Source organism: Perca flavescens, chromosome 13, assembly GCF_004354835.1.
Source record: "Perca flavescens isolate YP-PL-M2 chromosome 13, PFLA_1.0, whole genome shotgun sequence".
NCBI classification, from domain to species: domain Eukaryota; kingdom Metazoa; phylum Chordata; class Actinopteri; order Perciformes; family Percidae; genus Perca; species Perca flavescens.
The window spans coordinates 14,718,770-14,862,948 of record NC_041343.1 but is presented as its reverse complement, the minus strand read 5'-3'; the positions used below and the strand labels follow the sequence as shown (position 1 = coordinate 14,862,948).

At 39.8% G+C, this 144,179-nt stretch overlaps 3 protein-coding genes and 1 long non-coding RNA gene across 4 annotated transcripts in view; 2 read left to right on the top strand and 2 right to left on the bottom strand.

Annotated features, from left to right (window-relative positions):
• zbtb20 (zinc finger and BTB domain containing 20) overlaps positions 1–7,180 on the bottom strand; it is a 21,476-nt gene extending 14,296 nt beyond the window's left edge. The window contains exon 1 of the mRNA XM_028594635.1: positions 6,975–7,180. The gene's annotated coding sequence lies outside the window, so the exon portion shown is untranslated. The remainder of the gene's footprint in view (positions 1–6,974) is intronic.
• Positions 7,181–45,664: 38,484 nt separating this feature from the next.
• Positions 45,665–86,162, top strand: dlg4a (discs, large homolog 4a (Drosophila)). Its single transcript, XM_028594867.1, is given in 21 exon segments — positions 45,665–46,050; positions 56,742–56,903; positions 75,457–75,507; positions 75,675–75,799; positions 78,005–78,174; positions 78,321–78,457; positions 79,342–79,486; positions 80,005–80,140; positions 80,309–80,411; positions 80,413–80,466; positions 80,580–80,682; positions 81,395–81,509; positions 82,981–83,157; positions 83,310–83,352; positions 83,444–83,474; positions 84,047–84,094; positions 84,207–84,308; positions 84,494–84,666; positions 84,912–85,021; positions 85,127–85,218; positions 86,056–86,162. Coding segments are annotated over 21 exon segments (2,286 nt in total). The 5' UTR covers positions 45,665–45,948.
• Positions 86,163–99,869: 13,707 nt separating this feature from the next.
• On the top strand, positions 99,870–140,594 carry LOC114566475 (ephrin type-B receptor 4). Its single transcript, XM_028594970.1, has 17 exons — positions 99,870–100,872; positions 121,847–121,917; positions 123,997–124,278; positions 125,618–126,008; positions 128,957–129,109; positions 130,853–131,188; positions 131,275–131,399; positions 131,931–132,096; positions 132,408–132,507; positions 133,700–133,764; positions 133,924–134,037; positions 134,411–134,658; positions 134,770–134,985; positions 136,429–136,578; positions 136,727–136,920; positions 137,386–137,544; positions 137,824–140,594. The coding sequence occupies exons 1-17, from the start codon at positions 100,794–100,796 to the stop codon at positions 137,930–137,932; spliced, it is 2,958 nt and encodes a 985-aa protein (XP_028450771.1). The 5' UTR covers positions 99,870–100,793; the 3' UTR covers positions 137,933–140,594.
• Positions 140,595–143,246: 2,652 nt separating this feature from the next.
• Positions 143,247–144,179, bottom strand: part of LOC114567408 (uncharacterized) — a 2,760-nt gene continuing 1,827 nt past the window's right edge. The window contains exon 3 of the long non-coding RNA XR_003694171.1: positions 143,247–143,638. This is a non-coding gene — a long non-coding RNA (uncharacterized LOC114567408). The remainder of the gene's footprint in view (positions 143,639–144,179) is intronic.

The window sequence follows — 144,179 nt, the reverse complement described above, 5'->3', positions numbered from 1 at the left end:
GATACCAGCAAACAGCAGAGCCTACTGCAGTCAAAGGCCAAAGACATTTTTCCTAAATTGCATTCATGTTGGTTGATCTATTCATAGAAATAATTAATAGAAAAATAAGCTTAATGTTAGTTTGCATAGCAACTGCCACAAGGAATTTTATTCAAAGTGCCACGACTGCCACAACTGACAACTATTACATTGGTGCACTAACCACTTAACATCTCCTAAAGCCTGACACATGGACTGCATCTGTGCTAAAAATGTAATACAGGTGTTATGAACTAGAGTTGATGTTACCAGGATAATCTAAATAACTTTTAATGGCTATGTCAGTATTGTTAAACAAGCAACTTTGATACAACTAAAAAATGTTGCGTTGTTGAACAGGTTACACATGATCTTCCTTTGTCACGTGGACCAACTGTAGTAAATCACTTGCAACAGTCTGAGAACAAAAAACATTCTTTTCTCCACAATGAGCTGTTGGTCAAATTAATAATGATTATCAGCTTGATGAAGGGAGTCTATTTTGAAATCTGTCTTAATCAAGGTCATTTTCAGAGCAATAAACAATGTAGACGGTATCAGAGCAGATATTCCTTTTATTTTCATGATAAAAATGAATATTTAAAAGGAATATTCTTGGTTACTTCAAAAGAAAGAATGTCTGTCTAACAGTGATTTCTTGCAGCTGTACAGAACAAATAATAATAACTTAGTCAATAAAAAATTAAATACAATTTTAGATTATGTCGAAATACTTGGATACTCGCAATGTTCATTTTGTGATAAAACCCCAACACAAATACTATTGTGTAAATAATTCCCCCTAAGTTTACCCACTGCACAGCGCATACCGATGTACCTTGAGTGAGACTGTGCACAATCTTAACATTTTGGCTGCTGTGAGTGCTGTTTACTGGCACAAGGCTTAAAAAGCCTTCCTGAAGCCAAGATAGAAGCAGAGAAAACACAGCACTCGTTCTATGTAAAATAGGTTAAAAAGTTACTGAAGACTCGGTTACTTTTTTATTTTCTTAAACCCTCTTACTGTAAGATACTTCCCCCTTCAACTAGGCAGTAATCTCACCATGACTTGTAGAAAACCATATGGGTAGCAGGGTGAACTGAGGACACACATGCACCTTGGCAAACATACAACTTCAATATTAGAATCCAGGATACATTTTTCACATCAGTTGAATGCCTGGGCCTATGTGTGTGTGTGTGTGTGTGTGTGTGTGTGTGTGTGTGTGTGTGTGTGTGTGTGTGTGTGTGTGTGTGTGTGTGTGTGTGTGTGTGTGTGTGTAAGAGAGAGAGTTTAAAGAGAGAGAATACAAATTAAGTTTAAATGCCTGTCATGCTAAAAAAAAGCGGTATATAGGATTCAAAAATGCATTATTACAACACATTGCGTACATCTAAAAAAACAACTTCTGGTTCAAGTTGTTACATGATATTTGGATGATACAGCACAGTTCCTAAAACAGATGACTTTTTATGAAAAGCTTTAAAACCGGCACTGCAAATATAAAGAAACATGAATCAAGAGTCTGTTAGCAATTTCAGCAAAGGTAATGGAAACACATGGCCACACCAACAACTGGATTGTGTTTGTACCTCATGTAATTTACAGTACAACATTTTATAATAATTATACTGTACAAGAGTCTATTAATTCTGGTGCTGTACCACATTTATGTGAGAACAATAACGTAAGACACAGCAGGCTTATCCTGGGCCAAGTGTGTGTTGAACTGTTCCATGTGGGATGTTCATTTTATATTTATATATATATATATATATATATATATATATATATATATATATATATATATTGGAAATATTAAACAGTCACTCTTAAACAGTGTTGCATTTCCTATATTTGCTATCTTTGCTATCTTAGAACAAAGGACTGTGTTTCTTAAGACTTTATAAAGTTTTAGAACCGAACAAAAGCTTCCTGACAACAGCATTCATAAATACTTATTCAGTCTCAATGTGTGCTTTCATTACACATTCCTGTGATACTTGCAGGGAGGGGAGATTCCAAAACAAAAGTCCTTTGAAAACTGAAAAACATGCCTTAAAGTGTTTGGTTTGTCAGTTTTCTGCATGTTCTGAAAGTCATCAAGTTTTGAGTAAAATTCCATTATATAAAAGTCATTTCCGTGACCAGTCTTTTATATTCTTTCTGCCAATTTACCTAATTTACTTAAGGGGAGTATTTGAAAAAATCCTGCTCAATGGATTGACAAATTCAGCAAGTTTACAAAAATGTGACATACAGCTGTCATTAAAGTCTTCTTTAAGGATTATGGAAGTATAATATATAGCTGACTGGGTGCCAAATCAGAACATTTAGTTCATTCCAAAATGTTTTTATCCTGGCAAAAATTATCACCATTTTATTTTTTAATTTTGTGTTAGAGCTGGGAGGAAATCACCATAACTCATCCGAACAGCATTTCTGTGTTGCATAATGCAGCTGAAGGGGAAATTCTGTCCGTAATTACAAAGGCCACTTGTACGGATTCTCAATAGGTTTTGCAATTGTGTTAGTATTTTCAAGAATGAAAATTGTAATATAATGTGAAGAGAAGCATGTTATGTGTGAAAAAGGTGCTTTATGGGTAGAAGGATCCAAGCCAGTTCGCCAGGAGGCAGCTAGCCTGCCAATAATTTCTCGTTTGCAAAAATCCATGCATGCTAACAATCCACCAAGGTAGAGCTAGCTAGTAGTCACTAATTAGATTATATTTTACTATGTTCAAGAGATACAAGGGAAATTAATAGGCATAACATGTTTAATACAAAATAACAGTTCTCTGAAGCTTTAGAGGTATCTCAGTTTTTGTTAAGGTTGCCATGGTAACTGGGGACTCAAATTATGAAACACTACAGTTGCTGTAAAACAGCAGTCTTTGCAATAAACATCAGGTGAGAAACTTCATGCGTTCTTCCTAAAAAAAAAAAAAATCTTTAAGTATTAAGTCTACTAAAGGCTTAAAGGCTATTCTGTAGTTAAGTATAAGACTTAACATTTCCTTAAAGATGTGCACCTGAAAACAGTCTCAGTTGGCAATCACATCAAAGATTAGTTTTGCTCCATGGGGGAATATTCTTCTAACGAGCATTATACAGGAACAAAAAGGAGGGAAAAGGATAAACACTGCCTGAGACAAAAAGGCCAATCTGTTAAGAAGCACTGTGACATTCTGGATGCAACCCACAAAGTGGCTCGTTATATCGATGGATCTCTACTGCATTCCCAAAATGGCTGCCAAATATGTTCAACTGGGGTAGACAAAGTGCCAGGATGGACTCAAGTGCATATTTCTTTTTTACGTCTTTTGGTATACTATGAAATACTAAATACCCTACTTAGAAGTATGAATTACAATTTTAATTTGACTTTATCTGTAAAAATCCACCGGTGCTGCATGCAAGAATGTATTTATTTATTTAATTTATTATTTTATTATTATTTGCCAGTGTATTCTTACATTTGCAACCAAATTTACACTTTCTAAATTTGTATGATACATAAAATATTATAATAGATTTTAAAATACAATTTACTTAACAATATACATGCCAAATGAACAGTGGATTAAGGTGAATTCCACTCATGATCAATAGTACATGCTCTCTCCCACCTCTCCCGTCCTTTCCACTACATACTATCCAATAAACCACCAAAGCCTAAACATCTTTTCAAGAGAGTTGCATTGAAACAACATAATGAACATATCTTTTTAAATTCAAGTATGTGGGTTATGGGCCACCAGGATTAAAAGCCTGGTGAAGGAATAACCAGAAATGTGGCGTTGCGGAGGCTTCAGAGAGATGTCTCTATGTTGCCTATTTGGGCAACAGTGCCTTTGCTGCGCTTAAAAATATTTGGACTACTGTCCCGCCATCTGTGTGCATGAACAGCACAAAATGATTGATTTTTTTGTTATGTCTTTTCCAAAGAAGCACTCATTACATTAGTACAGCATGGTTTACTTACATATTTTCACTTAAGTAAATCCAAATAATCAGGTGGGAGAAATGTGCAAAAAAAAAAAACATTTTAAAATTGAATACTGCGGACACATTATGCAATTTTGTTGGTCAATAGTAAATGGCTAAATGTGAAGAGAGGGTGACAAGCTAAAGAGGACGAGTGAAGGATGGTGAAGCCAAAAGAAAATTGGGATTGATTGCTGAGTGTGGATTAACTGAACACCCCATCTCCCCCCACACCCCCCACCCCCTTGCCTTTAACTGGGGAGGTCTACAGTTTATATGCTGGGTCTCCTTCATATAATAATGAGTTTTTTGGTCTGCAGACATGCTCTTAAATATTCATTAGTCATGGGTGGGTTTTAGCCGTGACACAGAAAGCTGGCGAATGGCGATGGCTCTAACACAGTGAATATTAATGTACATGTGGAATATATACATATAAATACTCATTAGTGACATAACTGAGATAAAACTGGGCACTTGATACTCTGGACAACAAACACTCTCAAGGCACACAATGGCTGTCTCTCTCTCAGCAGCTACTGTACACCTATGTGCTGATAAAACGAGAGTTTTTAACATCAAGTCCTGGTGAGAGCTCACTCACACATAAGACAAGTACCCTCCAATTCATCAAACAATAAAATGTCCAAAAATACACATATTAAGTTTATTTGGAGTTTCTTTTCAGATGAAGGGTATTCCATCCAGTGTACGTTCATGTGACAATACAATTTCTACTTTACTCACCCACATGCAGCCTGTCAATCAATGTGCTCCAATTAATAGGACAGATTTATAATCATGCCCAGCTGAAATCTCACATCAAAGTGAAATGTTTGATTCCTGCTATTCAGTGGGCTGCACGCTCAGCTCTGTGTTCTCCAAATGTGTCCATTCAGAAAACAAACGATCCAGTGCAGCCATCAATTACATAACCAAGCCTATAGGATTGCAGCCCATTTACGTTGTGGAAACATATTCTGAATGAAGGCGGGGAGAGGAAGTAATCACAACAAAAGTGAGAAGGGATATGAACGCACAATTATGTGGTAAAAACATACACTCACGCACACAGGTGCTCTCTCTCTCTCTCTCTCTCTCTCTCTCTCTCTCTCTCTCTCTCTCTCTCTCTCTCACACACACACACACACACACACACACACAGACCAGAGCTGGACGCCGCGCTGCGCTCCCATGCAGCCTCCCCTGTGTCAAACCCGGGACCGGCCATCTCGTTTGGATACTTGCGTCCTCTCACGTAAACAGCTACAGTGACCACAACAGAACCAACCTGACATTATTAATGTGTTCATGCAAAGCTCTAATACCTGCGCACAACTTCTGGGCTATAGGCAAGCCTGTGCCGATTAATCAGACACAGAACGTGCTGTAGGTTATCAGAAACCATCAGTGGCGCTTATAAAAGAAACAAGAACATGCTCTATTACTCTCTTTCTCTGACAAAGCCAAGCGCTTTGGGACAACATCTGTTTGCCACACACACGCACGCTCTCTGTCCCTTTCGCAGTCACACACACAGACGCGCACGGATAGAATGAAGCCCAAAAGAACAGGACTGACTCTGATTGACTGACAATGCTCAACTCCCCATGGCCCTTTCTGTGAATTTTGGGCAGTCGTTGCTCCATTTATTTTTTATTGCGCCAACGCAACATATAACCTATATATTATATATAGCCTTTTTTAACTTTATTCAAGAGGCGAAGTGTCTCGATACTGGTATCTAATAAGCAAGAGCAAAGGAATCACGAGTTTCCCATTAATATTTTGCAACAAAATGTCTCAAAAGGCACGCAGGAAGCGTCTCTTGCAACTTTAATTACACCAGAGCATGGCCCCATATCTAGGCCACCCTTTGCCAAAACATCCTCACGTCGCAAACATTTTCACAAACTGTAGGCTATAAGAATAAAAGCGGTTTGCGACAATTCAAGAGATCATTCATTTTGGAGAAACATGAGACCAAAAATCCAGACCAGAGTCCCACTGGATCTAGTTGTGATTTATCTCAGAAACTGAACCTGCAGTATTGTTTTACCTTCAGACACAATATTAGCCAGCATTCCCTCCGCATATCTTAATGTAACCTCATCTCATAAATGCCACGCCGTATCGATATTAATTCATAAAAAATGTAGGCTAGACATCTGTCTGAGTATAAGCGCTGTATGAGTCGCTGCTATAATGATGTAGCCTATTTTAGACATCGAAACCTTTCCGGCAAGTTCAACAAACTGAAATGTATTTTAGAAATAGATTTCAAGTGAGAGTATGGTACAGTGGTTCATTGCAATAAAGAAATGCATTTCCTCCGATTCAAATAGCCTGACCTAAAAGCCAAATGCGCACGTCGGCTGCTACAGTTGTTCCGGGCTCACAGTTTGTAAAATGTGAACAAGCAGTCTGCGAGCAACGCTGAGGCTTTCGCTGATTGAGAGAAACAGACCTGTGAACACAGTTTGCCCAGAGTGTTGTTCGCAAGTGTCCCCTACCCGACTCACGGGCAAATCCGAAAGTAAAGGGCTAAAGGTTATGGGGCATGTTGAGAATAATGACAGATGAGGAAACTTGCGTCATGCCAGGGCAGCGCGTTTTTGTAGTCGAATATAAATGGACAACAAAACCCCAAGCAGCCAAAACTGAGCCCCGTAACATGAGGGACTCGTTTCATTTCATTACGTACGCTGCCGTCACATTTATTGAATGCCTGAGATCCTCTAAAGAATGAAGTTTCCGATATGTAGAGCTTAAATATTTGGTTGGTAAAGCCAGCCACAACTACATGGAAGTCCGTGGTAGGCTATTTCATGCTCATCACCCTAAAGTCAACGTTGTTTTTTTTATATCTCTTATCTAATAAATCCCTCTAATTTCTCCCCTGTAATAATAGCGTTATACATATTGTAAAGACCCATCCCTTTTCCTACTTTTTAAAAATGTCTTACCTGCACTTCGAAGCTCGTTCAAAAAGTGGCGACAGCGTTTCCACGATTCCCCCTGTTTTCCCCCGACGAAGCGCTTATAGTTTTTTTTTTTTAATATGTTCCTTTACTTTGTTTCATTTCTCACTTCCATCTTCTTTTCATCTCATCAATAAACACACGCTGCAGCCTACCTTCATAGAGCAGCTCAGTTCAAGTGTGCCCTCCCATTTTTTAACTATACATCGAGTACTTTGAGGGGTGGTGGGGGAGGAAGAGGAGGGGTGGGGGGAGCAGGGAGGCAGGCACGCCTTTTCACTTAAAGCTGCCATTGGTAGAACTGTGCACTGTCTTGGGTTGGATCAGAAACCCGTCAACATTATTGTGCCCCAATCGCAGGGAGCACAGTGGGATGGTGAAGCCGGCTCCATTATGGCTCTCTGCAAGTGGTGGGAGTTATAGTAATAGTAGTTGTAGTAGTAGTGTTCCTCCTACTCGAGGTGTTTAAGTGTTCTCCTCCTGCCCGAGCAGCAACACAGCAATTTCATAAATGAAAGTCATGGTGCGTAACAAAACCTGTGAAGGATGAGGTTTAAAACAGGTCCGCAATGATGTTGCACCCCAGCGAGAGAGTCCACTTTACCCATAAACCACACCATTTGTATTTCATTTATGTCTTTTTTTTATTGTGTGGGCTCCAACACTTCCAGTTCAAAATATCAGCGTTCACAATTGTGAATGAGTTCAAATCTATCCCCAGTCTGGATCAAAAGGACAAGGGAATTGTCAGTTATGTGTCCATCATGCGTCTGAACTTTGCATTGGTCGCCGCCTCTGCCAGTACAGTGAGCCAGCTGCGCCGCGGCCTCTCATTGGACAGCTGCGCCGTCAATCGTTTCCGCCACCAACAAGCTAGATTGTCTTCTGTGTCTTCTACTTTCTACGCATTTCTATTTTCTCATTTATTTATTTTTTAACGTCCCGAGCTGACCTCGAGTTTGCGAGCAGGAAAAAAATTCGTGTCGGTTCAGCCGGCCAATCAGATTTACTAGAGCGATTGCTTTTTTTTCTGTTATTGTTGTTGTTGATTTTTTTTGTCATTATCCAACGCCTTGAGATATTCTGGTTGGCATAGAATAAAGCAGTAATGGGTCATGTGGGATCCCCCCGCACCCACCGCCTTAATGCCCCCTCCCTGTCTAGACAGTGACAGGTGTGCGTGTGTGCGCAAACGTTTGTCTGTAGTTCAGATCAGAATAATGAACCACGCTGAGGGTAATGTCTAATAGATACTTTCAATATATTATTCATGTGTGTGGTTCTAGTATAGGCTACAGGGTGGAGGCTGTTCAGTGTTAGCAGCTCTGCATCTTGAAAGACAAGCATTTACTGACAAAGAGGTCAGCTAAGGTTAGGCTCGACCATTCTGATAAAGCGTCTGAACTGCTGCGCGTAATAAGGCCTGTGAAAAGCTCTCTTTCAGTTCAGAAAAAACTGCACTCTTGAACTTTGCTTTCATAGCCCTCCAGCTGTACATCGAAGACAGAGGTTTCACTTCAGACAATCGCCATCTCTCAAGCTGGGTAGGCTCCATACGGATATTGTTGTGTGAGCACCGTGGTGAGCACCCAGGGCACTCAATTGACTGTGCGCGCCATCTGCAGGACTGGGAAGTGGATTAATACCGCGGGTTCAACGGAGGACACCCTTCCGTCACTGCTTTGACCTACATTAACCAGGAACACTGTAGGAACACTACCACCGGCCTTAATACGCTGCTTTGAAATCCGACAATGAGGCACTTTTCAAAAATGCTTTTAATGATAATTCACAGTCAGTAATGTCTTTTTAGGATCATAAACTGACCGTGTCGAAACGGCAGATCCGTGTGGTGCACGCCTTCCCGGAACAGTGTTATAGATATTCCGCTTGATTAACATGGCTCAACCGGCAGCACGTGCAGGGAGGATTCAACGTAGAGAACATTTTGTTTTAGTGGCGGCATAAGTGCTTTGCATGTTTGGCTGGACTTGGTCTTTATGGCAGCGTATCGTTGCCACCATGACAAAAAATGTAATCTAAAATATGCTTATAATATGTATGTTTATTTACATGGAAGAAATACAAAAGCAGGATATTCTCTGAATTGTAATAGTTATTTTGCAAGGCTTGTTACTATATGAGCTTTATTTAAAAAAAATAGTGCAATAAAAATAAACAACATACAGATTATATTGCAATTATACACACTTTTTCATCAAATGTACTATATTAATAAATACAATAATAATGTGGAAAAAATGCAACAACACAAAAAATAGGTTATAAAAATAAAATATACTTGATATGATTGATATTAATTCATCTACACGTTTAAGCTTCTCAGGTACATTGTAGAGCCTCTAAGACAAGTTTAAAAAATAAAATAAAAAATAATTAGGGGGAACAAAATCACCTTTGGTTGGCAGGGCTTTCCCTGAGGATTGGAAACGGCATGGAACTGTGAGACAATTTCTGATTTTCAAAATAATAAAACAGAGTTCAAATAAAAAAATATATATAGACAGTGTATTTGCGGTGTTTACAAAAGAAAATAAGCTAAGGACATACTCAAGTGCAGCATCAGAACCTATACTGGCTAGAAACACCGGCAAAGGCCCAACGGATAATCAATTTCCTCCCTATAAACCTAGATAGCAGTCATCCCATTTGAAATCCCTAAATGCTTTTCCTCATCAACAGTTCCGTCAAGAAAACCAAATTATATGATGCTTTAAATGTTGCCAGATCTGTAAAGTTATAATTTCTTAAAAATCCATTTACAGCTTTTACTATGTGTCTTTTGGTTTGAGTAAAATTCCAAACCTTGATACAGGAACCTAAACAAGCATGTTGACTGTCAAATTTGACCACTGTTACACCTGACACAGACTGAGCTATCTATTGGTCTTTATTCATTCAGTACTGGGGAATTCTTTATTCATTTCCCCACTGGTAGAATTTCTTTCTATCTATTTGTTGTGATTGTGATGAAAACCGAATTCTTTCCACAGCTAAAATGTTCTCTGTGGTAAAATAGGAACAGACTGTAATTTCACATTGGCAGGTCAGGTCATGTCTCACTCAGCTTTAAATGTAACCAACAGAGTGCAGCAATATGACTTCTCATTATAGACGTTTATTTATTTATATGTTCATCCTTTCATTCATTCATCCATTTTGCTTCTATGCTGTCTCCAGCCTTTTCAGATACAATGTGTGGCTTAGATTTTCTCTCATTCACAAATGGTCTCTGGTGGTCCGGAGGTGTCTGGTATTTCATAGTAATATGTAGTTAGATGATGATGATGTCGGTGTCAACATTAGTTCCTTCGACAAAATCTATTAACACTCACAAAAGAAGGTTTTTTTTCTCAGATGGAAGTTTGTAAGCTAGTTAGGGTTAAAAACTAGACAATTTATTACTCTCAATTTGAAGTTAAATCATTATAGCTTCTGTATTAGCTAAAATATTAGTGTACAAGTCCACTCAGGTCTTGTCCTTGTATGTTGTACTTTTTTATATTTCAATAAGTGAATGGCCCACGGGCTATTCATTTTACAGACAGTCTAGACAACTCATTATTGGATGGCAACTGACAACGTGCAAACTGGATTACTGGCGAGTGGAATTAGTTTGCATTCAATTTGCAGTGCAATTAAAATGTTATTTCTGTCCAAAATGTACCTTTCTAAGCTGCTTTGTTTTAAACCTATCTAGTGGAAACCTGTTAATATGTGCGAAGGAACAGGGCTTTTCTCCGGATTGCTCCATTTATTCCTTCTTATTGTTACATAAATAATTTAATGTCCTCAAGGTGTTGCACACTGAACAGTTTTCAAGCTTTTAAGAGTTGCTCTCCAGAAAACAGTTTAGGTCCAGGTTAAGCTTCTGTTAGCTAGAGATATTAGCAGGCATTAACAGAAGTGTTGTAGAATAATAGCACAAAATTAAAATGACCCCAAATGTGTGTATGCAGTCCACTAGGTAACTGAGTTGAAGATCTAAGAATACATGTGTGGCAGTGTGGTATGGGTGCTGATCCTCTTCAGCGTCATGCATGCTTTACCTAAACAGGCCTCCTGCTGGTTAAACCGGTCAGTCATCATGCCACACTCCATTACCACTTTCCCACAACGTTTCCACGGAACATCATTGTTCTGTGTTATCTTTAGGACAAATTAACATAGATTTGTTTTCCTTTTAACTGTACAAATCTACTTAAAAAAACAACAACAAAAAACAGAGTCACAACCCATGTGTAAATTCCAGTGTACCATCCACGCATGAATCAGCTGAGACACACCTTGATACCGGTACTCAATGCTGACTCAAAATGATTCACAAGGGCAAACCGTTGTGTGCACATTATATTGTTTATTGTTCCTGGTTATTGTGGCTATCCACTACAGGGTGTCTTCATTCACAATATGTAATTGCATACATGGTGTACAGGAGCGTAAGTTAAATTTGACACATTGAGGTGGTGTGGGAGCCAGCCAGCAACAGTGCCATCTTTCTACTTTCTATCAATCCACATTTCACATATTTTCAGCTATAAAGAAACAACAGCAAACACATCTTTGTCCTGTCCCTTGTAACGTTTTATGTTTGTGAGAGATAAAATGAACGGCCATTAAAATTAAAACTGCTAACATTTTGCAACATTTTGTAAAGCGCAGTAAGTTTGCAATGCAGAGAGCTTACTTGCCTCTTATCTTCAAAACTGGCTGCAGGCAGATAGTTGACAAGTACAGACAATAACATTGCTTTGTAAGCTACTCGTCTTTTTTTTGGTTATTTGGTCTTTGGTCTTAATTTGTCAATTATTGGGCCTAAAATAACTTTTTTGTGGGTGTGCAGTATGTCAGTGACAACATTAGTATTACATGTTTCATTGAAACTCACAAGAAATGATCACAGATGTGACAGAAAATAGGTCTCTTCACATACTGATGAATGTGTTTTTGTTCCTTTTGGGTTGGGACTCCTCTCTGTTTCTACCAAGCTGTTATTCGACTCCGCAGGAAACTGTAAAACTGTACTTATTTTATCCAGGTTACATGTGTGAGGTGAGGCAAATACTTTAGCTCTTCCGCTTTACAGAATAGCACCAACTGTTCTGTGACTCATGCACCATCTGAGGTTAAGGATTTAAGAAAAAGAAAAAAACAAAGAGCAAGAAGAATCTGTAATATCAGGTGCTCATGTGTATCTTATCTTATCTCTTTTGTCAGGTTTAACTCATCGCTAGTTTGATTTACCTTCACACTGGAGTGCTGCTTGTACTTTAACCTTCTGACAGAACAAGTTAAGTGAGGAATCATTTGTGTACTAACAACACACACACACACACACACACACACACACACACACACACATACACACACACACACCAGGAAGGTGCTGTGTGATAAGATTGACATGTTTGGATAGAAATTACCAGTACGCGATAACTAATACAGCACAGGGTTTCAGTGAACAAAATATCATAGTTTTCCAAAACAAGCAATCTTACTCATAAAACAACTTATAAATACATATGTCTGTGGTTACACTTAAAGCAAATATTATCAACATATTTCAAATTGTGTGTTATTTACATATATTTGATTCATATGTACTCAATACTGTAAATGGATTGCAGTGACCTCTTGAGAGTGAACTTACGATAGTCTCAAACAACGACAACGAGAGTTCAACCAAAGCGCTGTCTTGTTCTTGTCCCTTTTAGAAAGACAATCGAGGTAACATAAATGAGTTATCGCAATGCTGTCTTTTTGGGGAACACGGGCCAAGTAGTATAAATGATTAATAGGCTTCTTCACTATCCTTTCAGCTCACAAGGGCCCCTGTCTGTGTCAACCTTGCTGGGATATAAGAATAATGTGCCACCAGTCTCCAAAAATTCTTCCTTAACAGACTTTGTTCATCTGACCACAAGCACCCAGATACTGCATCAGAATAGTGATAAGATGGTGAATAATTCAACCCTTCTATTATGCTGAAAATGACTTCTCTCCGCTGATTAGAATTCAGCTTTTATCCAAAAGTCTACGTAAAATAAATTTTGTTGTCTTAAACTGGAGGCCCTTGTGTACTAACAACACACATACACACACACACACACACACACACACACACACACACACACACACACACACACACACACACACACACACACACACACACACACACACACACACACACACACACCCACACCAGGAAGGTGCTGTGTGATAAGATTGACATGTTTGGATAGAAATTACCAGTACGCGATAACTAATACAGCACAGGGTTTCAGTGAACAAAATATCATAGTTTTCCAAAACAAGCAATCTTACTCATAAAACAACTTATAGATACATATGTCTGTGGTTACACTTAAAGCAAATAGTATCAACATATTTCAAATTGTGTGTTATTTACATATATTTGATTCATATGTACTCAATACTAGACGAGAGTTCAACCAAAGAGTTGTTTATTTACATGAAACAAAATTACCTCATGTTGGTGTTTTAAAAGAGGTTAATCATTGTGTTTATTTTGAATTATTTCATACATGGTAACATTATCTCATGTAAATTTTAATGTTAACCAGTTGTTCCTGTGAATTGGAAAAAGCCTGAAGTGCAAAAGTCATAACTGGATACAGTGCATGCACAGGATTTCACCCTTTCCATCAATATGTAAAACATGTCAGTAAGTGTAATGCCATAAGCCCCCCTGACCATGCTCCCTAAGAGCTTTCATGGATGACCTGATGACGATAAGTGTCCCGGTGCAGGGCTGCACTTGGCTCCTCCAAAGGCCTTGGGAAGCTCATCAGCTGGACATGGCTGTTTTCAAGTGAGTAAATTCCAGGTGTTGGCTGGAAAAAAGTGTCTGAGCCATTTCGCCTCTCCCTAGGAGGCATGGACATTCATCCTTGAATGACTGTTCTGTCAGAAACTCGGCCAAGACCTTGAATGACCGTACAGGTGACTGTTTGGCAATCGAAGCCGTGGCAGGTGGCAGGTGGCAGTGGGCATGAGAAGGAATGTCAGAGCAATTTAAAGTCTGGACTTTGACATCCTCCCATTTGCTGTCAGTGGCTGGTGGCTTTGAGAGGAAGACTGCTTTCTATCCCTGCACATGGCCATTCCGACCCCAAAACATGACCGCAGCTGCTGTAGCACAGGAATTTCCCCAGTGTGGGATTAATAAAGTCTATCTTATTTTATCTTATCTTAATTTTTTTATATGGGCAGAAGTAGAAGGTTAAAATCCCTGTTAGTATCTTGAAATTACTCCATGGCCTCATTCATTGAGTACAATGGAGATGCCTCCTGGATGACGGAGTGTCTTTTAACTTGGCATTGATACATAAACTAGCCTCAGTGTCACTTATAGGCTCCAGTGTTGAAGGTATAATATAATTTATTTCCTTAAAAGGCAGTAAATGTATTGTTTAACTTAGTTGTCAAACTTGTAACAGTTCACGCCCTGATTACTGTCAGTTATTTTAAGAGTTGAATACCTGACATGGCATCTATAGACTGTGGCTCGTAACACTGTGATGCCACGCAGGCGTTGAACAAGCGAGCCAACAGATGCTCTGCAGTTCAAAAAGACAATACTGACTAAACTAAACAGGTCTTCTCGGCAGTATGTGTTCAGATTCACTGTCCTTTCTTTCTTACAGAATATCTTTCAATTTTTTTCAACTTGTTTTGAGTTCTAGACACTGCAGCCACAAGCCTTGCTTTAATAGGCAAAACCCTGTTCACTGCTGGCAGCACCCATCTGGCATACATCAGCAGGAAATGGTGTACACACCCCAAAACATCCCAAACATTGCCAAAAAGACAACTCCAAGTAAAGGTTTATTTATTCAGGGTATTTATTCAGGGAAGGGGGAATCTGTTCTTACTGTATGGTTAAATTGACCTTTTTCACAGCAGACATTTTTACTTGTAACAGTCGGGAAATACAGGTGTTACTAATAACATTACCAATGAATCTGTTCTATTCAAGTGTTCCGGTATGACAGTGATCCTGCGTGCACAATATCAGGACCCTGAAACTGAAGCAGCTAAATGGAATTCAGCCATCATTTATTATTTACACCTGTGGTTCTCCTTCTGTAACATGTCAAATTTACCTTGATGTGACGCCACAATCCCACTTACAGTAATGTCTGTCCATACACGTAGTGTTGTCTTGTCAACATGTGCAATAGTTAAAGTTTGACATTAAAAATAATGTGACATGAATTCATTAGTTTTACCATATGTAAAATGCAGGCCAATTTCTTGTAGTACAGACTTTTACCAGGAGATGGCGTTCAACTCCATATAATAAGACAACTGAATTTATTTTCAAATCAACCACAGCATAGTCGCTTTGCCAGTATCAAGGTTGAAAAGTTTAACAATGAAGAATATGTTTTATAACTACAAACATCATATTAGTGCATAATAAACTAAGTCACAAACTTTACTTGAATTAATTAGAAAGCAATTCCGAAGGATGTAAACACTAATGTATTCATTTCACTCCAAACGGCAGCATAAGACTGAACACTAGTCAATTAGATTTATCTGTTTGAATATTAGAATACTTGTTTCTTACATGGTGTAAATCCCTGAATGCATTTCTATTCAGTAAAAGAAAGATATTTTTGGATAGAAATAGAAGAAAAAAAAATAATTGTATGATACATGAATGCAATGTAGTGAAACAATGGGAATGATTATTGTTCAGTTTTACAATTTAGCATTTTCTTATGTATTAAATACACACTAACCTAAAGCAAGTGTTAAGATTTACAACTCCCAAGTGGGGAGAGTAACATTTTATCTTTGGCTGAGAAAATGAGAAAGGCACACTGCCACGTGGCATGCGGTTGGCTAAGTGAACATTGTTAGCCCACTGTTGGCAGCCTTGAAGGAGGAGCAGCTGCCTTCCAGTCAACACTCAGGGAGTTAAAGGCCTTCTCTTCCTTACCCATTTATGACCAGCTTCTATCTATCTGAATCATAAATGCCACATGTATTTCATCACTAATCTATCCCACCTACAGTTGCAAAATTTCAGGAATATTCAAGATGGAAACTTTCCATGGGTATTTATGGGAATTTATGTTGAATTCATGGGAAATAACAGGAAAAAAATGGAAATATAGGGGTTGTCTGCTAAGGCTGTATTGACCATGTCCTATGCAGATATAAACAAAACTTTTACCATATCATAAGCACACATTATCAATGAATTTGCCAAATGAAACCACTAATTTGTCAAATACATAATGTGAAATGTGCCACGTGGTGAGTTACCTAGCAAAGAACATACAATAACTAATGGGGAAAGGTATTTTGAATTGAAATGTCAGCCTTAACCTTTGGGCTTAAAGTGAACAAATAATTAACAAAAGAATGTGGAAAAAAATAAAAATGGAAAAATAAATGAAAACTCCTTAATTAGCATCCCAACTAGCAGAAGATGTTTGTAAGTTATAAACTGTGTAATTTGTTTTAGGCTACTCTCTGCTGGTTAACTGAAATATCATGAAAATACATAATATATATTCACTAAATAATATACATTCACTCCAGTAATATAATCAAAACTTAGATGAACTGTCCTTTGGCTCAGACAGTGCAGTAGTGTTGGCAGTAGTGTGGGCTGCACATGTGATGGGAGAATGCACTGTGCATGCAGAGGGTTTTAATTTTACTGAATTCACTGAATGCAGTGCATGGTTAAGATTCAATTAAATGGGCATACTTTTAACCAAAACATGCCATAAGACGTAGTATTGCTTTTTGATGTGTATTTCCCCCCTAAATAAATTCACTGTTAAAAGGTAGGATTTCTAATCCCACCTATGTGGGAGTAATTAAAGCTTTCCAGCACCCTGCCTTTCCACTCCAAATTACATTTGCACAAGGTTAGATAATCCCATTCAGATTTCTATTGCAAAATGTATTGTATTTTTCAGGGGGAAAAAACATCTCAACTCCTACCACCAGTTCTGTTACTCAGACTTACATGCCAGGAGGATGAATGTGAGCTATATCATTACATGCTGCAGTGGACAAGCGAATATATTAGCAGACTTGGAATTCCCCAGCTGCTTATTAATTAGCCAACTGTGGGTTGGTGGGAATAATCAGCATGGATAGGTTAGTGCAAGGTAGCAAGCTATAGGCTAGTGTTAGTCAGGGAGGTACCTTGTTCACTGTGTCTGGTGTTAGGTTTATCAGTGTGCCAAATGCCATTTCACCAGGCAGTCAGCATGCACTGACAAGTGGAAGTGAGGTGCCAAATCATACAGTGAGTGAGGCAGTTCAAGTGTGCTGTCTGTTTACTGAGTGGTCTACAGTATCTGGCTGCAAATGGTGAATGTATTATTGTTTTTGTCTTTTTTCAGAATCAGAATCAGAATCAGAATCAGAAAGGTTTTTTTTTTTCTGTTTGTATTTGATGGATTTGACACCTAGATGTAATCATCAGAACTTGATACTTAAAATGATCCTCGGAGTGATGTTCAGCATGTATTAGTCATGGTACTGGCATTTGTATAACACCCACGACACTTTTACAGTGTTCTACTCTGTCGCAGCCTGGTTTACTTTCACCGTCCACTGATGTAAAGTGTACAGGGAGGGTATGAGTTGCATTTTCTCTCTGTGTGGGGTACCAAAGCACAGTCTTCAGACTTCAGAACAGCATTTTGGACAGCCAGACAACTTATCAGTTTATCCATAGGCATTATGGAATATTTTCAATTGTATAACATGTTTTCAGATTTAAAGCAGTGGACCCACAGCTGAGGAAATGCAACATTGAGAAGATGAGGCTCAGCTGCCACTCATGCCCACCTGGCAGCATAAGCAGTGCTAGACTAGCCATAATGATGAAGACTTCTTCTTTAGTCTGAGTCTAACCAATTCAACAAGATGACAATGAAGTCACAATCCCTGCTCAACACGTGAATGGATAATTGGGTTCACACACACGTCACCATCTCTTTGTGAGACGTACATGTGTCCTGAACAATTTTAAGCAATGTTAATAGCTCTCTTTTTCTTTACCCAAAAGCAGTGGCAGTGTGAAACAGGTTCTCTGAGCTGAGAGCAATATTTTCTCTGTCAGTGTGAGTAGCAAAGAGGCAGTTATACAGTGCCCTCTATAAACTGCAAAGACCAATGGCACAGTCTGTACGCCCGTCACTAGTGGGGACACACTACATTCAACATTTTCTGCCAAAATTAGTAAACAGTTTTGATTATTTCACATAATAACACATAGCATAACATTTCTAAACTCTTGATAAATTCTTCTTACTCAAAATTGTTTTTTATTGCACATGTAGTAATTAATGTTTGTTATATAAATACTTAAGGTTTGAAACCACATTTTCAGGGGCTTTAACCAAAGCTCCAAAGCTGGGGTGTGATTCATCCTCCACACATTATTTTGCCTTTTCAAAATGTCAAAAACAGCAGAAAAAAACGAGGGTACTTTATGTTTTAAAAGACCTGTGAGTAAAGGGTATGGTTGGCATAATCAGATAAAAATACACAGCATATGCTTCCCGTGAGTGCATGATTCTATACCTAGGCTGCCATTCTTACCTTCTGTTGAAGCAGGTGTACAGCTCCACTGCAATGAAAATCTACCAAAGCCCAAAGCCTGCTTACAGCATGCAAAGGCAATCTGGTGAGATATTTACCTTAATGTCGCTGAGAGTGAATGATACATACGACAGCCAAATCAGTGAACTTCCCTGGGACCACAAATACTTCCTGGGGGGCTCACACATCACACTCAATGACGTCTATGCTGCAAAACTGAGAGAAGGCAGGGCTGGCTAGCAGCCGCCAAAATCTCCCTCATAATGATTCCCCTAAACAACACCAACAAAGTGACACTTCTCTGGGCGAGCGTGCAGACACCTGTGTGTGTCTCCTGGAACTTGACAACTCCGAAACTGTCTCTATTTTTATGGCAGTTGAATATTTTTGGACCAGGGAAAGGGAGATTCTGCTAGGTAGATGCCAACAAGACCAGTATTAGTTTTATTATATGTATAAAAAAAAAAATGAATTGTACATGTCTGCATAACTTAACTGAAACTTACATTTTGAATAACATCTTTGAGTATTCTTGATTTAAATGTTTGATTTTTGGAGTCAACACTTCTTTCAGTATGTATTATTTCATGACTAATTGAAAAGTTATCAAAGCAAATGCCATAAAAATATAAGGTAATTTGAATGAGGCAGTTCTGATGAAAATTGGCCCCTGGTAAAGATAAATCTGGCCACTTTCAGTCAGCGGCCCCGTGATCTGAATGTTCTGCTTGGATTTAGCCTGTTTAGATGACCAGCATTTGTCCTTGGCCTACTTTTTGGTCAGAGGCATACCATAGAGCCAAAAGACTATAGTGTTTAAGCACAGCAGCACAGGAGGATGGAGGCAACATATTTATGGGTGAGTGCTCTTCAAATCTTAGAAAGAATTATCATAATGGAGATTTGTGAATGTACATCAATGGAAATGCTCTCAGTGTTCAAGCTTGTACACGGGGAGAGTTTTTTTTGTCTTTGCTACTTCTAGCATGATATATTTTTAACAGCATGTGTAAGTGTGTGCCTGTGTGTGGGTGTTGTAGGGGCGATGTAACGTTTGTGCTTTTTAGATACTTTTATCCTGTAACTAATTTTTCTGACAGTGAACGCTCATAGTGTGCACCAGAAGAATCATAACTTTGAGAACGTGAGAATAGTCAAGCTTTGGCAAAGTAAAATGTGAGCGCAGAGCTCCTTGCTCACTTGAGAGCAGAATTATATAATCTTGTATACAGGTCAGCCATATTAGGATACTCTTCTGAGAGAAAACATGTGCCTATGAATCAATCCCTTAAATGCATAAAAACTCATATTCACCACTTATACGCTGACATGTATACATAAACAGCTGTCACAAGTGCAGACACACACACACACACACACTTACATTAATTACTAATGCATTCACATAAATATGATTTGCTCCCAGTTTACCACTAAAATATTTACACAGGCATAAAAATGTTCAAACCTTCATACAGTATATCATGGACACTTTTGCTCATAAGCATTTTTACATTTTGCTTTTGTTTGTGTGAGTGAGGGATATTTCAGCTAATACGTCACAATAAGTCAGCTATGGAGGCTGAGGGGACATCAAGTGCTGCTGTAAAATTGAACAACTAAATGAAAAAAGAAACCTTACATCGTCACAGAAGTACAACAGAGCACAGGAGCCTGCGACTATACACAATAATACTGCAGAGTGAAGCACAGATTACAGTGGAGTTCATTGATTTTATAACATTTCTGAAGTGATTTTTCAACTGATTGATTAGTTGATATATATACAATTAATTGACAACTATTTTAAAGGATAGGTTCACAATTTTTCATATTAATCCACGATACTATTTAGAGTATATATTTTTTACCAAACAAGAACAGTGGATTTTGTCCTCTATCACTGCCATTGAAAGCATTGCCAGGAACCACCAGGATTAGTAAGTACTCCAGACAAAAGTGCAATTTCTAAAACAGTTTCTATAGTTTTATAGCTTACTTCTTAAATGTTGTCTTTATTGCCACTGAATACTATGTGAATAAAAAAAAATGTGGCACATCATGTTTAACATGACTATCAATTGTTTATTATATTGCTTATCTGTTTGAAAGTACAAAATATTTACATTTTAAACACTAACTTCCTGAGAGATGAATATCATTGGATCCTAATTCCCTGCTATCACATTATTTTCGCTCTCTATTCATAATTGAAAACAGACAAAAGTTGTCTCTTAAAAGATCAATCTTCCGAGAAAAAAAACCTTGGTTGAAGTCCATTAGTCTTGAAATGTATAATAAATAGAGTTGTCAGAAGGTATAAAGGGCTAGTTGGAGTTATTAAATGTTATATGATGACAGTGAAATATTGCTTAAACTACCTCCGCTGGATATTTCATTAAACTGCTGTCACATTAAGCTGCGGTCTAGCTTCTACCAAGTTAAGTTTGTAGTTAACCAGTTCAAAATAAGTTAAAAGATTCCAGAGGAAGAAAAAAAAACTAATCTGAGTGTAGATTTACAAGTATGTATTTGAGTGGAAGTGGAGTAATAAGGGAAGCCCACCCAGCATTTAATGACAGAGCTTGACACTTGACTGTGAGTATATTTATAACTGTGGCCATCTGTAGGATGTGGCCATCTGTGGATGTAAGTGCCTGTTTGTTGTATTGCACTGTACATTTCGATCAAAGCCTCTACTCTTCACCCCGGGGAATAAATGTGTGTTCATCATTTAGAATTGCTTTACTGCTGCACCATTGCTCTGGCATTGTGGGGAGCTGGGAAGTGGGGATGAGGTGGGGTGAGGGGTAGATTTGTACAATTATAGAACTGATGATGCAAAGACACTGAAGCACACATTCCCCTTACACAATCCTGAGTGGTACGGTCCACAGTCTTAAAGGTAGAGTGTTGAGATTAGTGCACACATTTTGACACCATTTTATATAAAATAAAATGTAACTATAAATAAACACAATAGTTAACATGATGATAAAGCGTACTAGAGACCACATAATAATTCATTTTAAATTTTTTTCTGGGAGATATGTAGTAGTTCAAATCATTATTTAATAAGTAAATATGACTGTCCTTCATGGTCATGCCCTATATTACTCATTGCATCAAACACACACCTAAACACAAATGTGCACATTCAGATGTTGATGCACAGGTGTGTAAATCCAATGCAGACTTCCTCAGTCAGTCCTCGACACTCCAACGGTGACCATATGACAACAAGCCTCCATATTGCCATGGCAACAACTGCACCATTGCTAAGACAACAGCTGCAGAGTGCTACAACAAGCAGAAAAAAACCTTTGTGCATTTTCAATGTCATTATATCTTCCGGTTAATGCTTTTTTTGTGTGTGATTTGGTCTTCTTTAAGTCGCTCTCGCGGTGCTTCGTGTTTTCTTTTTCTGTGATGCATATGTAATTCACACTCTCCTCCTCAACACATTTTCTTTCGGTCTAATTCCTTCTGTCTTCACACACGCACACACATGCACACACACACACACACACACACACACACACACACACACACACACACACACACACACACACACACACACGCACACACGCACACACACACCCACTCTCCCTCTCCTTTTCTCTCTCCTTCACTGTCCCCTCCCTCAGTTCTTCCTCTCCATCCTCTGCTGTTTCGCTGTCTTATTCTGTTTCTCTTTTTCCCTTTCTTTCCACAGTGTGAACCTCCCTCCCCCCTTTTTTAATCCCCGCCACCTCTGCTTTCCATCTCCATCCTCCCCTTCCTCCATCTCTTTTCATATTCACCCCATCTTTTCTCTTTCTTTTCCGCCGTTTCTCTCTCGCCTAGAAAAAAAAAGCAGATATACTCTCACCTTCCCTTTTCTCCTCTCATACTAAATTCTGAGACCACCCTCTCTTCTCTCTCTTTCTTTGCTCACTCTCTCTATTTCCCTCTGGCCCTCCCCCTCCCTTTTCATGTTTCCCCCTCCCTCCATCCTCTCTTTCCCTCGCTGGTTCAGTTAGTCAAAGAACAGATTCACGGAAGGATAGAAAAGGGGGGAAAGGCAGGACGAGAGTGAGAGCGCAGGAGTGGGGCAGGCTGGGGAGAGGGGTGTGGGGTCTCAGCCCTCTGTTGTGGGGGGTTGGGGGGGTTGAGATACACCCCAATATTTTGTTCTTAGTACCATGGACTGCCTCTGCATTGTGACTACAAAGGTAAGCCTATCTGTTGTTCCTTACATTAGCTCAATGTATGTGTGTGAGAGTAAGAGTGAGAGATCCACAACTGCATGTGATTTCATCTTTCTGTCATCTCTTAATTATAAAAGTATTCTTCTTCTGTTAGACATAAAAAAAAAATTCTAGCTTTGTGATCTTTTTTGAGATTTTTATATGTAAGAAAAACGTCAGCCGGCTACCTGAGTGTTGTATGGACAGAATACTATTTGATATTTCCCTCTTTGGATGACCCTCTCTGCATCTCCTACTCTGTCATGCTTTTTGAGTGTACAAACAGGCTGACCTGCGTGGATGTAGTAAAAGCGGGAGAGAACCGGCGCTTGGGTTGCTTGTGCGGGGCTTTCTGTCATGCCGGAGCTGCAGAATATGTTAGGGAGAGACCATGGGAGGGCATCCTGCATGCTAATCTGCTCAGATTTTCAGCTGCTTTATCTCAATCTCGACCGTAGGCACAAGTTAGAGCTACCCGCTGTGCATATGCACACAGCTGCTTCTCACAAACAGGATATGAGCGATATATTATATCATACACATGTGCTCAGCGTCAGCACGCCGCTCCATGGAGGCATTCCTGGTCATGAAATTGGCTAACAAAATTAAAACTGAAAGAGCTTTAATGTAGTCTGACTCAACACACACTCTGGGGTCAGACCCTGTGTGTTCAGATGGCTGCAATCTGCTTTAGACCTTCCCTGGTGGACATACAGGTTCAAAAACAGGTGAACATAAACTGTAGCAGCTGCACCTGAATGCAGTTTCTCACAGGAAGTGATGACAAAAAGTGGGAAACAGAAATACACACACAGCAACTCTTGCTGCTGTGTGAAGGGAGGGGGGGGGGTCATTTTAACTTGGACTAAGTGTGTGTAGAGCAGAAGTGAGTGCAGCTGGCCCTTTCAGATGTATTACATGAATGTGTGCTTAACTGTGGCACATTGCATTCATTTGCTTATCAACCTCTCAGTTTCCCTGGCAACAGATACTATTGGTCAGTCAAACATAGATAGGTAGGTGCAGTTAGATGATACTTTGAATGTTACACTGTGTAGGCTTACATTTAAGAACATTAACTACATATCTGTTGATTCGATATAAAAATAACAGCAAAAACTTGATTTTACATCTTCCTCTAACGAGCCAACTTCCAAGCTGATAAGCGCCTGTTGGTGCTAAAAACCTATTTTTGTTCCCTAACACGATGCAGTGTGACAAATACTTTGTGAGAAAAGAAAGAAACTGAAAATGTTGAGGTATCTCTCCATAAGCCTGGAACATCAGTCCCTCATGCATCTTATTCGCCTTGAGTGTGACTCGCTCATCTAGGAGGGAAAAAAACACTGTAAGTGAAAGACCACAGTTGGTAACAGTGGATATTTAACCAAACTGGTTCCAGAATCCTGCATTGCTCTCAAAGTGAGAAAAGACTGTAAAGCTGGCAAAGAAAACCCGACAATTGCCAAGTGATTGCGAGACAGATGGTCAGTTTATAAAAGGGAAAGTTAGTCGACAAAAGTTCATAAAGGAATGTAAGTAGGTCTTTGATCAACGAATGTGATGTTTGGTTGCATTGCCATTACAGTTGCTTTGTGACTTTAAAAACAAAAACCAGAATCAGCTACACTTTCGGTATCCAACATTTGTAAGTGAATATAAACTAGATATTCACAAGAGAATTGGAGATTCACTCGTCTTACCAGTGTGCAAATTTAACCTGATCATGGATCAGATTTGCCAAAAACTTGGTGTATTTCTTTGAATGTGTAATTAAACATTAATGGAGGCTGGCTGCATTGCAGGTGAGGAGTGTGGCTTGCCATCATGTAGCAGATGATGGGTGAGCAGCTCCCTGGGTGAGCTGTTCCCTGACACCCACATAGAATGGGTTATGTGAACAGTGTTGCCTCCCCGTGCAGGCCTGTGAAACAAAGTTTTGCTGTGTGGGTGAAGCCACAGTAAGCCAGTGAGTGACAATATATATACTATCTGGTAACACTGTGTAGCCTACAGCACACCAAATTAAAGCACCACTGTGCTCAATGCTGTTTTATGTTTGAAGAATAGCAGCTTGAGCAAATTTCCAGTGATATAGTAATAAATGGACCTCTTTTGATAGTAATAGAGGCAGAATAAGTGCAATTATGTCAGGAAAAAAAAGAGCACTTAATACAGGCCCCTACTATAGAAGATTTCAGTATGTTTTAATAGGATTTTTTGTCCTTGAGGAAATTAAGGTAAAATTAGACAAGTATTTGTTTTCCTTTTATAATGCTGCTATTTTTACATCTTTGTGTCTGCCACTGACAAGTTCCAATCTTTGGCTTGGATTAAATGAGAAGTAAGATTGCCTTCACACTCTGTTACATGGGACATAATCATTTGTCTGTATGTTGTAATGATATCAATCCTTTGAAAATCAGCTTTAAGGAAGAAACTACTCCAAAAACACCCCAAGGAATCCTGATTAGGTCGTTTTATGTCATCATGGCTGATGTAGAATAGAAGCTTCTCCAGTGCACCCTTATTATCTCATACATTTATTTAAAAACAACAAATACTCAATGTTTCAATTCCTACCAGGCAAGAGATTCATATGTTATGTCTGCTGAATGTTGAATTGGATTTATATAATGTTCTGTTCCTTCCTACACAAAAATCACAGAAGAATATAAATAATAAATAGCAACATTTGATGGCAATGCATCATACAGAAGTGTCATTATTACATAACATTAGGAACTGGAATATTAGGGCATATCAGCTTGAGGAGATGTCACAGGATTTATATTTTGGTTGCAAGCCTGACAATACCTTTGACTCTCTCTCCCTGAGTGGCACTGAGTCAGAGAAGGACAGTTTGATGTTTGAGAGGCGAGAACAAAGATGGTGTACACAGTAAAGGGGATTTAAGCTCTAAAAGTAACTTCTCTTAAAGCTATCACAACGTCTGATAGAAAATTATTGTGATAAAGAATCAATTATGTATCTCCAGTGTGGAAAGGAGGACATACAGCAGATGTGTCTGCTAACTCTTAGTGCCTTCCCCTCTGCTTTTCATGTCCTAAACTCTTTTGATTATCACTCCTCTCCTGTTATCACCCTCGTTCCACTTCTCTGCTCTCACATTTCCAATTCCACATTTTTTTGTCCTCTGTGCCTCCTTCACCTCTGTAATCCCTCACTCACTCCTCTCTTCCAGTCTCCTCTTTCCTTTATCTCATTTTACCTCCTTTCCCCTCCTGCTTACTCTCCTCTTTCCTGATCTACTCTCTAGCTTACCTCCTGCCCTCCTCTTTAGCACTTTACAGGCTTCCCTAGTTAGTGCTGCTTCAAATAAATTATACATTTGACAAGATGTAGTCAAAGTCAGCAGCTTTGTGTGCATATTATTGGCATCATGCTCCAACATGGACTTCTTCTTCCCTGAACGGATTTCAGCACTCACATTTGCAATTATTTTGTGCTGCCAGCTGTTCTTATGGTTCAGTATATTTATGAATATTTATATCTCGTGAATGTGTATGTGCATACATGGATGAGAAGCTTATGGCTGCTGTTGCATCTTGCTCTAGTCCTAAGAGTCTCCGAAATGGAGTTAAGCTAAACCCTTCGCTCACAAATGAAACAGCGCCTCCTCAGCATTCATTTAGCTCATCCACAATTCTGCTCATTTTAACAAGTGTCCATTCACCGCAGCGTGGGGTGTGTGTCTGTATGAGAGTGTGACATGCAGTACAGTGTGCTGTGGGTTAGGATTAGTGATCCAGTGGAGAGCTCATATGATCTCCGCTCAAGGGCACGAGCTTTCATGAAGCCTTTGAATGCAGCCACAGAGACACTGATCCTGCCAAGTTGCTCCCAGGGCACAGTGAGTAAAACAGGGATGGCCCCGGTGCAAGTCTGATGCCACAACTGCACAGTGCTGAGGTTCTCTATTGTCCGATAAAAAAACACACAGCAGAATCGAGGGGATAGCGGAGATGTAATTCTATACAGATTGATTCATTTCTTGGTCATCATCACTGCTCAAATGACAGCTTGTTTTTGGGCTCATAAAGAAATATAGCAAATGTCTGTGGTCTTTTGTGGTCTTTAAAAGGGATGCTTTGTCAATATTCAACCAATTTTGTATCATAATAATGTTGGTAGTATGTGTAAAATAACTGAATGTTAACCTTCCCTCCATCTTACCAGTACCCAGATCTCCCTACTCACAGGCCAGCAGAAATATATGCTTCTGCTGGCTCTGGAGCTGTTGCTTGAACTACAGATTGTACTTCCGCATACCGACACAAAGAGTATAGAAGCGGATGGAGAGAGACAGCCGCCCCTCTATCTCTCTTTCTCTCAAACTCAGATTAAACGGTAAAACTAGACAGTGCTGATCAAATATATACCAAGATTCTGTTACTGCATCACCTATTTCTTGACTCAAATGTTTTCAGAAACATATTTTAGCTTACCGTTGAACTGTAATACAAGATCGGCCACCATATTGATTCTGTGACGTGCTTGCATTACATCACCCACAGGCGGAAGCATTTATTGGTCCGGTGCAGCGCAGTGCATTCTGGTAGTTGTAGTTTTTTTTCAAAGATTATTTTTGGGTTTTTATTGCCTTTATTTTATAGGAAAGATTAAGTCAGGAAAGTGGGAGAGAGAGGAGGATGACTTGCAGCAAAGGGCTGTGGGTTGGAAACGAACATGGTCCACTGAGACAAGGACTGAGCCTCTGTACATGGGGCGCAGGCTCAACCAGGTGAGCTAACCAGGCGCCCCAGTTGTAGGTTTTCTACCTTTTGAGTGAAAAGCAATACCACAGCCCCTTTTCTCTGTTTCCTCTGGCCATGTAGCACCAATTTAAAAAATGTTTGCGTCATTCAACTGCATAGACAGCCCAGTTTTATGAAAAGACCCTCTTTCCAGCGATAAAATACTTCTTAAAGTACATATTGCACCACTCACCCACATATTCAACCGCTTTCCTGAAAGAAAGCCACACACCTACATGATCAGACAGAACTCACACAACAGCAGAGCATCCTGCTCCAGTACAAGTGGACTGTGACTTGTAACTTCAGCCTTGGCTTGAGTTAAGAATTTGGTTCAATTGCATGTCTCAGAAAACTTGTTAGGTTTCCTTTAGTCTCTCTTTGCCAGACCTATCTTCACAGCACTGTGGAGTAAGGTATGGCTACGTGACACATACATTCTAGGATAGGAGAAAAAAAGCTTTGGGTTTTTTGCATTTCTTCAAAACAATCACAATCGTCCAAGCTCCGGATGCAGCGATGGTGGCTCTGCAAATGGTCTCAGAAAGGAACTTGTTTTGGTGGAACATTTACACCCCGCATACAATATTAAATGAAGTTAACTGTTCACACAATACAGTAACATGAGCTATTTAACGTAGCAGGATGCATGGTTAAACATAATTTGCTCTTACCAGTGTATCGCCGTGCGTACTTCGTCCATAGCAATCCTTTCATATCGGTCCCCAAACGTCCCAGTTAGATAATAGATCGTAAACATATTCTTTGTAAATTTTTACAATCATTTCCCGAAATAACCAAGCAGACCTGCCTTGTTGCACGATCCAAATTTTCTTCAAAACTTGCCGTTGTCAGCCTGTAGCTTGCTAGCTTGAAGTTTGTTGTTTCCCAAAACGGTAACACACAGAGAGCGGAAGGTGAGGGACATGTGGCGTGTCAGGCAATTATCCTGGAAATGTACTTCCGTTGGTCCAGACTTGGTTTAATTAAACAGGAGGTAGAGGCTTGCTGTATGATGCTAATTCGTACTGCATGTGCTAAATGTAAGCAGCTGCAACTGTGAATGGTGTTGTTGCAAAAATTAAACATGGGATAAATGGCATCTTTTATTTAAAGTGGTCTTGATTCAGAACATCAAATCACTGCAGGGTAGCTTCAATCACCTTGTTTCCCCTTATTCAGCTTGCAGAGTTGATTTCAAATTTAAGCTCACCACTCTCTTTCTATTGTTGCCAATGCAATGCTAACCTCTAGTCTCTCAACTAATTTATAACTCCCACAACCCCCATCAGGGGCCTCAGCCCAAAAGGAGGCTGTTAAGAGCTTCTCTTTGTCAAATGCACATAACACAATCTGTGCTGTCTTTTGCTTCCCTCGCCTCTTCGGTCTCATCTAGTGAGAGGATAAGCAATGCTTAATCATTTCTTTTGAATCTCACCTTGAATGTCTAGATACTATAAATGGATATTACAGTTTGCCTCAATTTGGCAAGGCTCATTCTGTATCTGTATTGCTTTTTAGTGTTTTTAAGGATCTTTCTATCTATGAAATGAAAAGGCACATTTATTTCATTGTGCATCCTTTAACATCCTTATCTTTGGTGCCACTGATTGATCATTGTTTTGTTGATTTAACATTTAACATAAGGGAATGTAACATGATACATGTACATTTTAAACAGCAAATATAATATAGCCTCTCTAGTCAAAACACAAATAAAATAAAATAAAATAAAAAAATAAAATATTTCTAATAAACAGCCCACTTCCTGTCCACCAGCAGACCCTGCTTAGAGTCTTACTGACCTGCTGCTTAATTTCAATGTTTTGGCTGTCAGCATCGCTATCTGTCCTAGAATTGTCCATATGACAGGTGACAGATTAGATCCATCATGGGCTGTTTGGGCTGGAGACTTTGTCGTCTTACATTGACTGAGAAGGCTTAAAGGCAAAACACGAGTCTGCTATGGTGGACCAGGAGGACTGTGGTACTCTGCTCTAACACTGTATGCAAGAACAACTTGTTGTGGTTATTCTGTAAATAAGCCTGAGAAATAAATAACTAAAGCAATAGTGATGATGATGTATGGGGATGTGCAGAAAAGAGGAAGGCAGAAGAAACAAGAATAAAAGGGTGGTAGTGCTGATATCATCGATATTATTAGCTCTTGCATTAGCCTTGCAAATGGGATCAGGTTTTCTTACAGTGCTTTGATCATATTTGTTCAATACAGCACACAATGACACCTTGTGGCACGTTGTTAAACTACAGCACAGGAGTCCATGACAATCTGGCTCAGGGATGCTGTCAAATGTGAGCTACTTGTGTCCACTCAAGTTGCTCATATGCAACATCAGCCTGAGCCTTAGAGTACATACAGAGTGCATTCACTGAGGTTGAGGCCTTGCGTTTTTCCTCATAATTAATATGAAATTGCTGGACCCTCTATCAGTTATTCATGAGTAGCCTCTTGTCACCTTCGTAAATGTATTCTCATCTGAAATTCAGGTCATGGATTCAGAGGTTTCGAACCTCCTGTTTGGCAAAGAGCAGAAGACTGCCCAGAGTAGCAGCCATATTTGAATTATATGCTTTCTAACTCTAATGATACACCTTGCCGCCTCCATGTGTGGCTTTAGCACCGACAGAAAAAAAACTGTGTACATTTGAATGAAAAACACGACATGAGCTAATGACACCGCGAGACATACGATGTGCTCACACTCGAGACAGTAATGTACAAGTGCACATATTTTTGTGTGATTTGTTTGTCTCTGGCTTTTTGTATCTTCATGTTCCTCTTATAGGTGATGTCAGTTGCCTAGCAACCAAGCAATCAGGGCCCGATTGTTGCCATGACAACATGGCAGGGGTATCATCATGGAGAGAATAGAGATGAAAGGAGGAAGGGAGGGAGAGAGGAGAGGAAAAAGAGAGATAGAGGGAGAGAGAGAGCCCTGCCATTGTAGGGTGTTGATAATGTGAAGCCCACAGTGTGCAGGTAGGAGGATGACCTCTGTGTAGGCGGCAGCAGAGAATGCTCATGAATGCGGAGAATAGAAAATTAATGTTTGGTCTTATGCGGCTGGATCCGCGGGTTACATAGCGTTTGACACTGTTCTAACAGTGCAGGCTTCATTCCAGATGGAAATGTCACGATGTGCTCCAGTTGTCTTTAGTCACAGACAGTGAAGCTGATGCAGGAGCCACAGCTCAGTGTGTCGCTGAGGTCCAGAGGGCTTTAGGCCTAACCTCCGCAGGTGTCATAACCCATCCATCACCCGACAGCAGTCCACTGTAAAACAGCCCAATGGGGTCATGGTGCATTTACTCTGTTTATTGCCTTGCTCAACTTTGCTTCGCTCTTAATACAGCCATGTAGCAGAGAGAAACGGGGCCTGAGAGGGCAAGAGCAGGAGCTACACACAAATACACCCATTGGGATGCCAGTGAAGCTTCTGTTTCACTCAGAGTGGAAGCAGAATTATACTTTAACATTTATTAAATTAGTGGTGTGAACAAATTACATGAGTGATGAAATGACAAGTGTCTCTCGGCTAACTAGCCCACTAAACGAATAGTAAAAGTGAAAACGACATATTCTCATGTGGCACTATTTTCAAAATTCCTGATTTGTACATTTCATAAAATACTTGAGAGTTGACTACTGCTGTTATATTCATTGATAGTTAGTTTTTGACATTTTTGACATCAAATTTTACATTGGAAAACCGACTTTCGCAGTCCAGTCAGGAACAATTAGTTTCGCTGTAGGAGCACATGCCACAGGAGTGATAAAACTCAATTCCTTTGGCAAGAGTTACCATAAAACATCTAAATGCCTCATTCTTAAAACCATTGCTCTGACTGTAGACAGGGACTTATGTGACTTAGTGACAGACAGAGACAGCACAATGCTTTCATCAGGGCATAAACAGTGTTAAAGGGTAGCCTGGTTCTACCAGACTCTCATACATTTCATTTGTACAGAGAGTCTGGCCACTCTCATTGAAGTGTTAACTTCCTGTAACTTGTACGTTGTACTCTGTTGAAGTTTAAAACGATTGGATATGCCCAGAGCCACTCTGGATTTGCCATAACTAATTGCTAACGTTTGGTTATGACGTCGGCTTAGCATCGCTAGCGTTTGCCTTAGCTAACTCCTTCACCACTAACGAAGCGAGCTGGAAAATCTAACTTTTCCCGAACCCCGTGGGGAGGAGGGCCACAACATCATGGCCATCAACAAAACTCAGCAAAGATTGTTCTTGCTCAGGCTTTAACTTCTGGATATTCGGCAGTGTTGCCACAATGGACCGAATGGCTTCGCTCGCATCTTTCTCCGCCGCCATTACGGAGCTACAACCCAAACTAGCGCACAACCTCAATGTCATCATTCTCAGCCACTCCCTCTGTTCGCTGATTGGACTGGTAAAGATTTGGCCGGAGAAAACCCAAGAAGAAGGAAGGAAGATGAAAATTTAGCGGAAGTACGTAGGAGGGTGGAGCCAGGCTAGTTAAAGGGTGATGCTGAGACAAAATCACTTTCACTTGAAAAAACGTCTATGACATTAGTCTGGTAGCCAGCAGTGTCTAATAACTCTAAACAATTGACACACATACACACAAGGTAACAACCAGGGTTGGGACTTTAAAAATGTCCTCCGATACAATAATGAAATACCTGTCAATAAATGTAGTCATTAACCCAATCCAAGTATCACAATATTAAAGTAACTTGATTACTTTGCGTTACTTTTGGATGACCTCAATACCAAATATGCAAATAAAGACATGTGAAAGGAAATATCAATAAGATGACTTGTATTTAATATTAATAGACACCTGTGTATCCTGAGTAAAACAACAGAACAATTTAACCTTTTAAAAGCAATTGGAAAACCAAGATGTTTAGCACCAAAATGTGTCTTCTGCATATTCTTCTGTGTATTTTTAAAGAAAACATTACTTTTCAATGAGCAAATTCAGGCAGTAGCCTATTGACCCTTAATGAATGAGCACAACACATGACCACATTGGTTTCATTAGAGACCAGAGTAGTGTTGTGTGAGACTTGAAAAGTGTTCAAATGTGTGCACATGTGCATCGTAGTGTTGAGTTCTTTATCTTAAAATAATATTCTTATAATTTTAATTTTTACTAAATGTTGCAGTAATCTGATTTTTTTATTTTTTTTTATGTAACTTAACAAAAAAAAAGTGACCTACCTAATTATGTAATACCGTTCCATCCTGTTCCTCCCTCTGTTACTACAAGCCTGCAGTAATAACTCTTAAAAGGCTATTTGCAGGGCCAGATCTGCCAGGAATTCAAGACCAAACTTAATATCAAATCTTGGGCTACAGCAAATGATTATGATTACATTATTACATACATTACCTACCAAATGTTTAATCAATACAATATCACAAAATAGTGATAAAATTCTCTGCAGAGGTTCACAGAGCCCATAACATTGTCAAATTACCAGTTTTGTCCGACCAAGGTATTCAATTTAGAATACAAAACTGCGACAAGAAGCAAAGCATTGCATCTGTGAAGCTGGAACCAGTGAATGTTAATGTTAATCGATTAGCAAAATCTCTGTTGACTAATCGTACAATTAATGGTTTTACTGTTTGATATGCGCAGAAGTTGTCAGAAACTTGAATCAACAGGGTCATTAAGGAGCTTCCTTCATAAGCATGGCTGATAATTTATATTCAGTCTTTAAGTGTGAGCAGTAGAATTTGTATGTAAAGACAGACATAATGGCAATTATGTTAATTTGCCCCTCAGAATTGAACATATAAGCTACGGTTAAAACACTAGCCACAAAGGGATAAATATGTAATTATATAATAGTTGCATAACACACAAGATATCTGTGTCAAAATTGTCCTCATTTTAAATTAACATAATAACATTCAGCCTTTTACTTACTTACATGTATGTTTAGTAACATATATGTGTGTGTGTGGCAGTGTCAAAGAAGGTGCAAAGAGCAGCATGGATGGAGGTGTACTGTCGTGTTTACTTCATAAAAAGAGAAGAAAAATAATATAGAAGATTTACTCTCTGTGTCTACGTCTCATCTCTCCCTCCCTCACTCACCAGCAGTGACAAACATATTTTATGAGTCACGGTTGGAGCGGGCTGCCAGTCTTCTCTATCAGACCCTTGCCTTTAACATCAAGATATATCCAACACCAACAACTCTGGCTTCCAGGAAAACTCTCTCTCCTCATCTGCTACGACACCCCCCCTTCCCCTTCCCTCTCTCCCCCTCCCTCTTTTTTATTTCCCCTTACCCTTCCCCAGCCTCCCATCTCTCTCTCTCTTTCTCCCCATCCCTCTCCTCCTCTACTGCGGGTGTCTGGGAGGCTGTTTTTCTCGCTCATGAAGGGCCGCACTAAGCTCCCTTCCCTCTGCCCGTGTGTGGTAGGTAAATTCACCTCTCCGTTTGTGTCGTTCTTCTCCTTCCATCGCTCTGTTGCTGCCTCTGTTTTGCATGTTAGCTGGAAAGTCTGCTAGTCGTTCTGGCAGGCTTTGGGGAGGTCTGCATCTACATCATCACATATCGCATCAAACATGCTCGCAATCTCCTCCACTGTCAAAAATGTAGCAGAAATATATTTATGAGGAATGTCTTGCTCTCCTGTATGTGTGCTCTGGGTTGGTTTATTTATGCACTTTGGGTAGTACGTATGAACATGGCCTGGAATATGTGGGTGTGTATGTGCCAGTGAGCATGTTTAGACACGCAGTATGAGTAAAACTCTAGCAGACTTGTTGATTAAAGCAGTATATAGATTCACGTATGCAATGTTTTATTCTCCGTTTGGATAGGTTTTGTCTATGCATATTTGAATATAATTCATATTTGTGTGCACCTCTATCCTTGTAAGGACACAAGGACACAAGTCCAGTGCTAAGATGAGGACAATCCTCGATTGTCAAAAAATGTACGTCACTTTGAAAGAGGTCATGTCATTTTTAGGGTTAAGGGCTTAAGATAAACATCAGGGTTACAGACAGAGATTAGAGTTAGAGGTTAGAGAATGGGTTTTTGTCACATGTCCAGGGTATACAAGTATGTGTGTGTGCGTGCACACTCATCATTCGTCATTGCACTGGTTATTATCTATGTTAAAGTTGTTATTGCAAATGTGAACACAAATACAAGCTTTCAGTTTCAGCACTTTGAATCACAGTACATTGTGCAACAGATTTATACTGTAAGTGGCTCTGATGATGCAGAATCATTATTTTTTATTGACTTCCTGATTGGAGTATACAATGCAATCAATAATTTATAGGACATAGACACATTTTTGTTGTTTTGCCTCTGTACATCAGCATGTTGGATTTTAAAATGAAACGACTGAAGTTAAAGTACCAACTCTCTGCTTTAATTTAAAGGTATTTGCATTCACATCAGATGAAGCATGTAGTAAGTGTCCCAAAATTGTAATGGACTCTATGTAAAAAGATCTGTTGTTGATTCTAGCCATGACATTTGCTTTAGCATCTGTTGTTATCTCTCAACGTAAAGACCAAAGATTTGTCAGTGCCAGAGGTCTAAAACTCCACAGGGAACCTTTTAGAAGCAAATATGCACTTTTGACTTCAGCAACTGTGAACAACCTGCTGGCTAAGGGAAGACCAGTGTAGTGGATGACAGAGGAACAACTGGAAGTTTAAAGAAAAAACCCTTCACAGCTGTCCAACGGATCAAGAAGACACTCCAGAACGTGTCATGTGTCAGAGACAACCATCAAGACAACACTACACCTGTTTAACCTCAGCAGGTTCTCCAGAGTTCTTGATCAAAGTGTTATGGACAGATGAGACAAATATTGAGTTGTGCCAGAGTGATGGAAAGATCAAAGTGTGAAAAAAATAGGAACAGCTCATAACTCAAGGCATGCCACCTCATTTATCAAACATAGTGGATGTGATGTCATGGTCTGGGTGCCATTGGAGCCATCTCACTAGATAATTTCCCTGTTTACAGCAGCAGAAGGATGAATTTGGAAATATACAGAAACAGTGCTCAGGTCCAAATGAATGCATGAGAACTCATTGAACAGTGCTTTATCAGCAGGGAAATTATCAGCCAAAGCAACAAAGGAGATTTTGTAGGGCCAAACAGAGTCAGTCACCAGACCTCAAGTTTAATCGATGTGTATAATTTACCAATGAACATACTGAAGGTAAAAAAACGTGAAGTGAAGATGACTGCAATTCAGGACGCTTGATGGTGTTTTAAGTCCCCTCGTCTCCTTCCAGGAAGCGCTGCGACGTTGACTTCAAGGCACCTAACCCTAACCCTAACCCTAACCCTAACCATTGCCTAATCCTAGGCAGCGCTGCCTGGAAGGAGACGTTGGGTGCTTAAAACACAGATAAACATCCAGGATTGTCAGAGCATCACCAAGGAAGATACCAAGTGTCTTATGTGGTCTGTGGGTCACAAACATTAACAAGTCATTGACTGTAAAGGAATTTCAACTATATGAGTTTAGTTAAATTTGTCAGATTACATTTGGTCCCCTTCCATTCCCCATTTCCTACACAGTTCATCTGATGTGGATGTAAACCCCCTGATTTTGTAAGTGAGAGTCAGCAGTTTAACACTTATAGTGATTTCAAGGCAACATGATGTTCTTGCTAAACTAGCCAGAATCATGATGTCACAACAGTATACTAGAAAAATAGGAAAATCCTATCAAGTCATCACCCATAGGGTCATGGAACATAATGTAGTGTAAAGGTGTGTTGTTGAACACAAATTTCAAAATCCGATCACTTTAGTTACCAGTTTAAAAAGAAGCAGTGCCTTTCTATTGTGTGGTTCTCATTCTCTTTCCTACAATTATGGTAACAGCCCATATTCAACCAAACATTGCCTTACTAGTTAGCACACTAGGTAATTATGTTAAGCTCTTAATTACTATGTGCTCTTAAGTTACTGCTAGTTGGGGCAACTGAGTAAATACAGTTTTCTTCTTCCTTTTGTCTCCGCTGTTTCCTCCAGTTTTAAAACCTCCAATGTCACACACACAAGTACTCAATTTTGCAAACAGAATTTGATGTAAACAGCCGATGTAAACTAATGGTAACATGACTCCCTTTCAGATTAGATTGGTGGGCAACTGGAGCATAGATATTGCCAGTCAGCACTACAGTACCTGTTGGCACCTGGTGGCTCTGTTTTTATCATCTTGGCTAGCAGTGCTGTGGTTGACCAGACTGATACCCTGCTGTGCTTGCTACACGCTGAGCCAAATGAGTGGTGGTCTGAGCTTTTTTTTGCATTTCATCAGAAGTGGCTCCAAAAAAATATACTTCTACTCTTTTAAAAGGGTGAGGCAATTTCTAAATTTGAGAAGCCACATGCAGCGAGGTGCAGACCAGTTTGAGCTTCAATGAAAGTTCATCGTAATTAAAACTCGTCACACAACTCTTCTCCAGCACATAGTGCTTTATTCACCAAATGTGTTTGGCTATCTTGCCTTTAGTTACACTTCAAAGTTATTTGCGAGTCAACACCAGAGCACAGGAGCAGAAAAATGTAATGCAATAATACTGGAGAGAAACAACATTCTCAAAAGTCAATGAAGTCACTTATATCATACTGACCATTGATCTATAGGGTGAAGTGTTGTAAATGCACCTGGCACTTTATGCTACCTGGTTAAGTGGGGTCGAAAATGACCCCAGTGGTCATTTTTTTGCAATATCTTTGTAATTTTAAATTTGTATCATTTAATCTTCCATGTATTCCTAAAATAGGTTGTCTTTGACATGATGCCATTTGGATTTGTATCTAATTGTTATATTTTTTAAGTTATTGCATGTTTTGTATCAGTACCACACTTTTCCATACGTGGGGTCAAACATGACCCCAAGCTTTTTCTATGGAATTTCAAAGGTTAACCCTAGAAGCCTTTGATTTTTATCAACTGTGAGTGTCAGGTATACATTTACTGTTGATCCACACATCTAATGCCAGCAGTCTCACCACCCTGAAGGTTATTTTTACTAAATGTTAACATTATTTGTAATACTCTCTACCAGTCACTGATCTGATCACTGCTACTAACAATGCATTAGTGTATTCTTACAAATACTTTGAAGTTTAAGTTTGAAGTATTGTTTATTAGTAAGTCGTTTTTTTCAAGAGGCAGTGATGTGGTTAGTTATATAATTTCTAACTGGTAACATGTCAGAAAGGTCTGTTAGCACTTTGACATTTCCAGTTGAAAATTTATTTCAGTGCTCAACATTGTGTCAGTCAATTACAATGTATCACGATGACAATCAGCCTTGATGAAACTAAATATTGGCGTGTTTACATTTCCTGTCAGTAGCTGGGGTGCAACCATAGACTGTAAATATTATGGCTGCAACTTATGGTTATTTTTAATCAATTAAACGTTTAGTCTATGGAATGTAACAATAGTTACAAGCTATAAAGACAAGCACGTTTTGCAAGATTTCATGCGCTTTCAGTAGAGCAAATATGATTTCAAAATGATTTATTATTTTTAGTAGTGGCTCTAAACCTGCTAGCATTTACAGCACTTCTCAGTAGTTCGTGAAATGGTCACCTAATTAAATCTATGGATTTGTGTACATGGACACGTTTTACTCATTTTTTTTCATGTTGGTGAGGACGATTTTTAAACTAATGAATTTCAATGGGAAGCATATTTCGTGATCACAGCACAATTACAGTAGCAAGTAGTATTAAATGCCGAAAATCCAAGTAAGGAGGTTGGTTGGGGTGGTGGATGGGTCGAACAACACAGGACTTTCCCCCCGGAGTTCGCGTCCCGGCGTAAACCCCAACTATCCCGTTGTTGTGGCGGATCGGCATCCCAGAGTTCGGGGATCACGTCCCGGCATGTGGCGTGTCCTTTCACCGTGCTTCTTTTCCTAACCCCAACCGTCCCATTGTTGTGGCGCATCAGTGTCCCGTTGTTGTGGGGCGTCGGCTTCCCAGAGACCTGGGATCAGGTCCGGGCATGTGGTGTGTCCTTTCCCCGTGCTTCTTTTCCAAAACCCAACCTCTGTATAGATGCTTCCCGTTATGTGCTGACCACACAAATAAATGACATTCACAAAATAAACAAGATAATCGTGTCCGTGTACACGAATCGATAGATTAAAAATAACGTGACCATTTCACGAACTGCTGTGAGACCGTGCTTCCCTTAGATATGCATACTATGTAAATATACTCTTGAGCACAATCATGAGGGGTGTGTGTGTGTGTGTGTGTGTGTGTGTGTGTGTGTGTATGATATTGTATTGTTAAGTAGTAAGTAGTTTTTTGACTCAAGAAAGAAATTTCTTAAGTTTACCACATAAAACGCATTCATTCTAATTGGGGTCATTTTTGACCCCACTCATGGAAGAGTGTAGGTATCAGTAGGTCATGCATCTAAGGGTTAATAAGGATGGAAGAAACATCATGATTGTATATTAAAGCATACAATTGGGAGCTAGTACCCATTGGCAAATAATATGTAATGATTAGCAATGTACTGCCCACTAAGTGACCTGAGTCCTGGCTGTGGTCATGCTAGAAATCTTACACAATCCCACAATGCAAATTTCTAGTCTAATTATAGAGTGAGCTGTAGTGACGCCCCAAGCCAAACAAACTTAAACTGGTGAGAGAAGTTGCTACTAAAACACTTTGGAAGGCTTTCAACATTATGGAAACAAGATGGATAAAGTGCTCCTTTAAAAAGACAATATGGCTAATAGAAAAACATCCGTTGTGTGTATCTTGACTGGTGGCAGGTGCGTCGTACCAGTAATGAGATTTGGCAAGGTAAAGTAGCACATGGTTTCTCACAACCAGACATAACACATGAGCCAGAATCTACAAAATGCAGTAGTGCTATGATTAAAATGACTAAATGTAAATTAAAGGAATTAAAGGACTAAAAAATAGTATAGCATTCCAAATTCTATCAAAAATCTGAATTGTATTTGTATTAAAATCTGTCCCACCTCTAATCATACTCCTCTATTTTACATTTCCATTGTATATTATATATATATATATATATATATATATATATATATATATATATATATATATATATATATATATATATGTGTGTGTGTGTGTACATTATATTATGGCATATACAGCGGAGCCAGACATTGTGGTAGCATGTTCCGATGTTAGAAACAATGGAGAGGCACATGGTGCCTGCTTTTCCTGAGAGAAAGCTTTGGAGCTTGTGGGTGGTTCTGGTTTACAATAGACAGATTTTGGTACAGGTTGGAGATGGAGCTGGCAGTCCACAGTGAACGCTCTTCAAACTTTTTTCACATCATACATGTATACGTCTCAGATGGGGGACAGCTGGCAGTGGATCGTCTCAGTACTGTGGACAGCACACTGTTGTTGTCTTTAGTGTGGGAGGAGGCACAGCAGAACCCGACTGTGATAGAGGAAATGAGGTGATGGCTATATAGAATTAGACCAGTAGTTGCTGTGAGACATTCTTCGCTTGTCACAGGAAAAATATCATCTGTTTGGCTTTCATGATTATGGTGTAGATGTTCTCATCCCAATTCGAGGGTGGTGCAGATAATTATCCGCAAGAGCTCAATTTAACCATTTAATAACTGTCTCTAAGCATGTCTGCAGCTACCAAAAGGAGAAAAACAAGTGCATTCCCTGGCTAATCGATTTTTTTGGGGCTTTTGAAGTGTGTTGAAGGTGTAACATGCACACCATACTCTATGCATAAAGGATTTCTCCAGGTCATCACTGTTGTTGATGACGCCATTCTGGCATGTTAAATTTACACAGCTGGGTGGTTTTGCAAGAGACAGAAGCAGGAATATCAGATGTGAAACATTACAGTTTGCCTGTAGAGCAACCTTTGAGTGCTGCTGACCTGCAGCTGAGGTGAGGCAAGGCTCTACACAGGGTGTCCAGGTTTTGGGTGTTTATTTGATTATTTAAATAGGAAGAATGAATCCCCTGTGAAACGTATGAGTTTTAAGGTTTTAAAGGTGCCCATTAAGTCCAACTTTCCCTGACATTTTGAAGAGTGGATTCATTTGTTGAGATGTATTCTAGCTAACTGACAGAGCTCTCTAATTTACATTTTGCCAATTATTTACCTGACCATGTCCTGTTTGAAATGACAATATATTCTAGTAAGAGCAAGTGAAATCAGATATTCAAGCCGACAGAAATCAGATATAGCGAAAAGCTGTTCTGTGTAGGTGTGAATACTGTAATACTCACCCTGGGTGTTTTCCTTGTCAGTAGAGCTGAGGCAGTCTCCAAGCCTCAGGAGATTCCCAGTTGTGCTTGCACTTTAATAAGACTATTTCAGTGCCAAAGCTGCTGAGTGCTGGAAGAACAGAAGAACAAACTAGAAATAAGGAAGACCATTTTGAGGAAAGCTTGAATGTGCTGGCACTCAAAACAGACTAGAGATGCAAAGATTAATTAATTAATTAATCGATTAGTTGTCAACTATTAAATTAATCGGCACCTATTTTGATAATTGATTTATCAGTTTGAGCAATTATTTTATGAACAAAAGTAAAATTCTCTGATTCCAGCTTCTTCTTCTTAACTTTCAGAATTTAGATGGATCTGTAGTTCATTCTTAAGAGACATTGGAGGATGTGGAAAAATATGGGTTTTGTAATCAATGAAAAATGCACCATAACCATTAAGGTTAAGGCTATTCTGACAAAACTATGTTGTAATTAACAATCTTTATATTTTATAAGAATATGTACAGTCCAATCTAGCATGCGGGCACCATGGATTAATATATGCATATTTGGAAATAAAAGTAGTCCAAGCTTAATTGTAATTGTGAAGTTTTGTATGTATTTCTGGAAGGGTCTGATAAGAAAAATAAACACTATATAATAGTAAATTGTTAATGTTGTATTTGCCCTTCTTTTTAGCGGAGCAGCTGCTATTGATCCCACAGACATCTAAAGAATTAACTGAGCTAATCTAAAATCATTGACAGACAGAGACATAAAAAGGGATCAATGCATTTCTCTCACTCTGGATCATATATTTTAGATTGAATACAGTCAGGCTTTGATTTCTTTCTTTATCTTTTATGTAAAAGGTAGGCCTAAATCACTAATTGCATATCTTTTTCTCAACCACTTATAATGAGATTTTAAAATGGCTACCAAGGCTTGCAGAAAAGATAAGCAAATGTTAAGTATGGCACATCTGGCTCAACCTACAGTCTATTAGGCTTAGCACCATTTTCTGGCATTCACAGGCTCAGTGAGCTGCTATAACAGCCAGCCAGTGGTGAATAAATGCCAGCACGAGCAGCTTGCTTTTTGAGTCACAGTGCTTCTTTACATTCTCTGTGAATTTGAGAAAACACTAGCATGTGTAATGGCATGTGATGCATGTACGTAGTAGCATGAGGCACCTGCCTTTATAACCCATGACAGAAGCAGTCATTTTATTTATACGGTGACCAGAATGCTGCTGGAAAGTGGACTATTTGTTAGGGATCTGCCGTCCCCTGCAGATGTTGTCATGGAAACACTGGCTGTTTTGGGGTTCTCTCTCTCTCTCTCTCACACACACACACACACAATGCAGCATTAGGATGTCAATGCTATACTCAACACTGGAACACCACAGTTCAGGTTTCCATGTGACTCCCACACTTACATAACGCTGTAGTGGAAGGGGGAAGCCATTTACAGTATATAATCACCACAAACATTATGCTGTATGTATGATGATTATAGGTAGTGTTAGTCATATCCATATTTATGTATGCTTGCATGAAAATGCTGCTTGAATCAAAAGAAATCTACTTACATGTATAAAGACATGTCGGTTGTAGGGCTGCAACTAACAATTATTTTTATTGTTTTGTTTTGTCCACAACTGAATATCAAAAATCTTCAGTTTATTGTCATATAGGAGTAAAGAAACTAGAAAATATTCACATTTAAGAAGCTGTAATCAGAGAATTACCTTTTTTTCTTTACTTTTTTATACTTTGAATGACAAACCAATTAATCAATTATTTAAACAGTTGGTGATTCATTTATTAGTTGACAACTAATCAATAGTCTTTGTAGCTCTAATCTGTGGTAAACATTTCAATGTAATAGGTTGGTCCTTTATACAGTAAAGAGGGTTATTTTGTTAAATTGTATTTCTGTAAAACCACTGAGAGGCAGCTAACATAACATGACTAGACTTCCCTCCTGCTGTTCTTATTAAACCTTTATTTATCCAGGTAAACTGTTTGAGAACAACTTCTCATTTACAAACATGACCTGGCCAAGAGGCTACGGAAATAAATGGTAACATACTCCACAACTATACATATACATGTCATACACATAACACCCAGAATAAGCAATTAAAAAATAAAAAAATAGACAGCAAAGAAAAAAAATAAAAATAAAATGCTTAAGTATATGTGTATAATATGATTCATGTTTATCAACAGGAACAGGAATCGACTATATACATATCAGAGCTCAGTGGAACAAGAAATCAAAAGGTTTCTGCGCATTTTCTCTGTCAACGATTATTTTAAGTCAAAGCAGAACCACAGCAAAGAAATTATTTTGAGTGATCACAGCTGATGAACCAGTTACATACAGTAATTACTGTAGCAAAAAAAGAGGGGGAAAAGTGTAACTTTTCCATTAATTCTTACATGAAACGCCTTATCATATATTGATTAATTAAAAAGGTTCACAGGTTTACACAAACCTTTCTTTCTTTATTTATTGATGTCCTCCAATTTAGACCATCTAATTTAAAGTTTTCTTTCTTCTGTTTGTATAGGCTGCTTGCAATGTGTCTGGATTGTTGATTAGATGATAAGATATTGCTCCTATTTTAGATCACGCCTCAGGAACTTGTATAAAAAGCTCAGTCAGTTACTTTCAGAGTGGAGTTTGGTATGAAGGGAAGACACAGAGAAACAGCGTGGATGGAATGTGTGGAACAACCCTGTGATTTTGAAGAGGTGGCCTACTGCAAATCTGTTACTCATTGCAGCAATGAGTAACAGATTCTGTTGAATCTTTGTCAGTGTATAGTCAATTCCAGAGTCCCTTATTAAAATACATTCACTGCTGCAATCAAGGACAGTTTTCTTTTTAGAAAGCAATATCCATGAAACTTTTGTGGGCTTGAAAAGTCTTCTCAGTTTTCTGATCACTGACCAGAGTCAAAGTATAAAAGTACACCAACTGTAAGGAAAAACTACGTCATACATCTAGAGTACTAAAAGAAGAATGTGAACAAAACATTTGCCCACACGAAAACACAGACAATATCTACCGCTATTTCTATTATGTGATCAAGATTGAGGGCTATCTAGCTGTGTAGATGTCCATACCATTGTTCTGGAAATCACATTATTGTACAGGGTGCTTTCTTAAGTGTATTAACTGTATTGATCTGCTGATTTATAGACTGTGTGCTCTGTTCTTTAAGATAACTGTAAATAATATCTTTTCCGGAGAAAGTGACACTAGTCTACTTCACATTGTCTTCAATTCATGACCTCCCTCTGTCAGCCTGTGAAAATGCTGCTGATGGATGAATGCAGATTTCCCAGGATATCCCCAACTCTCTGGGGGGTGTTAAGGTTGAAAAAAAAAAAAAACTATCTGCAGCACACTTTTGTATTTGGAACGGACTGTGTGTTCGATTTAACGCTGACGTCACCCTGGAGCGTTGAGCCCTGCGCCGCAGTCGGTCCTGAGATGAATGCACAATATTTAAATCTAGCCTACCTAGTTCTCTCACTCCACCCTGTGGGCTCACCATGTCAGCACAATCACACACAGGAGTGGAGGAACAAAACACAAATGAAAACTAAATGAGACATTGATCTTATGAAGGATTTTTAGCCTGTCAAGACATAATAATTGTTGGTATAAAAGAAAATCAGGAAGTTAGCTGCTATTGATGTTGCTAGTTATCTTAGGTGCCTTCTATTCAAAATACTAGTTTATAACTCTATTTATTGCTTTTTAAATATTGGATAATAAGTATATGAGGTTTTCAATTAACTTTAGTTGTGTAACACATTACATTAATATATAAACTATTTATTTATTTTCACAGATCAGTCAGACAAAACATATATAAAAAGTTTAAGTTGCTTATATAAAGTGAGATTCATAATTTATCTTAACACTTTCAATAAGTTTGAACAGCCAACCAAGAGCCATATCAGCTCTATGAGGGGAAAAGCAAACTTTCAGAGAAATACATCACACAACTCCTATATCATAACTGGCCCTGCTTTTACCTGAATTGCCTGTATAGAACTGTCAGGGTCACATTAATGCTGCACATTGACATGGGACGATTGAACAAATCAATAATAGTGATAATCATAAATACAGATACAACAGTATCAGTGGGATGTTATTTCACTATACTGCATTCCTGTCTGTGAGTGTGTTTGTGTACATGCATATCACACATTTGTTTGTTGTATGCCACTTGGTTTTAGCTCAATCGACAAGCAGATACATTTTACAACCATCGGATGCTGTCCACCGAGTCGAAACATTTCAGCACCACAGCTCCTCCAGCACTTTTCTATAGATCCAACAGGGGGCGCAATAATCACACTGTAACACGTGGTGGTGAAGCAGGCTGTTTGATGTGGCCATGTAATATTTCCCAGCTTCCACTGCCTTGAGATGTGTGTGTGTGTGTGTGTGTGTGTGTGTGTGTGTGTGTGTGTGTGTGTGTGTGTGTGTGTGTGTGTGTGTGTGTGTGTGTGTGTTCAAAACTTTGATGTTACTACCAATATTATTTTGCATGTGGCCGCTGGGCAAAATAGCTAAACCGTTGCACTCTATCCAAGCCTCTTTACTGCTTTCCCTTATGATTCCAGCTGCGTGTTGACTAAAACTTTAAGGTGTCAATCAAATATACACAGAGAGAGAGAGAGAGAGAGAGAGAGAGAGAGAGAGAGAGAGAGAGAGAAAGAAAGAGAGAGAGACTAGTCATGCTGAATGATGCTGCCACTGTTAAACCTATGGACAACATATAGCGACAGACCGACGCTTTAAACGTGTCAAACATGCACGATTATGAAGCTGCATAAAAACATTGGACCCGAGTACCGCTACGGTCACATTTCAACCGGGGAGCCTGCCTGTTAGCCGGGGCATCAGCGACCCCCCCTCTCAGCTTCCCCGGCTCTGCTCTGACTGTATCGTGGCTCCAAGTGAGTGGCGGCGGACCGACGAGCTGTGGTCTGTGCTGTCTGTCTGGTGTGAGGCTTTGGACTGATGTCTCTGCCTGTCAGGAATTTAAAGTGTCTCTCGCCGGTCATGTGCCAGTGTAAGGTCATCTGCAGCAACCGGACCCTCTCTCTCATGTTCGGGTGTAAGGTAAGCCTGGGGTGCAAACAGCCGATGGTTGCAGCAGCGACCAATATCGAAATTTCAGTTTGTGTAACAAAAAAAGGCCTTTGTGAGAAATTGCGTGTCTTGGTTTGTTCCAGTTGTAGCTAATTTGCACCGTGCTTTTTCTCATTACACGGAATAATTAGTACAGTGTTCACACTCACCTATGGCTTCCTCTCTTGTACGTATGCTTTCAGGTACCAGCTTATTCACACCATATTACCTTTACACCACGGCGTGCTCGCCTTTTTTTCATGCTCATTGATGGCCGATTTTCATTTTACACAGTAGACAGGAGACAGACAGGAGAAAGCATCTTTGGCAGGCATGGTTGTGTGTTTTTTTTACAATAAATGTTTACTGATATTTAATGAATGAAACATCAATCGCTATCAGATGTCAACTCCTTATCTGCAAGGCAGGTCACTAACCAAATGGCTCTCTGTGCTGATTGGTTCACATTTAGCTTTGCAAAGCAAACTGCATGGTATGCTTTTGACCTTGGGAAATGCACTTTATTGCTCAGGGCCACTTAAATATCATCCAGCATCAGATAAACTGTACACCGCAAGAGAGAGGCTTGAAATCAGGTAACATGAACAGTACCCCTGCTGTTTTCTATAGCCCATTGGTAAATCAGAGCCAGGCTGCAAAGAAATATTATATTATTATGTTTAGCTGTGTGTTTGCAGTATGATTTTGTCTTAATGTTGAGTGGGGGATGCTGTTTTCTGTGCAAAGAGAGAGCATGGTCATCCATTCATTTACTGATTGTCCATCACATCCCTGATGCCCCTCCCTCACAGCTTCAGGTATTTCCAGTATGGCAGCCAGCTCAGAGTTTCCCACCACATGGCACTCTAGTCTGTTGGCTTTTTGAAGCCAAATTCTGACTACACTGGTGCGCTCTGTCGCGGCTTTGGCTTTGTCATGTGTACATGTGTACAGAGCTCCAGATAATTTGTTTGTTGATTCAGCTCTGACATTTTGGTTTGTGTTCTGTCTTGTTGCTAGAATTTGATACACTTTGAGTAGTCACATATAATCAGATATGAACTAGGTGGATATTTTTGTTGTATTTCATTAATCTTGATTGTTTTTATATTTAGTCTAGTAGACCAGAACAATTTCTACATTTGTGAGACACCGCTGGGAAAATTAATGTGGGTGTTTGCTTTCTGGGTTCCTGTTAGTGAGGTCCTTCTGTGCTCAGTGTTGAGTATTACTAGCACAGATTATCCCATGTGTCCCTCCCTACTCACTCCCTCCTGGCTCATATCTTCCTCTATATTTTCATCTGAGACTCCATGCCTTCCCCCTGGAAGACATATTTAAATTATTATCCCACTGACTCAAGTTGCCTCCACAGTCTTCATGACCAACCAGTGAAATGTAACTTCACAGCAAACATCTACAGTAGTCTGTAATAAAAACAGATTTCAAAATGGGATTAGCTACTCAATTAAAATGGATTGTGCTTGCTTTGCAGTATGTAATGATTGTTTTAACAGATCCGGCTTATAATAATGGGGTTCAGCTCATCTAAAACACAAGCATTTGATCTTTTTTTAATGTAAAACTTTAATCTTTAGCCGTTGCCATTTTTGCGCCCTTCTATGATAAACATGCTAATCATCCCAAGATTTAAGATTATCGTCTACTTTGTTCTTTTATTAGCAAGTCAACACAGATAATGTATCTATTGTCATGGTATCCCTTCAACATGCCCAAACTCGGTCCATACTTCCAGCAGGTTTAGTAGCCCTCAAACAGCTTGCATCCAGTCTGTTGCAGTCGTGTGGTGGGTTGTTATCGGTGGGACTTTATTTGGCCAGATCTTTTGGGATACAGTACATTGCAGGGATATGTTCTGTTTTGTTCTTACACAAAGCCCGGCACAGAGCCTGCAGTCATCTTTAATTCAGGATCTTAATTCAAATGGTGGTGTGAAGCGTTCAGCAGTGCTTTAAAGTGCCCATATTATGCTCATTTCAGGTTCATAATTGTATTTTGAGGTTGTACCAGAATAGGTTTACATGGTTTAATTTTCAAAAAACACCAAATTTTTGTTGTACTGCACATTGCTGCAGACACATTGCTTGTGTGTTCAGGTCTTTGTTTTAGCTACAGAGTGAGGCATCGCACTTCTATCCCATCTTTGTTGGGAGGCTCACATGGCAGTACCTAGGTAAGGATCACATCAGCTAGTTGTTTGTTTCTACAACTTCAGTTAGTAAGGCAGGATTAGCCGGGAGACTTCTTCTAAACGAGGGTGCACTTCCAACTTTGCGTGGAATACGTGTGTTGTAGCAGTGTTTTGCCATTGAGAACGAGCTAGCATGCTAGCGCTAGCATGCTACGGTTAGCCACCTCGTCTCAGCTACTGATGTAGAAAGCCATGCAGATTTTGAACAGCTCACCCGGAGACTGAAGGCAGAAGACATTCAGAAACCCGTATCTCACTCAAAACAGCATGGATGTTTTTTTTCCAAGTTTGTATGCTCATTGATGGCCACATTTAATCAAGACAGTCATGTCTTTAAGATACTGTACAATTCCATGCAGTGCTTATGTCGAAGGCCACACAATGTGAACTAGCCCAAAGACAGAGTTTAAATGGAAACTGAGTATTAATGTGATGAAAGATTCACAATGCAGGGATCAGTGTGCCTTCATCTCAATATCGAGATCAATGATCACCTCACCCGGAGAATCGATTCTCAGACGTATTTACTGGAAAATGGACAGGAATACCTGCTGTCACTCATTACCAGTTGACCAATCATATGATCAAGAGTAATGATGTGGAAAATACCAGCAGGTGATATCAAAGCAGAGTGCCGTCTATGCTGCTGTGTGTAAGGGTTTTAGATTTCACATCCTTCCTGTAACTGTTTTTAATGCTTTGCAAACACACATTTCCTCCTATGGATTTGACGTGTTTCATCCTGCAGTTTGTGTCATCTTCCTTTATAAAGCGAGGTGAGCCTCAGCTCTGACAGTAAGCTCAGGGAGATGCGGCAACAACAATGTGCGGCAGCAGATATTTGCTAATGCTCTGTTCAGGTCTAAGATTGAAGCATTCAGGGTCGCCTCTACATTGCTAACTTGCTCTTCCCAGCTATTCTGCTACAACATACAGCAGCTGGTGTATGCAATGGATGTGCAGGTTGTAGGAATAAGTAGCACACTCGCGGTATAAGAACAAGTACTGTACAGAAATGGTCCTTAATGTGATCTATCTATAAACAAAAAGTAATCAAAGCAGCAACCTGACAAGTAGTCAGGTCAGAAGTTTCTCATAAAGGTAAACTGTGTCTTACTAATAGGATGAATGTATGGGCTCTCTGCAAGAGACTCAACAGCTTAATTGAAAGAACTCAAATATTTAAAGGTCCCATGGCTTGAAAATTTCACTTTATGAGGTTTTTTAACATTAATATGCGTTCCCCCAACCTGTCTATGGTCCCCCAGTGGCTAGAAATGGCGAAGGGTGTAAACCAAGCCCTGGGTATCCTGCTCTGCCTTTGAGAAAATGAAAGCTCAAATGGGCCGATCTGGATCCTCCCCGATACCTCCCCTTTCTCTGCTTTTCCCACCCAGAGAATTTGGCTCACCCAGAGACATCATGGCTTTCAAACGAGCAAAGTGGCAGTTGGTCAAGGCCACACCCCCACTCTCCACTTTGCACCCCATCTCTCCTCCTCAATAGCTACAGAAACAGAAATGGCACATCATAAGGAAAGCTCATTGTGGGACTGGCTCTAGTTATAGTGGATGTAATTCTGCACCAAGGCTGAATTTCGGGAAAGAGACTTCAGATACAGTATTAGGGGACCACTAAGGTGTATATAAAAGCATCCAAAGAGCATCATGTCATGGGACCTTTAAACTCGCCACTGATCCTTTACACATGTGTTAACACCAGAATTCAATCTGTATATTATTGCAAGATGGGTTGCCTATTTACATGGTTTACCACTAAAGACCTTGAGGTGAGCACTTCCTTGCTGGAAAAATGATGGTGGACTACTTGAATAACCAATAGAGGCCCTTTTTACAGCCAATGTTCATCACAGACACTTTTTATTTATCTATATTGTCAGACAATAACATTATATTTAAAAACCCACCTCAGTAGGCACCTTGTGGAGATATGTATCATCAACGTTTGAAACAAAATTCAGCCTCAGCGTAGCACAAAGACAGAATGAAACTACTCTGAGTCCATGGCATCAACCTTTATTCAATTCAAAACATAAAGGTGTGTTCAGACTCACAACTTGAGGCAAATTTTAGATGCGGGGTGACTGCATGTAAAGTCAACAGAAAGATGCAAGTGGGCGAGTCAAAGAAAATAAACGCATACAAAAATTGCGGTTATCCCAGGCTTTATGGATCTGCTTCATAATTGTACAGAGACGAGAGGAAAAAGGAGAGACTGGAGGTAAATAATGAAAGAAACAGAAAGTTCTGAGATTTTGACACGAGGAGTGGGCTATACTATGTATTTAGGCTATGTATGTCTCACTAATGCTTGAGATAAACATCTGATTTTTTCTTTTTATTGCATTGATAGGCAATTGTTTTGAGGAGTTGTTTGCTAGCAGTACAGAGACTACTTAGTGCTCCTCATCAAAAAGCTGTTTCAGACTTGTTTTTGCAAGCAACGCTCATGATCACAGGATAAAAGAAAATACCCACTGCTGCCATTATTGCACATGTTTGTTTCTAGTGAAACCATTAACCAGTCTTACAGTGCCGTGTGTTAACATGGCCTCCACTTGCATGTTTATGTGTGTGGAGAAAACAGAGGGCTGTGGGAGGGTTAACACTACAGTCCCCCACTACAAGTGCAACATACATAAAAATGTATGTACTCAACATAAAAACTGTGCATGCTTCTGTGGGCAGAGGGGGAGATTTAAATGATCAAAATTACTAAGCTTTGTGTGGGACCTGTGAGGAGAATTTAGGGGAATAGGTTTCACCTGAACTGTAAACTGACAATTATTGTGTTAACAGTTTATGGCACTGCTGTTACTGCTGAAACTGGCTACTGTTTTGGGTCGGGTTTACAAGCTTCAAGTCAAGGTACAATATTGTTGCTGGATTAGGGAAAGGTATTCGCCACGGTTTCATTTAGTTTGATGTAAAAACCGAGCCTGGTTAAGTCGGACTGCAATTCGTTATATTAATATCGTTAATTTCTTCTACAAAAAACATGACGTTCCTGTGACAGACAAGATGGAAACCTCCCCCCCATGTTCTACCTCCAGCAAAAGCACTGCAGCCAAGGACCCACTATGGCACCATTTACTGTATATGTGTGTGACTCTAATTTGATTATTAAATTTGAAGATGATACATCTGTGTGGGTCCTATGAATGATGAATCATCCCACAGAAAGGAGATGCAGACTCTTATTAATTGAGCATAAATTAACAAGCTAATATTTAAGACTGAAATGTAAGGAAGACTAAATGTTGAGTCTCTAAAATAGTGCTGAGCATGTATCCAGGCAGTATATATATTTTTTATAACTTTTCCTGTTTTACTGTAGTAACATAAGCCTTCTGGTGGTGAAGAAAGCCCAACAGCACTTAAGGGATTTTATTTTTATTTTTAGAGAAAATCTTAAGTTAGTTTGACAGTAATGAGCTTCAAACCATGCACCACTGGCAGTATTTTTTACATGTTTTGATGTTGGACAATTTGAATTGTGCTGCTGGGCATGGGCACCTTCGTTATCTCCAAGTGGGACAATTTACTGATGCAGTCGAGGTGATGCTCAATATGAAACAATATGAAACACCTTCACTCTGCAGCCTAGGAGCCCCACTGCAGTCAATAGCAAAACATGTTTTACTTGTGCTGCTGTTTTTTGGGGACTTGATTTATAATAATACATTAATAAATACATTATAAAGCATAAATAAGTCCACTCTCCTTAGCTTTATTGTCACTTGGCATGCACTGTACAAACCACACTCTTAGAAAGCCATCTTTCTGTGGTTGACATGTTCAGGTAGAAGCTTTGTATTTGCTGTTAATGGTCAGCTTTACAACTAGATTGGATTGACTACATCCAACAACAGACTTACATCTGGGTGAAGTGGGTGAATCTAGAGCATCTCCATTAAAATCCTTCCTAGTGCAGATATTGCCCCATGGTAAATGTAAAAACTGTTTTTGTTGCAGCATACATAGCTACAGGACACTAACACTTGTAAAGGTGTTGTGCTGAGACACCTTGGAGATAGTCTGACGCAAGCATCTTAGAATTGGCAGAAGATGAGTGAATTTTCTGTCTTCTGAGGCTTACATGTACTGTACATGAAAAAAAGGTGTTGGCTGGCAACAGCAAAAGTGATAATGCAAATGAGATGAAAGCTGTGTTGGGTTTGGCACTTGAGAGTGCAAATCAACTGAGAAGGCAACAATGACTGGATTTGAAGAGAAAGTTCAGATGACCATCACAGACAAACATTGTTCACTCACCAGCACTCTGTCGAAGTGACAATGAGCGATGATGTGGAGCTAAGGAGCGAATGTGTCAGATTATTTTGTACATAACACCATGTCTGATTTACAAAAAAAGTCTACAAGTATTCATTTTGTGTAGCTGTTTTATAGGTGCCAGAGTTTTGGTGTGAGGGTTTGCTCTACTAACATCCAGCAGGTGTTCTGGCCTACATGTAATATGTGTAGGGAGGTAAATTAATCTCTATATGTACTGATGAATGAACTAAAGCTAGAGCATGGGTTACTGTTAAAACAGGTGGCACACTTATGTCTCAATGAGTTTTGTGTAGTTATGTCTACTGATTGCAGTATAGTAATGACTGATGCACATGTTATAAAGAAGTATGAACACAGGTCGGTCGATATATTAATATTTGTGAAAAACTGCAATTGTGTTTTTTTTAGACAAACTCAAAAAAGCTGTTTGTTTTCAGACAATCTATCATTAGAAGTTGCCTGAATAGGAGAAATGTGGCTAGTCTGTCTCTGTGTTAAATTTAAACACATAATTTAAACATCTCTTTATATAACTAATTCAAATGTGGTTTAATTCAAGCACATTTACCTGTCCAGATTTACTTCATAGAGAAGTATTGTACAACTAGATTCCAGCATATGGTTCATTCTGACAGGCTGTGAAGCTTCACAGAGACTTAGCACCCAGCACAAAATCCCTCTGAGTTCATCACAGTAGCAAATGTTAGAATTAATCCAAATACAGAAAATGGATTAATCATCACTAAAGAAAATGCAAATAGATGAACTTGCAAATGCTTATATTCTGTGAAGATGCAGTGGGGAGTTGCCTCCTTTAATTTACACCTGAAGAGCTTCTTATGATTCCTGTAACACCTTACACATCAAATGTATGCAGTGTCTTGGAAATGATATGCCTGAGAGGTGAGGTTAGCTTTCATTACATTACCAAATGCACAGTAATTTAAAAGCTCAAGCTTGGTCCTTGAATTACAAACTGAGATGATGGCAGATGGAATTTGACATTTGCTCTACATTAAGTTAACTCAAAAAGAACAGCTTATTCAGCCACTCAGTGTGCAGTTCTTACAGTATTTTAGTGCAGAAGGGCCGACAAATGCAAACTGCAAACTGTGGAGACGGCCCTTATATAGACCTTTACATCAGAGTAAATTCTTAAAGATGTACTGGATTCCTTCCATCATGATATACTGATACAATAAAGCCTAGAAAACCCAGAGGTAATTTGTTGCAGTGGTATTTTAGAGAGCCATTTGTAGAGTTGAAGCAGATTTCAATTGCTGCAAGCTGTTATAAACCCCCTGCTTGTGAGAAAGAAAACTTAGGAAAACAAATTCTCCAATTATGTTTATTAAAATAAATACTATTAAAACAGATATTATGTTGTATCTTATGTTTGTTGTATATGTATTAATCCAGCTCTGTGTTATTATGACATGGGAGTGCATACTATGTATAATAAGAAAATAATTTCTACTATTTTCTTTGCCTTTCTATCTCTATATACTGCCAACATATCTTCATAAACCAGATAGGCACCTATTGTTTTATTGCCTTAGTTAATATATTCACCAGTATGTTGGATAGGACACAGCTCTCATTACACAGTCAAGGAAATAATCTTTCTATTGACATTAAGAGATTAATACTTGTAATGCCTTTAATAGCAATAATATAGTACTTTTGGGGTTTATTGGACCAAATTGAAAGTATATCATAAAAGTCAAGGGTTGTTTATTTCTACAACTTCAAATCATACAAACAGTAATACTGTAGTGTGTATTGCAGGCACAGATGCACATTCATTGTCTCAAACTAAACAACATAGAACAATAATAAACAGTATAAAAAAGGCACTTATTAACAAAAAGTTTTCGTGGACCATGGACCAAGATGATGACACAATATCACCAATAGAATGAAGTGCATAGCTCTTACAGAAATAGTGTGTATGAGGGATTCCAGATGTTGTCAATTCATCCTTTCTAGAGTTTGTTTTATATGAGTTCTGATATGACTAGCTCACTTTTTACCTGTGGTGCAATATTTCCTTGCAACAAAGCAATTTAAGTGCGAGATTCAGATGTGGGTATCTCAAATTGAAGAAATGCCACCCTTTCAAAGACCTTTAGCTATAACAATCAGACAATATTTCATGGTGAGTGAATTACTGTGAAACTGTGTAGCTTATGCTGCAGGTATAGATCTGTGTAAGAATGTATGGACCGGAAAAATGCTAACTGCTGCTTCACTTATCAGAAAGGTTAAGGTGTCGTCATATCAACAAAAGGTTCGCTGTTCTGAGGACTCCTGTTTTCATTTTAGCCATGTAATTAGGGAGTGACTGATATCTGGAACACCAGGCAATGAGTAATTAACTAGCTGGAAAACTGTAACGAAACTTGATAATACAGTACTGTATCCAGGTGTTTAGTGTCCCTTTGTTGTCGACTTACCAGAATTTGCCTCTCAGTGATGGATGTTTAGAAAAATGCTCCTTACATCTCATAGCAAAGAGAGGATATTTCCGACAGTATTCATTTACTTTAACAAATTGTCTGTATTTTAGAAAGTTATGTTGTTGTGTCCTATTGTGCTACACTGGGGCAACAATCATCACAATTCAGTGATCGGAAATGCACCTAAACCCCTCTCCAGAAGGACACTTTGTAACATATAAGCATTGACTGCCACATCCCCCACCAGTGGGACAGAAGGCAACATGGCAGCATGAGTGGTCATGAAGGAAAGGGGGATGCATGGGAGACCAAAGTGCTCAGGGCTGCTGTGATTCATGTACCTAATTTACAAATCTGTCCGAGTTTTAATTTTTAAGTTTTTATGTTTTCCTTTTATTTCATACAAATCTTTCTTTGTAGAGTTTACTGATATAGACATGATTAAGATTAGTTGATCAACCAGCAGTTGTTCATATAAGTAGTTGGTGTTATACAGTTACATAATATTTAATGTGTTTACATTAATGTAGCAATGCCCGCCTCTGCAGTGCTTATTAAAGAAAAATCAGTCATTTTCTGCTTATCAACCTGCGATTGTGGAACGGTGCTTTTAACAACTATTCATTTTCTCTATGGTCCACCCCCATGCTGCTGTTTTCTGCTTCCCTTTATGGACAGTCTCACTTTTTTTCATTTTTACCCATCCCCCCTCACTTTCTCCTTTATCTTCATCTCTATTTCACTCCCTCTCTTTCTTGCTGTCTCAGTGCAATGTGATCCAGAACCGGTGCTGGCAGCCCCAACTGTGGCACTGCAATCTCTGCTCTGCTCTGGTTGCTAGGCAGCCTGTCTGAGACAGGGCTCGGTGATGCACCTCCCTCTCCGTCTGCCTCCAAAAAAAAACGTGGCAGAGCTGGCCATCAGGCCATCAGCCAAAATTCAGATGATCCCTCCAAATTTCTCTGTTTTCAGAATGGGATGCTTCACATCTGCAGTGCAGCAGAGCATATTTTGAGCCTTGGGGGGCTTCAGGAGGGATTTATAGCAAAAACACAAGTGGTAACCCACAGGACAGGGTGGCAGATCTCCACTGTGATGCTCCCCACCTTCTGATGTGTTTGTGATGGAAAATGCTGTGTGCAGATTTTGTGTCATCACGCCTAGAATGAAACCTACCATGTGTGGTTAACACAGTGGGCTGCTGGCAGGCTGCCCAGGTGTGGGTTATCGGTAGGGGAGTAAGGCTACTAGAAAGAAGCTGCATATTCTGCTACTGAAGAGTCACTATGAATCATGGATATGGTTGCTCCATGTGTGTTGTGGAGGACGATCGCTCTGCTCAACGCACAATGGCAATATTTTAAGGCCTCTGTGATGTCTTCACTTTGCACTTGTAGGCGTCACACATGTTATGTGATATACAAGATTTGCAGATTGCCCACATTTAGCTAAAAATGCCACTGTGATGGAAATACAGCTCTGTGAAGGGAGTTTGACATTTACACCATTATGTTTAAAAGAGGACATGAATGAAAGGTTACAAGAAGGCTGACAGGGGATTCTGTTTGTGATTTAAATATTATCAACCCTAAATGTTTTTTAATAAAATACACTCAGCCAAGCCAATTGCTGCTAATTACACATGAGACCTGTTAAGACTGACGGCCTCATGTGTGTCTGTATGTGTCTCTGTAGAAGTACAGGTACCAGGATGAGGAGACGCCCCCCTTGGAGCACAGTCCAGCACATCTGGCTCCAGGGAAAAGTGCCGAGATGCTTCATATGAGTGACAAGAACCTCGCTGCCATGGAGGCCATACATGGCTACACACCACACACACATATCTCTCCTGTCAAGGTAGGACTCACAAACACACCCACACACACACACACAAACACACACACACACACTCATTCATGTATGCTGTTTATCATTACGTAACACTATTACAACAGCACAATCAGTCAGCACTTGGAATAGGGCTATTACTGTGTTAAAGTATATGCATGTTTGCTATTAATACAAATGCTAGGTCTGAAATCCCATGTTCACTCACCAGACAGATGTATAGTCATGGTCAGTTGTGGTTTCCCATATTCTCCTTTGCTTCATTCAAAGACATAACATGCGCTTGTTAAATTTATATCAGTTCTAGTTTGCTCAAAGGCAAGTGGTCCATTGCAACACAGTATCTATTATTACTTTGCACTTAAAATGATGTGTTGTCTATTTTGAAATTCTAATTCTGCAACATAAATACTTTGATGGGAATATAATGTAGTTATGAGGAAACCCGGCCTCCATGCAACTTTAAGTGTCAGATCAACTTTACACCTGTTTGAACATGCATACTGGGCAATTTGATATCAGTGCTTAACAGGATGAAAATTTAAGTGCATGTGGACACATGCATTCAGTAATCGGATCACCTGAACCATTTTAGATTTACACAGTCAAATAAAATCTCTCATTTGTATAGAAAAAATTATAAAAAAATAGCCTGACTGGCACAAGTAGTCACAGTTACAGAACCCCTGAAAGACGACCTTGACACTGGGAAGGTACTGTACACTTACATTTTGAAGTGGAAAGAGTAATCAAGAACTTTGTAAATGTAAGATACTATCAAAGCAGCTCCCAGTACCGACAGTTAGCTATCTTTTTTACAGTATTTATTTAAGACACAGGTCTTACAACTGCAACATCCAATTCAGAGAAACAAACCTCTATGAGAGCTCTATTAAAATGAAGGAGACGTATACAGACAACATAAGAACTACTGGTCGCACTGTCAAAAGATACAGCTGACATCAGTGGGAATCTGAGCAGAGTCATGTTGCCTGGAGTACATTAACAAATACATACTGTCGCTACAAATGCAAGCAGGTGTAAGCTGTAATGTGCACTTAATAACGATCCATCTCATATGCCCACACATGTTATTTAACAGCCTCACTGGCTATTAAGACTTAAGAGCTCCTGCCTTTATTTGCTCTGAGGGGGGAAGTGTTTCTTTATTGCCTACATGGGAGTACACTGAAGTCCCTGAGGAGCAGATATGTACATTAAAATGCTCTCTTTTAATGAGCAGAGAGGAGAGGCTGAGTTATGCTGCGTTACCACTGCTATTTAAAACATACAGAGCCTGTTCAGTAGTAGTAGTAGTAGTAGTAGTAGTAGTTTAGTTGAAAATGTAAAAAAAAAAATATATATATATATATACATACATATATAAAATTAAAATGACAGATAAATAAGGACAGGTACTTCTCAGCACAGTCTACCAAAATTATAGATTTCAAATTAAGAAATTCCCATGTTCAAAAAGGAGTAGGAAGAAGTTCATAAACAAACTTTTCTAGTCCTACCCCCTTTCTCTATTTTTATCCTTTAGTTAAATACAAAACAATTCAATACAATTCTTCTTTACATACACATACACCGTATATCTACCTACCTACAACTCACATATACCCATGCATACACAGGCACAGATGCATACATACATGCATACACACACATTTACACTTTTTTTTTCTCCTCTCTTTCTTTTCCATCTATCTTCTTCCTTTCCATCTATCTATAGTAAATCAAATAATAACACATCCATACTAGACTTAGTATATAGGTCCAGGAACCTAACAGTCAGTATCCATTTAATATATTCATTTTAAATAGTCTCTTGAAATTGCTCATTGTTGTACATGATTTCACCTCTTCACTGCAGCTGTTCCATACATTAACTCCTTTGGTTGTGATGCAGTGATATATAGCATTTGTTTCTTTTGAAATACAAACGTTCCTTTTAAGTTATACTTGCTCTCTCTCATTTGAAACAACCCTTGGATACTGTTCGATAGCTGTTGATTGTTTACTTTGTACATAATTTGTGCAGTTTTAAAGTCAACAATATCTCTGAATTGTAGTGCTTTTAATTTAATAAAAAGTGGATTAGTTGATGCTCTATAAGTGGTTTTATTTACAAATCTTAAGGCTCTCTTTAGAAGAATAAAAATAGGTTCAGTGTTCGTTTTTTAAGTGTTTCCCCACACTTCCAAATAGTAAGTAATATATGGCAGTATGAAGGAATAATACAATGTATACAATGAGCATTGATTTAATAGGTACTTGGTTTTATACAGTATAGCAATTGATATGGATATTTTAGCCTTAATATAGTGTATATGTGACTTCCAACATAATTTTTTATTTGATTATTACTCCCAGAAATGTAAGTTCTTTTACTTTTTCTATTTCAATGTCATTTATCATAAGTTTTTTGTGTAAAGTTATTGCACGATTACCAAAAATTATAAATTTTGTTTTACTTAAGTTCACTGTTAGTTTATTTGCATCAAACCAACTTTTCATCTTTTTTAATTAATTGTCCACTGTATCCAAGAGTTGTTCCAAATTTTCCCCAGAACAGATTAAATTAGTGTCATCAGCAAATAAAAGAGTTTTACATTTTTTTGGCACTTCCCATACATTATTTATATACAAGTTAAACAGCAATGGTCCCAACACTGACCCCAGCATGAGCTGTGGGGCTATGGAGGTGCTCAGTTTAGGAACACTGTCAAATTGAAAAGTTCTGGCAATATGGAGAGTCGGTTCCCATAGTCATATAGGACACTAGAAACAATTCATTATATGGCACAGTGCACACACGATTATTAAATAATCAGCATAAAATCAGCATATGACATGAGTAACACAGGTTAATAAAATCCTGTAGAAGATGTAAGGAAATACCCTGTGTGTCAGTAATTAGCAAAAGTTGTTTTATGTTTTACTATCTGATTCTGTGTGCCTTCATTTACTGCTCACTGGTCATTTGCATTTAAAAAGGACCTGAACAAACAGCAACTTGAACAGAACAGAATGAACTGCTGACTACTGGGTTTTCATTTAATGGGGATTGTTCAATGAACAATAAGCAATGAAACAAGACAGAGATAAACAAGCACCAGTCATAATCTTGTTGCAGTAGTTTTGTTTGTCAGTCCCAGTATGTCTCTGACTCTTAGCTGCTTTTTCAAGTCAAAGTGTGAATCCAGCAGCCGCTGTAGCTGGTGGTTGACAACTGAAAGGTGTTACATGTCAGTCTCTGTTTAGTCTCGCATTGCCAGACCTAGCTCCACAGCGCTGTGGAGTAAGGTCTGGCTACATCACACATATATTCTAGGATAGGAGGAAAAACACTCTGGGTTGGCAATGCAAGACTAATCCCTGCCAAATGGTCTCGAAATGTTCCAGTTAAATAGTAAACATATTCTTTGTAAATTTTTACAATCATTCACTGAAAGAACCAGGCATGTACTTCAGTTGATTCAGACTATTCTCCGTTAAACCAGATTTTAGGGGTGATGTACTGTAGCTGAAAAAACTATATTGTGCTGATGGCATTGGCTTACTGAACATCTGATGTGGTGTGCACATTTAAAGGTCCAATGTGTAGGACTTTCTCCCATCTAGCATTGAGATCATATATCGCAATCAACTCTCTTGCACCACGCAACTCAAAATACATATTACAGCTACGGTAGCCTTCACGCTTCAAAAAGACGGTGTCTTGCTCTTTTCAATATCCTTTTTCTTTTTCTGGGAGAAGTAGAAGACTCCTGTTCCTGAAATTTGGATTTTGAATACGTGTGGTTCTCCACGTTTCCTTCTTCAAACTTGCCGGGGCCGGGAAGCTACGATACCCATTAGCAGCATTAGCTGCACCTGTGAGTTTATCACGTGACAGCAAAAACACGAAAAAGCGGAGCAGTGTGTCCTGTATGTCCCTTACTGGCTAACATATTTCAAGATGGTGCATGAATATGGAGTGTCTACCCCAGTTCATGCTAATGCAAATGTAAAATGTCAAGCCAAAAGGAATACTTGGAATTGATGGTGGTGGTAAATATTCATGAAAAAGGACAAGTTTGTGAACGGGCAACACAGATTTTGATAATGAACAACTAAACACGTTACACACTGGACCTTTAAACACAGGATCCAGTGGTGCCATTCCAACATTTTATTGCAATGCAGTGAAATGGTTTACACTGCTTAGGGTTGGTGGATGGTGGATGATTTTGTCTAAACAAAAGAATATTTAAAGAAAATGTCACAGATCTTAATAGCATAAAACAATCAATAATAATAATAAATTAGGTTGAACTCATCTTGACTTACATCATGAACATGGGCACTAGTTTGTTTTGAGTTACTGTCAATCCCACATAAACTGTCCTGCTGCCATACTTACTCTGCCAAAAATGGTTATTAATCTACACTTAAAAAATTCTGAAAATAGTCACCAACAAATACACAATTTACTCTTTTTTGAGTAATATTTGCTAATAACTGCGACTTTTTTGAAAAAGGAAACATATTTGTGACCTGTTTCAAAAGAAAAGTAAAGATAGACTTGAGGCGGAGTGCGGAATTTGGAGAATGTTGGAAAGGATATGATTTAGATTGACCTTCATTATAGGTAATAAAAGTGTGGGCAGGCTGCACTTCCGCATCAAAATCTGTTAGTAGGAGAAAAAACACTTTAGTCAAGGACCATCAAAAGTAGAAGATTTTTCAATATGCACAGTATGCAAGTTCCCCCACAGGATGTTGATGTCACGTCTTTGCACAGCTAAATAATTTTACTGGCTGTCCAACACGTCTGTGTTGTCCTCAAGAGTCTTGACCATGACTATCTTGACTTCTAGTGCATTTCATTAAAATCAGGGGACAAAGTGCATTTTGCTGGATGGGTGCTTCAGTACAAGCCATCTGTGATGAAGGAAGGAGCAGAATCATCACTACAAGGCAGCCAAGCTGAAGAAGCTGCAATGTAACTTTTTGACTGCTCATCATCAGTCAGTGGTGTTTGTATAATGTGACTTTGTACCAATTATTAGCATTATATTATTAATGGATTTTTTTTCTAGCATGCTTCTCTTGGGCCTAGGAGCTTTTTTTCAAGTCTTGATGTTGTCTTAACCAACTATCAGCAATGGGTTATATTAAAAATAAATACAAAATATAATTACATATCATCATATTTAGAACTAAAACCAATGCATTGTGTGGGTTTCACGCATCATGTAAAATGCACTATAAGGTACTTGATGTAAGTTTCCTGACACCATGCGCTTGGAAATAAATAAATCCTTTCAACTAATTATTTTAATCAATAGAATTTGTTCCAATAATATTCACATTCTATTTGATTGACACACTAGTCAAGTATGAATGCACTTTGAAGGCTATAACACTTTGACATACTTTTATATATTTAATCTTCTATCAAACAACCCTGTTTTGATTCCAGCTCGATTCCCTTGTTTCATGTCATATTATCTGTCTGGCAAGCATACTATGTAACTAGCCTGAGTGCTAGAATCTAAAGCACTAGAGTCCTTCACAAATAGATTAATGTGACACAGAGAAACACCAAATGCAAACTGAGCTTGAACAGCTTTGACATGACAGATCTAAGATCTATGAGAATCTAGTATGTTTGGCTCCTTGCTACCTTGTTGTCTTTATACCACAAAAGTACTTCTGTCTGGAAGAATTTGGTTTAAAACTAGGCCATAAAAACGTCTTATTCATATTGTCCCTCCAGCTCGAGTTAATACTTTTGTGTATAAATACACTGGTTTTATAAGCCTAAAACATAAAGCCCTCTCTCCTAAGACACTTTGGAGATCTCCCCCATTTGCAAAAGTAAAATTCTGGTGCTCTGCTCAGTATGTCAGCAGATAATACTGAATCTAAAATTTAGATATGGGATACAAAACTGTCTTACCTGTATATGTGAAGTGGTGGGGGAAAGTAACTGAAATTAATATTTTAGCAATAATATTTTATTTTAAGACACCTACAATGCAGTAAAATATTGAGAATATTTTTTCCTATCACATGAAAGGCAGCATGATGATGTTCACAATGTTTTGGGAACCAGGATTGGCCCTATTTCTATTTCTGGAATACTGCCATTATTTATGAAGTCTTGTGTTTCTTTTCAGGGAGAAGTGTATGCACTGTGAAGAACAAGGTTAACTTAGTTAAAAGTGAATTGTTTGCATCATTTTGTGTCAGTGGTCTGCATCCTTGAGTGAAAGCATAAAAAATATATAAAAGTAACTCAATCCCAGGCTAATGTGTGGCTGTGGATAAACACTGTTGGAGCCATTTTGTTTTCAGCTTCATGCCAGTGATTATGAGCATATTATGAATTCTGCTGTATTCATGAGGGACCTGCAAGAATGAACATTTATACCTGATGAGTTATAATAAAATAAGTGTAACAGAATATTAAATCTGAGGATAACATGATGAAGACGAGGGTTGTTTTTTCCTATTTGTTGTTTATGGTGATGATTTTGATGATGAGAGTAAGGCTAATGATGTGATGAGGATGATGATGACGGAAGTGGCTGGTTTATCTCAGCACTTTGTGTTACCACTTGCACTAGTATTGCTTGCTGACAGTATCATGATGACCTCATTGGGGCTTGACATTTTGGTTTTGTGATCCTGTTCATTACTGTGTGATATGATGAGTATTTTCAGTGGATAACCTGGCCTGCATCACTCCCATGTTGTATTTTGATATCTCTTATTAGTAGTATGCTTTGCCTTCCTTTTTCCACACCACACAACCCCCCCTCCTGCACCCCTCTCCCTGCTTGTGTTTGGTTCCTCCTGGCAGCAGAAAGCTCAAGGAAGTTGGCACAAGGTTGCCTGTTTGAACCTGTTATTCACCTGCAAGGAAAGTCTTCATGGGGGCAGTGTGATTAAGTACATTTCAATCAGGAGAGACTTCATATAAGAGTGAAATAAGTTTAATGGAAATGGTACATAATAGGTTGATATGTTAGAGTCTTTGGCGATTAGACTCCATGGCAATGTTAATTGACTATAAAAAATATAGGAATAGCCCCCCGATGGAGTCTAGACACTGGTGGAGGTGATGAAGGGATAAAAGAAATGTGAAGCGTAGAAGTACGGTGGCCCTCAAGTGCCAACCGTATAGAAGTCTTCCTGAAAGAATTTACGCTGAGCTTCATTACTGCTATAGTTAAATACTCTCTGTTGCTGAAAACCTAAATTCTGCCAATGTGCCATTGAGCAAGGCACTAAAGTCCAAAATGTCTCCAGTGGAGCCATTAATAGAAAGCCATGTCGATATTAGGAAAGAGATGTGCACATATAGTTTTTGTAAGTATGGGGATCAGCATGAATTTACCTCCCAGGTAGTCCTACTTGGATCAGCAAATACAGCTGTCCCAACATTCATACTTTAATGACGTGCTTTGCTGCAATGTAAAAATTTTCCAGTGGGAAAATGACATGTGAAAATAATGGAGTTTGTAAAATTCATAGGGTGCATTGTTTACAGTACCAGCTTCAGCTGCGCAGGGTAAAATGATCTATTCTGTTTTAACAGGCGTAATGATCCACTTTTCTTTAATGGTTAACTGATTCTGAATAAGCTGTTTTTTATTAGTCCATCAATACGTTGTCAATGACTGGTGGGGAGAAAGAGGTGCTACATCATCAAGCATGTTATGTTGTGTATTTTCTGTTCTATTTTTGGTCTTTTTTAAAAAAAATGTGTGGTTTACTGGTTTATTAGTGCATAATATCATCAGATTAATAGATAAAGGCAAGTGCCTCATTTGCATAATTGTTGTGGAACCCTTTTAGTTGTCTGAATATATTTAAATCCTGTACAAAATCTATAAAAGAATGATATCTGTTGTAAACATGCATGTATACACAGTTTTTCTGTTTTCCCTGAGAGTGTCCCCTTTTATACAGATTTTATGCAAAACTGTACTATATGCTTTCTATATAGCACACTGCTGGAAATTCCCAGTGTTTTTGTATGTGACATACATATCATATTCAAAGCATCTAGTATAAGCTTAATAGAGATTTTATTAATAATACACTTCTGGTAATCAGTTTTTTTTACCTCTGCTGTGAACCCAGAAAAAAACACAAAACAAAACGGTACCCACTTTTTCCCCCCTGTACCCATCTGCATGCCCTGCACAATTACCCTCTCCCTTATGTTGTTTTGCAGCCTGTGTTGATGTCTACGGGACACACTCCAATGTACACCTCTGCTGTTTCCACACTGGTAAGAGCACTGCGACCCAAGCCGCTTAGTCATTCTGAAAGTTACCGGTATCATCATCAGTCATCATCATCAGTCTGATTTGTGTCCTCCTTTCCTGTCTTTGCTAGATTTGGTGACATTCAAACTTTGGCTGTCTGATTGCAGACAGACAGCTGCTCCATTCAACGCCATTTTATCGGTACTGCCAGAGTATGAGGTCATTTGTTTTCTGATGATATCAGTGTGTTCATACTCATTGTCATTCAAATCTCCTCTGTCTGACAGATTTGTTCGGCTTATACTCAATGACTATTTTTGGGCCTGTGAAATCAAATGACTGGGACTGAAAAGTTTTCAAATGTTGTGCTTCCATCAAATTATATTGTTTCCTGTGGTTTATTCACATTGCTACTACTATTGTGAACAATCAAAAAATGTGCATTGTGGATCCTGTTTCATTGTAAAGAAGTCATGGTTTTACCGGCATATTTCTCTAGAATCAGTTTCTCAGTTTGGATTTTGAAAACACACAAAACCTACGGTGGCCGACAGGGGCAAACACAAACACTGCAACTTAATAATAATAACATAACACACGCAAATTGACAAAACACAAGCAAATTAAGGAAACATCTTCATTAATTTGACACATGCGCAGCATTTAGCAAACGCACTGCAAATACACACAACACAACCAATTACACAAACACGCTGCAAATACAGAAACGATGCAAAAAGAAAAGCACACAATCCCCGAAAACAAATGCAACAAAAAAACCTGCATCCAGATTACACAACAGAAGTTCTCCAGGCCTCTAGGGGGAGCGCTAAGTGGAACAGCTTGATTTTCGACCCCAAAGAAGAGAGAGAGAGAGAGAGAGAGAGAGAGAGAGAGAGAGCCGGGGCACGTTCAATCTCAGAATAGTGTTCACCGCATGCAAAACGGTGTGCAACTGCTTTGAGATCATAGACTGTAACTATTAAGTCTATGTGGGATATATGTTTTCTCTCGATTGGTGGGTGTGTCTCTAGTTTATTGGCTCAGGTCACAGGTGATACTCAATCAGCAGAGTCTGTAAACTCGTGGAAATAAAAAGGCAGAGCGCTCTTTCCCCGTGGGGTCGAAAATCAAGCTGTTCCGCTTAGCGCTCCCCCTAGAGGCCTGGAGAACTTCTGTTGCGCAAACTGGATGCAGCGCTTTTTTTAGTGCATTTGTTTTCAGGGATTGTGTGCTTTTCTTTTTGCATCGTTTCTGTATTTGCGGCGCGTTTCTGTATTTGGTTGTGTTGTGTGTATTTGCAGCGCATTTGCTAAATGCTGCGCATGTGTTGTCAAATTAATGAAGAGGTTTTCTTAATTTGCTTGTGTTTTGTCTATTTGCATGTGTTTCATAAAGTTGCAGTTTGTTTGCCCCTGTCAGCCACCGTAAAAACCTATTCTGAAATATGTAACTCAATAGAAAAGTACCCATGATGCTATGAGAAATGAGTAGAGATGAAACTAATCCTAATGTGCATCACTGTGACAGCTTCAGTGGTATGTGGAAGATATCATATAGTATGAGGGTCAGATAGACAGATGCAGGGCAAACTGAAACCTGTAGGTGTCAGTGTTAGACTGTACAGATTGACTTTCATAACCTTGAAAAGATGGCTATGCTGCTTTCTCAATAAAACAGTTTTATGATCAGACAGGTTGCATTAGCCTCATGCACCATGAATTTCCTAAACGATTTTGTCTGTCATGCAAGACAGCAAAATATTATACAATGGCAGAGGAATTCATACTAAAGTGCCATTAGTTATTCCCTACTACCAAATTATCCTTTATAAATATAGCCTACGTGTAATGGAAAACCTAAACGCAAAAGCTAGTTAGAAGTGTACTTGATTAGAATTATTTTTTAAAGGGAATAGTCGAGATCCTGGGAAGGAGCGGACTATAAAATATGGCACAAGTAGTTTCTCTTGTAACAATACAGAATTTCTTCGTATCCCTTCCCTCACACATATTCAGACGTATTTCATTCTGCATATGCATTACATTTTTTACACTGGTTAGGTAGAGTATGTGTTCTGTCTCTGAGATGCATTGCAGTAATAGCTATGTGTGTGCTTGTATTTGCAGTCGGTGTAGTGCCTGTGTGCTTCTCATTGATGTGTAGGTGGTGTCGTCAGTCTGTCTCTTTATTTGCTTTAATGGTGTGGGGTTTGCCAGTACCACTCCAGGCCCCACTGATTTATGGGTAGGATTGTCTCTGGAAGCACTGCAATGGTTTGGCAAAGTAAAATGAGGTCTTTGGGTTATGTACATGATTTAGCGAAGAGGTGCTTTAGCTTCAAATTACATCTATTTCTTTTTTTTACTTAGGGCATAATGTAATTAGAATTTTTTTTTTTTTCACACTGCCCAGAACTTTTGATATCGATCTGTGCTCATATTAATGGATCTTCCTACCTCTTCTACTCTATATGACTCTATAAGTCTGCTGTTCTATGTCCCCCTTTTATTATGATGACATACATTTTTGTGAGGGGTGTTTTGTTTTTCTTGCTGCTGTGATTACATTGAAAGTTCATGTTCTATCAGCAAACACAAGATCTGAATAAATGCTTTTATATACCACATTGTACACATTATATATTGCTATACAAGGAGGGAAATCCATTATTTGCTCTCTTATCCTAAAACAATATTAAAGGGGACAGTTAACCCAAAAATCAAATATACACATTTCATCTCACCTGCAGTTCTATTTATCAATCTATATTGGTATGAGTTGCCCAGTGTTAGAGATATCGGTCATAGTGATGTCTGCCTTCTCTCCAATATAATGTAACTAGATGGCACTCGGCTTATGCTGCTCAAAGTGCCAAAAAACTACATTTGAAAAACTCAACAGCAATGTTTCTTTTCACAAATTATGACTCAGTTACTCAAGATAATCCACAGACTTGGATGTGAGCAGTTTCATGTAGAAACAATTTTCTTTCTACCTAAGTAAACCTAGCAACCATATCACCACACAGAGGGAAGCGTACTTGTGGATGTCTTTCTCGTAGTCCGACATTGCTAGCTTGTGGAGATTAGTTTATAGCTAACTGATACTGCTAGCTAACACCACAGCTCAGCTGAGTAGGACACCATTATGTTTCCATCTCGAGCTGTCACAAGCAAGAGCCTCTCGTACGCTTCCCTCTGCCCCTCATGATTTCTGTAAAGAAACATTGCTGTTGAGTTTTTCAAATGTATTTTTTCAGCGCTGTGAGCACCACAAGCCGAGTGCCATCGATTTCCATTATATTCGAGAGAAGGCAGACCTTTCTACAACCAATATCTCCAACACTGGGCAACTCACACATCAAAACCATCTAGACTGATAAATAGTACTACAGGTAAGTGGAAAAATATGTATTTTTGATGTGAACTGTTCCTTTAAGAAAAGGGTTGTTTCAAAAAATGAAGGCTACGCTAATGAGCATCAAGTCTTAAACCTTTAGTGTTGCAGCAAGGGTATTTCCCTGCCTTGCCAGTGAATCCCACAGATATTTAGTTATTGGCTGAATTCAGCATTCTAGAGGCCGTCAAACGTCCCATAGAGACATAAAAGCAGGCTCCCCTGAGTGTGTGTGTGTGTGTGTGTGTGTGTGTGTGTGTGTGTGTGTGTGTGTGTGTGTGTGTGTGTGTGTGTATATGTGTGACTCTGAAGAAGCAGGAAAAAATACTACAAGTAGCCTACCCCAAAAACCAATCGGTGCCTTTAAACTTCCATTCATTCTGTATATTTTGGATGAGGTTCACTCACACGTCAACTGCCCTGGAGGCAGCGCTGTAGCTGCTCTTCGTCTCTTTTTAGAACTACTTTTGGCTTTATTCACTGACAGAGATCCGTCTCAAAAATAGTCTTAGGGAAACAGCTTTTCTTGAGCTGAAAACATTACACAACACATTTGCCATTTACCTTCACCTGATGAGCCGGGAGTAAGAACCAGCACGCATTAATTGCTTATTGAAGACCCCCATCGCCATGTTTATATATGTTCTTCTAATGAAAAAGGATGCATATCACTTTCTCTCCTCTATAACCACAGAGCTGTTTCTATACACAATACCTTTCACACAAACCCTCTTCAGACAAAACAGTCAACCCCTCCCAGATGAGTTTGACACTTTAGCAAAAAAAGGCAACAATTGTATTGTAAGGATTCAATTACTGTTTTATGTAGTGTTTCCCCAAGAGCTCTCCATTATACCCTCCCCTTTCTGCTCTGCACTCTTGTCTCGTTGGTATCTGGTTTCTATCTTCATTTTCTTCATCCTCCTTACTTTCCTTTAATAAATGTTTAAATATCCCCCTGCAGCTTTGGTGTAATTACAGTGCAGCAGCAGTTCAGGTCCTTTGGGAAGGAGAGTGGAGAGAGACAGAGGGAAGAAAAATATGCATTCACAAAGAGAAGGAGAGAGCTGCTCATGCTGAATGGCGGAGTAAGACAGATAGAGTGGGCCTTGCAATTGGAAGGGTGAGAAAATTAGATAGGTAGACTGAGGTATTTTTTTAACAAAATGAGAACGTCAGTTGACAGCTTGTCCTTCAGCATGTCCTTACATAAGTCTGTTCAGTGTGCATGTCTTTGTGTGTGTGTTTGCGTGTGTGCGTGTAGGTGCGCATATATATATTACAAGCCTGTCGATCCATCTGTCTTTCGAAAAAAGAGAGCTCAAGCGAGCTGTGACAAAAATATGTGGATTTAAATGGGAATTTTATTCTTCTTTTTGTAAGTAAGTGTGTGCTTTTGTAAGGCTACATCCAGCATTTAATAATTAATTTGAGAATGAAAATATGGCAAGCATGCAAGTAATTTCCTTTTCAAAACATCCTGTCCTATTTGTTACTCTCTTTTAAGTGTTTTGCTGTCCATGGTGCTGAATTCATTTGCAGCAAAAAAAGGCTTTAAGGCTTGAGGGTCTTAGATTGACTTTGCCTCAAAATGTTGGATTTTGATGAGATGAGGAACATGTTTCTGTTCAAATCAAAGCAAAATTGCAGTAATATGCATTCATCAAACAAATTGCTGGAAAAACATTTGCAAAAATTTCCGATCCTTACTAAAACTGAAAACACAAAAAAAAACATACCAGGAAAACAACAGGGGACGAACAAAAATGATCTGATGTCAAGCTATGTTTTTCCATCCTCACTGCCATCACTGCAGTTTAGGTTTCACTATTCAGACTGACTGACTGTAGAACTGAGGCTTACAGGTCTCCAGCCCCCTCTCAGTTTCAAGTGCTCCCGAGTCAGGCCAGTTTGAGCTGCTTGTCCTTCTAAGTTCAGACAAAGTATATTTTCTGCCCCTCTCACATCACCAGCTTCAACATTATACAGAGAGACAGCTAAGTAATTGCCATCAAACTTTCCTGCTCGCTCCTCTTTCCCTCAGCAGTGGAGATGGGAGGGGTACAGTACAGTAGCAGCAGAAAATATGAACTGCATTCTCGCTGAGCACAGACCAGTAGCAGGGAGGCACCGCTATCGCAGTCCACTGCCACGGATGACGAAGACTGGAAGGATCTATTTGTAAATGCTCATTTTTACTCTGGATGGGTGATTTTTGAAGACAGGACAGTTTTGTCTTAGAAAATAACAGTCTTATCAGCGATGAGTAATTTTTATAACTCAAGCCTTGGGTTGGAGGATGTTATTGGGCTTCCTCAAATGAAGTCTTCAGCACAGCGATTCAGCAAGAGGAAGACACTAATTGGCCTGTGCTTTTTCTGTGATTTTGGATTTAAAATAGCATAAAGGTGTATCTTTCATCCACATCTTTGGTATTATGTTTTATTTAGATTGAGTGGAAAGCAAAGATGAAACTGCACATGTTAAGGTAAAAGATATTTTTTTAATTGAGGCAATCTGGAAGCTCTGGTTTCTGCTCAACTGTTATGGCAGGGCCTAAACCTAATGGCACGCTTTGCAATAATGCTTTTGTGGTATTGTTAAAAGCAGACACTTCTAGAGAGCACTCAAACTCTCCTAGCCACACACTTGGTGGGTGTGGATGTCATTTTGGGAGGTGAGCAGGGTTTGCTCCCAGTATCAGCCACAATTTACATTTCGGCACTGAAGCAGAATGTTCATGTCCGTGTGGTACGCCAAAAAGATGGGCTGCCGGTTCCTCAACAATGTACGGAAAGCCAAGAAACAGCGACATCATAAGATGGTAGGCATGTTTTTAACATGTTTACTCTTTTTTACTATGCCTCTACCACGATATATTTGGGACATCTGAATGAAAATGCCATTTTGCTTAGTGGCTCAGTAAGAGGTGGTGCTTGAATAGTATGTTTGATTATGTTATTAGTATGGTAACAAAGCTTTGTTTTGTTTATCTGCACAGATAGAAAACTCAAGACTATGGCTGCACTTAAGGCCCATGATAGATATTTTAATCACATTGAGCCTGAGATTATCAAATCTGATAATACTAATCAAATCCCACTCAGGCTGTGAGTGTGTGTGTGTGTGTGTGTGTGTGTGTGTGTGTGTGTGTGTGTGTGTGTGTGTGTGTGTGTGTGTGTGTGTCTGAGTCCTTCTCTAATGGTGTGAAAGTGCAGTTTCTTTTGTTCAATATTTTAATGTCACCACCAACTTCACAACCCCATAACCAACACACATAGAACTATGCTGCCACCTTTTCCTGCACTTCACAGATATGCGTGGGACTTAATAAGAAGCCAGTAAGTGAGCAATGGGAATAATGTGATGTCCAAATTAACCTCTGTCACACACTGCACTAAAACCCACACCAACGTTTCACACAAGTTCTGTCCTCTCATCTCCATTTCTTTAACAGTCTTGCACAAACCTGAGGTAAGGGTCAGTCTGGAGTATTTGGCACTGTTATCCATCTGTACCTCTCTTTCTCTTAAACAGAAGAGCTGCAACTTAGATACACACTACAATCCTGCATTAAAGCTACCCATAATGCTTGCCTGCTTTATTGTTGCTTTCAAAAAAGTCATTGTCTTTATCAAACACATGCCTTGACATTGCGTATTTCAACGGAGGTCATTACCTTGCGTATTGATCAGATGGCTTTTATGTGTTAAAGGCTTTGCTGCTGCTGCAAGGTGTGCAGGACATGCAGTGTTAAAGCCACTCTAATGCAACCTCTGGTTTGTATCCAGTGCCAGCTCACATATGACATCATCCCCTTTGATGATATCGAAGTATTCTTCGCACACTTAATCTCAGCGGGGAAAGGCAAATACAGCAGCTGGTGTTTTAAATATCCTTAGGCTTAACTAAACAGGTGAATGTCATTATTATACCTCATTCTACTATAAATGTCCATCGGTATAAAAGCTACTAGACACTAGGGTCGCGAGCCCTTAGACAAACGTATAGAGCAGTATAGATTGATCAGATCACCTGAAAGTCTTGTGATTCACATAATCAGGAGGGAGTGTACAGTATATAGCTACATCTTTAACAGAGGCTAAAGCTTTTGGTTTCCAGTGCAAAATTGCCAGTACAAAGTCTATTTATTCAACCCTAATGGGGAAAATATTGATTTAAACACACTGCTTCACTCTTTTGCTGCTCTCTTTCTTGCCTCAGCACAGCACATGTAGAAAATTGATAGACATTCTTTTATTTAGGAAATTATTAAATCACACGCCACACTGTAAAATCTGGGAATCAGTGTAACAAGAAAAATCTAAATAAATCAGTTATATTTGTCTTTGAACATGCATATTCCAGCACTTTGCTTGCTGCATATAAATCCATCAAGAGGCAAAGGTCTGAGTTTGGATGGATGGTGGTGCTGCCTGTACAGACATGGAAGAGGACGGGTTAGCTGAATAGGTGGTGCTAAAATATAGGTGGGAAGAGCAGCCAAACACTGTAAATCCTAACAACCGCGACGTGGGACGACTTGACAGAGCAGAGAGAGGGAGAGAGGGCTCTCTCTAAAATCCCCGCAGGGAAACTGCCTGCACTGGGCTTAGATTTCTGCTGGCTATACTCATTATTTCTGTCTCTAGATAAGGATGAATTTGACGTAATGTTCAGCAACACGGCACGTTGGACACAGCTACATGGTGAAGCTCTGCACAGGCGCTGTTATAATCGAACAGTGTGCAGTTAAAGCCGAGCTCTGGCGTTTTGTGGACGGCTAAGGGAGAGTTTTATGTCTTTACCTCATGTGGATGAGAATTCTCTCTTTTTAATGGCAGCAATATTTAATTGAATTGAATTTTATTTATAGTGTCAAATCATAACAGGAGTTATCTCAGGACACTTTACAGATAGAGTAGGTCTAGACCACACTCTATAATTTACAAAGGCCCAACAACCCCAGTACGTTATCAGATGTTAGAGCAGGACAATAATATGGTGGTGTTTATGTTATTTAGCATACCCTCATTGATATAAAATAATTGGACCAATAGTATAATGCAATACAATTCAACAAAATTGTTTTCTTAAAAGCAGTGAAACTGCGTTTAGTGTGGTTGTGAAGCTGTGTGTGTGTGTGTGTGTGTGTGTGTGTGTGTGTGTGTGTGTGCGTGTGTGTGTGTGTGCGTGCGTGTGTGTGTGTGTGTGTGTGTGTCAGAGCTGTCAGAGCTGTGAAGGTCAGCAGGCTGATTTTATGCTGCTGTTAGCTGTTCTGTAAGCACTTCAGATGCGCAGCGTCTCTCCCATGCTAATCAGCGTGGTACAGAACAATGACAGAAATAAACACAGGAGTGTTCTCCAACAGTGTACTGTAGATAATGGTGTATCTACATCTTCCAACATCAGATACCTTAATGATGAGAGTGAATCATTGAAAGAAGCATGAAAGAATGAGAACATGTTATGAAGAGATTAAAGGAGAGGGAAAAGAATAGTGTGTTAAGGTTATCTGTCACACTTTAGATGAGCTGACAGAGAACAGTCCGAGCAGGTAAACCCAAACCACATCAATGCAAAAAAATCCTGCCCTCTCATTGACTTTATGTCTTTAGAGGTTTGTTTTGAAACGACTGGTAGGTGGGAGGCAGATGTCCATAACCACAGTAATTAACTAGATAGCAATTTACAGTATCAGTAACACAAGCTATAATTCAACCAAGACAATCCAAGAGTTTGGAAAAACCATGGGGTCGAGCATGAATTATTCTGTGTCCATCATGGCTGGATAGTGACAAATGGCAGTGCTCTGTAGCCCTTTTAGAATGACAACCATAGCAGAATAAGAATGGTGTTATTATCACAGCTAAGAGCTAAAATGGCCATCAGTCTTGGCTGTGATTGTATGTTTGAGGGATATTTACTGAGTGCTCATCCAGGAGCTGCCTCATCTTTGAGTTTTTAGCCATTCTTTCTTATTAATGTGTCTTCTCTCTCTGCCTCCAGGGAAATACTCCTCCAGTCGTGGTTAACACTGACACACTCGATGGCTCCCCATATGTAAGGATTATGCTTAATCTTCCCTTTATTGTATTGTTATGTTAGGCTCAACTTAACTGCCTTCATATTCAGTCCATATTATCTGTAATTCCATTCCTTTCCCAGCATCCAGGTAGGTCTTTGTGCATTTTAATCTGAATGATAAAAGTACAAACTCATTTTACCCCTTTTTAATTAAATTTAGGTTTCTCTGTTTGATATACATTAGACATTAGACAATTTGATTTTTGAAGTTTTTTAATGATGTCTTTTCTAAAACGAAAGCAGTGTCATGAGTTGTAAGGGATTACAGAATGAGGCTTCACAGAGAAAAGCCTCCCACCACAGACCAGTATTTCTGCACCACTACAGTACTAAGAAAAGTTGTTTTCTAGGTCAGACACCAAAACAGTGAAGTCTGAAGTTCTTTAAATTCCCTCTTCCTGTGGGACTCGTTTAATTGCAGAGGTAATGCTGATATGTGGCTGAGTGTTTCAGCCAGAAGGCAAAATTAGACTAAAAGAATAGTGTTGCTATTTTCAACCAGGTACCAAACTGGTCCAAACATACAGTATGTCAAAAAGGAGCAGAATAATTGGAGATGCTTTAATTATATTTTGGTGCTGATGATGCTGTGTTGAGTAACTGATGGGAAATCCCCCAAGCAGGACTTCCGAGTCAGTTTAAGAATAGCAACATATATTGATCAAGCCCAGAAGGCAAATTCTGAATCAACATAATAAATCATTTGTACAAATAGTTAAACTTGTATAATTGTTTAAATAATTGTAAAATTCCTTAAAATCTAACTTTCTGTAAATCACACTATAAACATTCCTTTCTGACAGGTGAATGGGACAGAAGGGGAAATCGAATATGAGGAGATCACACTGGAGAGAGTGAGTCTGAGAAAATGATCTTTTAAACTAAAGTTTTAGACACATGTATGAAAAAGTAGATGAAAAAAAGCCTAATTTCAACTATGACTGTCTTCAATCTCTAAAGCCACAGTCAAATGCCCCTGATGTGAATAATAATGTGTTTTTGTTTGTATTTGCTACTGCAGGGTAACTCAGGCCTGGGCTTCAGCATAGCAGGTGGAACAGACAACCCTCACGTGGGCGACGACCCCAGCATCTTCATCACCAAAATCATACCTGGAGGAGCCGCGGCTCAGGATGGGCGGCTGAGGTAAAAGCACACACATCAAAGCTACAATAAACACAAAGGCAGCATTCATGTATTCATGTTCCCACACTCCACAAATATAAAATCCAACAACCAAAAAAGCCCATGGGCCCATTAGGTCGACTCAGGTTTCAGATGAAAGAAATGCTGCTCTACTGCCCCCATTTACCCTGCCTTTTCCCTCCATCTTCCTGCACATTTTCTTTTGAATTTACTGATTCAGACAGCCAGTCACTTTTCTTCCGAGCAAACACGCTTAGAGACATAGAAACCACCAAAGTAGAACCTCACCTCTTCGTTTTAAGCATCAAAGTTACATCAGAGAAGGCCTGCCTGTTTAATTCACGATCTGAATGCGTCGACCCAACTAAATATACTCTACTAATTTTTTTTTTTGGAAGGTTCAAAACAGTCTTGTACAAATATACAACATGCATAGATGTTAAAAGAGATCCTATTTTAATCACAATATATGGAATGGTAAAGAGATAGCAATAAACATAAATAAATAAGCCCTGTGTGAGGCATCCTTCTCGCCCATCTCTTTACAGTTGACTAATAAACGTCCATTTGGAAGGACTTCAGAGTGTAAAGCAGGCCTGGAAAGATATTGCCTGAATGCAATGTTTTTTTTTTTCTTGGCCTTTACAGTCTGCTGTGAGCAACGTATCTCAAATATCTTAAGGAAAATACTTTATGCCTTTCTACTCCTAGTATCTAAAAAAATGGGATACCTTGAAAACCTTACAAAACCTGCAATTTGTGGGTGTGAACTTCATGTTGCGTCAGATGGTTTGAAGTGGCTGACTCAGTGGCTCCTATTATTTGTAATGTTTAGGGAAATGGCAGACCCAAAAATGCAGAGACAACAGGACAGTGGTGAGCTTGACATTATTCATTTTGAAGATCAGTATAAAACATTTGGTGAGGTTTATGAAAGTGTGGTTTAATGGTGCTGATTTGTAACATTTAGTATGTACATTAATTGTTCTTTATGGCTTAATAAAAGGTTGTATGTCAAGCCCTATGAGCACAGAGCTACAAAGAACATTATAAGATACTCTATGGTGGAGTTGCACTAGAATTACCAGCATTAAAAATGTGTTACTGCACAATAACAATTTGCTCTTCTCTACATAAATAAAAATAAATAAAAAACAAAATATTGCCTCACAAACAACATGCAGCTCAGACTTTGTCAGTGTAAAATTCTTTGTATGAAGATGTCAGCAGCCATTGGTTCCCTTTGGAGTTGGCTTAGTGATGTATGTCACTTCAATCAGAAGAGACTTCATTGAAAGTGAGGCTTAAGAGGAATTTAATTAATTTATTTGACATAGTGTGCAGAACAGGAAAAGTTGAAGAAATATGTGAGAAGCCTTTGGCAATTAGACCCCACAGTGGTGTCATCATCATTTTAAGGTGGTAGTCATGCCATGAGCTGTACAGGAATATCCCTCTGATGGAGTCTAGACACTGGTGGTGGTGGTTTTGGTGAAGGGGTGAATGGATAGCTGGGAGAAAGATGATTGGCATGTGGAGCAGGACTTCTGATGAGCTCAGTGGATGTGAGCGTGTGTAAATAAATACCGAAAGCATGAAGGTAGTCTTCCTCATTGAACTTCCGCTAAGCTTCATTTGTTAAACCTCTTGCAGCCCTCAAGAATTATTTCAGCCTTACAAAATGTTACACCCTAAAATGTTCATGGCTGTAAAAATCAATTTTAAACACATGAATGGAAGAGTTATAAGTAGAGTTTTTAGGCCCTTAGAGGAAGAATGTGTGCCTTTGAAAATAACCATTTTATCAAAATCTTCCTGCTTGAAAATCAGCTTGTCTCCTTCACACAGGCTGTCACTTGCATTTCACATATCAACTCCTATCATCATATAATTTTCAGGAACGGTTAACGCAAAGCGAACTATACTAAAGCAAAACCCTGTGCTAGATCAACAGCAGAAGGGTTTCCACACACGTTAATATCGGATACTGAGAGTTGGGGGGGGGGAGGCCAGATGTCTGTGGTGAAACTGGATCCCCAACACAGCTTTAGTTGGAGACTGACTGCTCCTGACCTCTTCTGGTGAAGGATTACACCCAATTTCTTCACCAAAACAAATTCTGTATTTTCCTTCTCCTTTCCACCGTCTTCCTCTCTCTCCCTCTCTCTCTCTCTCTCTCTCTCTCTTACGCTCTCTATTTCTAAGTGTGAACGACTGCATCCTTTTTGTGAATGATGTTGATGTGAGGGAGGTGACACACAGCCAAGCTGTGGAGGCCCTTAAGGAGGCAGGTGCTATCGTCCGCCTCTATGTTCTCCGCAGAAAACCAGCAGCGGAGAAAGTCACCGAAATCAAACTCATCAAAGGGCCTAAAGGTATGTGGAAGTGTAGAGTGGTGTACAGCATCAATGCTTCTGTGTGGGTTTAAGGAGCCTTTATACCAGCTAAACTGTGCCCTCTGGATTTAGCAAATCTGCTCCTTTGCTCAGTCTCTGCCTCTGTCATCACTCCCTTTTCTCAGGATTAGGTTTCAGCATTGCTGGAGGGGTGGGAAACCAGCACATACCAGGAGATAACAGTATCTATGTCACCAAGATCATTGAAGGCGGAGCGGCTCATAAAGATTGCCGTCTGCAGATCGGGGACAAGATCTTAGCGGTTGGTCATTTAAATGGAATAACTGCTAGCATGGAGAGATATACTGTATATACATGTCACTGATAGCCTCAGACTCTCACCTTTTAAGCACACAGACACACATTCACACACATGCGCACTCACACATTTGTATACAAGCAGCATTGATGTATTAAGAGCCAAGATAAATTACAGCTTTGATTTTCTGAAATTACTTTCATTAATATGTTAATAGGCTAGCTGTGTAGGATGGGATACATTTTTACCTGGAGTGTTGCCACAATGAGTTTCAAGCAGTATTGCTGCCATCTGCTGGAGAACAGAGAGACTCTAGTGTAGCAACTGATGGCAAGCTCACCACCAGCAACTTCAAAATGGTGCTTGGTTTCTACTAAATGGTGTCTGAGCAAATCTTTTACCTCGAAATGGGATAGGCAACATGCTTTTGCTCATTATGATCTGTTCAAAAAATGCATTTCCATGAATGGCATTGTTAAGTCATATGTTAAAATGCTATTTTTTGTAACCTTAACACAAACAGCTAAGGGTGTACATTTGCATATTACCTTTAAGGGCTCCAAATCTAGAGGGGATCCCTAGCTTTATTTCTGGCTTAGCTCATCTTTACCCATCTAATCTGATTGATGGTTAACACATTTTTATATGATTTCTAGAGTAAGGAATTTCTGATACATGTAGTAGTTAATTTTACCTTGTGTATGATTTAAATTGAGGTATGTGCTGTAACAAATCAGTTTAATTCTATTGTTCTAGCATTAAAAATTACAAAAGAAATTTTACTATCACCACTAAAATTATTGAAGTTAAAAAGAGAGATGAAATTTAGATAAACCTTTTGCTGCTAAATGTCCATCTAAATTTGATCTCTTGTCATAAACAATCAGGTGAACAACGTGTGTCTTGAGGATGTGATGCATGAGGATGCGGTGGGGGCTCTGAAGAACACAGCCGAGGTGGTGTACCTCAGGGTGGCCAAGCCCAACAACCTGTACCTGACCAACTCCTACAACCCTCCCGACCTCACCAGCAGTAAGCCCCTCTCTGTGTGAAAATCCACACTTCACTGTTGTGAAGTATGGCTAGCGAAAAGAATGTTGTCACCAAATGTCCTGCCTTCGAGTTAATGCATTTCCAAGAATTTGCACCCACAAAAATGAGAGATTTTTTTTCAGCGTTGAAACAGCAGTCAAAAATAGAGTTGAGATGACTGTGGGAGTTCTGTGAAAATTCAAAGCTGAGGTGTACAGGTGCAGGGTTGACTTGACTTGAAGAAAGTATGTCCTTGTAAAGAAAGAATATGGGCATGGTAATACTCTTTTTGCAATAGGTTTTCATGAGATGATTACAGAGAATTCATACTAAAGAAAAAATCACATTCCACAAGTAAATTTCAGTCTTTTCCCTAGCTTTATCTTAGTTTGATGCTCACATTGATTTAATATTCATTTGGCTTAGGTGCTGCCCAAAACGGCTTGGGTGCTGCACCTAAAAATTATATGGAAAAGCCATATATTATACCTCTTTTGGTTTTGTGTGTATTTTTCCAGCATATTCCCATATGGACACTGAACTCAGCCACCCCAACTATCTTGGGTCAGATTACCCACAAGCCCTCACTCCCACCTCACCTAGTCGGTTTTCTCCCGTTCTGCATGGCATGATGGGAGATGATGACATCCCCAGGTGAGCAATGCTCCTTCAGCTAAACATGTAACTGTATACTGATTTATTAGTAATAGTAGGATTGGCAGTATTAGTGTTAGTAGTACTGTTTATATTGAGCTTGCATTGTGCAAAGTCTTATTGATAACATGACTCTCTACTGTCCTCTCTCCTCCATCTCTATTCCAGGGAGCCTCGCAGAGTTTTGATCCACCGAGGCTCCACTGGTCTGGGATTCAACATTGTTGGAGGAGAGGACGGAGAGGGAATCTTTATCTCTTTCATCCTGGCAGGGGGGGCCAGCTGACCTCAGCGGAGAGCTGCACAAGGGCGATCAGATCCTCAGTGTAAAGACACCTTTATCTTCTTTATGTTGTCACATAAACATTAATGCATTTTACAGTTGCACTAAGTGATTTTTCAGCTGTGGATGTAAACAGTCATACTGTGTGTACGTCAGGTGAACGGCGTGGACCTGCGTATGGCCACACACGAACAGGCAGCTGCAGCACTGAAGAACGCTGGCCAGACAGTGACCATCATCGCTCAGTACAGACCCGATGGTAAAGCAACAGACATCTTATTTCTAATATTATACAATTTCAATGTCAAATAGTCATGTAAGGTGTCTTACAAAAACTTCTTAAATTAAAATGATTAATACTCATTTGGTATTAGATCAGTACTCTAAGTTGAGGTATCAGAATTGGTCTTGGGAAAGAAAACATTGAATTGGTGCATCCCTAGTCTCGCATTGCCAGACCTTCCTCCACAGCGCTGCAAAGGAGGGTCTGGCTAGTCCACACAACATTCAAGGATTGGAGAAAAACATGCTCTGGTTTATTGCCATTTCTTCAAACTAATCACAATCGTCATGGGCGGCACTAAGCGCCGTACGGAGCCACGATGCCGCTGCAAAATAGCCTCAGGAAGGAACTTGTTTTGGTGAAATATGTGTACGTTCATAGGTTGTTTTAGTCGCGCAACAGAAAACTCAGATTGGACAGATAGTCTAGCTAGCTGTCTTGATTTACCCTGCAGAAATCTGAGGAGCATTTAACCATAGTCCTCATAAATCGAACCAGAGTTTAAAATTCCAACACAAAGAAAGCGAAAGTTAACAGATACATCCGGCCAAAAAGAAGGACATCAGGCGGCAACGGAGCAATAAAAAATGGATATAGACTAGTGTATCCCTATCACTTACAAGCAAACAGTTGATGTGTATGAGTGTAGGCCAAGGGGTCTTTATGTGTTTGTACTTCTTTGTTTCAGAGTACAGCCGTTTTGAGGCTAAGATCCATGACTTGAGGGAACAGCTGATGAACAGCAGTATGGGATCTGGGACCACGACGCTAAGGAGCAACCCAAAAAGAGGCTTCTACATCAGGTCTTACACAGACCCACGCAAATGTCTCTAAATTTGCATATCAGTAGCCAACATTATACTATGCATGTTTAGCCAAAACTAATGTCAGTGATATGCTTTGAAGTAACCAGCAATCTGGCATTAGTTAGCTTACAATCAACACAGCTGTTTTAGGACCAGAGGACTTTATATGTGACATGACTGGATTGCTCAGTCTACACTTACAAACAAGTATTTTCTTGAGCAAAGCCAGTCATCCACTAAAGGGCTGTTTTGGTGCCAACTGTTGTTATTAAATTTATGAAGTAACTACTTTCTAGAGCTGTTGAATTTTGAAAGAGAGAATATGAGTCATTGTATTGTCACTTGAGGGACTTTGATTATTAGAAAGAAATGATTAACTGTAGACAGGCCTGGATTAACAAAATGTCCACACAAAAGGTGTACATTAAAGGGTACAAACTGCAAAGGAATAAATAACGTACATTTACATAATATGGAAAGCATATCACAGCCAAGGTTACCAAGTCTAACAAAGACAATAAATAAATAAAAATGTCATTGCATTACTGTTTACTACAATACACTAAAAAGTTCATGTTTACTGTAGCCTACATAATAATTTATAGTAATACATAATAATTTATAGTAATCTGCAACCCATTTAGATTTTCTGTGTAGGCTTACAGTAAATAAAATGCTGTAGTTTACGACTTTAGGCTACCCCATCGACTTGCTGTACTAGTTAAAAACTCCTGTGCTGTGCTTTAGTTTACAAACAAAGACAAGACATCATTATGTGCCAAATTATACTTTATATAAGCCAATGTGATGATGAAATGCTAAATTGCTGCAGAGGAAGCTACAGTGATCATCCCATGTGTGTGTGCAAAGTTGTGTAAATACAGTGAGATACAAACTCCATGAGAAGCTCAGCACTGTTTCAGCACCCTGAGCAGCACTGCCGCCACTCCACATTCCCTGCTAAGCAAAAACGTGCTTATCAGATGAAGGCTGGACATTTAAACAACTAGCTAGAGGGCAAGGGGACTACTCAGCAACAGTTCAGCAGAATTCACGGCAGTGTCAGGGGTGTGTAAAGTTACAAGAATACGATTTATGCCACTTTTAAAACAAGAAAATCCAAGATAGCGCAGAATTTCTTCCTTGCTCAACGACTGCAGTCGTGCACCGAAGCAGCGCTAAGTGCTGCCACTGCTGGCCGGGAATAATATGGCAATAATTCTAACACAAACATTAGTAGTTATAACTGTTCCGTGATCCGTTCGATGGACATCCATAATGTTCCATTTGGGGACTTAACAAAATAACATCTTGTATTTGGATATTTCTCTCTACAACCAAATGTAATTATGAAGCTACTTGAAAAATGTAAGAAGACATGTTCATAATATTGGTGTTCAAGTGGTTAAATAGAATTTAAAAGAGTTTTTTTTATTAAGTTAGTGATTTGAATTCTTCCATCACTCAGGGCTCTTTTTGACTATGACAAGACTGCGGACTGTGGCTTCCTCAGTCAGGCACTGGGCTTCAGGTTTGGGGATGTGCTGCATGTGTTGGACTGTGGAGATGAGGAATGGTGGCAGGCCCGTAAGGTCAGCCCCCAGAACGAGGCTGAAGAGGTCGGCTTCATCCCTAGCAAGAACAGGTCAGACTTTTCACTGTGAGTGAGTGGGGGAGGTCCGACTTATCTTTCAATGTGCTTCAACAAAATTACTAAACATTCTGGTTCAACTTTTCTAACATAATTCTTCTGTCTCCAAAATTAAATGTTTTTGTTCTCCCTCCTTGTTTCTACAGGGTGGAAAGAAAAGAGTGGTCTCGTGTTAACACCAAAGAGAGGGTAAGTTCATTCACCAGCTGTTTGAATGAGTTGTACCTGACTCTCAAACTGCCTCCCACTGTGTAAATCTCTGCTCTGGTTTCTGTTGCAGGACCATGGTCGAGACAGCTTGGGCACTCAAGGTAATTAGTATGAAGCATAAATATACTGTGCATTGACACTGCAAGCATGTTAGCTGACTACAGTTAACACTGTAGCAATGGGCAGCAACACAGTAACACAATTTGCTGACATACACAAACAATATCTCCCTGTTTTATTTACATACCTATTATATACTTAAATGTAAATAGTGATCTGTCACACTATAATATCCATAACAAGATTTATAGCTCAATTGAAGGTGCAAGTAGCATTGACTGCAGCTACAGAGCAGTCCCTTCCCTACCTTTGCCCTACTCTTTGGCACTGCTGTAATCTCCAAATGCCTCACCACCAACATGTGGACATTACACACACTGCCAAATATTAACACAAGCAGTCTTTACTCACATTTTCTTCCGGACTGTAGTCCAATGCACACCTCATCTCCAAAAGTCACGTGTTTATGGTTCTTGTCAATAACGACATCTGATGTATTAGCTGCAACATTTGAGAATACATCATATTCACTACGCGCAGATGCAGAATCATGAACCAGAATGTCATTTTTAATGGTAAAAAGAAATGTGTCTGAATGCTTTTCTGTCACCAGGGAGAGATAAAACCTCACAAAGTTATGAGACTGTCACCCAAGTGGAAGGTAAGGTCATATAGAAGTCCATTATTTAAGGCTTTTATATTACATTTCATTTTTGTTTCTTTTTCCCTTTTCTGAATGCTCCTACTCACTTTCTTCTCTCTTTCTCTTCAAGTTCATTATGCGAGGCCCATCATTATTCTGGGTCCTGTGAAAGACAGGATAAATGATGACCTGTTGTCTGAGTTCCCTGATAAGTTTGGATCTTGTGTCCCACGTAAGTAATTATGCTGTCAGTCATGGAGACTGATCTGTTCACTGGTTTTTTTATTTGCATGTCACTGCTGCCACCTGCAGCCATTTTAGGGTGATGTCTGCATAATACATCCCTCAAGTAATTGCTTTAATTTTGAGATTCAAAGCATATTTACAGCTTTTATTGTATTGTTCTTCCCCTAACAGACACCACACGACCCAAGAGGGAGTATGAAGTGGATGGGCGGGACTATCATTTTGTGTCGTCACGGGAACAGATGGAGAAGGACATCCAGAGCCATCGGTTCATCGAGGCGGGCCAGTACAACAGTCACCTGTATGGAACCAGTGTCCAGAGTGTCCGTGAGGTGGCTGAGCAGGTACGCAGCAACACGTTGTACCAGGAAATAAGAATGAATGGCAATAAAAATTATGAATTTATCAGTGATGTATATGTTTTATAAAAGCAATACTTCCTCCGAGAAAAGTTTAAGTGATGAGCCACAACCTTTCATGACTTGTTGCCCAATTAACTGGCAAATTAAAAGTTGTTGCTAAAATAACTGTATTTATGAATCCTTATTATTACATTTCTTACATTTCTGCACATGTGCACAAGCAGCAGGGGAAACACTGCATCCTGGATGTCTCTGCCAATGCTGTGCGCAGACTACAAGCAGCTCAGCTTCATCCCATCGCCATCTTTGTCCGGCCCAAGTCACTGGAGAATGTCCTGTATGTACTTTCAAAACATTTTGAAAATGTATGCTTAACAAGCATTAAATATGCTATGCATGAAAATATGTGTTATAATGAAGATCTTGTGTGTGATGTTTACAGAGAGATCAACACTCGCCTGACAGAGGAGCAGGCCAGGAAAGGAATGGACCGAGCCCTCAAACTAGAACAAGACTTCCTAGAGTGTTTCTCGGGTAAGATCGGAGAGTTTATGACATGAACACACAGAAATGATGTGTACACACAGAGCATGGAATTTCTAGCAAATATCACATACTTTCTACCTACAAGTGGATTCTGGTTTGGATTATGGCAGCACCAGATGGTAAAAGTGAGCTAATTCCGCTGTACACTAATCCATTTGATGTGGAGTGGTGATCATAAAAATCCTTATGATTACAAGATTTTTGAAACAACAGGTTGTCTGTATTTTGGGTTTATTGCTGGCGCTCAGCTCCACACTTTTGAGGGTGATAATAGGTGCATTTTTTTTCACTTTATAACTTTTTACTCTTTTTTATTGTTTAATACCGACAAATGATTAAAAAAAAGCCTCCTCCACAAAGATGGATTTCACTTTACATGTTCCTGGCCAAGTTAGTTAAATGAGAGAATGAACGCATTCTGGGAGGACGACAGAATATGGAGGATGGTTAGGTTTCCTCACAAAGCTAATGCGGTGTACAATTTATAATAAATCGTGAACAGCTGTCGTAAGCCACTGAAAAAATATGTGTGAGACTGAATAAACATGTGTGAGTCTTTGTGGAAATACATACAAAATGGTAATGTGCCTGTTGTTTGACATTGTGATTTTACACTATATTCTTAAGTTGATTATTCCTCTCATTGTCTCCTCTAAAACACATCTGATAAACATCCTTCCTTTCCTTTGTCCCTGTCTGTCTTTCTACCCTAATGACTAAATTTTTTGTGCGTCCTACTGTCTCTCTTTTGTCTTTGCTTGCCATTTTTTCTCCACCCCTCATTGTTTTCTCTCCTTACCTCACACGTCCTGTGTCCTGCTGCAGCTGTCGTGGAAGGGGACAGCTTTGAAGAGGTCTATCACAAAGTAAAGACAGTGATCGAGGAGCAATCAGGGCCTTACATCTGGATCCCCACTCGGGAGAGGCTGTGATGCTGCACCCTATCCGAACCACCCCTTTCTCACAACCACCAACCAACACCACCCTCCACCCTCACGGCCAAGCCAGCCTCGTCTGCCTGTCTGCCCTCCAGCAAAGTCAGTGCTTAGGCAATCACTGAGAATGATACAGAGAGACAAATGCATACTAAGAAAAACACAGAGACAGAGACAAACACAGGAATTGACACAGCGAGGCAAAGAACGATACCAAAAGAGAGACTCTGAGACAAATGTGAACACAGCGATGAGTAATTAGACTGAAAGAGATGGAGAGAAAAGACGTAATCAGTATTCCACTTTAATGAGGCAGGACTGAGCATTGAGGCCCTGTTCACACTCAGCATTAAAATGCATCTTGGCCACAAGTGGACAGCTCTAAATACAGCTGTGACTGCACCCCAAACTGGGAACACAAATGTCCTAAACGCAGTTGATTAAGCACTGCCAAACAACTTAGTGTGTAATGTGAGTTTTCTCTGTTTCGATGCAGTGGCGGTTTCCCAACAGATAAAAGCAAATGTGAAGCAAAAATCCAATCACAAATGATTACTTGAGAGAGTTCAGATGCATTCTGATGCCAGGTGTGAACCGCAGTCCATCTGGATCTCAACACAGTCTGGATATATTTGGACATTAGATCTGAACAGGGCTTGAAAGAGAGTAGAGGGTGACCCAGCAGGGACCCACCACGCGCCTATGTCTGAGATGGAGGTGCCCAAAAAGACGCTGGCCTCTCTTTTTATATAACCTCATGGCTTTCTCTCCTCCTCCTCCTGTCAGCTCTGCCTTGTTTCAGGACAGGAAAGGGGGACGACTGAGAACAGGGCGCCCGGATCCTGCTGAGTCCCTCTTGATGAGGAGTCTTTTCTCAGCAAAGAGTCCATTTTCGTCTGAATCTCCTCTTGGTTCTGAGTGTGAACTCTGAATAACACCTCAGTGACTAAGACTGACATTTGCTCAATTACCCATGTTTAATATTGCGAGGCATTATTTAAAGGAAGTTCAAATAATTATAATGATAAAAACACATATGCTGAATTTGTGCATGCATCCTCAAAGACAATGGAGACAGGAGACAAAAACAGTGGAAAAATCTGACTTTAAAAAAAAGATAAAAAAGAAAGTAAGTAGGGTGTGTTCTCCTTTTCCACCTCCTTATTGTGGAGGAGTTTTTTAGCATGTCTCATGGAGGAAGAAGAGAAGAGAGACACAGTCATGAGAGATGGTCTTGAGAGGCCAAACCTGAGCGCCGTAGATGCTCTGACATAGTTTAGCCTCTGCTCTCTTACACACACGCACACACTCACGCACCCATACGCTCTCACATCCATCCACCAACACACACACGTAGAGTTGTAACCTCAGCTGTAACCTAGCACACTCCTCTACAGGGCGACTGGCTGTTCTGACCTGCTAGTCAGAATCCAGGATGAATGTTATCTCTCTAGGCACAAACAGCAGAGCTGTTAGCTTCATCGCACCACAGCCGACTCACCGATCACTCTTCCAGAAGAATCCCTCAGCCACAGACGTACACACTGTTTCCAGTGGCCGCAGTAAAAGCCATGGCGTGTGTGTGTCTGTGTGTGTGTTTGACTTTGTCTTTGTGTGTGTGTGCGTGCATGCGTGCGTGCGTGTGCATGTGTGTGTGTGTTTGACTTTGTCTTTGTGTGTGTGTGCGTGCATGCGTGCGTGCGTGTGCATGTGTGTGTGTCTGTGTGTGTGTTTGACTTTGTCTTTGTGCGTGCGTGTGCGTGTGTGTGTGTGTGTGTGTGCGTGGGTCTCTGTGTGTGCGCATATGTGCACATTCATGTGTGGAAACTCCTCTGTGTGGGAGGAATAGGTCTTCTTTTATTCTCTCTTTTCCACTTTTTCTCTGCTTCTTTCTCCCTCTTGTGTCCACACAAATTAAAGCTAAGTCATGTTTAACAAATAAATGGCCTATATATATATATATATATAAATATAAATATGAATATAAATATATATATATATATCTTTTTTATAACAATTTCTAAAGGGACTAAGTCTGTAAAAATCAACATCTCCAAACAATATTCCATTGATTCCTTTCGGTAATATTGCAGTTTGGTTGTTGAATTTACACACATTCCCATTTTATTGTTGTAAAACGCAGCAAAAAGCTACACAGAAATAACTGAACCGTTCAATTTAAAGCAGACCTCAAACTAGAGCTTTGAACTGACATATTTGACATGTTCTTGTGTACGTTGAAAACGATTTGAAACATGTACAATGCAGCTGTATGTGTGTCTGTATGACTGTGTGCGTGTGCATACGTGTGTTTGCTGCTTGTGTGTGCGGCTGACAAGAAAGTATGTGTTGTGTATAAAATATAAATGACACTATATGATAATATATATCCTTTATAACATCCACTGGTGGGTATAATGTATAATAAATTAATGGGTGGTGTGCGTATGTGTGTGTGCCAGAGTGAGAGAGTGAGACACCCACATGAAGATGTAGTGCAATACTGCTATGATGTTATGCAATGAAGATGGTTTTACGTGTGTGTCTAAGATTAAAACAGTATTTATAAAGTTTGCACTGACAGCATTATATGCTACAGGTATCAGCGAGAAGGTGGACTCCAAGTTTTATGAGCATGTGTTTGTATTTACTTATAATTTGTTCTGAATTATAAGAGTGAAGGTGGAAGTGTTGATGGAAGTGACCATTCATATTTATTGTTTGTTTATTTTTGCTCACTTGCTTCTCCCAGCTCAAGGTGGAACAGCTGAAGCTTGTGAATGACAATTACCAAGTTTTTGTTTACAGTATGATTTATTATTTATTAAGGACTGTCACAGGTTCCATCTCAAGTCTGTATATTTTTGTATTTTTTTCCACATTGAGAGAGCTTTTGGGTCTCGGCCAGAAATGCTGTATATACAATAGAGATGTTGGAGTGCTGTGTGGCTTTAGGTTTAGTCGTGCACACTGCTGAATTGATGCAAGTACAGGATCCATCAGAGCCACAGCCCAGTTAAACTGCTCCAACATAGAAACAACATCTGCACACTCCGGGTGGGCAAAACACACACACACACACACACACACACACACACACACACACACATACGCACATAAAGATATCAGCACATTCATTTACATTTACACATTGAGAGAATCACAGAAACAACAACATGACAACATATCCATGAATGGAATAATATGTTTTCAATTTCTTTATTTGAGGGTTCAATGTATTTCTTAATATCTCTCTCAGCCATCCGTATCATAGTGTGATATTCCTTATAAAATATATGAATTTTTACAGAAAAGACTGATTAAAACGTTACAACAAAGTCAACTGATGCAGAAAAATATATTTAACAATGACAATATCAAGCAAAATAAAATGTTCCAGTTCAGTGAAGCGCTTGTTGTAAATTAGCTATAAAATAATAAAATTAATTTAAAAATGCTTTCTGAAAATGGACTCAGCAGCCTTGTTTTTTATTTGTGTTGATGATTTGATGCCTCACAGTTCCACAGGTGAAGGCTGCACGAAAGCAACATGTACGACCAGAGGAGGGCACTCATTCTCCATTTTCAGCTGCTTATACAAGCTCCTCAGCTACATTTAGACATACATGCTGTGGCTCCTATTTGCAAGGCGCTCCGCCCGCACCCCTGTCTCTCATCAGGGGAACCATTTTCTCTTTAGAAAAGCACACAATGAGGATCCTTTTGTTTGATTAGATATATGTGTGTGTGTGTGTGTGTGTGTGTGTGTGTGTGTGTGTGTGTGTGTGTGTGTGTGTGTGTGTGTGTGTGTGTGTGTGTGTGTGTGTGTGTGTGTGTGCGAACAGGCAGACAATCACAATGTGTGTGTGGGTGCTATGATCATATATCCCTTGCCCCAGGCTTGAGGCATATTTCTGGCATCTGATCAGTTAGGTACAATCTGTGATTCTAATGTTAAGAAAATTGAAAAAAAAACTCATACTAGTCCAACTAACAAAACATGAAACATAATATAATAAAATAATTTGACCTGTTGTTGCCCACACACCTAAGTTGTAAGTTGTTTATCGATGCTGTAGGGTTATGGTTTACTCATATTGGTATAATTGTGCATTAACAAAGGGTCAAACAGCCCTAAATTGTGAGTTGTGATTGTTTAAAGATCCATTTGGGGAACATGATCACAAACAAGAGGCCCTCTTGATAAATGAACCACAGGCTGACACACAGCTTATCTCTGTTTAAGAAAAATCCAAGCTGTTAAATGATGAATAAAATGATGCACAGAATGTCTGGTTAAGGCAGGTACAAAAAGTCTGGGTTTGAATATGAAGAGCCTGAATAAACTCAGACAGTGTGGCATAAGATTATTATCCCACCCTTACACCTGTTTAAGTGGGAAACGTGAAATGTGTAAGGGGTTTAAATGACTGAGGTAAAATCCTCATCCATTTTCTTAACCACTTTTAGGGTTGAGGACCTGGTTGTGACACCTGAGAGTGATATACAGGATTTGACAGAGAGAGGGGAGAACATCCATCAAAAGTCATAAACAGGATTTAAACCTGCAAGCTGGTATGTATCTACAACCCGGCTGGTATCTAAGGCCTTACAGCCATCAGGTTACTCCCATCCACACGTTCTGTCATCCTGCTATCAGCCATTAACAGGTCTCTATACTACATACAGGGCATGTAATGCAGCGACCCACAAGCTGGTGGGAGAATGCACAGTTGGATCCGAGAGCAAGACAGATGCCTCACAGATGGATTATTGTAAAATTTGCCAAAGCAATGTGGTTAGAACTTGAAATGTCCTCTTAATTAAGTAACTGACTCACTGGATAAACTCTCTTTGTAAAGTGATTCATGTTTTGGGAAATCTTGAAACCGTATATGTCACAGATGTGCGCACAATTCATTGCCAGTATCCTGCTTTACTGGCAGGGCAGACAGTCATTTTAAACTAAGGAGGAATGAGAAATGATTTGAAAGCTTCCAAATGGAATAATTAAATCAAGCAAGTTATTAGAATCATATTTCAGTCCAAACACGATGAAACAAGAAAGCTGGCGGAGTGAAATTAGCGGGATAATTGTCAAAGTGTTCGATCTCACGAATCTTAGTGGGAACAAGGTGATAGTCATTATGTGTTGCAACTTGGTCCCATTACTGTATCACTGGCAATTATTCACAGCCTGTTTCACAATAGGCTGGTAATGGAGTAATACCTCTTTGTGCCTGCTGCTATGGGGTCCAGAGCTGCAGTGACAGGCCTGGATTTGGATTAAATAACAGATGACGTCTGTGTCTTGTGAGTGTTGGAAAGAAGAATTATCTCAAAGCAGTCATCTCAAAACTGCTCATATGCTTCTGCACTAAAGCAGTAAAGCATTTCAGTACAACACAGTTATCACACAACTCCAAGCCAATATTATCAGCTTGAAGGCACACAGGTGTTTCACGCATCAGTCATCCCTGAACCTTAACTTGTAGTCCTGACTTGTAGTAGACACCCTCAGACTTCAAGATTATCCCAATAAGTGCTGAGGTCTCATGGAAATATGTATATATGAGTAAGCAAAGCTTTCGGTAAATGGGACCACATTTATTCATCCCATTTACAACATTTTTCTATACCTTCTTGATTTCAGATGGGTGTGCCTGTATCCTTCTTCTCAGATTCAATCATTTGGCCAAAATAATCCTCTTAGATCCAGGATGATTATATAGCAGTCATGTTTCTTTAAAGGAGTGTCAAAAACTGCAGTAACTGTTAGTCACAGACATTTCAATATGTCTACCAAACACTCTGGCTGCATACATAGGAGGTTGTCACTACCATTTGTTACCTTGATTTCAACATGACAGCTACAGCCAGCAGCAGAGGATCAAACACAGATCCTTTCCATGTTCGTATTTTATTATTCATTTTAGCCTGCCTTCTTCTCCTCCTTCTACTCGCCGAATCTTTGTCACCTTCTTTTATTTTTTTTGCTCCTCCACCCATGAGGTCCCAGCTGGCACCCATCAAACTGTTTGTGTAAGACAACTTGAGTTCAACACTTTGTTTATATCTTGTGCTCCAGATGATGTGACTTTGGCTGCTTCAGTGCTCGTTATCCATGTATATCACATCGACTGCATAAAGATTAGATGATTCATCCTCAGATTAGTGTGCACAGGGTGTGGTGCAGGGGTTCACTGTTAAGATGCTGCTTTATGCTGTTTGAAAAGAGCTGGAAAATACTGACTTCAGTGTTTTTGTACCAGAGCTCTCAGACTAATGTTGGATTAAGCCTAATGGGTTCTTCTGCCTTTTTGTGACTCTGAAAGCTTCATTATGATAATCTGTCCAAAAAGAAAAAAACACCACACTGTAGCCATACCTGCCACAGAAGATATTTCTATACTGAAATTATGGGAATTTTGAGAAGTTTACTTCTGTTGAAAAATGTCAACTCTATGCCCATTCCGCTAATTAAAACATGGCATGTTGGCTTCAAAGGAATGTTAACTTCTGCATTTAATATTCAGCAACTTTGAAATTAATGGAAAATGACAAGTGACGAAGATTTCGGTTTTGCACAGCACCAACAAGGAAAATGACTGCCATTTTTAAAATATACAGCCTTCTGGTTTCCTTTTATAAGCTGCATCTGCAAGGACAGAGCTTAGCCCAGGAAGACTTATAATGTCACCTGGGCCAAATGCACACTTTCACTTTGTAGTAGCAATGATGACATAGGATCCCAATATTAGGATGATGGCATGTAGGAATAAGCCGGCGTTAGAAATTGAAAATGCTTTGGCCAATACACCCATGTGCCCACTGAAATAATATACCAAATACATATTTACGAAAGAGTAAATATATATATATATATATATATATATATATATATATATATATATATATATATATAAAGCGCTTGTACCAGTGGCGGATCTAGAAAATTTTACATGGGGGGGCAAAGGGGTAGCAAGAGATCTTGGTAGGGTGGCAGGGGAAGACGGTACATGGAAACCCCCATACGTAAACTGCTATGCCCTACTACGCCCCGCAACGCCCTGCTACGCCCTAAACTGCTACAACTATTATTCATAGTTCCATTATCTTTTTTGTTACTATAATTACCATTATTATTAATCATAATTCTCTATATCTGTATATCTGTATCCATCTGTATCTAGCAGCGGCCACCAAGACCCTGGATCTGTCTGATGTTTCTGCCCAAAAGGAAGTTTTTCCTCGCCACTGTTGCACCAAATGCTTGCTCTTTGGAGAATTGTTGAGTCTTTGTAACTTAAAGAGTGTGGTCTAGACCTACTCTATCTGTCTATTTATCTGTCTTGAGAAGAGTGAACTGTTGTTGTATATGTAAATATTTACATATCTAACCCTATAACATATACAACAGAATGGAAATAGCCAAAAACAAAAAAAAGGTCATGTCACGACATGTTATGTTACTGTACTGCAATTTATATATAAGGAGAATATAAACCAACCATATAGCCCAGGGGTAACTGCAGCCTCCTCTTCCTCTCTGTCATCTTCATCTGCCTCCTCCTGATCACTCTCTGCCTCTGTCCCTCTCTCTGAACCTGCAGCCTCCTCTTCATCCCTCACTGTCAATTCTTCCTTTCCCTCTTCTCTTTCACTCATTTCTGCAACCCCTTCTGTGGTCTTTTCCTGCTCTGACCTGCCTGGTCTCTCCAGTTTCCTGTCTTCTCCTTCTTCATTTCCCTCCTTCTCTTCCTCCTGTGCACATCTCAGGATTTTCTTGGCTGGCAATATTCCCACTTTTAGGCTTCAGCTAATATCTCCAGCTACTCTGGCCTGCAAAAGTCAAGATGTGAAAAGCTCTTGTTATTGCTATTACATTACACTGTATGGCCCTGTAGCTAATATAAGTAGCCTAAAAAACATAACATCAGACGAGATTTATTACATGCCCACATCAGTTATGTTTAGACTAGCCTTCTTAACCCCGTTGTATTTGTTGTTTTCCCAGTTTGACAGTAAAGGATGTTGCCTGGTTTAATTTGTGCAGCCGTATTGCCGTGATATGTGAGAGGAAGTGGATTTTATAGTACTCCTTAACTAATCATATACAAATGATCGGTCTCAGCAAGCACTGTCTAGTGTGTTGTAACGTAACGCCACCGAAACGGCGACCCTCTGTAAACGTTATGAATTCAAACATGCCAGTTTGTAATATTTTGTATTATGCTCTTCTTGTCTTTACTGAAATCAAACTAATCAAACAGCAGAATGCTCTTACAAATCACAAGGGAGCGATTTGACTTTTGGCTAACGTAATGGACGCGCTGTTGTTGATGCTGACTCGCCTTTAGCAGACATTACATTTATTACAAATTTAACTTTAGATGAAACGTGTGTTTCAACTTCACCTGGGGAAACTGACTTCACTTTCCGAGGCTTGGCTCGGTCGCTCCAGTCTTTGCCGGGATGCAGGGCCAGCACACCGCAGCAGACTCGCTGTGTGTGTGTGCGAGCCAGAATGTGCGAACGCCGCTCTGCACGTTTGATGATTAACATATTTGAGGGGCAGGGGGCTAAGATTACATCTACAATTATTATTTATTATGAATTAATATAAATTAATTGTTTGTTTCAATGTTTTAAGAAGCCTGTGCACATAGTGGCAGTTTGTTCTTACAAGCAAAGTTTTTTGAACACCAAAGTTAGGGGGGCAGCTGGGGGGGCAAGGCCCTACAGTGGGGGGTCAGCTGCCGCCCCTTGCCCCCCTGTAGATCCGCCCCTGGCTTGTACATTGTACAGGCACCATTCACACACATTCATACACTGTGGGCGCGGCTGCCATGCAAGATGCCAACTGCTCAGATAATCATTCATACACATTTACACACCGATGACACAGCATCGGGAGCAATTCAGGGTTCAGTGTCTTGCTCAAGGACACTTCAGCATGGGACTGCAGGGCCAGGGATCAAAGAATTGACCATATGATTGGTAGATTGCCGCTCTACCACCTGAACCACAGTCACCCTACTGGAGGCAGTGCTTCTGTTTTCTCTGTGTAGTGACAGAACAAAATAAAAAAGGAAAATGTCCATCTAGTGATTCTTTTGTGAGTCAAGAAAGGAGCTCCTGCATTGTTCCACAAGGCACTTGGCAAAGTGAAAATGTTAACATGTATTTTTTGTTCCTGGCGTACAAGTAGTGTACTTTCAAATACGTTTTAGCTATTTAGGTCATTGCATGCATTTGCCCATTATAAAGTTGTTGCATGCCCCTACCTAAAAGGATGCACATGGACAAACTGTAAATGCAACCAGGGATGTATAGCTCAGACAGAGTGGGATGAGCCACTGATGTAGGGTCATTGATGGTTCAATCCATGGATTATCCTGTCCACATGTTAAATGGCTTTGAGCAAAATGAATCCAAAAAATGCTAACAATATGTGTATACTAAGAGTCCACATCCATGTCATTGTCTCTGTGTGTCAGTCAGGGGATCACTGAAGTCAGCAGGATAGAAGATCTAGGCGCCATGAATGTCTGTTTAAATGTTGGTGTCAGTTCATCTAGTAGATGATGAGATATCTCAGTGGATAAGTGAAAACTTTGACCTGCTGGTGCCACTAAATAAAAAGTCAGGGTATCACCAAAGTCAATTCAGTTAAACTGTGATGACAGTCAGGTATCTTATAAGTTAACACAGCCTCTGCTAAAAGAATTATTGCATGGATACACAGCTGACGAATAGCCTTGTTTTATCAGGTCACTCTGATTCCAAAGCTCTTTTCTCTTACACTCAAGACGTTCAACAAATCATAGACTTTGTGTGAAGAAGAAACATTTAACCTCCCAGGGACATTTCTCCGTCTCGTATTTTTTCTTAAATTATTTCCTGTTGAAGCTCCCACTGCAGCTTGCCAGTGCTGGAAGTGAGAGCCTGATTAAAGCTTATAAAGATTTCCATGCACTGCATACAGTAAAAGTGACAGCTTTGGTGAGTTGAATACCCCTAAGCACTTTTTTTTTCTGTTTCTATCCACTTAAATAAGACACTACCATATCACTGTAACAAAGGAACAGAAGGGAAAAGAAAAGGCAGTTGTTGCAACAAGCATTCTTACGGAGTCAGGATGACCTTTCTTATTGACTTAACTCATTATAATTTGTGGCCATACAATATTTGCAGTGCAGTTTGTCACACAAATACAACAAGAAAATCAAATCAGCACAGGTTATCTTATAAACAAAACAAAAATCAAGGACAAATCACGCTGTGATGTTCATGTCATATGAACTTACTTATCTTTCAAAATAAAAAAAACCTTCCAAATACTTAGACAAACAGGTACTGATTTTGAGTTTATATATATTCTTAATAATAAGAATCAGACTTATTCTCTTGTGCCATATAGATCTCATAGTCTGTTGTTTTCAGATTCCTTCTTTTGGGAGATACAGCGTTGAACCATATGTGGCAATTTCAAAAGGATGGATAAATTAAATGTGTTACACTCAAAATGTCTGCTTTACAGACGTTAGAAAAAAAAGTGACAACACAAGTTGAACCCAGAGAACAAGAAAGACTGGTCTTGCTTACCAAAATTAAACATTGGTCTGGCCTTGTTAGTGAGCTTGAAATGCTAATGTCTTATTTACATTTTGTCATTTAGACTTAAAATTTGCATTTTCTCTTATTTATGCCGCTGTCTCTCCCAGATCGTCTTCAAAAAGTGATTCCATTCAGTTCCCCTTGAGGAAAACACCCATTAATTAAATAAGAAAATAGGCAGTGCTGTGACACTGATGTAATGAATGGGTAATGTTATGGCTCTCATTAAAATATGCTGTGTTCAGATGGTTAGCTGCAGAAATGCATGCACATTTAAGAGTGATACGTCATAAAACATATGTTTAACATGTTCAGTTGCACAAATGCATGAGAGCTATTTTTTATTTTTTTAATGCTAGCAGAGCTTATTATGCTAAATCTATATTTATTCAATAGACTGCAAGAAAACACATTCAGTCTTATCTGCCAAAGGCATTAATGCAGCTGGGTTGCACCATGAGTCAGGAAATGTAGCCTACTAAGTTGGTATATCTATATTTGGCAGATTTGACCCAAACTGCAGACCACATAGCCTACTGTATCAAATCCCCAGGGCCAGAAGTGATCAGCCCTGCAGAGTCCTTGAAGGACTGGCTGTATCCTCAAGACTGTTGCTACTCTGTGGCTCCAACTTGCCCAAAATGGGGAGTCATTACATATTATACTAAACATATTTCAGATTTTGGTCAGCATAAAGAATTAGTACAAAATCAGATTGCTTTCCCTACCAACTGGACTCAGATCGGGCCTAGTTCTGGATATTGGACCCAATCTGAGGGACTGGGCTGATTGTATCACCACCTATACCTGCAGGTTTCCTCTAGAGCAGGGGTCTTCAACACCTTTTAAGCCAAGGACCCCTTAATTGAAAGAGAGACGGATCAGGGACCCTCTACTACATGTATTGTATAAAATGAAGTTGCATATTAATCTGGTCCTACAATAACTTTTAGGGCAGCCTAAAGCATTTATAGATACCTTTTATTGCATAGAATACTAAGCTATTCAAATTTTATAAATCATGTTTTAATGTTAACCCTTAAATGTGAAACAAATGTGAAACAGTCAATTCTTTGGGATGAACTGTGGATGGCTACCTTAGTGACTATATTACTTACTGGCCAGTAAGCCTACCATCAGTGGATTTATATTTGCTAATAATATGTTGGAATCATGTTAGACTTTTTAATTTTTGAAAAAACTTTCAAAAATTAACAATAATTTGGAGGCCCCCCTGGAGTGACTCTGAGGACCCCCTGGGGTCCCGGACCCCCTGTTGAAGATCCCTGATCTAGAGGACAGTTTACAGCACGTGTCAAACTCAAGGCCCGCGGGCCAAATCCGGCCCCTTGCAGATTTAGATCCGGCCCGTATATCAATCTACATTCACAATACATTTTTGCCCGCCTATTGTGCGCCAAACCAAAAACACAGGAAAGTGTTTTTTAAACTGCAAATACCTGACATTCAAAGCAGAATATGGCAGATTTTGCAAACTCTGAGACTCAGAAATTCCCCAAGAAGCAGAGAGTTTTCATATTCAGGCTGTGAAACAAAAATGTTATCATTGTTTTGCTTGATTTGGTAAATTCTCTGATGGCTAAGGAACTCTTTTGATGACTTTTGTAGGGCTTCATGTCAACAGAAATGTGACAAAAATGTCAGAAAAAGCAACAAATTTACAAAAGGTGACAAATGTCTGAGAAAGCCACAAAAAAGTCTGAACAAAAACAACAAAACGCCAAAAAACTCTTCATGTCTGGCCCTTGGTGTGATTCTCTTTTTCCAGTGCGGCCCTTAGTGGAAATGGGTTTGACACCCCTGGTTTACAGCATGCCAGTACTTGTAGATAGGACGGATTTAATTGTTGTTTTGAAGTTAAGACACACAGAATCAGTGTAAATAACACCGGAAGTCATGTGAATTTGTTGTCAAAATAAAAGCATTAATATTTCCTTTGCCCATTGTGTTTTAACCTGAACCATGCTCCATGTGGAAAGAAATAAGAGAGCTCCATTTGGATTAGATATCATCTGAATTGGAGACAGTGAGAAAACAAAGAGGGCTGGTAAGTAAAGTGGAATTGTTCCAAATGTTTACTGTTGGTGCCGAAGAAGGAGAGTACCTACATTTAGAACCAACTTCCTGATGTTGTAGAAAAAAGGTTACAGGATAAGTTACTTTTTACAGTGCTTTTTCAGTGCATGCTTTAAGAATTGAAATCAGATGTGCCACTTGGGAAGCCACCTTCAACTTATATGACCAACGGATTTATCTGGATGACTGGAACAAGTACATGGGCTGAAAAAGGTATCGTCAGCTCTTATTGTTCCAAGCAATGTTTTAGCATCAGAATTATTTGTTTAGTGTCTATGTAAGGTGTATTTATTTATGATTATTGTAGTTTTACAGCATGGATGATGTATATACCTCCAATTACTTTTCTTGCTCTTTGATGTATAAATACGGTATAAAGTGTTTTAGTTTATCAGGCTACTTCCCTTAACTATACCTATTTTTGTGCTTCTGTTTGCGGCTGTGAAACTTTGATTTTCCTGCTGTAGGGTCAATGATCAGGTATACCTTTGCAAATCTTGTGTATAGTAGGGTTGAATGATTTCATTGCAACTGCAATATGATTTGCGATATTAGAGGGAATGATAATCTTTACAGCATCATTCTAATTTTCATTGAAAAACATATTTAAGTGATTATGGTGTGATTTTTGCGGGGATGTGTACAAAACAATGATGTTAGGCTATCTTAAGTCTGTAGAACATGTTTGGGCAAGGACCTATCTATAGCATCACGCTATTTAATTTAGAAAATAATTATTTTTGACACATTTTGCCTTTAACAATTTAAAAACTTTAACATTGCGCCTTTAGGCCTAGTGTATAGCCTACAAAATGAAAAGGGTCACTTTGAAAAAATAAAACAAAATTAAATCGTTTCTTTAACCCTAATAGTGAATATTCCTTCTTTTTTTTTCAAAATGTTTGTCATATGGGTTTTATTGTGAAGGCGCCCTCCGGAAATCCTGTATCTTATCGAGTGCACTCTGCACTTGACTCTGCTGCTATGGAAACGTAGTGGGCGGAGCTTGCTGCTGGTGCCATTCGACTCCGGCTTTGATGCGGTGATGAAGTCCTCGGTGACCAACGTACAGTGTCAGCCCTACGAGCTACTTTAGCGCACAACTTTTAGTAGCCGCTGTTGGTCCAGTCTGCTGACTTATCCAGAGAACAAACTAGACATTTACCCCAGTTTCAGTCTAAATTTCGCCTGTTAATCCAGGCCAGGCTAGACGTGTCGCGCAGTATCCCCACCACCTTTCGTGGATTTTTTTTTCTCTCCCCGCAGCCCTAGCTAATAGTCTGGTGCTTTAAGAGAAAAAAAAGGAAAAACACACTTTCGCGGATTGTTTTGCCGAACATGACGAGAAGATGTGGAAGTAGGTATGAACCGACTGATAACGAGGAGTATCTCTGCAACTAACACATATGCAGTGAGGTGCCCTGGTTGCGGATTCAGGCTGCTCGATCATCAGGCTGAGGGGGAGAATTTGGGAGAAGTCTCGTGGAGCACAAAGCCGAGGATACAACAAGTTTGGACCATGCACCCCTTGTGCTGACAGAGGACTGAGGTGGAAGAGGAGTTGAAACGCTGAAGCATGTTTCTGACTGTTGTTTTTCTGCCCATACTTTCACCACAACATAAAGTTTGACAATTCATAGAAGTTTCGAGTCTGTGCTAACACTTGCTATTTAAGGTGCTGCAGCCGACCAGTTAAACGTGCTTTTAGATTCACAATTCGTCTGAATCCGCACTTAGCAAAAGTGTATTTTTTTCTTACTGCAGTGTTGTGTGAGGCTCTCCGAACTGTCCACTTTAAATGCGGACTGGTTTACGGTCAGTCAGTGCACAGCCGAGCTGCCAGTGCCACTTGATTTTTAATTCAAGGCAAAACAGAAGTCGGTTCATTTTTTACCATTTAGTGACAGCACTATGGAGCTGACCTACAGGATCGTTGTTCTGCTGGGGTGCATCTTCCTGAACTGGGCTCTACTGGCTTCTGCAGAGGAAGGTGAGTCTGGAGTTTTCCTTTCAAATGCTGCCTGGACTTGTTTTTCTGTGGTTGAATGGCTGAGTGAGATATCCAATTTGTATTACATCCTGTTCCTTGCCAAAAAAGGGAGTGCAGTAAAACCACAAGAAATTTGAAGAGCATGCTATGCAAAGATACGCAAGAACTTAACCTAAATATCATGGAAATAATCCTAGAAATATCATGGCAGGATGGGGCTGCAACCTCACTGATTAAAAGTACTGTATGTTACAGACATAACATTAGGCCTAATCCCAGTAGTAGTGCCACCATGAAAATGTGCATTCAATTATGATTTGATTTCCTTCTTCTTCTGGCAGTGGGCTATTTATCTTATTTTGAAAAGAGTGTCTTCCACAGTCTTGCCAAAGAAATTACAAAACATATTGGTTTCCTCTCCTGATATCGTCTGGAAATCCATTTCTAAGATCTAGTTACTATTAGTTATCACTTTAGAGTCATCCTAGTTATCACTTTTACCCTCAGGACCCTTAACCAGCTCACCCTAAAATCAATAAGACATTCAGTGCATTGAGGCATACAGGCCAGGGCTGATGTGATTTTCTGTGGGTTGATGTAGATGTAGGGATTTATGTGACACATTTTAGCATTTACATTCAGCTTTGAGAAAAAAACACTTAGTGTCAAATATATAATCTGGAGCATGATTTATATTAGTTTGTGGCAGCAGTCTTGACATCAACAGGCAATTTTTTCTGGATCAGCTTTGTGAACCCTGGAGGGACAAATAGGACTGAAATTAGCTATCATAATGAAGAAAATAATGCTTTCAAGTTGTCTGGTTTTACAGGCGAGTATAGATAGGCATCATCAGCATAACAACAGGGCCAGTGTCTGGATAATTGGCTTAAAATGCATGGGTGGAAGACTGAGCCTCAGTGAGCCACATTGACAAATCAGAATCAACTAGAAGGCCTGGGTGTTCATTTATTTTCATCTCCTGGCATGTCTCTGTCTTTCTGTGACAATAATAGGGAAGTTTCAGTGCTGTGAAGTCAATTGAAAACTGATTTGAGTTTCTTAAGAATGCTGTAGAGACAACTTTCCAGGGTTCAAATTAACTTTTTCATCCACCAGCCAAATGGCTATGTTAACATTTTATCAGCCACTCAATAGATAATGTTTTGGCTGGTAAATGGTGCTAATTTTGAATTAAGTTGCACGTTTCTGTTAAAAAAGGTATTTGGAAATATTGGGCCTATGTTTTACTGTGGATCAAAGGATCACAATTGGGTTTCTGTAAGACTTGTTGATCTGCAGGGTTTTTAAAAGTACCTTACTGCTGTGTAAGCTGCATGCTGTTGTGTTCTTGTGAAGAGTGAAGACTACTCTTTATTCTCCATCATGCTGTTGCTGGTAGGTACTGTTTTAGGATTACACACAGCTGCTCAGGATGCCATTGTGGCTTAACAAGCATGTTTTCTAGTCTAATTTTCCCTCACTAGTTAACGTCACAATGTGAAGAAGAATGGACACCAGTGTTTGGTGGAAGACTTAGGTGTGCGTATTTGGCAAGGGGTTTCCTCAAGAAAATGTTACGTTGTTAATTTTTTTTTTAAAGAAGCAATTTTCCAAAACATTTTGTGTGTCTTTGTGTGGTTTTGCGTCAACTTGTAGTTATGTCCAGTTTTGTGTCTCTTTTTGGTCATTTTTGTTTTCTTTTCTGCGTGTGTTTTGAGTCTCTGTGGTAGTTTTGCCTCTCTTTTTCACATCACTTTGGACCGTTATTATTACAATATCTGTGTCTAAAAAAACATTGGAAAAGCTAGAGCAGATAACAAATAAATAACACTCTAAAAGCTTAATGACTAAACTTAAAGCTAAAGAAGTCCACTGGGGGACCAGCTACAATCATCAGATCTGAGAAAAGTATTTTCAGCTTAGGTGCCACCCAAAATGGCTCAGGTGCTGCACCTAAACCTTATAATGGCGGGGAAAACCTTGGACACACATACGTGCATTAACTTAATACAACAGCCATTTCTCTGGCTAGTTCCCAATTTGTACTGCTAAATAAGGTAGGTGTTTTGGGACTAAAGAAATTAATTTGCCATGAAAACAATGGGCTCTTTAACAGTGAAACCTTTCCCCAAGTTTGTTCATTCCAATCCATAGTTGCTGTAAACAGGAACATCATGAACATGCATGGCTTCACATACTCTGTGGCAGGAACATGAATCTGTCAACTGCTTCTGGTTTGAGTCTGGGCGTCACGTATCCGCTGGTACAAAATGCCATTTCTTGGAGGGGTGGACTTACACTATAACTTCTACTATGTATCTACTAATACACAGAGGCAGCGTACAGTACGTGAGATCACCCCGGGTCTTCTGAAGGACGTTTTGAAGCTTAGATTTGCAGCTCAAACACACACCCATCAAAAGAAGATGTTAGCCTAAATTACCACAGCTACTGAGAGTCTGAATTCTTGCAGGAAAAACATTGTTGACTTTGTATTTCAAGAGAGAAGGTTGGGATTTTCCCAGACATTTAACATTTACTCCGTTTTCTGGGAGCCAAGGAGCAGCCGATTAGAGGAAGTGTAGCTTGTACTTCAGCCGGGACCCCACCTCTGACTCAACTCTGACTTTCTCTTCCTCTGTCTTTTCCTCCGAGACAAAAGAGATGCTTTTAATCTCCGATCTGTGTGGATAGTAATGCTCAGCAGGCTGTTGGTAGCAGAATTATCAAACAATCCCTTTTTAGAAAATCAAGAATATTCTCAGTCAACTTGGCTTCGTTCCCCCCCCTTGTCGATGTTTACAAGATGCTGGTTCCAAACAGGTGCAGCACAGGCTCGATATGGAGGACAGACATATCGGCAGCTGATGGGTCGTAGCGCCTTGCCGACTAACTCCAGAACATCTGTGTCTTGCCAAGTGTGAGCAAGATGTCTGGTTTCCGTATCTTGGGTAATGGCCTGCTCCTCTCCCAGCACGCTCTGGATCATCCCCCCCCTTGTTCTCCACCTAGTAGGGAATTCTGTAATGAACTGATGGGAGGGAAGATGAAGATCACAGCTGCCAAATCTCTCCTCCTTTTCCAACTAAAGGATAAATGACTCACTTACACCACTTGCTCGTTCAGCGCATGGATGTCTTGTCCTTCTGTCTCCATGAAGATTAAAAAGCAGCCCTCTTGATCCGATAATTACTTTGGCTGGGAATTCATAACAAGCTTTTGGGTGGAAATTGAAATGAAGATGCTCACAAATTGTCACACATACACACAGACAGAAAAACCAAACACTTTTGCCTCTGCCTCGAGTTGAAAATAAAAAATGTATCACGTACAGAATACTATAACTTAAACTGAGAAGGCACAAGCTTTTTATCTAGTATTAATAATTCTCACTAATGTAGCCCTACTGCAATTTTAAAACCATATTTGACATTATAAATGTAAGCTATAAATGTTATTTATCCTCCCACACACAAGCTCAACCTGTAAAGTACCCATTTTGTTTTTCTCCCTGCCCCTCGTTATTCCTTGCACATACAGTTTCTCTCTCTTACCAATGGCAAGATGCAGCCAGTGACAAAAGCACTGCAGTCTTTTTGCACCTGCTCAGGTCCAGAGCTGAAATGATATTACCATCATTTTCAGAAGCGATGCAAACTTTTCAACCCGGTGGACAACATATTCTGTTCTGTCCTGTTTAATTTCCATGGCTTGAACCTCTTTTGAGAACTTTTGCTACTGAATTACTACTGTACTACTGTAATGCAAATAGTAGGAGTTGTCCTAATCGAGATAAACAGTTTGTAGTGGCGCCAATTCTCAAGTCAAGTTGCCATTAATTATTTCAGAAGAAGAGCTGTTTCCATTGCACTTCGTTGCATTTTTATTTTTTTATATCCTGTGTTTCCACTCAGGTTTTTTTGAACGTGGAATACTAAAATGTGCACAGAAACGAGTGGATGGAAATACACCATAAGAATCTTGTTACATGGTTACATGAAACTTGCCTGTCGATCGGTTGTAGTTGAGAAATAGCTGAGATTCTGAAGTTGATGTTGTCTTTAGCAAAATTGATTATTTTTGGCTGGGAGGCTTTCACTTAGGGCCTGTAGTTTTTACAGCATTGTAAATCTATATCCTGGCAATCATCTGCTTCTGCAAAATGCTATGTTACTGCAGCTGTTACCTCCCTCCATTTACAAATCATCGTTTCACATGGTATGCAACAAGAGAGTGCAGCTGCCAGTGTGATTTGTTAAGCAGAAGACAGACTTGTTGTTAGGCTGAAAAACATCAACAGCACTTTTTAAGACCGTTTTATGGTTGTGCGTCCAATCGACGGCATACATACAACCCTACGTAGCCTGACGCGCACCTCTCAAAAAATGTAACTACACGTCGCAGCGACGCACGTCGCTCGGCCGTGGCTTGGTAGTGTTGCATTTCCCCCGACTCATTTCCTGGTTCTCCTTCTCCATAAACAACATGAAATCAAGGAGAGGGTTCACTTTTCCTGCTACAGATTTCCCACCGTGGTCAGAAAACACAGGGGAGACACTTTGTTTCTCTCACTATGAATCTAGAGTCCGTACTCGCTCCAAAGCTAATCGCTGTAACTCTTTCACTTCTCCCTCACTCTATCACCCACTCCACACACACACACACACACACACACACACACACACACACACACACACACACACACACACATGCCGGCTCGAGTATAAACCTCAGGCCACTTACGTAGGCTACGGCGAAAGCTCTGCGTGGAGCCTGCGCAGAACTGTAAAACGGGCTTTAGCCTCTGTTGATGGAAAGAGGGGTGACGTGTCCTCCTGTCTCTTGTAAATTTTACACACTGCAGTGTGTTTTTTCCATATATCACACTCTGCCAAACCAAATCAAACTTATACAAAAGAGTTTACATTAACATCTTTTGTTCTGCACTTGAAATGACACACCTGCTGCCTCCATCCTGAACAATGAGCTCACACAGCTACAAGTAGATGTGCCATGGGCCAAGTGGGAGTAATGTGATAACGAAGTAATACATTCCCATTTCCCATTAGAGTTACATGATTTAAAGCATTGTAAATTAAAAACAATATCTTCATACATATTTGATGAGGGGAGAAAAAAAAAAATCATAAAAGCGGATATATCGCCATGCTCTAATGTGAGTGGGTTGACAAAGACGCACACACTTCCCCACAAGCACAGGCTCGCTGAAAATGTTGGGCAGTGATCTTGATTGGTAGTGGTTGGGTGGAAGCAGCGAGGGAAGCCAGTTAGGGCTGGGTATTGCTTATAAAATGCCAGTACCATAAAAGTGATACCGATACCAACAGAGTACTTCGTTTGCTACCTTTTTTTCCCTACTTCATTCGATACCCATCATGTGAATCGAAGCATTCAGTTGCGTAAAATGCCACCACCACTCCTACCCATCCTAATGATTTTTACACAAATGCATTTAAAAAATGTTTAAATGAATTCAACTTCACCACACCACAGACTGTATGGGTTGTAGCTGCTGCAGTAGTGAGCCAATCGCAGGTCGCATTAAATCGAAAAATGCTGGCGGTTATTGGCTGCAAGCAAGACCATATAAATTGTATTTTTTTCCCAGACTTGACTAGACAAGGTTCAATACTGCTTAGTAGTGTTGGTCGACACCTTAAAGGTATCGAAAACTGATACAGCCCTAAAGCCACTGCACATCTGTATCTTGCCTTAAAGGAACACGCCAACTTATTGGGAATTTAGCTTATTCACCGTAACCCCCAGAGTTAGACAAGTCGATACATACCCTTCTCATCTCCGTGCGTGCTGTAATGCTGTCTGACGGCTCCAGCGGCATCAGGCCAGCACAGGAGATGCAGGTGAATGGTTCCAGCAATCCTACTGCTCCGAATAAGTGACAAAATAACGCCAACATGTTCCTATTTACATGTTGTGATTTATAAGTCTGGCGTGTACAAAAAACAACGTAACATGAGACACAGCCGTCTTCTAACTGTAAACAAACCGGGAACTATATTCTCAGGTGGAAGAATATAGTACTTGGGCGGAGTGATATGCTCGCAGCAAGCCTGTCTGAGAATATAGTTCCCGGTTTGTTTACGGTTAGAAGATGGCTGTGTCTCATGCTACGTTGTTTTTTGTACACGCTGTGACTCTACAAATCACAACATGTAAATAGGAACATGTTGGCGTTATTTTGTCACTTTTACACGTGTTCCTTTAAGGCGCTGACATACTAACCCGATAATCGGCCGTTGGACAGTCTGCCGAGGTCAGTGACTCGAGTCTGTTCCGTGTGTCCCGTGCCGTCGTCCGTCTGAGGGGCTGTCGGCCTTCATTTTGGAGACAGGGCTGTCGGGACTCACCCGGAAATGGCGAGCAGAATGAGCATGACTAGAGTCTCTCAAAATCTGACAAATCTTTTAAACTGACCTTTGTTGATCTGAAATGAAGACAGATTCCGCAACTGCATGGCCTAAGTCTCGCATAAAATGTTTTCAGAAACATGTTTCAGTGAACTATTTTGGTACAAATATGAGATCGTATTCTGAACGAGCCGCCATGACAGTCGCCCCATGTGACTCGTTCGTCCAATCAGCTGCCGGTTTTCATTTTTTGGGCAACAATACAGATTAGCGCCGCCTGCTGTTATGGAGACGTATTATATCTCGTCTCTTCGGTGTGTTCTGAGGCACTTTTTGGACCAACTCTGGGAGACTGATCAGTCCGACTGGCTTTTCTGCCTACGGTTGGCCGTCTGGTTTGTGTGTAACCGCCTTTAAACAAATAGTTCAACACTCACCAGTTGCTTATACTCAGTTAGCCATACAACATAGCAGGCTTCTTTAAAGGGAATTCAAACAATCAAGGCATATTTATGTAGTCTGCTGATAAAGCGCTTTTAGGTGGAGGGAAATATTGACCTCATCCCTCTAAAAGCTTAAATATTCTCACATTTTCTACACAATGTCTCTTCTGTTTATTACCTCCTATCTCCTCGTTGACATACCTAGCATGATGAATGGCATAATGCTTCTCAATCTAAACTAAAACTCACTAAGTGTCTTAAACGCCGAAAGGATGTTTTTATCTTGGAGGCCTTACTTGAGCCTCAATCCCTTCTTTCACAGACATGTAGCCTTTTCTTTTGCTACCCTTTCCACGTCCTCTGCCTCCTTGATGTTTGACTGGTGCTGTACTGTTTTCTCTTGCTGACTGTCTCCCCTGCCGTGGAAGTGTGGATCGTTTCCCAGAAATCCTTTTAAACGGAACCGATTTTTATAAGAAAGGGATTTGCATTTAAAGCAACCTCCCCCCTCTCTGAAAGCCTGTAGCCCATCATCCTCACTACCTCAATCCGATGATTAGCTTCCTCAAGAGTTAAACAGGCATCCGAGTGCCACAAGTACTCTCAGTCCATGTCTTTCTCTCGCTGTGAAGGATGCATATGGCAGCCGGGAATTGCAGGTGGATGATAGTTTAGCTCGGTGAGAGGATACACCCCCAGCCCATACATCCATGTCAGGCATTCACTTTGGAGAGCCAGTCTGTCCTCCACCCACACGCTGCTCTCTGAGAGTGGGACACAATGGGGACAGGCTGCAGCAGAGAGGGAATGAGGCCACAGCCTATCAGCTATAAGCACCAAGGAGAATGGGACTTTTAGAGGGATGGGGGTTCTCTTTGAAGTGAGTCAAGGAGAGATGGGGAGACCGGCGTAAGTCGACGAAATGGAAAGAGTGCAAAGAGGGCTAGGAGGGTACAAGTAATATGCACGTCTGCACACTGCATAATGAGCAAAGTATGTATATTGCCTATTTGCATTCTGTAATCATACACACCTGGGGCCAGAGATGTGCAATATATGCGATGGGATGAAAATGTGATTATAACAAAGGGATTAAAAAGGCCTTTAATTAGGGGGGGAACAAATGAGAAGGAGGTATTTATCTCAGGTCCATCTTTCTCATTTATCTTACGCATTAATCACAGCTGTTAGAGGCACACTGAGCATTGTGTAGCGAAAAATCCTTTGTGAAGCATTTCTGTGTGCTATGGTTGTCCTGTGCCTTGTGGTGTTTGGTCGTCACATTTAAAAGAATAGAATGAAATCTTGAAGGGGGTAAAAAGCAACATGAGGCCGGCGAGACGTGTGGCTGGATGTGCAAGAATTGATTAAAAAACAGCAACCTTGATGTGAAAATGTCTCAGCTTGAAGCATGCGCCATCAGTAGGCTTGATTCGATTTGAGTCTGGTATATTTTCCTCCCTGCGTCATAGGTTGACCTACATATTGTGTTTGATATGGTCGCTTTAAGTTAAAATGCAATTAATTTGGTTCAACATCAACCTAGAGACCCACGTGAACATTTTGTGTCCACCTTCATGCATACACAGCTTCAGTATGTCTCCCAAGGCCTGCTTTCATATACCGCACTGAACCAACGGCATAACAGAGACATTCCTGTACGCTAGCTGCCCTCCTACAGCCTGCACACAGCTAAGAGCTTCAAGAGGGAGTCATGCTACAAATAGGAGTGGGTCACTTCAGTTAAAGAAGCATTAAACACCTTTTTGGCACCTTGGTATCATATATTTTTAAGGAGTGCTGCACACAAAATGTTCTCTCCCTCATGTTTTTACACATCACCGTGCTTTTAAGTGATTGCCTTATTTGCTCAACTCTATCCAACCACTTTAAGAAGAGACTTTGTATTATTAAAAATCTGTCAGTTTTTCAGAGATTGGACTAAAGTGTGGTTTTGTAATTCAGTTGGTGAATTACTCTATTGACCCCTTGCTGAAAACATAACGTGGCTGGCCAATAACGGAAAATGATGGTCTTTGTACTCAACTAAATGGCTTCACAGCTGAAGAGATGATTCTATCTTTATTTTAGATATCGGTCACACCACACAAACACCCAGTCGCAGACTTGGAAGAGCAACGCATAGGCTGATGAAGAGAATTAGCTCGCAGTGTGTCTGTTGATGTTTGAATATAAAAAAGTGTGATGTGTCAGAATACAACAGAAAATTTTCACAGAGTCTGTTTTCTTGTATCTCTACTTAGATGTGTCAATCCTTAGATGGTTTATTTAGCTAGAGTCTGCACTGTTGGCTTCAAGCTGTCCACCTCCCACTGCAGATTAGTCACTTAAAGCTGTGTGTGTGTGTGTGTGTGTGTGTGTGTGTGTGTGTGTGTGTGTGTGTGTGTGTGTGTGTGTGTGTGTGTGTGTGTGTGTGTGTGTGTGTGTGTGTGTGTGTGTGTGTGTGTGTGTGTGTGTGTGTGTGTGTGTGTGTGTGTGTGTGTGTGTGTATTTTCTTCTCCAAGATTTTGTTTCTCCAAAAAAATGAATTGTAGATTCTGCTTTAGTAAAGGCTTTGATAGCAATTCTGTTATAAGTACAGCAGTAGACATTTTTGGGGCTCATCACAGCGGTAGATAGAGCTATGTGTGTTTTTTATCATGCCAAATAGGATTGGTAACCTATCATATATCATTTTATAAAAGTTCACATTTCCATGCTTGTTTTGATCACAATCTCTAAGGACGATTAATCGGAAAGTAATCAAAACCGTACATTCAAGTACGTTCCCCTTAAAAACCTACTACCACGTGTAGTATGCAGACAAAACAAAATAATTGTTCATTAATTGTAATCGAGGTAAAATGTTTAATTAATCGCCCTACTAACAATGGAAGTTAATTTTGCTGCTGCAACTCTGTAGGATATTAGATGATTATTCTATCATCAACACACGTTCCAACGTTTTAGAATGGATCCCAGTCTTTTCTGTTCATGATTAAATGACACAAGACACACATTTGCTAATAATTAATCTAGACCAGTAGTTCACTGACAAACTATCTGGTCCAATTGTTGGCAGAGTCTCCTGCTGCTTAGGAAGACCATCCCAGATTTCAGCACTGCATGTCTCTAAAGTGTCCGTCCTGCAGGGGTGCCAGTCTATGACTGACCCTGACCGCAGGTCTCCCCCTGGACAGGAGAAGACAAGACAATGAATATCCTCTTGAAGGATAAAGAACGTGTTTGAAAACAAGCACATATCCTGCACTTTCTCATGGTGCTTCTTCTGCTGCGATGACACAGCTCAGCTCTCTGACTTGACAGACGATCAGCTGCCTCCAAGCCTTCTATGAAGGAGAAACTTGAGGCTTGTTTGTTTATAGAGGGCAGTTCTGACCACAGTGTGATGATGTATGATAGCTCCCAGGGAAGTGTCTGTATAAAGTTGTCAGACCTGAATTTGTTCCATAAGGGTCTTGGTGCTGTGGTATAAAAAACAAAAACATATTGGCAGCTTTCTGTCTTAGTTATATGTTCTTGTTCTAGGATGATAGATTGTCTTTAAATGTGATCATTTTTTGTGATAGATTTCCCAATCTAAACCTCTTTTTTTCTTTTTTTTAAGTAGATGAGTTTGGCTTTGAGTTTCTGTTTAGCTCATTTCCTCTTCTACTCTGTAATTGTACAGACGGTAATCTTTGACGACATCTAACAAAGTAAAACCTTTTGCCAAAAGCATGCCAATGAAGACCATCATCACAGAAATTGTCCTTTAAAAGACTAAAGTGCTAAAATGTGCTGTGCAGCTCACATCTGTTTACAAAGGCACTTGCCTTTCAATCTTGTAGAGTCAAGGTCTCTGGAAAGAAAGAAATACACATTTTTCAAGCTCAGAGGAACTTTCAGCACAGGTTTTTAAGATTGAACAATAGGACATGCTTACTAAAACAAGGCATTCCTCATCTCCCCATGTTTGCACATGCTGCATGTTTTTAATTAAATAAAAGTGAGTAATGTAATGTACATTCCCTTAATACTGTCAGACTATACTGGCTATATTAATTAATACATGTGACCACAATTTCAAGTAAATGGCCTCTTATTGACAGTAGCAGGTAGGATTAAGTATAGGAAATTAAACTAGATGCAGAAATACAATAAAATGTTGAATATTGGTGGGGAATGCTTTGTCTATTTATTTACATCTTAGGCATTTAGTTAATATAGTCTAGTTCAGAAACCTGTGGATTATTATAATTGAGTGTATTAACATGCACATGAAAAGCCGGTTATTAGGTTTACTCTGGTTATGATCATATTTGGGATATGGTGTTTACATGAGCACAGAGAAATCCGGTTATTCATATTCCCTTTGTACATGAAAAATACTAGTAGCAAAACTGCTTAATTAGGTCATGTAAACGCACTCACTGTCATCTTAGAAAGAGAATTTAAGGTAAAGAAATTATGGATGAAGAGAGAACAGACAAAATGTGTACAAACAATCAGAAGAATGAAAAATGTGGGAGTGGAAAGTTTGTTTTAGAAGGGACAACATGTCATGGATACATCTGCAACGATTAGTCCATTCATAGATTTGAGAGAAAATTAATCGGAAACTATTTTAACTAGCCTAATCGTTTTAGTATTTTTAAAAGCACAAATGCCAAACATCTCCTGGTTCCACACTCTCAAATGTGAGGATTTGATGTTTTCTTTGTCATACTGTAGATGATAGTAAATGGGATATCTTTGGGTTTTGGGCTGTTGGTCTGGCAAAAAAAAAAAAAAAAAAGACAGCCCAAGTCATGGAGTTTCATAATGAAATTAGTGTCTCCAGGTTACAGTGGAAAAGCAGAATCTGCTTGTCTACCCCCAAAAGCAAGAGATCACACACTACTAGTTTGTCTTCGTTCTAATTTTGGCATCATCTCAAGTGTTGTCTCTTTTTACTTCATAGTATTCTTTACTTAAAGACAGCATTGCTTGTGTGGAAATGCAGAGGTCTTAAAAAGTGCAGCATACCCTCCTAAAATATACTGAGTTGATAAAAAGTCTTTTTTAACTTTTCCTTTTAATTCATTCCTCCTCATAGGATTCTGTATCAGGAAGCCACCAGGGAGTTGGCATAGCCTGCAACGATGTTCTCTAGAAGCCTTTCAGTTTTTCACAAAATCTAGTTATTTTTGAAAAGGGATTGAGAAAGTGGTGCCCTTAATTGGAAGTAGCGGGAGGTGAATTCACTCAGTGGCAGATCAATATTCCAAAATAGCTGAAATGTGCTGTAAAGCAAGGCAATTTAGTCAATCACACGGTATAAGGGATAGTGCAGCGAATTATGTGTTTCAAGCTCAGAGTTTTTAAATGTGCCTACTTAGAACTGAATTCCGAATAAGAAAATATTTAACCCTTGTGTGGTCTTCCCGTCAACCTTGAAAAAAACACTTATTTTTTCAACGTTTTTGACGCCTTTTTTTCCACAGTTTTTTGCTTTTTCCAACGTTTTAAATTGTTAAATTTTTCCTCTACACATTTTCAGCGCTTATTTCTACGTCCCATATTTTCTGATATAAAACAAAAATTGAAAACGGGTCAGTCAACATGTAGTCAACACAAGGGCAGAAAAAAAATAAAGTAAGGTTTTTTCCCTTTCTTGCTGTTGTTGAAATAAATTTCACTTCTTCTTGCCAATATTAGTCAGTAAATTTTGGGCAGATGTCAAACAGTAATCACATTCCATAACTACACTCTAATTTATTGTCAAATATGTCACCTCTCTGTAGATAATTTTTTATCTGGTGTAGTCTCTTTGGGAGTATGTTTGGCCTTACAGCTATGTGGATTTTGTTTGTCTGAGGGAGAAAGGCTGTTCAGCAGTTGACACCATGGGTCAAAACTCATTACTCATAGGTTGTTATATAAAAAGGCACAGAACCAAGTCAATGTCTCACGTCCTCTTAACCTGAACCTCTCATTTTATGTGAGGGTCAAAACTATTAATACCACTGTGATTAAAGTAAATATTCGCCTTGAACTTGTGTGACTTCCACTTTACCACATTTTTACATTATATTACATTAAATGTCATTTAGCTGACGCTTTTTATCCAAAGCGACTTACAATTGCTATATATCAGAGGTTGCACACCTCTGGAGCAACTAGGGGTTAAGGCTGAATCTCATTTCTCCGTCTTACCCCTAGCCCTTGTCCCTCAAAACCGAGTGGTAAGGGGTAGGGGGTGAAAACATACCCCGATGAAATGAGACACCACTTGGTTACGGTTATGTCATCATACATACTTAGGTCTGTTTGCAATAAATATTTTTATACACACTGCATGGTGTGTTGTATCTGTTTCAGTTATCACTGTTTTGAATGTCATTGATGTTCAGAAACACTTTCTTTGTTAACAAAAAGCTGTCTTTATTGCCCAATAAAGTAAACATAACAGGCAAAAACATTATATAAAATATATTATATTACAGAACCATTATCAACTATTAGAACCATAACTTACATGTCACACACATAAAAAGGCACTCAAATGTATAAAACAAAAAAAAAGACTCACAAGACCACAAACAAACAAAAAAACTAGAATTATTCTGAAATTCCAGACCCCAGTGTGATGCCTGTTGGCCAGTAACCTTTCCCTCCAACCCCATTTCTTTCATTAGTGTCCTGTATCATAACCAACAACAATGTACAGGTGCATGAACAGGAATGAAATGATTACAATAATACAGTACCAATACAATAATGAATGGCTACAACATGAAGGCAGAAACTTCTGCTCATTTTCAGCCCGAAAGTGGATCAGCTGACGGGTTTCCTCAGGCGTCCCTGTGTGTGATACAGGACGGTATATGTAAAGCACGTATCGATGTCTCCAAAGCAAGTAGTGTTATGCACTGATATCAAACGAAATTCGCTGCTAATGGAGTTTAGTTAAAACTGTATACATGCATGGAGTCCATTCAAGGCAGAGAAATGCAGTACTGCAACTATATATGTACAGGACTGTGTAGAGCACAAAACAAGACTGTAGTAATTTTTAAATAAATTCTTTAAGCCGAAAATACTTACATTTATGGGTCTCTCTGGTCAGTGTATTCTGGGTACCCCTTGCTTTCAAGTAAGCTTGCAACTTTGCTTGGTTTTAAGGGGTATCTAGCCCTTCCCCTTAGCCCTACCCCTCGATCAAAACGAGAATTGGAATAGCCCTTACTCTCACGTGAACGCGCAAAACTAAGGGGAAAGGGTAAGGGGATGGGGTAAGACAGAGAAATGAGATTCAGCCTAAGTGTCTTGAACACATTGGTTGATGTATCGCAGTGGGAATCGAACCCACACCCATCACCACCACTATTTAATGAAAAGGGAATGGCAATGAATCATACATGTACTTTTGGGTATCTGTATTATTTTGTTTTTGTGTTCCAATGCCAGAGAAAAGCTTTTTGTAAAATACTTTCCTCTGTTATAATACTCAGATCTAAACTGTTTAACACTGATCTACAAAGGAAAAGGTGATTTGCCCGGGGATCAGAGCATATGTTCAGCTGAAAAACAGCTGGCATTTAAAAAGAGTTTCAGTGTTGTAGTGAATTTGTTGTTAGCTAAAGGACTCTGAGATAACTGGGAATGATTAATGTGATGGTTCTCAGTGCTCTGGGTCAGTCAGAGTCATTCACAGTAGCGTCGCATCTTTGGTTTCTGTCCAGTATCAAGCTCCCTGCCTAGCTAGGTCACATCCTGTCCTGGGACAGAGACCAACCACAACACGCATTGATATGCGTCCCTACAGACAAGAAAGCAAAAAAGTGTCAAACATTAACACCCTTTCTTCATCTCACCTTCGCTCCTTTCATCTCACTACTCCACGACACACACTTAAAGTTGCTGAGCTCATCCACACGTGCCACAGGAGGCTTTTGTTATGCAGCAGACGAGGGGTCAATGCGTCCTGCTTGGTTGCTGTGCATGTGAGTGATGTGCTTGTTGGCGGCCGTCCCTCCACCAGACCAGGAGACAGGAAGGGGATGGGAACTAAAGGAAGCTGAGGTCTAATCTCAGTAGACACAACTCTGTCAAAGACACACAAACAGGGCTCACACACATTCAGTGCAAAAGTTGTTATGTTCACGTGCATACACTGACCTACACTCACAGAAACAAAGCTGGCTGGAAAGCTCGTGAAGAGAAATCATTTTCCATTTTTTCCATTTGGATTCTTCAAATACATCTAAAATTTTTAAAGATTAACCAACAATATTCTTTGTAACGTGCTCAAAAATACCTGGAGAACAATCGTTCCTATCACATAATGAATGGAATAATTTTCTGCAAAGGAATTATTTAAAGACTCCCAACAAACCAAATACACTTCACTGACTTTTCTAGTAGCAGCTGTAATCCATCAAACATCTATCAGACAACCTTATTCATTTTACCTATAGTTAGCCATGTATGAATATTGGCATCTCTTGGAAACATCTGCTAATGTTAGAGAAAATGAAGGATTCAATAAAGGAATGGTTCAACATTTTGGGAAATATGCTTATTTGGCTTCTTGCCAAGTTAGAGAATACCACTCTTATTTCCACATTAAGCTATAGCCAGCAGCCAGTTAGCTTAGCACAAAGACGGGAACAGACCCAAGCTAGCAGTTTCCAGTCTTTGCGATAAGCTAACTGTACAGACATGAGGGTGGTATCGATATTCTCATCCAACTCTTGGCAAGGAAGCGAATAAGCATATTCCCTATGTTCTACTACTACTACTCCGTTTTAATTTAAATGCGAAACATGTAGGCTAGGTATTAAATTGCCCGAGGCACCAGATCATCCCATACACATGTCTGATTTTAGGGTATTGGCTTTGGAAATTTTAGAACATGTGCTAGCAGTTACCCTCGAATCACACAAGGTTCTGAGTTATACCTGGAGGACAGTAACTCCCCTATCAAGAAATGACATATGGAGCATGGAAGGGAGCAGCTTTAAGTTCCAAACCACCAAACAAATGTTATGCAAGCAGATGAGATTCCTTTGCTTAGCAATTCATGATGTATTTCATTTTCATGTCTTGTATTTATTGAACTACTTTGTGAGAAAAAAACATAAAACTAATTTCAGTGTTTGATTTTGTGTTAAAATAAAGCTGCACAAGTGGTTCATGTCAATAGTTGTATTGGGGAGATGTGATGTAAAAGGGAAGTATTGAGCGCAAATACATTATAATGACACCAACTTGTTATCAGCATGTCATGGCTTCATGTTAGCTGACCAAGGACTTGGGGGAAAAAAATGACATTGAGAGTTAACTGTAATATTGGCAAACACACTAATAAGCCCATCTAGTTTTTTTGTCATCTGTAAATCCTTCTAACATCTCTTCCCCTTCTCACATTCCTCTTTTTCATTATCCCTGTTCTTCCCCTCTGTCTCCATTTCTCTATGTGTATGAGGGTAATTGGCACTCTGTTTCTTTAATTAAAATGAGGTCTAATTGTAGCTGAACCAGGGCAAATGTTCATAGGCCTATAATTTCCCTATCACACTCCAGAGCCACAGAGAAAGTGTAAAACAGGGAGGAAAAGGGCACGCGGGAAAGAAATGAACACAAATGTGAAGAATTGTGAGCAGGATTTAGATGAAATGGCTCCTGCTCTCGAATTTGAGGTTGGTTGTCTAAAGCCTGAAGATGTCTGTATAATGAGGGTGTAATAGTTGCCATATAGTCACCCTTTGTGAAAAATACAGGGTCAGGTTTTACATTTGATACAAAAAAAGCAATACCTAACCCTTACCTGTGTTTTTCTAAAATTAATTTATAAAAAACTATACCAAGACAAATTCTGATATCTCAACACACCTACTTCAGACCTGCCTCTCAATGTCGTTACCTGGAGGAAAAAATGTCTTATGATGTTAGCATTTATTCCATAATTGTAATTCCAAGGCTCAGTTCAAGTCTTCTTGCCAGCGCCAGTATCAGTTTAGACTTCTCTGCTGTCTGCTAATGTGGACGATTGTACTGTAATTACTGTACAATTGTTTGTTTTGGGTGTTAAATGTGGCCGGATGACGAATTTTCATTGTTCCTAAATTTTTCTAGCACTCGGGGCAGTTTTCCGGCGGTGGGTGGCCGCCGCTGTTGTAAGAATGTAGGGGAAACGCCAGCTTCCTCTAGCAGGGCTTAAGTCTGAGCCTACTTCAGAGAAAGGCAAGGCCGTGCATGCACATAATAGAAACACTCACCATCTCATCGAAACACTCACGCTCACACATCCTGTCTCATAAACCTTAATGACAGAGCAGTGATAAACAGTGATTATCATGCTGGGGGGGAAGAGTGGTGTTTCTTTTCCACTACTTCAAATAAAATCTGAATATGAAACTGAGGCAGGTGTGGAGACGGGGAAGCCTGAGTATTATGAAGGTGTGTATATATATATATATATATATATATATATATATATATATATATATATATATATATATATATATATATATATATATATATATATATATATTTTTTTTTTTTTTTTTTTTTTATTATGCCGGAGTAAACTTGAGCTAGACTAAATGTGGAGAAAGCACCAGCCTGAACTTTGTCATCCAATTATCACCTCTCCCCTTTCGCTCTGCAGACTTCCCTTTCTTACTCTTTATCGCCTCGTATTGTTGCTATAAAGCGGACAGGCTTTTGTGCTTTTGTAGTAGAAGAGGGAGAGAGGCATGTATGTTTGTGTTTCTTTACAAGGAGGTTGCACAGAGAGAGCGTAAAATGAGTAAGCCTAGATTGTAAAAGACCAATGGGTAAGAAGTAATTGATTCGAGTCACATTTACCTCTCAGTGTGATATCATGACGAACCTGCTGCATATGTGCAACCTTGATAATTAGTGATGTCAAGTCATTGCTTTCATGTGCTCTGTATGAGACAGGCCACCCAGATGATGGGAACGAGAAAATGGAACTGAGGTGGAATGCTGTAAGAAATATTTAAATAATTTGGCTGTACGGCAGTGGGAGTGGGGTCGAGAAGGGGATAAATACTGCGTGTGTTGTTCACTGAGGAAATGTATTAATTTAGCAGGAGCTAAGATGTGAGCAGCGGTGGGCATGATTGAGTGATCATTGAAATCATTCTGAAAAAAAAATTACTGATGCTAGATGTTTTTCAATTGTTCTTTTACGGTTTATTGTTTTGTATTAAAATGGAAATGGGTTGCAGTTTAACAGGTTTTTCAATCTAAAGGATGCATTGGGGCAGTGGAATAAATATATATATATATATATATATATATATATATATATATATATATATATATATATATATATATATATATTAATATTAGTCAAGGCAATCTACAATATGTATTACTTTATATTTTTATAGACATTGGGACTTCTGACCAACTATATATACTGTATTATTCTGTCAATTTATCTTATATTAATAAGATATTATAATATTTCCGAGTAGTGGGATGTAGGATAATTCATTAAAAAAGTTTTTTATGGGAAAATAAGAAAGTTCTCACCTTCATCATGCACGATTTACCATAAACAACTGTATATAATTAGAATATCTTAGTATCCCTTTATATGTTTTAAGTGTGGAAGGACTAAAGAGAGAGTTTAAACAGTCCATCCTGAATGGGCTGAGCTTCCCTGCAGTATCTGATCTTAAACCGTTCAGTAGTGTTAAACAATAGCGGCAGCTGTAACATTTGTCTCAGTAGGAAGTGCCAGTCAGACTCTGTTTTATCTCTGAGTTTTTGTTGAGCCTTCATGTGTATTTCATTGAGATGTGGGTTGCTAAGTGGTAAATGTGATTGCTTCTCACTTTACACAGGATCACAGAGATTAGTAACTGTAGGCATTGCAGTTATTTTTGAAAAATACTACTACTAAGTGTTTGGGCTGAAATATATATTCATAGAGCATGAGGAGTCCCTGACAGCCTTCGTTTCTTTAATGTTCTACGTAAAAAGTTTTTTCCAAACATCCTTTTATCCTGTATACAGTATTCCACAGGAAACTGACTGTAATCATTAACCGTTATTGAACAGACAAAGAAAATAACTTGGACACTTGTGTTAGGATTCCACTATAAGGACAAATTCTTATAATTCGGTGGCATAATTTCTCACATTGACACTTGTAGTCAAACTATGGGAGGTATTATATTGGATGTAGATATTTTTTCTTTTACTTTAGGGCTGAAACAAATGATTCTTATCATTATTAATGTATTGATTATTTTGATAAAAATCACAATTTTCCAGTGCCAACCATGTCTTTCTTTCTAGTTGAGGTGTTTTAGACTACATTCTGTTTAATGCACATTTTGAAGAAGATAACTGAAGATACTAATTAACAATTTTGTCTCTAAATATGTAAACCCAAAGTAATTATTAAACAAATCGAAAAATGATTATTAAAGAACAACAGGGCCATCTTATCTCCACATTTGGATAAATACAGATGGAATCACTGAATCTGTATATAAAATAAGCCCTTGTTGTTGGCGGCCATGTATTCAGAGCAGATGTTTTGGGTAACAAAGCAACATGTTGAAGTAAGACGTGGAAACATCTTAAATAGTGGAGAAATGCAACACTTTGGCCTCATCCAGGATTCAGAGGGAAATATTTTTCAGATCTTTTTTTCTGAATGTAAGAATTATTTTACCAAAATTGTAATTTTATGGAGCCGTCTTGGTAGCCAAGTGGTTACACACATGAAGATGACATATAACTGCAACGTTACTGGTTCAATTCCAGCCAGGGACCTTTGTTGCATGTCATATCCCACTCTATCCCCCTGTGGCCTTTTCTATAAAAATAAAAAAATAAGTGAATTATGGTTGCAGTTTAGGCATAATTTTATTATTAATGTGAAGCATTATTACTAAAATCATTAACGTGATGGAAATAATGCACTTATAGTTCAATAAAGATGTTGAAACCAAAATTGGGGGAAAATAAAACCATGAAGGAAAACTGAGAAAAGGTGTGTGTGTGTGTGTGTGTGTGTGTGTGTGTGTGTGTGTGTGTGTGTGTGTGTGTGTGTGTGTGTGTGTGTGTGTGTGTGTGTGTGTGTGTGTGTGTGTGTGTGTGTGTGTGTGTGTGTGTGTGTGTGTGTGTGTGTGTGTGCGTGCAGCATTATGGTATGCCAGACTTTACTGTTGAGCCTTATATTGGGAGCCTGATTCAACAAAACATCTCAATAACCCCAATGATAAACGCTCACTAAAACCCCCATTTCCTCCAGCATCCATTTTCATGCGAGTGCTCACCCTGATCATGGCACACAGGAGAGCTGCATTAAATCCTGTTTATTGGTAAAACCAAACGGCCTCACCCTTGAGATGAGCTTCTGTGGGGAACACGTAGGGCTCTAAAAACCAGTCTGTGACAGAAAGCTCATCCCATCAGTATAAATACTAGTCACAATTCAGCAGAGACAATCTGCCAAGACAGCTGGGGGGAGAAAGATGTCCTCACAGGAAAAGAAGTCCCTTCACCCTAACCTAACTTGCAAAGTTGCATGCAGTTCAGGTCCCGGATTTTATTGTGATACTGAATCATAGCAGAACTGCTCAGATTGTTTGTGAGCTGGCAGCCTGCCCCTCAAAAGATTACAAAAATCAATTCTATTGTAATCACAGTTTGTGACTGGAACGACTTAAATCTTTATATTTGTGTGTCTGTGAGTGTGTTTCTATGCAAGTCTAGTCTGTTCTCTTGTTCCTACTTCTCGTCCCTACTCTCTCTGGACAAAAGCGGATTCTTTTCTGCAGGTTTAGTGTGACCACAGGCATGGTGTGTTGCAGGGAACACAAGGGACGTGGGGGGAATAAAAACAAACATGAGATGAAAGACAATTTTAAGGTAGTGGGAATTTTTCTGTAGATGTAATTGACTGGTGAAACTCCATCTTCGAGCGTAATCCCAGTGTAAGCCATAGCTGATACTTGGCAGACAGCTTGGGACTTGAAATATGTTCACTCTTTGATTTTAAAGTCACTTGTGTGTTTCTCTGAATGTAAATGAGTCTTGTACGTGTCATTTTTATATTTCCTGCTGCGAGTGATTTTTATATTTTACATCTTTTTTTCACAGAGGTCCTGATGAACACTAAAACGGAGACTTCTGATCTCAAATGGACCATCTTCTCACATGCCAAACCCGAGGTATGTAACCCCAGCTTCACCATGTTATCTGTATTACTAACACAACTCTTGTGGCGACTGGGTTTTTTTGGCTTCCAGCTGTTCCTTTGTTACTTTGGCTATAAAAGAGCTCCTTATATGGCAGGTAACTGACAGAATAAAGGAAACGCCAGAGTGAATTTGGGATTCAAAGTACATTGAAAGCAGATGCTTTGATAGATCCCATCAACCTTGGAGTTGAAGTTACTGGCTGCCCACAATTTTGAATACTGCTGCCAAAAAATGACATATTTGTAATTTGATCAACTAAGGAGTGGTCGCTAGGGTATTCTTTGCCAACAGCGTCAGTAACCAAAACTGCTCAACTTGCTGATTTCTCAGAAGGAAAATGGTTACAGCAATGCTGGCAAGGAGATATCTGGAACCAGACAGAAATACTCAACAAATGTGTCTTTTGATTAAAATGCAAAGCAAAACAGGCCGACAGTCTCTAGATAGTTTGCAGAGCCATTATCATTTGAAGCCATTGATCAAAAGCTTTAGATAGTAATGACAGGCAGCAGTGGGGAGATGCCGTGAGCTCACTTCATCAAATTTACAGATATAAAATGGTTAAAATATGGTTATTTATTTTTAGCATTCAAGGATTATAATACCATCATAGTAGATATTTGTGGGAACTTCCAAACCTGTCAGATATAAATTCTGGCTTCTCAATTTCAGAAATACTTTTTTAACTAGAAGAAGAAGAATGCCTTTATTTATCCCACGAGGGGAAATTCACACAAATTTTCACTCTGTTAGTACAGTTAGACACATATTAAACAAACAAACATGCTCAGGACTTATACATGCTATACACACTAATGGAGAAATGTCAGAGTGAGGGGGCTGCTCCTTGGAGGGGGTTTGGTGCCTTGCTCAAGAGCACCTTGGCAGTGCCCAGGAGTTGAACTGGCATCTCTCCAGCTACCAGTCCACACTCCGTACTTTGGTCCATACAGGGACTTGAACTAGCGACCCTCAGTTCCTAACCCAACTCCCTACGGAGTGAGCTACTGCTCCCCTCAATTTAAAAATAAATAAATAAATATATATATATATACATAAGTTTGTGTGTGTAAAAGTCGTGTCATTTACCTCGCTCAGACCTACAGTATGCTTTGTACTGTCAAACACATGGCCTATATTACTAAATCAGTCTCGCAGTAGGTATACGTCTGTATATTTGTACATCTCTCTGGTTTTCTTTCAAACACTCATTTCTATCAAGTTCTTTCAATAATTTCTGTCAAATCCAGATGAGCCCTGTGCATCTCCATCACAGAAAACATTTTGTTCACAGAATAATGTACTGCCAAAGTCCTAAGTATTTATTTTTTTGGGATTGAAAGGGAAATTCTGCACTCCGAGAGATTCAAACCTGGCTCTCAGTGGTCTGCTGCACTGTAATTCATTCACACCAGTATTCTGCCTCACTCAACACATCATCTGCAAATGGATTTTTAAAGATTTACATATTTACATAACTGAATTTCTGAGCCTCAAGTTGAGCAAATCTGCTAAATTCTGCCCCGAGTATGTTAATTTCATGCTTGTTTTCTGCTCTTGGGAACGGAGTGATGGTGAACATGTTTGCTGTTGACTCAGAAGTCCGACATTAAAGCCTTTTTTGTTGCATTTGGCTCCCCAACAAATGTAGATTTCTGAGGAGGGTTTTCGCTTCATATGTATTTGTGATATCCCCTTTGTATTTCAGTCTAAAAGTGTGTTTGAAGGGTAAGATCCGTGTCTGTCCCGGATGCTGTGTGCAGCAGTGTGCTCTGTTTGACAAGTGAGATTTGTATTCCCACTAGCTGAGCTGCAGCTCAGCAGGAGGAATGATTTACCAACCCAGTTTCAAATTTGGGCTGGATCTAATTCCACAGCAGGCCAGTTCTGTCCCACGAGCCTCTGACAGGTGCAGTACGGCAGAGGGCTTTTAATGTGACCAGTTTTATAAAGACCCGAGTGAAAGTCTTTACAGGAGACGTTTTCTGGGTCAGGTGTCATTTCAACTGGCAACCTTTGACAACCCTTTGTTCTCCTCTTTGCTCTCAGTGGGAGGAAGTAAGCGGTTTAGATGAGGAAAACAACAGTGTGAGGACCTATCAGATCTGTCAGACTGACAGCTCATCCAGCCATTGGCTGCGCAGCGGCTTCATCCAGCGACGTGGAGCGTCTCAGGTTTACGTGGAACTGCGATTCACCATGATGGAGTGTTCATCCAGGAGCACCCACCACCGCAGCTGTAAGGAGACCTTTAACCTGTACTACTACCAGGCAGACTCCAACGAGGCCACGTCCTCTTACCCGCCCTGGATGGAGAACCCATACACCAAGGTACGTCCACGCCCACCCTCTGACGGTACATACAAAATGCTCATTGTTATGGGATATCATGTTGTTTTTATTAAATTACACTTTTTTCTCTCTGTGGTTGTTAAGTAGTATTTTGTATGGACTTTCAACATATTGAAAATCTGCATTAAAGGGTTACTTCACCTGTTTTTACATCTGAAGATCAGTTTCCTTATCATTGAGCCTGTGAGAACCACTGTGTAATTTGGAGGAAATTTTAGAAACTTTTTTTTTACATCTGAGAACAGTTAATTATAGGGCTGTAACTAACGATTATTTTTAACGATTAATGCAATTTATTTTCTCGATTAATCAATAAAGACTTTAGGGAAAAATGCTCAATACATATTCTACCTTTAAGTATGCTTTAAGTAAAAAAAACAACACATTCAGAAAAAAGAACAGCAGTGTATAAGTTGTCGACTTTCCCTTTGACAATATTAGTTACTCTCTCCAAAACTAGAAGAAGACCACATTTCATTATTTTTTATTTTATTTAAGAAGGGACAAAGCAAAGGATTAAAGGACTTAACTGGTTGTTTTGCATTTTTAGTCGATGTATGTATATCTGTATTGTACTGTAAATAATAAATTTCACAAGCATACCAATGTTTTCAGATTGACTTCTAATATGCAGTTGGCCAGTTCATTTCTTTACAGTCATCAGCCTGCAGAGACTGAAACATTGCTTTAGTTATGTATTTATTACAGTCGACATTTAATCACTTTTATTTGTTTTCTCCAAGTTATGTTTTCGTCTCATGGGAGCAAGTCTTATTTTGAAAACTCTCTTCATCTGTGCATTTAATCTGTTTCCCAACCTGCGTGTTTACTTTCTGTTTATTTTCTGGCTTTCATTTTCCAAATGCATAGTTTATAAGTGAAGGTCTTTTTGGCATCTCATTTTCAAACCTCAGATGTTGTGGCGTCCTTGAACACATCACCAAAGAGAGGTTTCAAAATAGTGCCTGTTGTTAGACTTTATTACCTCTTAATAATGTAACTTTGACATAAAAATAAAAGTGATGAATTGTTTACTGTGATGAATACCCTTTCATCCAAGCAAGTTCCAGGTCCCTGCAAGTTGAGTTTCAAAGCGTACTGTAACAAATGAGAAACAATGGCTGCCAGGAAATAAATCTAAAATCACAGTGGTATGCTTTGGAAAATGTTCAATAATGTAAAGCATATGTGATGTGTATTTAATGGGCTAAAATGGCTAAAACAAGCAAAACCACCAGTCTGGTCGTTTTTATGGCTGTATCCTGTGTGTTGGAATCAGGCCATTATATAAGATCTTTTCTCTTTCTTCCTGTCCTAGGTGGACACAGTGGCTGCAGACTTTCTTCTGAGGAAGGGTGGGGAGCGGAAATTCAACGTGAAGACCTTAAGACTCGGCCCTCTATCTAAGAGAGGCTTCTACTTGGCTTTTCAGGCTCAGGGCGCCTGCATGGCCCTGCTGTCAGTCAGGGTGTTCTTCAAAAAGTGCCCCCCCCTGGTCAGTGCTCTTTCCTCTTTCCCCGAGACTGTTCCCCGTACTCTGGTGCAAGAAGCGCAGGGTGTGTGTGTGGAGCACGCGGCCCAGCAAGGGCCCCGACCTCGGTCGCCTAAGCTCTTCTGCGGGGAAGATGGCCAGTGGGTGGGCCAGCCAACAACCTCCTGCGCCTGCCTACCAGGATTTGAGTCTGCCGAAGGACACACTAGATGCACAGGTAAGAAGGAGGCAAGGTTAGGCCACATATACAAGCATGTATATAAACTACACTCGCATATGCATCAGGGCAGGCACACTAAACAAGAAAACAACGGTGAGCTGAGCGTGGGGTTCACTGAGGATCGAAACGTTGGAGCAGAGAAATGAGAGGCGTAGAAAGTTAACGAGGCAGGGGAACGGCTGTAACTCGGAGTGGACAGAGAGAGGTCGGGTGGCGCAGCACTTACCTCGGAGAGGAAGAGCAGGGTCAAAGGTGTACTGCTGCGACAACTCATGGTTCAGCCAAGTTAGAAGAAGCACAGGGGGACAGGAGAGGTGAGGGGGAGTGAGAGCTCCGGGTAAAGATCATATCACTTTGAGAACATCAAAGCACAGCAGACAAAAAAAACAGAAGGAAAGAAGCAGGAGGATTCTCTCTGGAGCTGTGCAGCAGCTCTGTCTAATGAGTCCAATTAACAAGCCTTGTGCATGAACCTCCCCCCCCACGCGCGCACACACACACACACACACTCACACAAACTGCGTCACATCAACACAGATAAATGTTGAGCACTAAAAACACAGAAACACAAGAAGAAATGCTACATTTTCTCAAGAAAATGTGCCGTTGCACCCGTGCGTGTTTAAAGGATTTTGGTTTGATCTCTGTGGGAGGTATAATGATTTTTCATAACAAAAAAATAATTTCTGACATTTTGCTTCTGGTGAAGTGGGGTTGGCATTTTACAGCGTTCTGTCACTGAAGAGTGCCGTGAGGAAGAAACAATCACCAGACCATAAAGGGAAATTGCCTTTTATAGCAAGATTGAACAGTTCATTTGCTTCATAGGCCGGTCACTTCAGAAAATGCAATTGACGTTTAAAATGAAATTACTTTAGCTGTAATGCCATTATCTCCCATAGACGATACATACTTTTTCTGGGTCAAACACAGCCCTTTGACGTAAAACTTATGAATGTTGTCGAGTTGATTAAGTGTTGTAGAGGATCTTGATTAGAATATTTAAACAGGTCTTTGAAGTAAAGCTCGAGCAGACTATAAATACTTCTACACGGGAGGGGTGTATTTCCCCATGTGCCAGTATACTGAAGCTGTACCCATGTTATATAATACAAAAGGGTACAAGATGACGCCCTGTATATTCCCATATAGATTTGAAGTTACCTCAAAATGTTAGCAGCTGTCAACAAACTCAAGAAATATAATTTTTTTTTTAGATTAATTTGTTATATTTTTGAACATACAAGAAATATTAATATTAATCTTCATATTTGAAACAAAAGTGAAAAATATTTTGATATCAGTATTTATTCCAGATAGTCTTTAGTATTTATATACTATTTTATTTTATAATCACTCGAATTAGCATGGACTGTGCTAAACATTCTGAAGTCATTAAAAACACTGTTAAGTAAACACTAGTAACAGGCTGTTGCTGTAAATCAGAAAGTGTTATTTTGTGTTTATCATGTGGTAAATAAGACCCTAAAAGCACCCAGGTTAGTTTCATAATCCTGTCTTGTGATGGTCACTTGCATTTGACCTATAAAGTATATATTTGAAAAACCTTCAACAGGTGAGACATGCATCAGCACTCAGAACACACCAATACATTTTTCACGTGTGGGAAATTCCAGCAGGGAAAATGTCAGTCGGAAAGGATTGGCCAGAGCGTGTTGACCCTTTAACAATGCTCCACTTGGTGTGAAAGTTTATTGTTTTATTCCTCTTACTCAGCAGCTGGAGCTGCATTTCAACCGCCACACTGAGCACATTGCAAACACTGCCGGTTTTGGTGACTGTATGTGCCATTGCAAGGTGACCGGTCATTACGAATTCTGAAAGTATGAAAGTGTCAGTATGTTGAATCTGGTGTGTATCATTTGTGAAGCTGAGAGGAGAAAGGGTTCAGACTAGGGCTGCAATATATTATTTTTTTATATATATATATATATATATATATATATATATATATATATATATATATATATATATATATACACACACACTGTGTTACTTCTTTTATTCCATTTTTATTTGATTGATAGATTAGTCAAGAAAATGTTTTGTTTGTGGTAAGAGAGAGGCCAAAACCAGAGAACATTTGGCATCTTTGAATCAATTGATCAACTAATGGTTTCAGCACTAGTTGCGACTCATTTCACTGGTCCTTTACACTCTAAATACCATAATAATAGTTTTTAGTTGTCTCTGAGATTACAGAGAGAGTACAATATTTGGATCAATAAGCAAAGGCAGTTCTTTGTAAGGACACCCACTTGTTTAGTCTTGTTATTCAGATATGGTCAGGTAGGGCTGCTTGATTATGGGAAAAATCATAATTACGATTATTTTGGTCAATATTGAAATCCCTATTATTTAACACGTTTACTCATCGACTTTTGGAAAGATGTTGCAATTATTGAACTTAAAAAACAGTGAAACGGTTAAACAAATAAACTGTGAAAACACCTTGAACTGTGATATTCCCCTTAATACCTTAACAGTTTGAACTTAGTTTTTCATTCAGAACACAAACCAAAACAAGTTTACTTGCAAAAACGTAATGTGCAAAATAATAGTTTTTTCCTCGATTACCCGAAATCGTAATCACGAGTCAAATTTGATTAACAGCCCAATGGTCAGATAAAGGCAATGATAAGCATCAGGTGAATGTCAGACATGTTTATACACTAAATAGACTATTACCACCAGCTTCATCACTGTGATTGTCCTCAGTTTATGGCCCTCATTACATGGTTCTGTCTGTCATTCTACAACCATATGGCACCTAAGTACCCTGAAATAAAACCGCACCCTGGTCTGTCTGGGACACAGTGAATATGAAGATTTGGTGCAATGTTGTGTAGTATTCACAGGTCATGTCCAGAATCAAATCCCATGGTAATTTCCCTTCATTTGTTCTCCCCTCCTGTCCTCCCCAGGCTGTCCTGTGGGTCAGTTCAAGTCGACCTCAGAGGGACAGTGCACAGGCTGTCCAGGATTCAGCCACGCCGCCATGGGAGGGGCGACGGTGTGTGCGTGTCGCTCTGGATACTTGCGTGCAGAGTCTGAATCTCCCAACATGCCGTGCACTAGTAAGTATGCAGAAATACGTACTTATGCACGATACCACATGCAAATGCGGAGGTGCTAAGAAACACAAGCCTCCACTTGTTTGTTTTCACTCTCTTCTTTCCCCTGCTCTTCTTCACTTTGTTTTTTCCGTCTCTGGTGCTATTTCTTTTTTCCCCTGGTGTCATTTAGCCAAAGTTCTCTAATCTTCTTTGTGTCCTTTGTCCCAATGCTGGGTATTGAGATGCATGTCTTTTGTGTGGCAGGTTGTCGGGGGTAGGGCTTCCACTCCAAAGTGGAGTAGGCATTGATGGTCTCAAGTGACACATCCAAGCGGATTCAGGAATTTCAATTCAGCCGCATGTTGGATGTGTGAATGGGAGGGACTTTATAATGAGGTGCACTCTTTAGGAATGGCCATGAAGAGGATGTGAAACAAAGTGAAACACGGGCAGGATTTTAAAAGGTTCTTGCTCTCTGCAGGTGTGATATCAATGCCAACTAGACTTCACATCCAATTTTATTATTACTGATAACTTTAATTACAAAGGCTTTATCTTAATTATGAATCACTTAATTAGGCCATTCCTATTATGAATGATTTTATTGTACTGGTTTGTCTGTGCAATTCTGCATATCACTTATATTTTCAATTTGTATGCAAAATTGCAAACCAGCCGTGCCATCTGTAAACCATGCGGACATTTCCCCCAGAAAATAAGTGTTTTACATTACTGTGACAGCCATGGTGATTTTTATTAAAGTGGATTTTGATTGTTAAGTCATAAAATGTATCACCTCTAAAAAAAAAATTCCCACTCCCAAATGTTGAATTCAGAATTCATTGGCACCCAGATTGTCTATGATGCTGTGACCACTTTGGTTTCCACTATTAGCACTTAAGTTAGCTGCAGGCTCAGTGACAAAGCCTCCTTGGCAGGAACAGAAACTCATTCACAGTGGCTGAGTGGTATTGCTGTTTAGTTATGCTTGGCTTGAGGCAATAGCTATCTTCTTACAATTTTCAAACGGTGATCATTATCATCCAGTTTTAGACAAACGTAATTGCACCAGTTAAATTCCGCCACACATATGCTCCTGCTGTGAAGCAAAGCCACTGCAGGAGCATTTTTCTGCTTCGTGACTACATGTGCAGACTGAATAAAATGTCTTCAACACATACGGAAAAACGTAAACAAATGGTCTGTGTGGGTCGTGGAAAGGTAAAGCAGCAGTAAAATGACACAGAAGAGATTATAACTTGATTTGATGGAGACATTTATGATTGCATCAGGGCTAAGCAATGCCAATATATTAAAATGTGATGACATTTTTGACCGAATAATGTGACCGTATTTTGTGGATGACTACTGGTGCTTTCTGAGGGTATTTAGAAAAGACCAGCTTCAGAATAGGAAGAGAGAACATTTAAGTAATAGTTTGCCATTTTCAGATTTGCATATTAGATTTCTTCAGAATTAGAGATCATTACCACTGTCCACAGTCTGTATGGTAAATATGAAGCTACAGCCAGCAGACCCTTAGCTTAGCATACATACTGGGAACAGGGAAAGATCAAAAAAAAAAAATAAATCTACCTACTGATGAACATGTTATGTCTCATTTTTTCAATCCGTACAGAAACTGTTTGTGTAATGTGTCGGACTAGTACTGGAGTTTGAGGGACAATTATTCTGCTGATTTCCAGTATTTCCAGTATCAGGAATGCCAAATCAGTTTAATAAAAAAATGTTTTGACACCGTAGGACCTCCCTCGGCTCCGCGCAGCATCGTCACCCAGATCAACGACACCACACTCAGTCTGGAGTGGAACGAGCCCTTGGACAACGGCGGCAGAACAGACCTGAGCTACTCCGTCACATGCTCTGTGTGCAGGTCACCAAAGGGGCCGTGCCTCTCCTGCGGAGACAGCGTCAGCTACCGGCCCGCGCAGCACGGCCTGCTGGGTCGTAGGGTGGAGGTGTGGGGCCTGCTGCCTCACACCACATACACGTTTACAATCCAGACACTCAACGGGGTGTCTCAGGTCAGCGGAAAGGACCCTGGCAGTGAAAGCGTCAACATCACCACAAGCCATGACGGTAAGAGCGGTAGAGGGGAAGAGGTAGAAAGGTAGAAATTGTCTGAATTTCATGTGGTATTTATAATCCTTCTGCCATCCGTGCAGTGCCATCTCTGGTTTCTGTGATTCAGAAGAGTGACTCCACAGAGAGCAGTCTGACTCTGCACTGGCCAGTCCCGGCTCAGCCACACTACACCATCCTGCAGTATCAGCTACGCTACTGTGAGAAGGTGAGAGCCCCCTGACAGCATCTCTCAACTGTCTGGCTTAAAGTTCACATACTATTCAGGTTTCAGGATTTTATTTTGTTGTGTATTCCTATTATGAATGATTTTATTGTACTGGTTTGCAGTACACATGGGTGTGTTTTTGACATTTCTATGTTTAGGTTTGTGCTTTTGCTTTGACCAAAACACACAGGGAATGACTGACCTGACTCAGAACCACCATCATACAGCTGAGACACAAGACACTTCTGTATACAATATAAATCTAAAAAACATGTGTAACCCTACAAAACATATTAGTTAGCATGCTTCTGATTAAGATTGTGTAATGGTGTTTTAATACTCTGTACTCTGTAATTGGTCAATTTGACTAAACTTCATGTTCAACACCATCAACATCAAATTGAATTCCTATAGATGACCCTTTAGTGGCTTTCTAGCAGTCTTTCTGGGTTTTTTTCCACAGTGATCTCTTGTCATTTTCTCACTTATTCCCGTTTTGCCAGTCCAGCTAACTCTGTTTTCATACGGTAGGAGCGACGTAGTGAAGATCAGTGCCACTACACAGAGTGTAACAGAAACCAGGCCGTGCTGACGGACCTCCGCAGGGCCACTCAGTACGAGGTGCAGGTTCGGGCACGCACCATGGCCGGTTATGGCAGCTTCAGTCGTGCAGCCGTGTTCCGCACGCTGCCTGATGGTAAGTTTGCACTTGAAGAAGGAGTTTCACACACATTGCTCTTTTTTCTTTTTCTTTCTTGCACACATTTTTTTCATTTCCACCGGGAAGGTTTTTCAGATTCTTTTCAGTCCCTGCACAATTTCTTGTTGAATGAATGTCTTGCCTGCGTCCTTGTGTTGAGTTGGTGTCCTTGTATTGAGCCTCTTTTAATATTTTAAATTCCTGTCACGTTCTTTTTTTCCTTCTCATACTTTTCTGTACTACCAATGTAAACCTCCTGTCATGATGACATTACTCTAACTCTCTTGTCTTTCCGTCTCCTCTCTCAGGTCATGACTCCGCCGCTCAGTTCTTAGTACCTGGAATCCTTATCGCTGTTGGGATGCTGCTGCTTGTCACTTTCGTCTTAGTGGCCGCCTACTGCATACGGTGAGAACAGGGGAAAGGGAAAGAAAAGACAGATTTGGAAGGGAAAGAAGCTGACAGAATAACAGGAAACGGTAAAATGGGGGGAAATCAAAAACCAATAACAACGTGACCCCAATTTTACAGTTTTGCACCACTTTGTTCTTTTGTTTATAGAAATCATATCTTATCAACAGTGGATTTGCACTCTGTTACCCATACCTTTTTTTTCTGTGTGAGGCAGTTCATACACAAAGCAATGCACATGTAGTCTTTTGCTAACACAGCTAAAAGTTATCCTGCTCATTAGGACATTTTCCTTAGGCTTCATTGTTTGAGTAAATAGTGTTGGATGCTGTGTGTGTGTGTAAGTGTGTGTAAGAGAGAGATGACGATAGAGGTAGAGGGCAGGAGACAGGATGCAGGCGTCCCAACCCTGTTTCCACAGGACAGGAGAACAATAGCTGTGACCTTGTGACACACACACACACACAAACCAGTGGCTGAGGCCCAGATCTGTCCTAACCGAGGGTGGTGCATTATTGCTATTTTAGGCGTATGAGGTGGGAGCTGGAGAGAAATAGAGGAAGGCAGGGATCCAGTAGCTACAGGGTTGTTAAAGTCTTGCAGGGATGAGTTTGCGCCAACAGAATTATAATGGAGCTGCTTGTGTCGAAGAGCAGAACCATAGGGGTGGCTCAGGTACTCACCGTTACCACAAGCCATCGGGTGTTGTGCGTTTGAGATCACTGAAGATTGTCCAAGGCAGATCAACCAAGCAGAGTTTTTGTGTCATAGAAAAAACAAAATGATGGTGTTTTTGGAACAGAGCGCTGTATCTCTGTTGGCTGGAGGGTATTGGTCTCTAGCTGTACTGACCTCTGACCTCTCCAAGGTAGCCACATATTCAAGGGGATCAATAAATTATCATATTTTGCTATGCTTGCTTGCAGCATAGATTTTTTTGAAACATTAAATAAAAATAATCATATAATTTATGAATTCTTTTTTTGACCATTTTTGACCATTAGTCACATAGACACCTTATTACTGTCATTGCATGAACAGTCAGATTGTAAGACCAGTGATTTGCATAACATTGGGCTGATAAAGCATTAGGAATGCTTGCCAAAAAATAAAGTCCGACTATTCTGCAGATAGCTGCACTGCCAATCCTAATCTTTTTTTATTCATCCCGATCTCTTTCTACCTGCAGCAGACACAGCCGAATGAAGGATCCAGAGCTGAGCGACAAAAACAGCCAGTACCTTGTTGGCCAAGGTGACAAATCACGGACGTGCACACTAAACCTCAGCTGTGATTTACAACTCATTCACGTCAAGAAAATCATTTTTAATGTGACCCGGCTTATTGCTGCTCATAGCACTCTAACATTTCTTCTTTTCCTTTCCCACGACTCTGTTTGTCTTTCTCTCACAGGGGTCAAGGTCTATATCGACCCCTTCACCTATGAGGACCCTAATGAGGCCGTGCGAGAATTTGCCAAGGAAATTGATGTTTCCTTTGTCAAGATCGAGGAGGTTATCGGTGCTGGTAAGCCCCATACATATGCTTTCTGCATTATTCACAAATGTGTTAACTTTATACTGGTCAGCTCTTTTTTGTTTGTTTTTTAGTCTTACAGATTGTCCTCTCTCAAAATAACACTATTAAGGATATATCTAATTAAGTAAGTTAAATTGATTATGTGACATTTAAAACCATTGTCTGTATTCTTCTTTATCAGACAAAATTCAATATTGCAGGGTGAACAAAGCAATTAACCCAGCCCTTATTCAAACAAAAGGGCTACACTAGCCGGGGGCAAGCTTTAGGTTTGCCGAAAACAATTGTCATCCTCCTAATGTGGTAAACACCCGTTAAAGAAAACAGCCCTAATGTGTGCTTATGTGTCTGTGTGCTGCAGGAGAGTTCGGGGAGGTGTGTCGAGGGCGGCTGAAGATCCCAGGGAAAAAAGAAAACTACGTAGCAATTAAGACGCTAAAAGGCGGCTACACTGACAAGCAGAGACGGGACTTCCTTTCTGAAGCGTCCATCATGGGTCAGTTCCAGCACCCCAACATCATCCACCTGGAGGGGATCATCACAGCCAGCTGTCCAGTCATGATCCTCACAGAGTTTATGGAGAACGGAGCTCTTGACTCTTTTCTACGGGTGAGTGTGAAACAGAGAACACACAATGAGAGACACAGGCACTTCTCTCGCACACTGAAACACACTGCCACTTCAATCGTTCTCCATCTGAACTGTTTCTCTCCTCCGTAGCTGAACGACAGCCAGTTCACTCCCATCCAGCTGGTGGGTATGCTGCGCGGCATCGCCTCCGGCATGAAGTACTTGGCAGAGATGAGCTACGTCCACCGAGACCTGGCTGCCCGCAACATCCTGATCAACAGCAACCTCGTGTGCAAGGTGTCCGACTTCGGCTTGTCACGCTTCCTGCAGGAGAACTCCTCTGATCCGACCTACACCAGCTCTTTGGTAAGATAACAGTCCTCCTTCAGATGATGCCTAAAAAACACTTTCATTAAATTTGACTACAGTATATGTGCCTGTCAGATGGCATTTATACATTTCTGTATCAAATCATATTCACAATATTAAAGTGCTCATATCATGCTTTTTGGGTTTTTTTTCCCTTTCCTTTATTGTGTTATAGTATATGTTTTTTGTGCATGTCAATACAGTTCTTCCAGAAAAATGTAGAGTTTTTTTGTGATTGTTGCGGGCAAAAATCCTTGATTATGCAGCACGTTTTCTTAAAAAATGCGAAGGAATATGCGGGATAGTTATGCAATTTTATGCGATGAAACTGCGGGAACTCGCAAAAACTGCAGTTTGATGAGAAAGAGAAAAAAAAGTGATTCCCCCAACACCCTGCTTTTCAATGATGTTCATGTCACATAATTGCGTCACATCATAACGTTCCCATGGCAACAGGGGAAAATGGCTGCTCTTGTGTGAAGTAAACGCAACATTTTTCAACTTTCTGCTAAGATACATGTAACTTTTTTTGCAACGAAATTGCGGGGATTATGTAATCATGCAAGCCCCGCATATTTTGTGTGGAAATCGGCAAATTTATGTGGCGAAAGTGCGGCGTATTCGAATTTTTTTTTACTTTGGCTGATTATGCATTGAATTATGTCATGTTTTTCTGGAGGGACTGGTTATAGGTTTACAAAGTGAAAAAGCCCAAAGTCCACCACAAAGGGAGTTACCATCTCCAACAGAAAACACCGTTCACAAACTGCTCCAAACAGCTCTATTGTAGCCCAGCCTTTACTTCCGTGACAAACACGTGTCACTTTGCTTCACCTTGTAACACACGTTATAATGCCGGCCCAGCTGCTAGTGTGGGACTTCCTCAAACCAAGCTAGTTAGAGTGGAGGCCCAAAGAGTTCAGATCGTTGTATCGCCATGTCCAGGAGACCCGCCCTACTCTGCTTCTGACTGGCTAGTAGTCCTTGCGTATGTACTGCGCATGTGCGATGCCTAACAAAGATGGAATAGAAGTGTGATGCCTCACTCTGTAGCTAAAACGGAGAGCTCAACACACATATGGTAAAAAGAGGAGCTGCAACAATGTGTAGTACGACAAAAATATGAATACGTTTTTTTGAAAATTAAACCATGTAAACCTATTCTGGTACAACCTGTAAATACAATTATGAGCACAATATGAGGTCTTTAATTCATAAAAATCGCTTTGTTTCTGCAGTCCTCCAAAAATCAATCAGTTTGAGGCTTCAGCAGGTGAATGGGTGATTGGGACACTGATTTGACAAATTACTTAAGGCTTTATTTTTGTAGTTTTCGATAAGGTTTTAAAGTTAATTTTTAATTAATTTTCCTTGTCAGTGCCCTTTCTGAACATGTTGTTTTGAGGTTTTGCCATGCTGACGGTTTTCTTTTCTGTGCAGGGAGGTAAGATCCCAATCCGCTGGACAGCGCCGGAGGCGATCGCCTTCAGAAAGTTTACCTCAGCCTCAGATGTGTGGAGCTATGGCATTGTCATGTGGGAGGTCATGTCTTTTGGAGAGAGACCGTACTGGGACATGAGCAACCAGGATGTAAGTTTTTTATTAAAGATTACTTTTTTTTTTTTTTAGCTTTTATTGCCTTTATTGATACCATGAGATTACCCAGCAACACTGTCGTACAGTGCACATTGAAGTCAAAGCATTAGTTTGAAAAGTTGATAATTTTTCTTCCTTTCAGGTAATCAATGCCATAGAGCAGGACTACCGGCTGCCACCGCCCCCTGACTGCCCCACCCATCTGCACCAGCTGATGCTGGACTGCTGGCAGAAGGACCGCTCGGCGCGCCCTCGTTTCGCAGACATTGTCAGTGCTCTGGACAAACTGATCCGCAACCCTGCATCGCTGAAAATAGTGGCTCAAGAAGGCGCAGGGTAAGTGCGGATGTGTTCGGGTGATTGACAGTAAACCTGCCTGATGAGGTCACAACGGCAGCAAATATACAGCTTGAGAATGAACAGACAAAAGGAAGCATGTCAGTCACTTCTTGATGTCCCTTTCTTTCGTGTCCATTTAGAGTTTTAACAGTCACAGGGGCAGACATTAGCCTCCTACTGCCCAATCTTATGTACCACTTTAATGTCCTGCTGTGACCTGTCAGCCACTTGCTGGGCCCATTTCCCTTCCTCCACATTCTGCCTGTCAGCTGGTCACATACAGCCGAGGACACTCCACCCCTGACAAAACCCATTGTTTGTCCCTGTCAGTCACTCAGCCTCAGATTATACCTTTGCTTGTCGACTGGAATGTTGCTGCAGGATATATATATAAGCTCCTCACTGCTGTTTTGAAGACAGTGTGTGTAAGTTCTTCTATTGTTTCTCTACTCTGTCCCACAGGCCATCTTACCCCCTGCTGGACCAGCGTGCACCTTTAGCCCTCTCACCGTGTGCTTCAGTCGGAGAATGGCTGAGGGCAATCAAGATGGAGCGCTACGAAGACAGCTTCCTGCAGGCCGGCTTCAACTCAGTGGACCAGCTGGCCCAGATCACCACACAGTCAGTTCCTATCTCCAGTTTTCTTATCTAAACTGATACTTATCTCTGGAGGAACATTTTCACTTTTCAATGCACTCTTCCATGGTACAAGGTCGGGAAGCTAGCCGCATAGCTTTTAGTAGTGACTGTTGCAAACAGGCTAAATTACTTCTTTAAAAAGTTATATTTACATTTTCCTGAAGTGCAATTTTATTTGAATTTAATGTCCATCAAATCTATATCTTTCATTTTGTTCCTGTTCTTCCTGTCTAATTAGTGATTGTTCTCGTCTGTGTTCAGGGATCTGCTGCACATGGGAGTGACTTTGGCCGGGCACCAGAGGAAAATCCTTTCCAGCATCCAGACAATGACTTTTCGGAGCAAGAGCACTGCAACTGTGAGCTTCTAGCTCACCTGTCTCCTAACCTGGACGTGCAGCCATGTACTGGAGTACTGTGGATCCTCTCCTGTGACCCACTTTGAGCACGGACTCCAAGGGAGATTGGCAGAATTAACTATGACCAGAATCTTTTTTTTTTTTTTTTTTTTCGTTCACAGGGACCAGGAGATGAAGTTGACTCATTTTTACAGTTTGTGGTGTTTTTATATGGACCTGAAGTCAGGACCCAATATATGTGCTAAACCAAGAGGAGAGACCGATCAGCGTTTACAAAGTTTCTGTAGTATCATATAATTTTGGAAACAGACAGTCGGCTGTTTTGTTGTCGAGTAAAAAGTCACTTCACCAAAGGAGACAAAAAGAAATGCCAGTGCCAATCCAAGGATTTCAGTTTTCATATCAGTGTGTAATTATGAATGAGAACCGCTTTCACCCTGGGTGTCTTGCATCAAATCCATCTGGATTACATTACTACGTAGACATTTTTCACATCAAGACTGAACATTTTAACAGTTGGATTTCACTTCTTTGTTTCCATTTGATTTCAACATTACCTCCTCTTCTCTCAGGTGTGATGTGTAATGCAAACTTTGGAAAGCACTGTACTCCTAGTCCTAATCAGACTTCTCTCATCTTCTTCGGTCTTTCCCCTAATCGGCTCCACAGTGCGTGAGGGGAAGAGAGACAGAGAGACATATCAGCACTTTTGTCATTTCAGAGTGTGGTTGGTTATTTCTACTGCCTGTGTTTCTGCTGGCAGCTCAGTTTTATTATACTTAGACTGAACAAGGACCAAGTGGACTCAGAGACCAGAGATCACTGTACAGTCGGTTTTCTTTGTTGTACCGAGGAAGCTATCTGGCCTCCGACTTGTTTTTCTTGATATAACGGATGCATTTTTAATTCTCTTATTCTGTATTCTCCATCTTCCAGTGCCATTCAGTTGTCTTTGTGGACTTAAATGCCAATTTTATGAAGCAGAAATCTCATGAGTGATTCTTCTTGTTTCATTAAAATGTACCTCAAAGGGTTACTTTGACATTTTGAAGTTCAGTGTATTGTTTTCCTTCATTCTGGTCGTGTAGTCGGGAACATTGTTTCTGCTCTTGCCTCAGAGCTACACAAAATTACCCTCTTGAGATTCTTAACATTTTAGCATTGAAAAAAATATACAGCTACCAGATAAGCTAACATGCTAGCTTGCAGTCAGCAGTATCCATTGGTTTCAGGGGGGAATGCTAACACTGTTGAGCTGCTGTTTGATTAGCACAGCAGCTCACATTTTAAGTTCAGTGTATTTTTTTCGTTCATCAGATGCTGGTTGTGTGGCTTTTGGCACAAAGCTACAAAAACATTGTTTAACAGTTAACAAAGAAAACAATACATAGCTACCAGCTAACATGCTAGCTTGTAGCTAGTTGTATCCATTGGTTTCAAGGTGAAATGCTAATCATATTGTTGAGCTGCTGTTTGATTAGCTGAGTAGCGGCCCATAATAACATTATTACAAGTGCTTGTTGAAGAAGAATAACAGACCGGAGTTCAAAATGTCACAGTATTGCTCCAAGACTTTGCATCTCTCAAAGGATAACACCAGTGGTTTTGACATTTAGGTCGTGCACAATTTACCTGCAGTGATTTAGAAAAATTAAGTTTAAACAGCCACTAAAACATACCCCATCAACGATGTTGAATACCAAATGCTATGACTGCTTTTTCTAAATGTTTTTAACCTTGCCATAGAGCACTTTTGTGATTAGGTGTTGTTTTTTTCAATTGGCAATTTGGTTTTCCTTTTTAACATGGCATTTCTATCATAATGTGACACTTATCTGTGGTTTTTAAAAGGTGCAAAGTGCAATTTACACACATTCAAATTCCATTTAAATGGAATTTCAAGTCTGGTTGATTCACACCAAAAATTAGGTGGTGATAATGGCCACACAATGTTTGTGTTGTCACTTAAGTGTGGTCGAAACATTTATACCATAAAATTTATCCATTCTCTTATCTAACGTAAATTCATGTTAGGCCTTCATTAAAAACACTGGTATTGTCACGCAAGAGTCTGAGAGATTTCTTTGAGGATTATGGAAAATGTGGTCTTCACATTGAAGATCTCAATAAATTTAACTTTGAAATAATGAATAGATAAAGTATGTTTTGATTACTGTCCTGTGTGTAGGCTAATCTGTATTCAGTATTCATAATAATAAAGCTACACACCAGTGTTTACCATCAATGACATTGATAATGATAATTTTTCTACTTATCAACATGTCGAATGGCCTCTGTAGATAATTATCGTCATTCTCACTTTAAGTGGAGCATGACAACTGCCCATACACATGTTGACGTCATTGTTTAGACGTCAAAGGAAGTTCCTGTCCGACCTGAAAGTGAAAACCCATATAATTTACCTGTTGACAGGCTGATCTGTCCCAGTGACCCCCAATGACTTCTGTCCCAAATTCACAGCAAAGCAGCTCCACCCTTGCCAAAACGCACTGTTTCTGGATTTGCTTGAACCTTTTATTGTCTTGAGTTTTACTTCAGTGCGCACAGATGTGAGGTAAATAAATTGTTCTTGGTTCTCTTGTTTTTATCTTTGGTTTGATAATGCCTCATCTGAACTGTCTACGATCATAACTACAGAAATGTGCAAATAAAATGTCTAATGGGGGTATATTTTTCTGTCTTCTTTGTGGCTCATGTTGCAAACGTGCCTCTCATCTATCCCGTCGACCTGTTTTTAAAAATGACAGAGAAACAGGAGACTGCGAGAATGAGACTTGAGTCTCGCTTCCCCTATATTTTCAAGCTTTGCCTTTCCTCTTGCCTTCTGTTTCTCCAGAGAGCCTTTACCCCTTGAGGGCTGGAGGCTTGTCCTCTCCTATGTTTCCCTTCCTGGTCCTCAGCCCCTTTAATCATGAAGAGATGTTCTTTTCTTCTCCCGTGCCTCGGGCTGAGAGCAGCTTAGAGCGCAGAATAAGCTTTAACTCTTTCTTTTTTTTCTTCTCTTCCCTCCTATCTCCAGAGCTACCATAAAGAGGCGAAGCTGCCATGGCTTCGAGAAGTGTTTAGGTTCATTGATTAATGTACTTTGATTATCTCTGTGTTCCTGACTCATTCCTCTTGTTCTAGTGCTCTCGTGTGGCCCACAAAGTACAGACCTGCACAAGTGGAGCTTCCATGTAGTGGAGATAAATAAGGATGAGTAACTTTTCTTGTAAGCACGTTTTTTTAAACCCCACGGTGTGTTTTGGTGTGTCGGAGTGATTCAGTGTTTGAACGAGAGAGACAGGCATTCAGCTCTGGTTTCTACTTCTGTCAGTGCTTTGAATGACCCTTGACCCCACCGTATAGTAGAAATCTAGCCTCAGCTTTGTCTGTGTATCTGAATGGCCATTCATCAGGTCTGCTGTTGAGCAGAGAGCCAACCAGGCCGCCCTGGTTTTAGGAATTGGTGGGTTGTCATTCCCCTCGCATTCCTGTGTGCATTCAAGTGTGGAGTGTGTGTGTGCGTGTGGGTGGGTGGATGGATGGTAGCAGTGGGTGGGGGTTAACCAGTGGGACAGGTAATTTTTTGTTTGCAAGCAAGGGGGGGGAGACAGAATGGGAGACTATCTGAAATGGTTTCACCATGTCTTTGGCTGTGAACAGAAATTCAAAGTGTGATCCTGCATCAAATGTGTATTGTTAAAGGCGCACCCCAGCGATTTACTGTTGCACTTCCATAAAGTTGGGGGACTCACAAGAGACAAAAAAGAAAGGAAAAAAAAAAACTGTGTAATTTGAAACAGCTGATGTCGAAATATCCGGAATTTTAGCTTCTAGTATGGTTTAAGCTCCAAAAATACTGTATCCTACAATTCCAATAAAGCAATTCAACAGCATGTTCCATTAGATCCTCCCTGCCCCGCAAATGACCACTTCTCTCAAACCCTCCAGTTTGTAATGCAGGCTTCTTGTTCAAAGCATCAAAAGTCTCAAGCCTTATCCGAGATAACATTGATAAAGCACCTGAAACCCTGTCCCCCACACGTTTCTGACGTTGGGATTTGAGGGGGATGTGTCTGACAATTTATGTAACTTTCATCCATTGGCCAGGTGAGGTTAGAAAGAGACCCGGGTTTGAACTTCTCTCTCAAGCTTTTCTTTCGTTGCAGAACTGTTTTTTTTTGTGAGCGCAAACGAGTGCAACCCTGAAAGTGTACACCATCAAGCCATATATATGAATGATTAACGTATCTCGCTCCTCTCAATGACGTGACCATTTGGAACAGCTAGGAACACTTTTGCTTTCCGACGTGGGCAGACGACATGTTGTACAAACTAGATATTTTCGAGCATATACTGAGATGAAGTTCTCATGTGTAAAATTGGTGGAATGCTAGCCTGGCACGCAGTATGCCAGTTATATTCTGTAACTATGTTAGGTTAGCTGATGCTCCTCTGTCAGTCATCATCTAAATCCCGCCCCATGTCAGACAAACTGTTGTGATTGGTCAGTCCAGAATCTGGCTAGCTGAAATTCTGTGAGGGGGGTCAGACATATCTGCCAGAGCAAATGAAACATGAGCTTGGAATGCACCTTTAACATGTAAAAGTAGCTCTGTTTTTGGAAACTACTGACTAACTTAATCTTAATCTTCTTTTTGGATCTGCAGCAATGCTTTGAACAGCAGAAGCTTGAAGATGGAAAGTTAGATTTGAAATTGTCATTCCTCTCCCTCTACTTCACGTGCCTGATTTTCTTCCCGAGATGACTTGGAGACAATTTGATCGAAATAACCCAATATTTCTGGGCAAATCCAACGAGCAGCCAGCTAAGATTATTTTTCCTGTGTACGCAGCATGATTGTGGAGAGGCACATTGCACGGCTGAGCGCTTCCACTCTGTTTCGTATTAAATCTGATCACTGGGAAAGTTGTCCCATCCCGCTGTTCTACAGCCTTTCTGTTGACTTTGCTGGAGCTTCTGCCAGGCCATCGCTGTAAATAAGAATTTGTTCTTCGCTGACCCACCTGGTCAAATAAAGTTGTACGAATTTAATTATACTTTCATGCTGCAGTACAATTTAATGTGGAATTAGTCTTGTACTTTTCTTCGTACACTTAATCCACTTAATCAATGTAAACCTTTAGATTACAGGCCCCTGCTGTCCCCTCAGTGCTATTATTGTTATTATTTGTTGTAGAAGAGTATTCAAATATTGTTATATTATCTCCTTCCATGCTGTCACCTCCAGAATGAATTTATTTTGGTGTAATCTCAATTTATTTGAGTTTTGTGCAATTTCCACAGTTATAGATCCATGTCTGCTCCTTTGTGTATCTGTTTGCTCATAAAAATGGATTATTCATAAAGCCAATTAGTTTTACCAATACATATTATGACTCCAAAACGACCATAACATATACAGCTGGTATGCGCTTCTTCTTCTCCAGACTTCAAAAGAACAGACAGAGGTGTTAGTGGGATGAAGAATGCAAATATGAACACCTTCAGGACAAGCGACTGGCCCCTCCAAAGGTGTGTGCAGGTTCCTGCTCTGTCTCAGCTTTCAGTATACACACAGCAGCCATCCATCTCCCCTGTGGCGCCCTTTTGTTTTCCACTCCACTAAGATGTGCTTGTTGCCTTCTGTGAGGAAATGAAAGGAGTGTGACCTCCTCTGCTTTTTATCCTCTCTGTGTGAATCCCCTGGCATTCTGAAACTCAATCCACATGCGTCAAGGACCACAAGGGGGAAAAGTAGGGAAAAACTATCAAATTGCTCTAAAAGTCAGAAGTAGTGAAGTGTTGTGTGACAAAAATGATTGTGTGTGTGTGTGTGTGTGTGTGAGTGAGTGAGTGAGTGAGTGAGAGAGAGAGAGAGAGAGAGAGAGAGAGAGAGAGAGAGAGAGAGAGAGAGAGAGAGAGAGAGAGAGAGAGAGAGTGTGTGAAGTGAGATTCAGAAATGGCAAGCATCTCATGTTAAAGATGTTTCTGATCAGTTTGATTGATGTCCTTTTTTAACTCGGCTTATTGAACTCAGATTGATGACTTTACTCTTCGGTGTTGTGCTTAACCCCTCACACAGGCCTCACCTTCATGCCCTAACTCAACCTAACTCCTCCACACCGCTGAACCCCATAAGTATAAATCTTTACCATCTGCTGAAAAATGCATAGGCTATCCACCAAAAGTCACCCCCTCACACACTGAGAAACACGGCCTTTACTTACCACCAGACATTTTTGAGGTTTAATC

Bases quoted from the DNA above. Each gene is read 5' to 3' on its own strand.
- LOC114566475 (XM_028594970.1), top strand. From the start codon at position 100,794: ATGGAGCTGACCTACAGGATCGTTGTTCTGCTGGGGTGCATCTTCCTG. The intron at 121,918-123,996 runs GTATGTAACCCC...CTTTGCTCTCAG, and splicing joins TCTCACATGCCAAACCCGAG to TGGGAGGAAGTAAGCGGTTT. The intron at 129,110-130,852 runs GTAAGTATGCAG...TTGACACCGTAG, and splicing joins TCCCAACATGCCGTGCACTA to GACCTCCCTCGGCTCCGCGC.